The sequence below is a fragment of the Amblyraja radiata genome, chromosome 31 (genome assembly GCF_010909765.2).
Source record: "Amblyraja radiata isolate CabotCenter1 chromosome 31, sAmbRad1.1.pri, whole genome shotgun sequence".
Lineage (NCBI taxonomy): Eukaryota > Metazoa > Chordata > Chondrichthyes > Rajiformes > Rajidae > Amblyraja > Amblyraja radiata.
The window spans coordinates 13,101,980-13,246,158 of record NC_045986.1 but is presented as its reverse complement, the minus strand read 5'-3'; the positions used below and the strand labels follow the sequence as shown (position 1 = coordinate 13,246,158).

Here is a 144,179-nt window from a genome sequence, read left to right as displayed (position 1 = left end):
CTATGACATTCAGAATTTTGTATCCCTCTGAGTGATGATAGTGGTATACAAATCAGTCTGAAGAAAGGTCCCAACCCAAAACTTTAACTGTCCATTTCTTTCCACAGATGCTGCCTGACAGCTGAGTTCCTCCAGCACTTTGCTCTTCACTTTGTACGCCCCTACGAGGTTCCTCCGCACTCCAAGTAGTCTCATACTCTCCACGCTGAATGCATTGACAGAAAGGGCAGTGGAGGCAGAGTCCAGAAAGATTCACAAAGGGAACTGAGCAAAAACTCTGTAAGCATTAAGTTTTTGCAAAGCCTTGTGGAACAAGCAGGTGACAAGTGGACATGGACCTCAGGTATAAATGAACATGAATGCCATTGAAAACCACATCAAATATAATGTAACAAAATGCACATTGTAACAATATAACCACGTGAAATATAATGCAGCAGAACGCTACAGTGGGGCAGCGGTAGAGTTGCTGCCTTCCTGCGCCAGAGACCCGGGTTTGATCCTGAATACAGCTGCTGTCGGTACAGAGTTTGTCCGTTCTCCCCGTAATTGCCTGGGTTTTCTCCAGGTGCTCTGGTTTCCTCCCATACTCCAAAGATGTATATCTTTTTAGGCTGGCACAAAATGCTGGAGAAACTCAGCGGGACAGCAGAGGATAGGACAGGAGTGGATGGAAGGATTGGGTGACGTTTCGGGTCGAGACCCTTCTTTAAGCCAGCATTTGCAGTTTCCTCCTGCAGAAAGCTTTGTCAGCTAATTGGCTTGGTAAAATTGTGAAATTGTCCCTAGTGTGTGTAGGATAGTGTTAATGTGCAGGGGTCGCTGGTTGGTGCGGACACGGTGGGCTGAAGGGCCTGTTTTCACGCTGTATCTCTAAACTAAACTAAACTAAAACCAAAGGGGGGGGAGGGAGCTACATAATCTTGACTCCTAGCCCTGGGACAAGGGAGCAGCTTTCACACTGAGTTTCACAGGAAAGATGAGAAAGTCTGTCTGTGGTTGGAGAGCAAGTCTCGACTTGTCCCAGGAACTCCTGTGAACCGGGAGAGTCACCGTTTCCCATGAAACTTTGGCTGTTTGTAAGATCTCAGGTTCTGGATATTTTTGTTTTCGGTTTGGAGAATAGATTTGTCAGATATTCCCATCGACAAAAAAACATGATTTATTGCAGAGATCGCCTCTGGAATTCTAGGGTGCGGTATCACAGTCTGAGGCAAGTTCAGGGGCAAGTTCTTTGCATCTGTCTCTGCCCCTCGTTCAAACTTTTCAACCTTAAATCCAACCTTAAAATGCCGGAGGAACTCAGCGGGTCAAGCAGCATATGGGGAGGGAATGGACAGGCGACGTTTCAGGTTGGGACCCTTCTTCAGACCCTGACCCGCTGAGTTCCTCCAGCACTTTTTGCTCAAGATTCCAGCATCTGCCGTTCTTTGTGCCTCCAATAAAAAGGGCTAATTTAGCAGATTCAAACCCTGACCTCTCACCTCTCACCTGTACACTTTGACCCATGACCTTTTACGTGAATACTTTGACCCCTTTCTCCCGATTGTACTGAATCTTGGATCCTAATCACGACATTCACCCCTGACCCCTCACCGATGACCCCCTCTTGTTCTCTTCACTGCTCGGACTGACCCCTGAACCAAAGATCGTGCCCCGTCCTCCTTACCTCTGACCTTTGACTTCCTGTTCAAAACCATGGACCCCTGTAGTCCAAGATGGCAGCCAGAGCAAGGCGACTGTGTGTGTGCCGGTCCCGGAAGTGGACTCCTGCATTACAATCGCTCCACTCTTTTAAATGTTTATTTCAGCAGCAGCATTTCTTACACTATTTATGCTACTGGACTTTATCTTACACTAACCTTTATACCTGTTATCACGACGGTATCTGTACACTGTGAACAACTAGCCTGTATCCATGTCTGGTCTTTCCACTGCCTGGATAGCAGCATGCAACAAAAAGCTTTTCACCGTACAGGAAAAAATGTTCCCCATGTTGGGGGAGTCCAGAACCAGGGGCCACAGTTTTAGAAAAAGGGGTAGGCCATTTAGGACTGAGATGTGGAAAAACCTGTTCAGCCAGAGAGTTGTGAATCTGTGGAACTCTCTGCCACAGCAGGCGGTGGAGGCCAATTCACTGGATGTTTTCAAGAGAGAATTAGATATAGCTCTTAGGGCTAATGGAATCAAGTGATATGGGGAGATGGCAGGAACATAGAAACATAGAAACATAGAAAATAGGTGCAGGAGTAGGCCATTCGGCCCTTCGAGCCTGCACCGCCATTCAATATGATCATGGCTGATCATCCAACTCAGTATCCTGTACCTGCCTTCTCTCCATACCCCCTAATCCCTTTAGCCACAAGGGCCACATCTAACTCCCTCTTAAATATAGCCAATAAACTGGTCTCAACTACCTTCTGGGGCAGAGAATTCCAGAGATTCACCACTCTCTGTGTGAAAAATGTTTTCCTCATCTCGGTCCTAAAAGATTTCCCCCTTATCCTTAAACAGTGACCCCTTGTTCTGGACTTCCCCAACATCGGGAACAATCTTCCTGCATCTAGCCTGTCCAACCCCTTAAGAATTTTGTAAGTTTCTATAAGATCCCCCCTCTATCTTCTAAATTCTAGCGAGTACAAACCGAGTCTATCCAGTCTTTCTTCATATGAAAGTCCTGACATCCCAGGAATCAGTCTGGTGAACCTTCTCTGTACTCCTTCTATGGCAAGAATGTCCTTCCTCAGATTAGGAGACCAAAATTGTACGCAATACTCCAGGTGTGGTCTCACCAAGACCCTGTACAACTGCAGTAGAACTTCCCTGCTCCTATACTCAAATCCTTTTGCTATGAATGCTAACATACCATTCGCCTTCTTCACTGCCTGCTGCACCTGCATGCCTACTTTTAATGACTGGTGTACCATGACACCCAGGTCTCGTTGCATCTCCCCCTTTCCTAATCGGCCACCATTCAGATAATAGTCTATTTTCCTGTTTTTGCCACCAAAGTTGATAACCTCACATTTATCCACATTATACTGTTACTGTACTGTACTGATTCTAGATGATCAGCCATGATCATATTGAATGGCGATGCTGGCTCGAAGGGCTGAATGGCCTACTCCTGCAACTATCTTCTACGTTTCTATTTACCTCGGTACAATAATAAACAAAAGTAAACTAAACTAAAACTCCTCATTGAATCTTATCCCTCAACAAGACACTGGACCCCTGACCCAATGACATAAACACTCTGACCAAGACCCCTCACCTGGTTTTGACCCCACCGTCCGACCTATGATACAGTCCTTCCAGAACAGAACACTGTATCTAATCCACCCTTTATTAATTCCTTTAAGCCACACCTTGAACAAACACAAGTAGAACACAAACGCAGTCTTTGGCCATTTCATAAGACATAGGTGTAGAACGGGTCCATTCAGTCTATCCAGTCTGCGGTTTTGCTTTGTATTTAGAAGTCAACACTAAAATATGAACAGAAGTTTAACATCACGGATACGCTGTGCCACACATGATATTGGACAGGTCGTCCGTGGGAGTCCCCATCTTGTCGTGGTGGAGAACAATGTGCGTGCCCAAGATCCTTAATGGCGGCGCAGTGGGAGAGCCACTGCCTCACAGCGCCATAGACCCGGGTTCGATCCTGACCATTTCATGGAGTTTGCACGTTCTACTTGTGACCGCGTGGGTTTCGTCTGTACCCTCTTGTTTCCTCCCACATCCCAAAGACGTGCGGGTTTGTAGGTTAATCAGCCTCTGCTAATTGCTCCTGGTGCGGAGGGAGTGGATGTGAAAGTGGGATAACATAGAACTAGTGAACGATGGTCGGCGTGGACTCGGTGTTTCCATGCTGTGTCTTTCAATCGATTCAACCAATTCTGAGAGCTAAACCGTCGAGAGTTGTGCTCCTGGCTGGGTCACCCGTGTTGGGCAGAGCAAGGGGAAGTTTCGTTGATGAAACAGGCGGAGAATGGCGGCCGGCTGGAGGGTGTAGCACCACAACGGGAGAGGAGGGTATTGTGCCCGGAGGGTAAAGCTCCCGTGAGGCAGAAGCTCGTTGTCTCTGTACTGTACACTGCACAATGACAATAAAGTTTGAATCTGAATCTGAATCTGAATCTGTCAGGCCTCAGGCCTGGCTCGCCCGCAGCAGAACCAGGAACCCACCTGTAGAGGGAGCCACCGAGCCGGGTCCCGCTCGTCCCCCGAGGACCAGAGAACCGGAGACGAGGGAGGAGGGAATTGGTGATGTCAGCGGTCGCTCGGACAAAGGGCCGGTTAGAAAAACCAGGGGTCTTACTCATACCTTCTGCGTCCTCAAGGTCGGCTGCGGAAGGAGCCCCCAGAGCACAAAGGCCGGGCGAGGAGAGGGAACAATGGTTGATCCAGATCGAGGCGATGACTGCAAATGCTCTTTATGGCCAGATACAGCTAGGGCTTTGAAAATGGTGCCAAAACCTGGCGACTCTTGGTCATAGACTCAGTGCGCTAATCCTATGCATTCTATACTTAACTGGGGATTACACTCATGTCTGGCAATAATCTTACTGATCAGTATTTTACAAAAAAAAGAATCTCATACTTGCATCATTCCTTGCTACATGTGATAATAAAGAACCATAGAGTCATTGAACCATTAAAGGCCTGTAGTTCCAGGATCGGCCATCTTCAGCCATCTCAAGACCCTCACGCGACTGTGAGTGATCACAAATGATGAGTATCCATTGAACATCTGTTTAAGAAGGAACTGCAGATGCTGGAAAAAACGAAAGTAGACAAAAAATGCTGGAGAAACTCAGCGGCCTACTCCTTTTCTCCATAGGTAAACAAAAGTGCTGGAGAAACTCAGCGGGTGCACCAGCATCTATGGAGCGAAGGAAAGAGGCAACGTTTCAGGCCGAAACGTTGCCTCTTTCCTTCGCTCCATAGATGCTGCTGCACCCGCTGAGTTTCTCCAGCACTTTTGTCTACCTTAGATTTTCCAGCATCTGCAGTTCCTTCTTAAAGTCCTTTTCTCCATAGATGCTGCCTCATCCATTCAACATAATCCTTCTCCCCCCACAGATGCTGCCTGACCTGCCGAACATTTCAAGAGTCAGTATGAATGAGTGTTTAATTGTCATATGAACCAGGATCGGATCAATGGGATTGAAATTCCAACATTTCGGTATTTATTCCCCCCCACATCATAGAAACATAGAAACATAGAAAATAGGTGCAGGAGTAGGCCATTCAGCCCTTCGAGCCTGCACCGCCATTCAATATGATCATGGCTGATCATCCAACTCAGTATCCCATACCTGCCTTCTCTCCATACCCCCTGATCCCTTTAGCCACAAGGGCCACATCTAACTCCCTCTTAAATATAGCCAATGAACTGGCCTCAACTACCTTCTGTGGCAGAGAATTCCACAGATTCACCACTCTCTATGTAAAAAACGATTTTCTCATCTCGGTCCTAAAAGACTTCCCTCTTATCCTTAAACTGTGACCCCTTGTTCTGGACTTCTCCAACATCGGGAATAATCTTCCTGCATCTAGCCTGTCCAACCCCTTAAGAATTTAATAAGTTTTTATAAGATCCCCCCTCAATCTTCTAAATTCTAGCGAGTACAAGCCGAGTCTATCCAGTCTTTCTTCATATGAAAGTCCTGCCATCCCAGGAATCAGTCTGGTGAACCTTCTCAATCAACAACGTGACGTACTGCGGAGTACACTTCCCACATTGTCACCTCAAAACAGCTGCCAACATTCTGGGCATTGACGTTAGTGAGCGTCACTGAGCAAATCCACTGCTCTTGGAAGCTGTTGTGTTTCAGGAATACGAGCTAGTGTGCTGATCGCTCTTCACTCTGACTTCTCCCAGCCCTTGACAGGACTTGGAAACACGTTGCAATCTTCACTGTTCTCTTAGAGCGGCCACGACTGAACTTTCTGACCACTCTTTCCTCATCCAGCAACCCTGTCAGACTCATCTCTGCATCCCCCACTCACCCTCCACTCGATGATATTATAAATGGTCCCACCTCCTCAAGGTCCCATCCTCCTCCGAGTAACCCTACATTACTGGTTCAGTTCCTGAACTGCAGCAGGCGCTTTCTTGATTAGTACATGTGTCATGGGTCCTGGGCAGAAGGCAGGAGAATAGGGTTGAGAGGGGAAGATAGATCAGCCATGATTGAATGGCAGAGTAGACTTATTGGGCCGAATGGCCTATTTTCTGCTCTTATAACTTATGAACATCATCTAATGTTCATTCCCAAAGTCCTCTCCATACCCCACTCCGTTCCCAAGGATCTATACATACCACACTCATTTCCTCCATATCCCACTGTTAAATCCATTCCATTCTATCACACACCTCGTACTCTGTTTGGCACCTCCGTGTTTCGGTGCCCATGACGTTAGCAAGCTCCAAGGTGTCGAAGTCTCTGCCCATCTCTTTATACTCATTCATACCTTCGTTCATACCTTAAAACCAGTCTCCGGCAAGCCATTCGCCATTTGAATAAATGAATGAATGAATGAATGAATGAATTAATTAATTAATTACTTAATTAATTAGTTAATTAATTAATTGATTAATGCATTATTGTCACATGTGACAAGTCACAGTGAAAATAGTCGCTACATAACAGGCGCTGACAAAGTTACAAAGTATCCCAAGCCAGGTCCTCCTTTGCTCACCCTCCTCCCCCCTCATGGCAGTTCCCCCAAGCTGGGTCCTCCATAGTTCTTCCCCCCTCCCCCCTCACAAGGATCTCCCCATGTCAGATCCTCCTTCATTCTTCCCCCCCCCCATGTAGTTGCACACTTCCCTATCCCACCCGACTCCATTTGCCAACCTCTGCTCAAAATGGCCTATAATACCTTAACCCACTCCTGTCCAGACTCTACTTAAACTCTGATTAAAACCCCCTTCATACTTCTTGCCCCCACTCTGCTCCTTTGGTCCAAACGAAGGCTCCCAAAATGCCCCTTTCCCCCCTCAGATGCTGCCTGACCTGCTGAGATCTCTGCTATAATGTGCAAGGACAAATGACACCACCATTATTAGCTGGGGAGAGTAAATCGGGAGCAGCCATTATTGTGTGAGTCGACGTCAGACATGTGAGAGTCATTTAAAGACCAGCTGACCAACGTCCAGGACTGGCAAGTTCCAGTGATAAGAATGAATATGGAAAATATGAGACACCAAGAGGGATAAGATACACAGTAAATGGCATTGATTACAGCCGGATCTTGGGGCCCAAGTCCATAGTTCCCTGAAAGCGGCAGATAAAGTGGTAAAGAACGTGTATGCTTGCCTTCATCGGTCGGAGCTTTGGGTATAAGTATCACAAAGTCACATTGCAGCTTTATATGTATTTATATTATATATATTATATTATAATATATCAAAATTATATCATACCATATCATATTCTATTATATTCTATCATATTATATTCTAATCCATTATATTATATTATATGTTATACATCTTATATAATATATATGGTAATATATTATATTATATATAATATTTATATGATAGCACTTTGGTGGCGTCTGGACTGTTGTGCACAGTTCTGGTTGCCTCATTCCAGGAAGGATGTGGAGGCTTTGAAGAGGTTTACCAGTACATAACCTGGATTAGAGGTTGTTTGCTATAATGAGAGGTTGGACAAGCTTGTCATAATTTCTTTGGAACGTCGGAGCTTGAGAGGGGGTTCTGATAGAAGCATATAAAATGATGCAAAGCATAGATGGGGTAGACCATCAGAATCTTTTTCCCAGAGTGGAAATATCAAAGACTTGAGGGCATAGCTTTAAGGTGAGAGGGACAAAGTTGAATGGAGATGTTGCGAGCACGTTTCTACACAGTGCGGGGTGAGTGCCTGGAACATGCTGTCAGGGGTAATGTGGTGGAGGCAGATACAACAGTGGCATTTATGAGATTTTTGATGAGACTCCTAGATTTGACGGAGGGGCAGGGATATGGATTACCTGCAGCAGAGGAGATTAGTTTAACCTGACATCATGTTTGGCATGGACATTGTGGGCCGAAGGGCCTGTTTATGTGCCCCAACCTTCTGTTTCCTGTTGTTGAGAATCCAATCACCTAGTTATTTGTCAAATGGACATCATAAAGTAACTTCTCTTATCTCATGATCAGTTTTATTTCGCTCAACCTGGTTTACAACATCCAGTAAAGCTGGTGTAACTCAGCGGGTCAGACAGCGTAGAGTCATAGATAAACTCAGCGGGTGCGGCAGTATCTATGGAGCTCTATAGATGCTGCCGCACCCGTTGAGTTTCTCCAGCATTTTTGTCTACCTTCGATTTTCCAGCATCTGCAGTTCCTTCTTGAACATAGAGGCACAGAGGCACAGAGGGATACAGAGTGGAAACAGGCCCTTCGGCCCAACTTGCCCACATTGGCCAATGTGTCCCAGCTACACTAGTCCCACCTGCCTGCGTTTGGTCCATATCCCCCTAAACCTGTAATATCTATATGGAGCATCCATGGAGAAAAGATTAGGTGATGTTTCGGGTCGAGACCCTTCTTCAGACTGAAGCATTTTGTGTCTATATTCAGTTTACACATGCATCTGCAGTTCCTTCCTACACATTACAACATCCAATGTTCATCTTTACTCCAGCTATCTACCTATCCCTTGCAATTAAAATACTTCCTAAATCTATCTATTGCCTCTCGTAACATGACCTTTGATTTACCTTCACAACGATGGACTTTATTTTACTATCATGCTTCTCCAGTATAAACTCTTGGGTTAAACTTATCACAAGCTAGCCCAATTTACTTATAATGTCCAGAATTCCCTACATCAGCCCTACAATATTTTGCATGGTCAGTAAGGATTACTTCTGCTGTGAGTTTCCTCTTGCACCACATGGGGGTGCTCTAGGACTTTGCCACTGTTGTCCGCGTTGGTTCATTCACTTTGTATCATTCAGCAGGGAAGCTGGGGACTGTTCTACTTTCCAACTCGCTGGAACAGACGGTATGTTGTCAGGAAGAGCGTGTCAAGTGACCAACAGGGCCTTGAATCAGTGGCAAGAGGTCAGGCAATTTCAAGAGGGCTTGTATACAAAAACAGGGATGTAATGCTGAGGCTCAATAGACAATAGATGCATGAGTAGGCCATTCGGCCCTTTGAGCCAGCACCGCCATTCAATGTGATCATGGCTGATCATCGCCGATCAGTATCCCGTTCCTGCCTCCGCCCCATATCCCCTGACTCCGCTCTCTTTATAGGGCGCTGGTAAGGCCGCATTTGGAATATTGTGAACAATTTTGGGCCCCATATCTGAGGAAGGATGTGCTGGCTGTGGAGAGGGTCCAGAGGAGGTTTACAAGAATGATCCCAGGAATGAGTGGGTTAACCTGCGATAAGCGTTTTTGTCGGCGCTGGGCCTGTACTCGCTGGAGTTTGGAAGAATGAAGGGGGACCTCATTGAAATGTACAGAATAGTGAAAGGCTTGGATAGAGTGGACGTGGAAAGGATGTTTCCACTAGTGGGAGAGTCTAGGACTAGAGGGCGTAGCCTCAGAATTAAAGGACATTCTTTTAGGAAGGCGATGAGGAGAAATTTCTTTCAGAGGGTGATGAATCTGTGGAATTATTTTCCGCAGAAGGCTGTGGAGGCCATCAGTGGATATTTTTTAAGGCGGAGATAGGTAGATTCTTCATTAGTACAGGTGTCAGAGGTTATGGGGAGAAGACAGGAGAATGTGCTTAGGAAGGAGAGATGGAATGGCGGAGTAGACTTGATGGGCCGAATGGTCTAATTCCACTCCTATCACTTATGACCTCATGGCATAATGAAACTCAAAGGCATGTCAGAGACGGTAACCACAACCAGGCCAAGGAATAGATCCTCCCGGCTTCCTGTTTGATCTTATTTGAACACCCAGGAATGAAGGAGATAACAAAAGGGGGGGAGGGTGAGAGGGGGGGGGAGGGGGTGGAAGGAGGGGGAGGGGGAGAAAGGGGGGAGGGGGGGAGGGGGAAGAGGGGAAGGGGGGAGAAGGGGGAGAAGGGGGGAGGGGGGAAGTGGGGGGGGTCAGTCCTGTCTTAGGAAGGGTCCCGACCCGAAACGTCACCCATTTATTTTTCCTCCACAGATGCTGCCTGACCTGCTGAGTTACTCCTGCACTTTTTTGTCTATCTTCGGTGTAAACCAGCATCTGCGGTTCCTTTCAGGCACTCGGCCCCTTTGGAGTTTAGTCTCCGTGCACTTCACTGGGATCTGCTTCTGACTTCCTGTCTGTCATATGATTTCTATTAGTGACCTGTAATACTATCACACGCTGGTGACACAGCAAAGTGCAGTCCACGTGATGAGGACCAGAGCTATTTTTAATGTTCCAATGGAACCACTGCTGCAGGACACTACGTCCCATCAAAGGTCAATCTCTGGGACGTGCAAGTTGAGGAGTGCGAGCGAGCCCTCCTCACTGTCCTTTGCCGAGTGGCTCAGCTGCAAGCAGGGTGAGTGGCTTTTTTATCTTAAAACACATAACTGCCTCATTGTTCCGTTGAATTGGCAGCAAGCTGTGGTACAGGTAAACACAATGCTCAGATGTTTCAGAAGTTAGTTACTGTTACTAACTGTAAGTTTAGTGTATTGTCACGCGTACCGAGGTGCAGTGAAACGGGTGTCAAGGGTTATGGGGAGAAGGCAGGAAAATGGGATTAGGAGGCAGAGATCAGCCGTGATTGAATAGCTGTGAATTCGATGGGCCGAATGGCCTAATTCTACTCCTTGTGTTCTAACTTGTGAACTAGCGTAAAGCTTTTGCTGGCTGCTTATCCGTAGGCAGCAGATGGATTCCTCGTACTAAGGGTTTTGACCCGAACCATCAATATTTCCTTGTTCTCCCCACAGAAGCTTCTTGAGCTGCTGAGTTCCCCCAACACATTGTTTGTTGGTCCTGGATCCAGCGTCTGCAGTCTCTTGAGTTTCCATTTTCTCTTTTATTGCTGTTTCTCACTCGACCGTACAAAGTCAAGACGTGATCTCTGGTACTTGACAAGAGCCCGTCGAAGCTCACAGGACAAAGTGCTGGAGAAACTCGGCAGGTCAGGCAGTATCTCTGGAGGCTCAATGGACTGGTGCCGTTTCAGGTCAGTTTCAGTTTAGTTTATTGTCACGTGTACCGAGGTACAGTGAAAAGCTTATGTTGCGTGCTGACCAGTCAGCGGAAAGACAATACATGATTACAATCAAGCCATCTACAGCATACAGATACATGATAAGGGAATAACGTTTAGTGCAAGGTAAAGCCAGCAAAGTCCGATCAAGGATAGTCCCAGGGTCACCAACGAGGCAGATAGTAGCTCAGGACTGCTCTCCGGGTGTGGTGGGATGATTCAGTTTTGAGAACATTTGCTTCTTATTTATAACCTGACACAGGTTTAGTTTAGAGTACAGCATGGAAATATGCCATTCGGCCCATCGAGTCCACGCGGACCATCGATCACCCGTTCACACTAGTTCTATGTTATCCCACTTTCCCATCCACACCTGCACACTCGGGGCAATTGACAGAGGGCAATTAATCTGCAAACCCGCACGTCCATGGAATGTGGGAGTAAACCGGAACACTAGGAGGAAACCCCATGCGGTCACAGGGAGAACGTGCAAACTCCGTGCAGACAGCATCCGAGGTTAGGATCGAACCTGCGTCCCTGGCGCTGTGGGGGAGCAACTCTACCGCTGAGCCACAGCAAAAAGTAACGATGAACATTGGGCCGTTTCTTTGACATTAATTACGTTTGCATATGTTTCTATGTTTCTCTATAATCACCATCTCTGTCTCTTGTTCCTCTTTCCCCTGACTCTCAGTCTGAAGAAGAGTCTCGACCCGAATCGTCACCTATTCCTTCTCTCCAGAGATGCTGCCTGTCCCGCTGAGTTACTCCAGCACTTTGTGTCAATTAACCATAAGGAAAGTCAGGTCAGCCATGATCCTATTGAGTGGCGAAGGAGCATCTATGGAGCGAAGGAATAGGTGAAGTTTCGGGTCGAGACCCTTCTTCAGACTCCCCCAGTCTGAAGAAGGGTCTCGACCTGAAACGTCACATTCCTTCGCTCCATAGATGCTGCCTCACCCGCTGTGTTTCTCCGGCATTTTTGTCTACCTTCGATTTTTCCCGCATCTGCAGTTCCTTATTAAACTATTGAGTGGTGAAGCCAGTTTGAAGGGCGCAGCCTACTCTTAAGATCTTATGGATGCTAGGATACAGAGAGGCCACATACCACATGAGGGACTAAAACAAAGAACACAAACATAATCCAGTCTTCCACACAAACCAGAAAAATGTAGCTCTTTTATTGACTATCCTGAGCCGTGGCAGACACGGGCCCTTGTTCTAAGCAAGACTGTTACCAGCAGCCCACATCTGGAAGGACCACATTCGTCAGATCTGGACGCCATCTGGAGTAAGAATCTCACATCTGGGAGGGCGGGCGGGAGTCAGGAATCTCGAGAATTTTCTCAAGAGATGGTGATGTGAAAAGGAGAATTTTGGATAGTTTTTAAGACAACTCTATCCTGGGCAAGAGGCCAATTGGGTAGTTCAAAGTACATAGTGACGGAGATGAGGTCTTCCCTCTGAGGTGCGGCAGTCCCCATTAACCTTCGGTGCTTTACATTTGGTGGGGGATGGACAATTTCCCGAAACTCCGTCAAGGGGCTGAACGCGAGAGGTGCTGGGAATCGGGATTAAGACAAAAAATCCTGGAGTTACTCAGCAGGTTGGGAAACAGAACAAAGTGGATTTCCTGAGACCGCAGGATCAGGGTCGTCAGTGATGTAGAGAGAACAGATTTAGAGATTTGGAGAGCCAGATGTGAAAGGGAGTGCAGGAATGAGCGTCTTGTAAACCAGATGTTGAACCATTGGGAACTCCAGATAGACAAAAATGCTGGAGAAACTCAGCGGGTGAGGCAGCATCAATGGAGCGTAGGAAATAGATGCTGCCTCACCCGCTGAGTTTCTCAAGCACCTTCGATTTTCCAGCATCTGCAGTTCCTTCTTAAACAGAAATTCCAGATAGTTGGATAAAGGATGATCGTATTTTTGGCACCAACTATCAAAATAGCAGGATGGCACGGTGGCTCAGCGGTAAAGTTACTGCCTCACAGCACCAGAGGCCTGGGTTCGATCCTGACCATGGGTGCTGTCCGTACGGAGTTTGTACGTTATACCCGTGACATGCATGGTTTTCCCCTGGTGCTCCGGTTTCCTCCCACACTCCAAAGGCGGACAGGTTTGTAGGTTAATTGGCTTTGGTAAACTTGTAAATTGTCCCGAGTGCGTGTACGATATAGTTAATATGCGGGGATCGCTGGTCGGCGCAGACTCGGTAGTATCTCTAAACTGAACTAAACGGAAGGTACACACACACAAATAGTGAGCTCCCCACGCCTTCACTTCATCCTCCGCTGGATGTGCAAGGGCCTGATGGTCGTTGAGAAGAAGCTGCTCTTGAACCTGCTGGTCACGGTTTTCAGACTCCTGTCCCTTCTTCCAGACAGTAGGAGTGAAATGAGAGTGTGGCCAGGGTGATGTGGGTCTTTGATGCGGGCCGCAGCGAGACTCCTGACGGGCACCCGAAAAAGGGGCCACTCTCCACTGGCTCCCTGTGAGGTTCCGAATAAATTTCAAGATCCTCCTCCATGTCTACAAAGCCCTCAATGGGCTTGCCCCCACCTACATTAAAAGTCTGCTCACCCACCACTCCACCTCCAGCCCCATAAGATCGGCCGACTTGGGGCTGCTGAATATCCCGCGATCTAGGCATAAACTCAGGGGTGACCGCGCCTTAGCGGTTGCTGCTCCTAGACTGTGGAACAGCATCCCCCTTCCCATCAGAACTGCCCCCTCCATCGACTCCTTTAAGTCGAGACTAAAACCTCATCTGTACTCCCAAGCCTTTCTTGACATCCTCTGAGCGAGGGCTACATGTATATATGTATGTAATTTGTTTGTTTATACTATTCTTATACCAATGTAAAGGACTTTGGCCAACAAGAGTTGTTTTTTAAATGTGCTATATAAATAAATGTGACTTGACTTGACTTTGATGATGCTGGCTGCTCTTTGCATCCATCGAATTTCCATAGTTAAAATGAACGCGGGACCTGGCCTGGGGGGGAGGGGGGTTTGGGTAGCTGGTTGGAGGACAGCGTGGAGAACTAAGGGGGGAGGGGGTGACCTTTGGGGAAAATAAAGGGTGCTTTGTAACTTTGTCTGCGCCCTCTAGTGACGACTCTTTGTAACGCCTAGGTTTGCACCAAAGATTATAGAGGAGCTCCTCTGGGATCTTTGGTTTGCACAACAAAGCATCTCACTAGTGACGGTAAAAGTATCTCCATCTCCATCTCAATTCCCAAACCCCATTTGTTGTTTCAGAGATGGATAATTTTGGCTACAGTTTCCAGTGCGAGAGAGACTGGCCTTTGTTTGACCGGGTCACCGAAGCCTGCAGAAGCATCCGGCAACCGTCCCTGGTGACCTCCGAAGATACTGACCTCAGCGACGACCCCGAGAGGACCTTGCCCTCCCGCCACAAGCGGAGAGGAAGGATCAACGTGCGCAGGTTCCACCAGACCCCCGCCAAGGGCCCGGCGGGTGAATGGGGGGCCACGGGCGGGGAACTGGGGGAGCCGGCGTCCCGGAATAGACCGGTGGTGCCCGCGTGGGGAATCCCGTTCTCCCCAGAGAGCCAGTGTCCACTCTACCCCAGCGAGGATGTCTGGTCTGGCAGTGAAGAGGATTTGGAACTGGCCATCGTAAATCAGTTTCTCATGGCCAGAGGTGAAGCCACGCCGAAGGATGATGAGCCCAGGGACCCGCAGGTGGTCTTGATCTCTGGTACGCAGGTACATCCTTCCAAAGGCCAGTGGCCCGTGGTCCCCACCACTGAATCCATGCGCTCCACGCGAATGTCCATATCTGGGTGTCACCGTCCATGCCAGTGTCATGCGGCAGGTGCCAGTGTTGGACCCAGTGTTGGACCCAGTGCCGCCATGGGGATGGGGGGCTACATTGGAGGTGACCTTCACAGTGACTACCATTTACAGGGGGACAAGAGGGAGGTCTTTGGCCCTGGATTTAAACGCACTCGAGACACACAAGGATCTGGGGATTGTGAGGACACTCCGCAGGAGTCGCGGGAAGGCACACGCGACCAAAGCCAGCCCAGTGAGGACGGCCAACACTCTGCCGAGCTCGTCGAGGGTCTTCATCAAAGCACGTTGGGGGAGGAGGTGGTGACTCCGACCTTTGTCAGTGACTCAAACGGCGGCCGCTTTCCAATAAGCAGCGAGCCAACAACAGGTGGAGGAGAATCGACGCCTGAAGGTTTAGCGGAAGCGGGGAAATGCGAGACAGATTACTCCATCACAGTCCCAGAGATCTACGAGTATTTCTACACAGACGGTGGCGAGCAGGCGGATCGGAGCACTCTCTCCTTGCTCGTGCCCTCTGAGCCTGCAGAGCGCGGCCGTCGACAGCGCAGGGAGATGAACTTCATGAAAGCTCTCAAGATCTTTGTATCGAAGCACTTGCCGGCGTCGAGGCAAGCGCACTCGGCAGTAACGCCCGCTGGCACGTCCAACACCTCCGCCTTGGCAAAGCTCAATGCCTACCCTGACCCCAGTCCGTCGGATGGGGCACTGGTGATGTACACACCAGCTGATGGAAGCCAGACCATGATGGAAGGCTTTGTGCGCGAAGGTACATTGTGCTTGTGTAACAGGTTAACATAAAAGAGTACAGCATTAGAAATGCCCCTCATGCCCGCAATGTCTGTGCCCAACATGATGCCAAGACCAACTCTTATCTGTCTGCACATAACCAATATCCCTCCATCCCCTGCATATCCATGTGCCTATCCAAAAGTCTCCTAAACGGCATCTGCCTCCACCACTAGCCCTGGCAAATGTCCCCCATGCCCACACTCTGTGCAAAATACTTGCCCCTCTCACCATAAAGCTACACCCTTTGGTGTTTGAGTTTTCCATCCTGGGAAAAAGATTCTGACTGTCCACCCTATCCACGCCTCTCACAATTTCATCTACTTCCATCAGCTCCCCCCACAACTCCGGCATTCCTGGAAAAAAACAATCCAGCTGTGTCCAGCCTCTTCCTGTAGCGAATCCAGGCATTGTTCAGGTAAACCTCCACTGCACCATACCCAAAGCCTCCTATAACAGAACAAGCAGAATTGCACACAGTACTCCAAACGTGGCTTAACCAAAGTACTATAAAGCAGCACCATGACTTCCTGACTCTTAGACTCTATACCTATGAAAGCAAGCCTACCATTGTACTGTATCTACCAGTGTTGCACTTTCAGGGAGTTATGGGCAGGCCCCAAGGTCCCGCTGTATATCGATGCTGTTAAGGTTCATGACTTAATTGTATATGTTCCCCTTACACTGGACCTACCAAAGTAGAATACCACACACCTTTCTTTAGTTTAGTTTAGTTTCAAGATACAGCACGGAAACGGGTGCTTCGGCCCACCGAGTCCGCACCGACCAGCGACCCCTGCGCATTAACACCATGCTACACACACTCGGGACAATTTACTCTTACACCAAGCCAATTAATCTACAAACCTGTACGTCTTTGGAGTGTGGGAGGAAACCGAAGATCTCGGAGAAAACCCACGTAGGTCATAGGGAGAACGTAAAATCTCAGCACAGACAGCACCCGTAGTCGGGATCGAACCCGGGTCTCCGGCGCTGCAAGCGCTGTAAGGCAGCAACTCTACTGCTGGGCCACCGTGCAGCCCTGTTTGGACTAAACTCCATTTCCCCACCCTGTAGCTGATCTATATCCCGCTGTATACATCGACAACCTTCCTCACAGCCTGTGACCCCAGCAATCTTGTTGTCATCTGTAAACTTACTAACCAACCCATCTACGTCTATGTTACATTAAATATTTTATCTGACGTCATTAAGCCTTCAGCTCTATGTTTTCCCCAGTTAGTCATGGGGAACTGCTAACAACAGTGGATGTAATCTAAAGTATCTTTTTAATGTCCTATGGATAGGTTGCGGATAAGTTGAGGGGAGGGTGTTGGTAGTCAGGGTGAAGTAGGGTTGTAATATGATGCAGTGTTCGACCGTTCAATGTTGTCTCATCTGAGACCAAATCCCATGCATCTCTGCCTTTGAATTTTGAAAATGTATCAATTTAGAACATAGAACACTACAGCAGAAAAACAGGTTCTTTGGCCCACAATATCTGTGCCGAATATGATGCCAAGACCACCATAAATCTATCCATAAATAATCTATAACTCTCCATTCCCCGCATGTCCATGTGCCTATCGTGTTGTCACTTGCGGGTGGAGCACCACGGCAAATTCCTTGTATGTGAATACTTGGCCAATAAACTCCATGCCCTGAAGGTGATCAAGAGCAGCATCTTCAGTCAGAGGCTGATTGCACCAATGTGCAAAACGGAGAGATACAGGAAGTCCTGTTTACCAGCTGCTATAAGACTTTATAATGAGCATAAATAACTGCACTTTTTTTTTAATTAATTGTATTTTAACTTGTATTTTAACGTATTTTAACTTGTTATGTATGAAAGCGTGGTGTTATGTTTGTCTTGAAGCTGTCGTGGCACTGTAATTTCCTGAAAAGGATTATTAAAGGAATAATCATAATCATAATCATGAATAATCATAATCATATCATAATCATATTCATTCATTCAAAGGTCTCTTAAATGCCACAAACCTAACCGCCTCAACCACCACCACTGACAGCATGTTCCAGGCACTCACCACCCTCTGGTTAAAAAACGTGCTCTGCACATCTATCTATATTTAAAACTGTGTGTGTGTGTGTGTGTGTGTGTTTTTCTGCCTGTCTTGTGGGTGCCAGCCTTTGATTCGTTGCTATGCCAACACCACATGCAGAAACACCGAGATTTTTTCCATTTCGGTAGAGATTTCACTTTTCATTCCAAGTATCCACTCCTGATTAAATTTCGTCGTGTTTATGTACACATTTTTAATACAATCCTTCTCCCCCCCCCCCCCACTCACTCATTTTGACGCCTCCTGCTGGCCAGCGACCATAACGGCTGTTGGCGCTCGCGTCTCGCCTCAAAGACGCCATTTAAAAACAGCCGAAGGAAGCCGCACCACAACCGGCAGCTGTCTCCCCCCTCTCTGTCCGCCCGCCCGCCCGCCCCCTCGCTCGGCATCCTCAGATCTATCCCCGCCCGTGGCCCCCCTCCAGTCCATGCCTGGTGGTAGGGCGATTATGGGGTAAAAGGAGCAAATTTATAATATTAATATATTAACAAGGGGGGTAGTTACCATGTGTGCGGGGGGGGGGGTAGTTAGTGTGTGTGTGTGGGTCGTTAATGTGTGTGATGCCAAATGCCCCCCCCCCCTCAACTGCACGTTGGGGGAACAGACCCAACGGGTCTGCATTTGGTCTAGTCTCCTTTAAACTTTGTCCCTCTCACCTAAAGCCCCTGTCCCACAATGCAAGTTTACCCAAAAGCTCATGTGTGTGAATGTGTGTGAGTGATTGGTAGTGGTCGGAGGGGCCGTAGGCGCAGATTGGCAGCCACGCTTCCGTCAGTCTGCCCCAGGGCAGCTGTGGCTACAGAAGTAGCTTACCACCACCGAGTGTGACTGAGGAGTGAATGAATAATGCGATGTATAGCGCCTTGAGTATTAGAAAGGCGCTATATAAATCCCATCCATTATTATTATTATGACTTCATCACAAGTATTTTTTCACTCTTGGACATTTTTCACAGTGTTGAAAAAACTTCACGAGTTACCACGTTTCCCCAGTACCTGCCGTTAGCATTATGAGCCGCTACGAGACATCCACGAGCTCCGACGTACCCGCTACGTACATTCTACGTACTTACCACGAGTTTGATTTTTTTTTAAACTCGGGAAAGTTCTTGGGTAAACTCGCATCGTGGGACAAGGGCTTTATACCTATCCCCTCTAGTATTTGATTTTTCCACCCTGGGAAAAAGATCCTGTCTACCCTCTCTGTGCCTTTCATAATTTTATATACTTCTATCAGGTCTCCCCCACAATCTGCGGCGTTCCAGGGAAAACTATCCAAGTCTGTCCAACCTCTCCCTGTAGCTAATACACCCTAATCCAGGCATTTCAGGAAACAGAAACCACGGCAACTTCTCCCAGTCAAAACAAGGGATTTCTTCCAAAATCTACAGTGAATGCAATAAATTTACTAACGTGGAACTGTTTCAGCAGTGTGTTTGTTAACTTGGTTGACAGGGGCATTACCCAATCCACAACAGACACCAGGTTAGGACTGGGTTTGGTTTCTGAGCACTGTTCATAACTTAGAGTCTTAGAGTCATACAGCGTGGAAACAGGCCCTTCGGCCCAACTTGCCCGCGCTGACCAATATGCCCCATCTACACATGTCCCACCTGCCTGCGTTTGGCCCATATCCCTCCAAACCTGCCCTATCCATGTACCTGTCTAAACATTGCGATAGTATGGAACAAGCATCCCCTGGCAGTTTGTTCCATACACCCACCACCCTTTGTGTGAAAAAGTTATCACTCAGGTTCCTATTAAATCTCCCCCCCCCCCCCCTCCACCCTCCACCTATTGTAAACCTGTGACCTCTGTTTCTCGATTCCCCTACTCTGGCCAAGAGACTCTGTGCGTCCACCCGATCTATTCCCCCTTTGACTTCGTACACCTCTATAAGAACTTGAACTGTCTGTGAGTTGGAAATAAATATATACAGAGCAACACGGTGGCACAGTGGTAGAGCTACTGTCTTACAGCGCCAGAGACCTGGGTTTGATCCTGACTACGGGTGCTGCCTGTACAGAGTTTGTACATTCTCCTCGTGACCTGCGTGGGTTTTCTCCGAGATCGCCGGTTTCCTGCCACACTACAAAGACGTACAGGTTTGTAGGTTAACTAGCTTGGTGTAAATGTAAATTGTCCCTCGTGTGTGCAGGGTAGTGTTAGTGTGCGGGCATCGCTGGTTAGGACTCAGTGGGCCAAAGGGCCTTTTTCTGCACTGTATCTCTAAACTAAAATAAACAAAAAAAACGTGCATGGGAGGGGATTGTAGAAATAGGGTGAGGGGGTATGGAGCAGGCGTGGGAACAGCAGCCGCCAGCCTGGCCTCACTGACTCAGTGAGTGAGAGAGAGGATCTGCTCAGCTCCGCTGGACTTAGCCCAGCCCATGGTTGGTGCAGCTCGGGGTGTGGGTAGGAGTTGGTGGAGAAGGCAGGCAGGATCGCCAAACTGTCACCCAGCAGAAGATGCCCGCAGCCCTGGTGCAGCCGGCAAATCCATCCCCATCCATCACACTGGTCCCCAACCCTCATAGAACATAACATAGAACATAAAACATAGAACATAGAACATAACATAGAACATAGAACTAACATAGAGCATAGAACATTGAACATTGAACATAGAACATAGAACAGAACATAGTACATTGAACATAGAACATAACATAGAACATAGCATAGAACATAACAAAGAACAGTGAACATGGAACATGGAACATAGAATATAACATAGAACATAGAACATGGAACAGTACTGCAACTGACACCAAGTTAAACTCACACCATCTGCCTGCACATGATCCCTATACTTCTATTCCCTGCACTTCCATTAGTTTATCTAAAAGCACCATGATTATATCTGCCTGCACCCCTGGCAATAGGTTCCAGGCCCCCACTGCTCTCTGTGTAAAAACCCTACTCGACACATCCCCATTAAACTTTGTCCCTCTCACCTTATAGCTATGCTTTCTAGTGTTGGACATTTCCATCATGGGAAAATGGTTCTGACTGTCTACCCTATCTATGCCTTCCATAATTTTATATACTTCTATCAACTCCCACCTGAGAGGCAACTTCTTCACTCAGAGAGTGGTGGGTATATGGAACATATATCCTTAATAAACTACTATACTGCCAGAGGAGGTAATTGAGGCAGATACCAAAAGACACTTAGCAAGTACATGGATAGGAAAGGTTTAGAGGGATATGGGCCCAACATGGAAATATGCGACTAGCTTAGATGGGGCATGTTGGTCAGCATGGACAAGGTGGGCCGAAGGGCCTATTTCTGTGCTGCACGACTCTGTAATTCTCTACGCTTCAGCATTTTCCTCAAACAAACATTAGAATTGAGCTCCACGGCAGTATGGTTGTATCTTGTATCCCAAGAGTGGGAGAGTCTAGGACTAGAGATCATAGACACAGAATTAAAGGACGTTATTTTAGGAAGGAGATGAGGAGAAATGTATTTAGTCGGAGGGTTATGAATCTGTGGAATTCTTTGCCACAGAAGGCTGTGGGGGCCAAGTCAGTGAATATTTTTATGGCAGAGAGAGATAGATTCTTCATTAGTACGGGTGTCAGAGGTTATGGGGAGAAGGCAGCGGAATGGGGTTAAGAGGGAGAGATAGATCAGCCAGGATTGAATGGCGGATGGGCCTAATGGACTAATTCTACTCCTATCACATGACCTTATGACCTTATGATCACATCTAGGGAGAGGAGGTCTGTGTCGCTCCTGCATCCAGAACAACCTGTGTCTCTTCTGTTTTGCCTGTGCATCGTGGGCCTTGAAATCTGCAACTTCCAATTCCGACATGTGGAAAGCCGGTGAGTGTTACCTCCGTGTGGGATAATGTCGGGACATCCCAACGCAGTGGGTAGGGCCGCTGCCTCACAGAGCCGCTGCCTCGCAGAGCCAGGTTCCTGACTTCAGATGCTGTCTGTGTGGAGTTTGCACGCTCTCCCCTGTGACCGCGTGGGTTTCCTCCGGGTGCTCCAGTTTCTTCCCTCACTCCAAAGACGTTCCCTTTTCTGGGGTTACGTCCGTGCCCGGGTGAGGTTAGAAAGGGAATACGCCCTGTCCACGGGCACCCTGGGGTGTTCCAGGACAGCTGGGCTCCGCAGGGTGTTGAATGCATCCTCAATAAAGATTGCAACATAGTTGTATAGTAGTTTATTAAGGATATATGTTTGTATTGTGTTATGGTGGTGAGTTCTGGTTTGTTTTATTGTAGTGTAAATATTATTTTTAAATAATTGAATAGATTTTTTGATTTAAAAAAAAACACTCCAAAGACGTACAGGCTTGTAGGTAATTGGCTTCTGTAAATTGTTAATTGTCCATAGTGTGTGTAGGATGGTGCTAGTGTATGAAGTGATCACTTGTCGGTGTGGACTCGGTGGGCCAGAGGATCTGAGTCCGCGCTGTGTCTCCAAAATGACAAATCTAAAGTCTAAAGCACGGAACATCACAGGAAAGGGGAGTCAGTAGGGGATGGGGTGCATAAATGACAAACAATTTTACATCTGCAAGGAGGCTCAAAATGCTGGAGTAACTCAGAGGGTCAGGCAGCATCTCTGGTGAAAAAGGATGGGCGACGTTTCGGGTCGACCCAATCTAAAGAAAGGTTCTGACCCAACACGCCACCCAACCTTCCTCTCCAAAGATGCTGCCTGACTCACTGAGTTTAACTATCTTTGTTATAAACCAGCATCGGCAGTTCCTTCCTTCACTGTTTCATCTGCAAGGTTTGTGTTTTGTGTTTCTGCAGCGTTGCTGGTGAACCTCAGCACCATTTTCACTGTGAGATACTTCAGGAGACACGTACAGAGAGAAGACTCAAACATCGTGGCCCTCCCGGATACCCAGTGACAGTCCTGTGCCAAACGGTTACATCAGTTTGCAGGTTTCTCTGTGAAAGTATGAACCCATGTAAAACAGGGGGGCACATGTTTGACTGCGGTTTTGACTTTCGTGTAATTAGAAGGCAGTGGAGAGGCAGCGGTAGAGTTGCTGTCTTACAACTCCAGAGTCCCGGGTTCGATCCTGACTACGGGTGCTGTCTCTGCAGTGTTTGTACGTTCAACCCGTGACCTGCCTGGGTTTTCTCCGGGATCTCCGGTTTCCTCCCACACTCCAAAGACGTACAGGTATGTAGGGTGATTGGTTTGGTATCATTGTAAATTGTCCCCCATATGTGTAGGATAGCGCTAGTGTATGGGGTGATCGCTGGTAGGTGTGGACTCGGCGGACTGAAGGGCCTGTTTCCACGCTGTATCTCTAAAATAAACGAAAGACCAGTTTACCATGTTCATAGTTTTGATGCTGTGATATAAGCCAGGCCAACATGTTGCTGACAGTCTGAAGAAGGGTCCTGACCCTAAACGTCACCTATCCATATTCTCCAGAGATGCTGCCTGGCCTCCAATGTTATTCCAGCACATTGTATCTTTTTTTTGTAAACCAGCATCTGCAGTTCCCTTTGTCAACTTGCTGTTATCTCATGGAAATCAACAGCAGATACTGAATATCACTATATTCAGTACAAAAGTACAAAATACTCAGCAGTTTGGTCAAAAACCCTGTGCCTCCATCCCATCACTCTCCCCACAGGCACTGCCCAAACCTGTCGAATGTTTCCAGGGTTTTCAGTTCTGTTGCAACATATGTTTGTCTGGAGCAGGTCATGCAGCGTCTGTGGGCAGGAGAGGAATTGCCATTGGTATTGGTTTGTTATTGCCACATGTACCACAGTGGTGCAGCAGGTAGAGCTGCTGCTTCACGGCGCAGGGGGACCCGGGTTCGATCCTGACCTTGGCTGCTGTCTGTGCGAAGTTTGCACATTCTCCCTGTGACCGGGGTTCCTTTGTAAATTGCTCCTAGCGTGTGGGGAGTGGATGAGTGAGTGGGATAACATGGAACCAGGGTGACCGATGGCTGGCATAGGCTTGTTGGGCTGAAGGTTCTGTTTCCATGCTGTTATCTCTAACCTCCAAAAAAGCTTAACTCTACAGCGAAAATCTTGTTTTTGTGTGGTGTCCAGTGCAATCATACTATACTGTGTATGATCATACCATGCACAAGTACAAGTGGTGCAAAGATAACAAATTACTAGAGTGCAGAATATAGAGCTACAGCATTACAGTTACGGAGAAAAAGTGCAAGGGCGGCCATGAGGTAGGTTGGAAGATCGGGATTGTACCTTAGCTTTTCAGAGGACCGTTTTGTAGACCGATAACAGCCAGGAAAAGGCTGTTCCTGAATCTGATAGTGCCTGCTTTCAAGTTTGTGTATCTTCTGCCCGACGGGAGAGGAGAGAAGAGAAAATGAGGAAGAGTCCATGGTTCCCACATTGGCCTAATTGACAGCTCCTGTGATCAAGGTCTTTAAGGGGTGATAACAGTCCTTGATTATGTTGGCTGCTTTCCCGAGGTAGCGTGGTGTAGATGGATTCCTCGTATTAAAGGTTTTGACCTAAAACATCGATATTTCCTCTTTCTCCCCACAGATGTTTCTTGAGCCACTGAGTTCCCCCAGCACATTGTTCGGTGGTCCTGGTTCCAGCGTCTGCAGTCTCTTGTGGTTCAATTTTCTCTTTTATTACTGTTTCTCACATGACCGTACAAAGTCAGGACGTGATCTCTGGTACTTGACAAGAGCCCGTCGAAACTCACAGGACAAAGTGCTGGAGAAACTCGGCAGGTCAGGCAGCATCTCTGGAGGGAATGGACTGGTGCCGTTTCAGGTCAGTTTCAGTTCAGTTTAGTTTATTGTCACAAATACCGAGGTACAGTGAGAAGCTTTTGTTGCTTGCTGACCAGTCAGCAGAAAGACAATACTTGATTACAATCGATCCATTTACAGTTTAGTGCAAGATAAAGTCTGGAGAGTCCGATGGTCATCAAAGACGTAGATAGTAGTTCAACACTGCTCTCTGGTGCCAGGATGATTCAGTTGCCTAAAAGGGTCAGGACCTTTCCTCACTTACTGGGCGGGTCTCGGCCCATCCTTTCATGTTTCCAAGAGAGAGTTAGATTTAGCTCTTAAGGCTGAGGGAATCAAGGGATATGGGGTAAAAGCAGGAACAGGGCATTGATTTTAGATGTTCAAAAAGGAACTGCAGATGCTGGAATATCGAAGGTACACAAAATTGCTGGAGAAACTCAGCGGGTGCAGCAGCATCTATGGAGCGAAGGAAATAGGCGACGTTTCGGGCCGATTTCGGCCCGAAACGTCGCCTATTTCCTTCGCTCCATAGATGCTGCTGCACCCGCTGAGTTTCTCCAGCAATTTTGTGTACCATTGATTTTAGATGATCAGCCATGAACTTATTGAATGGCGGTGCTGGCTCGAAGAGCCAAATAGCCTACTCCTGCACCTATGTTTCCAGAGATGCTATCTGTCCCGCTGAGTTACTCCAGCACTTTGTGTCCATCGCACACGACCACTGTCGGGCTAACAATGGTCTTTCAATTGAAAGTGGAAGAATGACGACATAGGCAGAATTCAGGAAGCGAAGAGATTCAACAGGGATGTAATGTTGAGGCTCTATAAGGCGCTTGTCACATCTGGAATATCGTAAGCAATTTTGGGAATAAGGATGGAAGTATCTGAGGAAGGATGTGCTGGCTCTGGAGAGGGTCCAGAGGAGGTTTACAAGAATGATTCAAGGAATGAGTAGGTTGACAAATGATGAGCGGTTGTCGGCACTGGGCCTGTACTCGCTGGAGTTTAGAAGAATGAGGTGGGACCTCACTGAAACGTACAGAATAGTGAAAGGCTTGGATAGAGTGGATGTGGAGAGGATGTTTCCACTAGTGGGAGAGTCTAGGACTAGAGGTCATAGCCTCAGAATTAATGGACATTCTTTTAGGAAGGAGATGAGGAGTAATTTATTTCGTCAGAGGGTGATGAACCTGTGGAGTTCTTTGCCACAGAAGGCTGTGGAGGCCGTCAGTAGATATTTTTAAGGCAGAGATAGATAGATTCTTGATTAGTACGGGTGTCGGAGGTGATGGGATTAAGTCAGGAGAATGGAGTTTGGAGGGAGAGATAGATCAGCCAAGATTGAATGGCGGACTATGGGCCGAATGGGCCGAATGGCCTGATTCCTCTTATGACCTTATTCCTCTTCTCCATCTTAGCGATACTATACTCTTGAGGATAATGTACCTACAGGTCTTTGTGTACAGGAGCTGCCAATGAGGCCAATGTGGGAAGTGTAGACACTTCCTCAGATGGGACAGAGAATGACTGATATCCTCGGGTTGGTTTGTAAGTGGGGTGGGAAGTTCCTCTGCTGCGTACACAGAATGCGTCCACTTCATGGCCACTAGGTTCCCGATACTATCCCTTCTCCACTTTGGTGATGGTCCAGGGAGTCCCAGGAGTCATGTGAGGATGTTGCAACTATCAAGGAGACGACGAGCACTTCTTTGAACCTTTTCCTTGGTCCTCTTGGAGGCCCTTTCCACGACCAAACTCGGCAGAGTCTGTAGAAGGGTCTCGACCCGAAACGCCACCCACTCCTTCTCTCCAGAGACACTGCCTGTCCCGTTGAGTTACTCCAGCATTTTGAGTCTATCTTCGGTTTAAGTCAGCATCTGCAGTTCCTTCCTACACAACTCGGCACATGACCTATATGTTCCTGAAATCTGGTGCTGGGCATGTGAACGAGGAGATGTCCTTTCAAATGTCACGATGCCCGTGCTGGAGTTCGGTCTAACACGTGATGATTTCCAATGCTGTGAATGAGTCCACGACAGTGTTCGGCAATAAATATGAATTATCATAATCTGCTGTGAGACATTTTCTTGAAATTAGCAGAGAGGTAAGAAATAATGAATCAATCCTGAGGTTGCCACGTGTGTGTTGTCTGAGGCAGCGAGGAAGTTTGGAAAACTAGTGCGATGACTTCAATATGGAATAACACAGTGGAGCAGCGGTAACGTTTCTACCTCACAGCGCCAGAGACCCTGGTTCGATCCCGACTACGGGTGCTGTCTGTACGGAGTTTGTACGGTCACCCCGTGACCATGTGGGTTTTCTCCGGGTGCTCCAGTGTCCCATATTACAAAGATGTGCAGGTTTGTAGGTTAATTGGCTTCTGTAAATTGTCCCTAGTGTGTAAGATAGAACTAGTTCATGGGGGATCGCTGGTCGGCGCAGACTCGGTGGGTCAAAGGGCCTGTTCCCATGTGTCTCCAAACAAAAACAAACTAAACATCAGGAGAGGCTGGGGGTTGCGGGGTGAAGCTAGAGGGGTTCATAGGAGCATGAGGGGCATAGATGGGTTACTTTAGTCAATATTCATACCGCTGGGCTGTAAGCTGCTCAAGCCAAATATGAGGTGCTGTTCCTCCAATTTGCATTTGTGTGTGTGTGTGTGTGTGGTGTGTGTGTGTGTGGTGTGTGTGTGTGTGTGGTGTGTGTGTGGTGTGGTGTGGTGTGTGTGTGTGTGTGGGTGTGTGTGTGTGTGTGTGTGGTGTGTGTGTGTGTGTGTGGGTGTGTGTGGTGTGGTGTGGTGTGTGTGTGTGTGTGTGTGGGTGTGTGTGTGTGTGTGGTGTGTGTGTGTGTGTGGGCGTGCGTGCGTGGTGTGTGTGTGTGTGTGGTGTGAGTGCGCGTGGTGTGTGGTGTGTGGTGTGTGTGTGGGCGCGCATGGTGTGTGTGTGGCGTGTGGTGTGAGCGCGCGTGGTGTGTGTGTGGTGTGTGGTGCGAGCGCGCGTGGTGTGTGTGGTGTGTGTGTGGTGTGTGTGTGTGTGTGTGTGTGTGTGTGTGTGTGTGAGCGAGCTGGTGTGTGTGTGTGTGTGGTGTGGTGTGCGGTGTGTGCGCGCGTGGTGTGTGTGTGTGTGGTGTGTGTGTGTGTATGTGTGCGCGCGTGGTGTGTGTGTGTGTGTGGTGTGTGGTGTGGGCGCGCATGGTGTGTGTGTATGTGTGTGTGTGTGGTGTGGTGTGGGCGCGCATGGTGTGTGTGTATGTGTGTGTGCGCGCGCGCGCGGTGTGTGTGTGTGTGTGGTGTGGTGCGGGCACGCATGGTGTGTGTGTGTGTGCGCGTGGTGTGTGTGTGTGTGTGTGTATATATATATATCTTTATACTTAGAAAACTCTAATCTTGGATGTGTATTTATTTGTGTGATGTTTGTGTGCGATTCACATCTCCTCGAAAACACGACGCGCTAACAGTGACATTTGTACATATTCCGATAGAGATTTACACCTTGAAGTAAAAACTCGCCTTATCTGAAAATTTCATGCACTATTTCTCGAGTTATTTATGAAATTGTTCACAAATCTCAAATAACTTAGAAAATAAACGAGATGGTCTCGCTGATGACATCACAACGGATCTGCCTGCCGCTGCTAGCGCTGTGAGTGACGTCATCCCTGTTCTGTCTTCTGTACTTCTTGGCTTCTTAACTTTTCACTTCTTTAAATTTGTCACTTCGTATTTTTAAACTGTTGCTCCGGTCGTGCTGCGCGCTCCGCTGGGCTCCTTGAAGTTCTAGAACATGGCGGCAGCATGAGGGTGCGGTGCAGCGCGGTGGGAAGGTGACCCTGGGAGAGGCCGTCTAGGGAGAACTGCGATTCCTCCGTCAATCGCAGGGACTCGGGGAATAGTGACGCCTTTTCCTCGCTGGTGATCCCGATCCCACCTGGCGATCTCTGGCCATCACAGGGGATGGCCTCCACACCGCCTCCCCGCCCGATCGTCTGTCACGCCGTTGGGTGGGCTTCGCCTCGCGGAAGCCACGATCGGCCGGCCCTCCGCTGCTTTTGACCGTTCTCAGATCCCATCTGCCCGCGGCCTCCCTCGAGTCTCCGCCGCCAGCTCACTGTGGGCCCCGCAGCCCGCTCACGTGGGTCCAGCAGCCTGCTCACCCTCAGCCCACTCAGCTCCCCTCTCTCCCCCCCCCCCTCCTCCTCTTCCCCCCTCCTCCTCTTCCCCCCTCCCTACAATAAAATAAAATGCCAATTTCTTTCCCACATGAGTGGGAAATCTTTCACTCATTGAGTTCCTCCAGCTGACTGTTTGTTGCTCCAAATGCCAACCTCTTTTGTCTCTAACCAGATAACATTCCAGGGCCTTGAATTATTTTGTGAAGTTCTCTCGACAGGATCGCTAATAAAACGGCGACCTATTTTTATTGTAGCCGATGACTTTGGTCAAAGACACAGTGGCCATTTATAAAAGCACGTACGTGGTGAACATTGTCACACTGGTCCATGTCTAAGCAGGGATCTGATGCACATACCACACGGTTATAAATAGCTGGTAATGACCCGACTACAGCGAGGCTGTGCTTTGAGAGAATTCCTTGTGTGTTATCTGTCAAAGTGAGGAAGAGTTAATTACACATACACTAACCCTGTGACAAGGAATCCATGTTGTCTTATTACTAACAAAAACAATGTTTAGCTTTTTCCTCTAACGTCTTTCCCCACTCACGCCTGAACACAAAAGCAATTGTTAGTGCCGTTGCATTTGTTTAGACACCAGTCAAAGTTCTAAAATAAAATCCAAATAGTCTTGGCATAAACAGCCCATCATTTATGCCCAGAGACCAAACGCACCGATGATAAGCCTTTGACAGTTGCAGATATTGATAAATGCTCTGAAAGAATTAAAACATAAGGATAATATTTTTTTGAAACAAATATTATCACATTTTTAAATGAACTGTGGAGGACATGTGCCTACGGACAGAGGTGTACATAATGGAGGCATAGAAAGAATCTGTGGGCAGCACAGTGGTGTAGCAGTAGAGTTGCTGCCGTACAGCGCCAGAAACCCAGATTCGATCCTGTCTACGGGTGCTGTCTGTACAGAGTTTGTACTTTCTCCCTGTGACCGCGTGGGCTTTCTCCAGGTGCTTGTTTCCTCCCGCACTCCAAAGACGTGCAGGTTTGAGGGTTAATTGGCTTTGCTAAATTTGTAATATGTCCCTCGTGCATAGGATAGTGTTAGCGTACGGGGATCGCTGGTGGGCAGAAGGGCCTGTTTCCGCACTGTATCTCTGAAGCCTAAAGAAATTTTAGACACATGTGTCAACAGCCAAGAGCTCAGGCTTAAGGTGAGGAGCAGGAGATTTGAAGATCTGAGGAAGAAAATTTCCACTCTGTTTGTAAGCTGCTTGAGTGAAGATAGAATATAGAACAGAATAGCACATCAACAGGCCCTTCGGCCCACAATGTCCATGCCGAACAAGATACAAAGTTAAACTGATCTCTTCTGCCTGCTCATGATCCACATGCCTCCCATTTGCTGCATATCCATGTCTAGAAGAGTCTCAGAGGCTGAGGGCAGATCTGATAGATGTGTATAAAATTATGAGAAGCACAGGTGGGGGTAGGCAGTCAAACTTTTTTTTCCAGGGTGTGAATGTCAATGACTAAAGGGTACAGCTTCAAGGTGAGTGGCAATGTTTAAGGGAGACATACGGTACATGTTTTTGTTTACACAGAGGTAAGTAGGTGTTGGGAATGTTGACCGGGGAGGTGATGGAGCCCAATAGGATTGAGATGGTTGAGAGGCTTTTCGATAGGCAAAGGGATGAGCAGGGAATGGAGGGATGTGGATCATGTGCAGGCAGAGGAGAATAGTTTAATTTGGCACCATGGACAGTGTGGGCCGAAGGGCCTGTTCAATGCTCTGTGTATATGAAGCAGAACCACTCTGGTACACTAGTTTCCTACCTGAACTCTGTCCGGATAAGTGACTGCGACATTGCAGCGAGCAGCATTTATCATCATCCCAGCACCTCAGCAGACTTGTGCATGTGACAATAAATAGTTGGCATGACAGCAAAAGTGCAGCAGATGCCAGCAGTGGTTAAGTTGGCACGGATGGTGCAGTGGTAGAGCTGCAGCCTCACATCACCAGGGACCCGGGTTTGATCCAGGCTACGGGTGCCATCTGTACAGAGTTTGAACGTGCTCTCTGGGTTTTCTCCGGATCCTCTGGTTTCCTCCCACAATCCAAAGATGTGTAGGTTAATTGGCTTCTGTAAATTGCCCCTAGTGTGTAGGGTAGAACTAGTGTAGAGGTGATCGATGGTCATCCTGGACTCATTAGGGCCGAAGACCTTATTTCCACACTGTACCTCCAAGCTAAATCAAATCAGCTGGATTTTGGGAAGGAGGATTGTCCCACTTGGGAATACAGCTGTTAGTGTACATTCCCAATCCTCTCCCCGATCATTCATGTTTATTTATAGAACCGCAAGATGTCAGCAGAGATGCATTTCAGAGAACACTGAATAAGCAGGGGCAGTGTTTTAGTATTAGAGACGCAGCATGGGAACAGGCCCTTCAGCCCACTGAGTCCACACTGACCACCGGTCACTCTTACACACTAGTTCTATATTAGCCCACTTTCTCATCCACTGCCAACACACTAGAGTCCCAACCATTTCTCTGCCTCCACAGATGCTGCTTGACCGGCAGAGTTCCTCCAGCAGTTTGTTTTTGATAATATACAGTTAGTTAAAAAGGCAGTTTTTAGTTTAAAGATACAGAGTGGAAACAGGCCCTTCGGCCCACTGAGTCCACGCTGACCAGCGATCCCCGTGCACTAACAGTGTACTACACACATTAGGGACAATTTACATTTATACAAAGCCAATGAACCTACAAACCTGCACGTCTTTGAAGTGTGGGAGGAAGCGAAGATCACGGCATGGTGGGCGGTTTGGTGGCGTAGTGGTAGAGTTGCTGCCTTGCAGCGCTGGAGACCCAGGTTCAATCCGGATTACTGGTGCTGTCTGTACGGAGTTTGTACGTTCTCCCCATGACCCGCGAGGGTTTTCTCCGAGATCTTCGGTTTCCTCCCACACTCCAAAAGACGTACAGGTTTGTAGGTTAATTGGCTTGGGTTTGTATATACTTGTTATAAGTGTAAATTGTCCTCAGTGTGTGTGTGTGTGTGTGTGTGTGTGTGTGTGTGTGTGTGTGTGTGTGTGTGTGTGTGTGTGTGTGTGTGTGTGTGTGTGTGTGTGCGCGCAGGATAGCGTTAATGCATGGGGACCGCTGGTCGGTGTGGACTCAGTGGGCCGAAGGTCCCGTTTCTGCACTGTATGAACAAAACTAAACTAAATCGAAGTGAAAACCCACGCGGTCACAGGGAGAACTTACAAACGACAGTGCCAGATAAATTATCTCAATAACATTAGCTTCAACAGTCTTTTATGAAATTTAACACAAGTCGCATTAAACCATAGGAATTTATTTATGACAAAGCACATAAGAATATTTACAAAATAAACAATACAAATATTAACAGTTAAATACAACAGAATGATATAAGACCCGCTCACATCATATAAAATTTCACCAAATATTTCCACGTGAGTGTAAACGGTTTTGATTTGTGTCTGGTCCTCAATAGCAAGCAGCTAAACCCGTACACTCTCGATCACTTGACGAGTCTTGTCACAGCTACCATTAATCACACAGGAACATTCTGAGCTTGCTCAGTCCATTGCGTGTGCAGGAAGGAACTGCAGATGCTGGTTTAAAACTGAAGATAGGGACAAAAAGCAGAAGTAACTCAGCGGGACAGGCAGCATCTCTGGAGAGAAGGAATGGGCGACGTTTCGGGTCGAGACCCTTCTTCAAACTAGTTAGGGAAAAGATGGAGCGAGAGATATAGATGATGTAGAGATAAACAACAATGAATGAAAGAAAAGTAACAATGATGAAGGAGACAGGCCATTGTTAGCTGTTGGTAGACAAAAAATCTGGAGAAACTCAGCGGGTGCAGCAGCATCTATGGAGCGAAGGAAATAGGCAACGTTTCGGGCCGAAACCCTTCTTCAGACTCATTGTTAGCTGTTTGTTGGGTGAAAACGAGAAGCTGGTGCGACTTAAGTGGGGGAGGGATGGAGAGAGGGGGAATGTCGGGGTTACTTGAAGGTAGATAAATCAATATTAATTCCGCTGGGCTGTAAGCTGCCAATTGAGTCACAGATGCCAATAGACTAGAGCAGGACTTGATCTTTAGCCTGCCTGAGATCCATATCGCATAATGTTCCCACAAAGACCGGACTTTGATCGGATTTTATCTTGCACTATAAATTCTCTTGATCCTGCATCTGTACATTGTGGACGGCTCGATTGTAATCATGTACAGTCTTTCCACTGACTGGATAGCACGCGACACTGTACCTTGATAATAAACTAAACTCAACTAAAAAAAAAAAAAAATCACCAGACTAGAGGTGTAGGGAACTCTATCCTCAGCTACTTTATGGCAGGCAGATGTCTAGGTCAGTATTACACTCTGCGTCAGGAAGTGCCTTCTCAGGAATGCCGGAGGTTGAGGGGACACCTGATAGAAGCAAATAAAACATGAACCGAGGAAACAATAAACAAGAAAGTTGTCGCGACCCGCAACGCCTTTGAATCACAGACAGGGCAGACGGACAAAACCGTTGTTCCTCAGGTTAGAAATATCAAAGACTCAATGGGCTTAGCTGTACAGTGACAGAGGCAATGTTTAAAGTAGATGTCGGTGGCAAGTTTCTGTTTATACACTAAGACTGGAACACACTCTCAGGGGAGGTCAAAAGATATTTGGGCAGGTACATAGACAGGAAAGCTTTTGAGGGATCTGGCTCAGGTGGGACTAGCGTAGATGGGGTAGCTAGGTCAGCATGGGCAAGTCAGGCCATAGGGCCTTTTCCTGTGCTGCATTGACAATGGTTCTTAGGTTGGAAGCAGACACAATAGTGATGTTTAAGAAGCGTTTAGATAGGCACAGGGATATGCAGGGAATGGTGGGATATGGATCATGTGCAGGCAGGGGAGATTCGTTTAACTCGGCATCGTGCTTGCATGGACATCGCGGGCCGAAGGGCCTGTTCCTGTGCTGTGTTCAGCGTTCCGTGTATTCCAGTGACACATCAAGGACCTCTTGGGGAAAACACGTGGAAATAAACATAGGTGAGTGACCACAGGTTTGGTCAAGTGTTGCAGCTTCACATTACTCCAGGACTGGGCAGTGTAGGTTCCGAAGGTTATGGCCAGATCCAGTTTCCGGGAAGGCATTCACGACCATCTGTGCAGCATTCCTTGCTGCCTCGACTCGGCCACCCCCCGCTGGTGTAGCTTCCTGAGGGTGGCGGGAGAGAGACAGGGCATTATTTGCTGCTTGAAGTCCCAGAATCTGTCATCGCCATCGGTCTGTGGGCTCTCGAGCTCTGCGTAGGTGGGTTCAGACGAGGTGAAGGAGAACCTGGTGTCGTCACTGTATCTGTTAGACGACTTCTCTGTGGGAGAAAGTTTAGACGTTAAACACTGCCGGGCAGCTTCACTCAGCACATTAGACTTTATAGAGAGACAGCGCAGAGAAACAGGCCCTTCGACCCACCAAGTCCGCACCAGCCACCGATCACCTCGTACACTTGCACTTCCCTACACACTAGGGACAATTTTACAACTACCAAAGTCAATTCGAGAGCAAAATCTGTACGTCTTTGGGGTGTGGGAGGAAACCAGAGCACCCGGAGCAAACCCACACGGTCACGGGGAGAAAGTACAAACTCCGTACAGACAGCCTCCGTAGTCAGGATCGAACCCTGGTCTCTGGCGCTGTGAGGCAGCGACTCTATCACCGCGCGAGATGCAGGCCCTGCCCTCTTCTCATTGTTACCATTGTGCAGGAGCTACAGAAGCCCCACACCACCAGGTTCAGGAAGCATCAGTTCATCAACTGACCTACACAATAGAACACTCAGGCCGACCCGTGCACTACCATCAACTTGGTTTCTAATTGTGCATTTTTGCACAAAGCTCTTATTTTGTGTTCCACATAGAACGTGGAACAGCACAGCACAGGAGCAGGTCCTTCGGCCACAATGTCAGCTCTGAACATGATGTCATGACCAACTCTTATAGGCCTCCCTAAATTCACAACTCTGGGTGAAAATGTTTTTTCTCACCTCAGTCTTAAATGACCTCCCCTTTATTCTAAGACTATGGCCCCCGGTTCTGGACTCGCCCAGTCATAGCGCGATACAGCATGGAAACAGGCCCTTCGGCCCAACTCACCCACACCGGCCACGATGTCCCAGCTGCCCTTGACCCACTTGCCTGCGCTTGGTCCATATCCCTCCAAACCTGACCTATCCATGTACCTGTCCAACTGTTTCTTAAATGTTGGGATAGTCCCAGCCTCAACTACCTCATCTGGCAGCTTGTTCCATACACCCACTTTTTTGTGAAAAAGTTACCGCTCGGTTTCCTATTAAATCTTTTCCCCTTCACCTTGAACCTATGTTCCCTGGTACTCAATTCCCCTATTGGTAAAAGACTGTATCTACCAGATCTATTCCTCTCATGATTTTGTATACCTCTATAAGATCTCACCTCATCCTCCTACGCTCCATGGAATAGAGACCCAGCCTACTCAACCTCTCCCTTTATTTAGCTCATACCCTCTAGTCCTGGAAACATCCTCATTCACCAGAGATGAACATGCCCCAAAAGTTTACTTTCACCTTGGGAAGCATGAAGGACTTGTTTGGATACCGATGACAGAAACCTCTCTCCCTTCTTCATTCATCCTCCCCTTAATTTCACCAGTGAAAACATCAGACACACACCAAGTCACCATCAGCTCATTCTCTGAGCGTTCGAGAGGATGGGCCGTGCAACGAACATTCACAAAACGAAGCTACTCTGCCAAACAGCCGCGAACCTGCAACACCGCCCACCAACCACAAAGGTCCAAGACAAGACTGGGGAAGTTTGGTTTAGAGGGGATTGCGTTAAGGTTCGAGAGAGGGCCAAAGTTCAAAGGAGATGTGCAGAACAAGTTTTTGTTTTTTTTACATAGAGTGGTGGGGGCCTGGAACGCACTGCCGGTGGTGGTGGAGGCAGATTCAAACTTGGTATTTAAGAAGCTTTTAGACAGGGACACGGATATGCAGGGAATGGAGGGATATGGATCACATGCAGGCAGGGGAAATAGCAACATAGCAACACGATCGGCATGAGCACTGTGGGCCAAAGAGCCTGTTCCTGTGCTGCACTGTCCTATTGTGCATACACTGTGGTCTACGTTCCATACGCTGTGCCATTGTGCATACACTGTGGTCTACGTTCCATACGCTGTGCCATTGTGCATACACTGTGGTCTATGTTCTATACAAGCAAGCAAGAAGTCATTGTCCTATCTGGGACACATGACAACAAACTCTCGTGACTCGACACACTGTCTATTGTGCATACACTGTGGTCTACGTTCTCAGTATTGTGGATGACTCATGGAAGGTGTATATGGAGGAGACAGCTTTGGGATGGCAGTGTGCTCCTTCCACTGTGTACACTGGATTCACACATCTTCCCAATGAAGGAATTGGAGGCTTTCAGTGAAAATACAACGACGGGTGCCATGACAGGAAGCCAAAAACATAAGACCTAGAAAGCCCCATGATTACCCGCTGAAAATATTAAATGCTTCACATACTCAGACAGGGTGTACACTTGTTGGGAAATGACTTCTCCGAAAGGTGGTTCTACATAAAGTCGTCACCTCCCTTTGGGTTAATGTTTACACAGAGTAATCCCGAGACCATCCTGGTGCTCCGAGTTTAGTTCAACCCAGTCAGGGCTTCAGGCGAGAAGCATCGATGCAGCTGGGGACAAGGTTACCGTGAAGGGAGGAGTCGACACTTTGTCAGGGATCTGTTTCTAAATCTTCCCTGGGTTGGCTTTTAGATCCGGCCAACTTGAACTTGGAGCACTGTCTGGAGTTTAGTGTATGTTGTTTTATAAGAAGCAGACAGAGACATAGACAGCTCTTCGTCCCAACACATTCATGCCAACCAAGGTGCCCCATCTAAGCCAGTCCCATTTTCCCGCATTTGGCCCATATCCCTCTAAACCTTTCCTATCCATGTAAACCTTTCGTATCCAGTCACAAGGGCAATTTGTAAAGGTGGCTTAATTACCCATTTGTTTTCTTGAGTTCCAACATGTGGGATAAACTGGCAGTGGAGCACGTTACAGAGAAAATCATTAACGTTTTTACTGGGGGGAAAGTTGCACTGGTATCTCTTGCCTCTTTCCTGTTACTGGTTGCTGTGGATCACATATCGCACCCCACCTTTTGTCAACAATGATGCAGTCTTGTCAATGAATACTGAAGAAGGTGCCAGATCTGAATATTCACCCATCTGTGAGATGCTGCCTGGCCTGCTGAGTTACTCCGGCAATGTGTACTTTTTTTGTAAAACAGTATCTGCAGTTCCTCGTTTCTCAATCAATACCATGTTCTCCCCATGACCACGTGAGTTTTCTCCGAGATCTTCAGTTTCCTCCCACACGCCAAAGACGCATGTACAGGTTTGTAGGTTATTTGGCTTGGCGTATGTGTAAATTGTCCCGAGTGTGTGTAGGATCGCGTTAATGTGCGGGGACCGCTGGTCGGCGCGGACTCGATGGGCCGAAGGGCCTGTTTCCACACTGTATCTCTAAATTTAACTGAATCCAACACATAGAGGTCAGCAAACTCAGACACTACAGGTAGCGTGGGGTGTATAGAATCATTACCAGTATCCACAACTGGCTGAATCTGGATCAAGAGCATCAGCTGGGTTTGGTCTTCAACAATAAGGTAGACTTAGCCCTGAGCAACTGCTGGAGGGTCAGGTCCATATGAAGGAACTAACTGATCACTGGGGATCAAGCTTGGATCATTGGGATTCATTAAACCTTTGTCACACCCACTATTGGTGAATTATCGCTGCAAGCAAAATCACGATTTGATAACACTGAATATTATTCACCTTCTCTGTAGCTATCTAAAACTTCCATAATTGCAAAATATTCAGAGGTGTCATCTGGAAAAAGGAGAGAAAAACAATGCTAAGTCTCTTTCTTATTCAAATTCAACTACAAATACTCATTTCAATATCATGTCAATGCTGGCTTCTTTCTTGTATGAACAGTAAGTGATCACACATGCACGCAGTACATACCGCAGTCTAATTCCCCGAGCAATACCCACAATAAATAGAAGCCTGTGAATTATCACTCAAGTGGGATTAACCATAAATATCTGGGTTGAATTATTTAATCCGTTATTTCAAAGTTAACTTTTTTTTTTTTTTTTAAAGTTCATATTTTCAGGATTAAACTCATTGAGCTGCACAGCACGGAAACAGGCCCTTCAGCCCACCTTGTCCATGCCGACCAAGTTGGCCGACTGTGCTAGTCCCATTTGCCTGCATGTGGCCCATAACCCGCTAAAATCTTCCTATCAATTGTATCTGTCCAAAGGGTTTATTAAAGAGGTTCTGTGCATGATTAGAGGCACAGAATGATGGAGCATGAAAACAGGCCATTTGGCCCATCAAGTCAGTACTGAACATCAACCCACCATTCATACTAAGCCTCCATATTTCTATCAATGCCCTTAACGTTCCACCAATCAACCTCAACACGGATGGTCAATTATCGTACCAAGCCGTTCATCTTCGGTACGGCCGTAACTTAGAAGGGACATTTTACAGGAAAGTATCAATCTTTCCAATGTATGACCAACTTGGAAAGCTACCACCACTGAAGAAGGGTCTCGACCTGAAACATCACCCATTCCTCTATCTGAAGATGCCGCATGTCCCATTGGGTTACTCCAGCATTTCGTGTCCTTCAGGGGTAGATCTTGCTCCCCGATGCCAGCACTAATACCCGCGTGGATTTATAGTTATGCCCACATTGGCATCAGCGTCTAGGGTCCACCCCTCCTGACCAGCAGCTCCCAAGCTCTTCTCGACTCCAGAGGACACTGGATCTTCCACCTATCTCCCAGCTCTCGGGTTGGAAAACTGTCCATTGTTAGACCTAGCCCGAGGAATCCATCTTGCGTTAATCTTGGGGAAAGTTCGGCAGCCCCTATTTACCTAATGGTGGGAATCCATCAGCTCCTGAGGACAGGCAAGTATTAATGCTTTATTATTTATTTATTAGTTTAAATGATTCCGGGGTTATGGGGATAAGGCAGGAGAATGGGGCCGAGGTAGATCAGTCATGATTGAATGGCAGAGTAGACATGATGGGGCCAAACGGTTTCAATTGGGTTTTTTTAACCATTTGGATGTTTTTTTTTTTTTATCTTATCAGATATAAAAGAGTAATATTTAGTTGGTTTAAATTAATAAATCAATGATATTAAAAATGGCAAAATCACCATAATTTGGAACTAAATATTCAGCAATTTCAAAAGCTCCTCCTACACTCTTTTTTGTTTTTATAGCGTGTAAACAGGCTGTTCGGCCAACCAAGTCCATGCTAGCCAATGATCACCCCGTACTCCAGTACTATCCTAGGGACAATTTACAGAAGCCATTTAACCTGCAAACCTGTACATTTTTGGGATGTGGGAGGAAACAGGAGCACCTGGAGAAAACACATATGCGGAGGTAAGGTATGAAAACGACAAGTCAGAACAGACAATGATAAGGAAATGTAGAATGATTCATTCTTAGCTGAGGGGAAAGTGAAAACATGGCATACAATCAGTAAAATTAATCAGGATGGTTAAACTAGTTGGAGAACTAGGTGGGGTGGGGGGGGGGGGGGGGGGGAGGAGACGGAGAGAGAGGGAACAAAAGGTGTACATTTCCTTATCATCTGCTTTGCTCTGTCGTTTTCACACCTTACCTTTCCATATCACTAGACTCGCTCTTCCCCGACTCTCAGTCTAAAGAAGGGTCTTGACCCGACACGTCACCCATTCCTTCTCTCCAGAGATGCTGCCTGCCCCGCTGAGTTACTCCAGCATTGTGTGTCTATGTTCAGTGTAAACCAACATGTGTAGTTCTTTCCTACATATTCCATTGGAGAGAGCCACAATACCTGACCAAATCAATATCCCATTGGACAGATCATTAGTATAGATCAACCAATGGATCAATAGATCTAATGGATCAATAGATCCAATGGATATCCCATCCCATTGGACAAATCATTAGTACATGACCAAATGGGTATCTCATTCTATTGGACGGAACCACGGGACCTGACCAATTGGAACTCCCATCCCAGAACCTTGCTGTTTGGTCAAGTTCAGATCCCTAGCCCATCGGTCAAAACATCATGATCCAGTCTATTGGAAGGCGCACCTTACGGCAAAATTATTCATCACTTTTTAAGGGGGTTTTGTACCTTTGGAGCAATGGACAGGAAACTCAGAACTTCCTTCCCTGGATACTTCCTGCAAAAGACGAGGGATGTTTCAGAACAGCGTTGAATAAACAGTGCTTTAAATAATCAACATGATTGTGTCTACAAGCCTCTCGTTCAGAAGATATTTACTAACATAGAAGCAGAATAGTTGGACCCATCGTTTATTCATTCCTCGTGCGCATATCATACATAACTCATTTCATCCACATTTCGCTGCAAATTTACCAGAAAACCTTCACATGGAAACTGGACCAGACATATCCAACGCGTAGGAAGGAACTGCAGATGCTGGTTTACACCGAAGATAGACACAAAATGCTGGAGTCTCAGCAGAACAGGCAGCATCTCTGGATAGTAGGAATGGGTGACGTTTCGGGCCAAGACCCTTCTTCAGACTCTGAAGAAGGGTCTTGACCCGAAACGTCACCCAAAGGAGACTCTGAAGAAGGGTCTCCTCCCGAACATATTCCTTCTCTCCAGAGAAGCTGCCTGTCCCGCTGAGTTACTCCAGCATTTTTGTGTCATGTCCAAGGTGTAATTCATTCCAGCACAATGGCTGTCTTCCTGATCATTTTCAAATTAAATTGTTGTCATTTAAACATTCAGGATGGCTATTCTCACCAAAGGGACTTGGTGTGATAATGCTCAACTTATAACCTGAATTTATATCAGAGTACAGGCGGCGCATCGGTAGAGTTGCTGCCTTACAGCACCAGAGGCCCGGTTTCGATCCCGACTACGGGTGCTGCCTGTACGGAGTTTGTACGCTCTTCCCATGAGCCGCGTGGGTCATCTCAGGGTGCTCCACTGTTCTTCCCGCATTCCAAAATACGTACAGGTTTGAAGGTTAATAGGCTTTGGATGAAGCGGAAATTGTCCCTAGTGTGTAGGATAGTGTTAATGTGTGTGGATCACTGGTTGGCGCAGACTCGGTGGATCGAAGAGCCTGTTTCTGCGGTGTATCTCTAAACTAAACAAAGCTAAAGTAAAACGAGGAGAAGGGGCTCGACCCGAAACGTCGCCCATTCCTTCTCTCCAGAGATGCTGCCTGTCCCGCTGAGTTACCCCAGCATTTTGGTTCCATCTTTGAAAACAAGGGGCATGACAGCATTGAAATGTAATTGAGGTTTTCCCTGAGGTTTCATAGTTTTGGTGCAGACTCCACTGCCATTGTTTACATTTGCTGCATTTTTGCTTCAGGTATTCCCTGGCAAGGATTGCAGCGGCTCTGAAACGCACCACAGTGCGAGACCTTGTCGCCAGCCTCTGGACACTTGGAGGTTTCACCCCACAGTTGCTCGATGGTGTTTGTGGCTCAGGGTCCTTCATGGGAAGGAAGGGTGGCCATTCACATCACTCTCACTTTCCCCATCGTCTTTCCTCAAACCCCAAATGTAGTTGCCATGGCAATCAGATTACAGCAACATACAGGAGCTCTTGCGCATGGAAGCCCAGAGGACATAGGTTTAAGGTGAGAGGGGAAAAGATTTAATAGTAATCTGAAGGATAACGTTTTCACACAAAGGGCGGTGGGTGGATGGAACAAGCTGCCAGAGGAGGTAGTTGAGGCTGGGACTATCACAACATTTAAGAAACGGTTAGGCAGGTTCATGGACAGGACAGGTTTGGAGGGATATGGACCACATGCGGGCAGGTGGGACTAGTGTAGATGGAACACGTCAGCCAGTGTGGGCAAGTTGGGCCGAAGGGCCCGTTTCCACACTGTATCACTCTGTGACTCCAAGCGCGAGACCCGGTTACTGTTGGAAACATTAAACTCAGCACTGGAACTAATGGAGAGAGAAAAAACAAATGAAGACCATCCAATGTGTTGTCCACTGGGATTGTTGCTAGTCTCATGCTTTCCATGCTGCTGTTTGCAGCCTCCATTTACCTTATCACAAAAAACGATTGTCAATGGATCAGTGGGTCAAACTTAGCCCTGCAATGGACAATGCAGGGAACAGGAGAGTGTTCAAATAGCAACATTGGTTAAAGAGGGACTTTGAGGAGGAAACAGGAGGCGACATTTTAGAGATACAGCGTGGAAACGGGCCATTCGGCCCACTGAGTCTGCGCCAACCAGCAACCACCCAGCACACTAGTTCTATTCTACACAAACCGGGGACAATTTACAGAAGCCAATTAATCTACATGTCTTTGGAATGTGGGAGGAAACCCGTGTGGTCACGGGGAGAACGTGCAAACTCCATACAGACAGCACTTGCAGTCAGGATCGAACCCGGTCTCTGGTGCTATAAGGCAGCAACTCCACCGCTGCGCCACATTTGTGTGCAATGATTTAGCCGATTTGATCCCAATGGCTGCATTGGCGACCGTCAACGTGACTGTCCGCTTGATACTCACATCCCTCATCCAGAAGTGGTCCGGGAGAGGCACTGACTGATACTGGAAAGAATGGTAGGGTTCAGCATACATAGGAGATAGGGGATCACAGGAGGGCTCCCCATTCACGTGTGCACAGGAGCTGCTTTCTGATCCAGAACCCGATGGCAGAGATGGTCTAGACTCTGCTGATGGTCGCCTGTTGCTCCAATGGTCCGTACTCGATAAATCACCTTGTTTGAAGGTCTACAAATAAAAAGAAAAATAATACCTTAAGTATTTTGTTCTACAATTTTATAGTCAGACAGCATGGAAACAGGCCCTTCGGCCCACCTTGCCCACACTGACCAGCATGTCACATCTACACTTGTCCCATCTGTATCTCTAAAGTCAAAAGTTAAAAAAGGATTTACCAGAGACTTCAGTCTATTGCGGAATTAAGTGGTTAATAACCAGCCATACACTAAATTGCCTGAAGAACAACAATGCATTGGCGATGAGAAGCTTATACCATTAAGCCACCTGCTAATTCAAGTATGATGTATGAATTTGTGTTGTGTTAGCAAACCTCAAACTTTGCAGATGACTAAACCACTTCCTGCTGTCCTTTAACCAGGGATGGTTCGCATATTTATGGCCGAGTTCATTGATGGGCGAGATTAGAATCGTGGGATGATTAAAGTTATCTATTGTTGGCTGGAGGAAATGCATCAACCTCACATCACATGAAGAGTCAGACTCACAGAGTCATAGACTGATGGAGCTGTACACCATGGTAACAGGCTCTTCACTCCACCTTGTCCATGCCAGCCAATATAGCCCTCTGTGCTAGTAGAGATTGCCTGCATTTGGTCCATATCCCTCTAAACCTGCCCTATCCATGTAATTGCCCAAAATGGCTTTTAAAAGTTTGCTTCTATAACTGGTGAATCTCTTCAGTGACCTTTCCACTTAATGACATCCTTGCTATAGCTGGGAGACCAGAACTGCACAGGGTCGTCCAAATGTTGTCTCACCAACGACTTGTACCACTCCATCATAATATCCCATCTTCTGTACTCAACACCCTGCCCAATGAAGGCCAGTGCGCCGAATGGCTTCTTCACCATTCTGCCCATCTAACTCGTCACTTCTGGGGAACCATGCACCTGTATTCCTAAGATAGACACAAAATGCTGGAGTAACCCAGCAGGGCAGGCAGCATCTCTGGAGAGAAGGAATGGGTGAAGTCCCTTTTATCCAGCATTCTGTCCATGTTGATCAGTTACCGGCGGCAGTATGGGCAGCAAGCAGCTGAACCCAAACCGCATTAGTTACAACGTGTATCCGTCGGAAATGTACTTACAGCCGCAGCGGAGAGTCGTGCTGCGAAGGGCTTGGCGTACACTGGTGGTAAAGGGGCAGCCTGCTGGCCAGCTCTCAGCGAGTAGTGGTCCCTCCTCAAAGCACAGCTGGAGGAACTGGGCAGCTGTGACAAAGCCAGGGTCTTCCGCAGAGGCAGGTCCTGATCGCACCCCCAGGCCGGTAAGCATGAAGAACTGTGTCGGATCACAGGCTGAAAGGCAAGAAAATTATTCATTGTCCCTGTACGGATTTTGCAAAGAACTTTACTAGAGTTTTAGACTTTGACAATATGATGCTGGCAATCTGAAATAAAAACAGCACAAATACTCAGATCGGCACAGTGGCGCAGGAGTAGAGTTGCCACCTACAGCACCGGAAACCTGTGTTCGATCCCGGCTACAGGTGCTGTCTGCACTGAGTTTGTACTTTCCCCCCCCCAGTGACCACATGGGTTTTCTCCAGGTGCTCCGGTTTCCTCCCACGCTCCAAAGGTTGATCGGTTTCAGGAAAGATGGTAAATTGTCCCCAGAGTGTAGGATAGTGCTAGTGTACAGGGTGATGGCTGGTCAGCACGGACTCAATGGGCCGAAGGGCTTGCTTCCACACTGCACCTCTAAACTAAAACCAAACTAAATCAGCACTAATAGAAACATAGAAAATAGGTGCAGGAGGAGGCCATTTGGCCCTTCGAGCCAGCACCGCCATTCATTGTGATCATGGCTGATCATCCACAATCAGTAACCCGTGCCTGCCTTCTCCCCATATCCCTCGATTCCGCTAGCCCCTACGGCGACTTTAAGAGCGCTCTCTGGTAATTTTGTCCAGTGCCGGACCACCAAATGCCAGAAAATCTGTGGTCGACCCGTATCGTACTTAGTTCTCTCGATATTTCAATCACTCCTATCTTCAAGGTCAAAGAAGCAATGTATAATTGACCAAGGCACAACTGAGACACTGGTGAAGCTTTGCTTACCTCTCGAAGCCAGAGGGGTTTTGCTGGTGGGGCTGGTTGTAGCTTAAATGGCATGTAGGGCTCGGCGTAGGTTGGAGACAGGGGGTTGCTTAAACATTCACCGTCAGGTAAACCATGGTTAGCCGTGGTGTTGCCGAGTTGTGACGAGACACGAGATGGCCGGGAGATATCGGACCCCGACGTCCTATTGGTATTTTGTTCCCAATTCATTAAAGGATCCCTGGTGTCGATAGACTGTCATTAAAGATAGATTTGTGTTAACTCATTGGCCAAAACTATAATATTTCATAACAAACAAATCACAGACATTAAGTTAATAAAATGTTATACAAGAATCATTGGAGCCACAAAGACAAAGAGATTCCAAAGGCGTGCATGTTTGCAGGTTAATTGAATTGAATAAATTTATTAGCCAAGTATGTATACATACAAGGAATTTGCCCTGGTGCTTCGCTCGTGAGTAACAACACTATATACAGCAGAAAATTAAAAATAAACATTATAATTTAAACATGTGAAGAATGAAATAAAATACCAGAGCACAAGGAGGCTACAGTCTTTCAGCTGTTGAGTAGAGCTACTGCTCGTGGAAAAAAAGCTGTTTATATGTCTGGCTGCGGCAGCTTTGACAGTCCGGAGTTGCCTTCCAGAGGGAAGTGGTTCAAAGAGTTTGTGGGCAGGGTGAGAGTGGTCAGAGATGATCTTACCCGCTCGCTTCCGGGCCCTTGCAATGTACAGTTCATCGATGGAGGGGGGGGGGGGGGGGGAACAACCCTTGCAGTGTACAGTTCATTAATTGGCTTCTGTAATTTGTCCCTAATGTGTAGGATAGAATTAGTGTATGGGGCTCACTGGTCGGCATGGACTTGGTGGGCCGAAGGGTCTGTTTTGTTCCTTCCTTCACTCTCCCTCCCCCCTCCCTGGCAACTGAACCCATTCTATCACCGCAGTCCTGACCTACCATCTACTTCATTGGAGGCCCTCGGACTATCTTTAATCGGGCTTCACCCTGCACTAAACGCTAGCCCCTTAACCCTGTACACTTGTAATCACGTATAGCCTTTCCGCTGACTGGATAGCATGCAACCAAAAGCTTTTCTCTGTACCTCAGTGTACATGGCAATAATAAACCAACCCCTTCAACAATGTCAGCGTTGACCCTGAACTCACGTGTGGGCGGGTAAACGTGTCCACGGGAACGGCCGCCTCTGTCGTCGGAGCGGCAAATGGTTCTGCGTAGCCAAAGGAACGGCGGTTTCCCGTCACGAGCAGCTTGTCCGATGCAGCGCTGGGCAAGGGTGGAGGCTGGGACAAAGCATGCAGCTTGCGGCCCGCTGGCACCATAGAGGCTCCCCATGCCGGCAGAGGTGAAGACTTGTGCTTGTCTGCAAACTGAGCGAGAGAACAACATGACCAAACCATCGCAACACTCGAAGATAATCTGTGGAACTCTCTGCCACAGAAGGCAGTGGAGGCCAATTCACTGGATGTTTGTCAAGAGAGATTTAGATATTGCTCTTAGGGCTAACAGACTCAAGGGATATGGGGAGAAAGCAGGAATGGGGTACTGAACCTGGATGATCAGCCATGATCATATTGAATGGCTTGAAGGGCCAAATGGCCAACCTCTGCACCTATTTTCTATGTGTCTATGTTGGTACAGTCGACATTAAGACACAAGGAACTGCAAATGCTGTAGGAAGGAACTGCAGGTGCTGGTTTAATCCAAAGATAGACACAAAAAGCTGGAGTAACTCAGCGGGACAGGCAGTATCTCTGGTGACGTTTTGGGTCACGACCCTTCTTCAGACTGGTTAGGGTTAAAGGTAATGAGAGATTGAGAGAGAGAGATAAAGAACAATGAATGAAAGATATACAAAAAAAGTAACAAAGATAAAGGAAACAGGCCACTTGTTAGCTGTTTATTGGGTGAAAACTAGAAGCTGGTGCGACGGGTGGGGGAGGGATAGAGAGAGAGGGAATGCCGTGGTTACTCGAGGAATCTTGAGCAGAACAAAGCATTGGAAGAAGACAACACAGATCATAGGCACAAAGTGCTGGAGTAATTCAGTGGGTCAGGCAGCATCTCTGGAGAAAATGGAGGTGAAGGTGGGGAAGTAGAGGTGGGGGGGGGGGGGGGCAGAGGGTGGAGCGGAAAAAAACTGGAGGCGAGAAAAAGCCAGGACAAGTCAAGGGTCGGCAACAGATGACCCCTGGAAGGGTGGAGTCCATAATGGTCCATTGTTGGCTGGGGAAGGTGTGACGACAAGAGGGATACAAGGATAGGAACAGTGGAACAAAGTGCCCTTTTCTGTGCTGTATTGATCCATGTTCTGTGTTTACTTTCAATATCCCCTGGTTCATGCTTTTGGTTAAAAATATTGATCACTTTTTTTGGTCGAGGTGCGCTTTCCACTTGCTGGCCTACTCATTCGCCCCTGGGTGAGACGTTTAACTCAACTCTGACTGTCCTGCAAGAGTAGCTGGAGTTGGCAGAAACACCATCTGAACGGAATTCTCGCAGTACTTTTCCTTCCAAACAACAAACTCAAAAGAGATTAACTGGTCGAGGATTTCAATGCTGCAATGTGTAGACAGGTTATCTACAACATAGTCGTCAATTAACTCAGCAAGTCATTGAGTAAAACACAAAGCGCTGGAGGAACCCAGCGGGTCAGGCAGCATCCGTGGAGGGAATGGACCAGTACCATTTCAGTTCGGGACCCTTCTGTGCCAAAACCATCAAGAATCTCTGGAGAGAAGGAATGGGTGACTTTTCGGGTCAAGACCCTTCTTCAGTCTCCACCCGAAAAGTCACCCATTCCTTCTCTCCAGAGATGCTGCCTGTCCCGCTGAGTTACCCCAGCTTTTTTGTGTCCATTTTCAGTTTAAACCAGCATCTGCGGTTCCTTCGTACACATCTGACCATCCCCCCTCCACAGATGCTGCCTGACCCGCTAAGTTGCCCTTGCAGATTTGTGTCATAGTCATACAGTGTGGAAACAGGCTCTTCAGCCCAACTTGCCCACACCGACCAACATGTCCCATCTACACTAGTCCCACCTGCCTGCGTTTGGCCCATATCCCTCCAAACCCGCCCTTTCCATGTACCAGTTTGTATTACTACCCGGCTCAACTTCCTCCTCTGGCAGCTTGTTCCATACACCCACCACCACCACCTCCGAGCAAAGGTTACCCCTAAGGTTCCTATTAATTCATCCCCCCCTCACTTTAAACCTCTGTCCTCTGGTTCAGGATTCTGTGACTCTGGGGAAAAGCATCTGTGAGTCTACCCGATCTATTCCTCTCATGATTTTGCTCACCTCTATAAGATCACCCCTCATCCTCCTGCACTTCACGGAATAGAGTCTTAGCCTGCTTGGCCTCTCCCTGTAGCTCAGAGCCCCGAGTCCTGGCAACATCCTTGTAACTCTCTGCACTCTTTCCAGCTTGACAACATCTTTCCTATAACATTTGGGCACCATATCTGAGGAAGGATGTGCTGGCTCTTGCGAGAGTCCAGAGGAGGGTTACAAGAATTATCCCAGGAATGAGTGGATTAACATATGATGAGCATTTGATGGCACTGGGCCCGTACTCGCTGGAGTTTAGAAAAATGAGGGGGGACCTCATTGAAAAGTACCAAATAGTGAAAGACTTGGATAGAGTGGACGTGGAGAAGATGTTTCCACTAGTGAGCGACTAGGACTAGAGGTCATGGCCTCAGAATTAAGGGATAGAGGTGAAGAGGAATTTCTTTAGACAGTGAGGGGCAAATCTGTGAAATTAATTGCCAAAGAACACTGTGGAGGCCAAGTCACTGTGGAGGCCAAGTTAAGGCAGAGATAGATAGTTTCTTGATTTATACGGGCATCAGAGGTTATGGGGAGAAGACAGGAGAATGGGATTAGGAGGGATAGATCAGCCATGATTGAATGGCAGAGTAGACTTGATGGGCCGAATGGCCTAATTCTGCTCCTATCACTCATGACCTTATGTACATGGTGCCCAGAACTGAACCCAATATGCAAATTGTGGCCTCACCAACGTCTTATCTAACTGCAACATGACCTCCCAACTTGCCTTGCTCAATATTTCAGCATCTGCTGTTTGTGATGTCAGCCAGGCATCGTGAACTTTGGGGATTTTCCCTGTAGGAAGTGGTGAATAGCCAAGTAACTCGTCAGCTTTCCACGTTGATAATTAAAAGGAAACATTCTCAGCAATGTTCGCGTAAAGTTGTGGAGTGGCGCTCGCGCGACTGCGTAAACGGATGCATACTTACGGGCGGGAGCATCGAATGGGCGGGCGGTGCAGAGAGTCGTGATGGCGGGGGAGTGTAGGGCTCGGAATAGTCAGGGGAGAGGCACCGCTCCGTCTCGGCAACCAGCGCGGGGAGATCCTCCGAGACAGAGATCATTTCAATCGGCTTTTTGGGAAAGGTGAAGACTCCGTACACTTGTCCCGGGCTGATGTCGACTGCTTGTGATCCCAGCAAAGGATTACTCTTGTCTGCAAACTGAAAGCGAAAAACGTTTCAGTCAATGAGAAGCAATAGATAACGCAGCAACATCTTTTTAACTATAGAAATTAGTTGGATTGACTGAACAATGGCGAACGACATATTCTCCTGACAATGAGACAGTGAATAAAGTTACATGCAAATAACTGACATTAGAATATGCTTACTATTCCTACTGAGAATGGCTAAATTAGGGAAGGCATTATGTTTCAAAGAACAAAAATCATTCTCCTATGTAGATAGTGAACGGTTTGCAGGCATTCTGCCCGTCGGATGTTTTTGCACAGATCACCAGCGGCACCTACCTGGTCTTTACATCGCACCGAGCGTTTACCACCCCCTCCCGTAGTGAATGGTGAGGATTGGTGGACGGTGACCCCCGCGGAGTGGAGCTGGTGAATGAGGCTCCGATGCACTGTCCCACTTGGGCAGGTCACCACGATCTGGTTGATCATTCTACCTGCAGAAGCACAGGGGCAGGAGAGGCAGGGAAAGATGAAGGAGTTAGTGACTTGGCGGTGCTGTGTGGAACATGCAGTACAGGGCTGAGAGACGCAGGACAAAATAGCGCCTCTTGCATACAGACTCAGTGGCTGCCCTGTACATTCTGGTCTAACCGGGGGGTTATGCATGCAGCTCATGCATGGCGATAGTTTTGCTGTATGCAAAATAAATCTTTAACTAGTGTAAGGGTGATTGCAGGTCAGCATGGACTTGGTGGGCTGAAGAGCCAGTTTCCACACTATCAAGTCAAGTCAATTTTATTTCTATTGCACATTTAAAAACTACTCTCGTGGACCAAAGTGCTTCACATCAGTGCTAAATACAGTGATCCATAGATCTAACAATACATACAGCGCTCCCTCAGAGGACCTCAACTCTAACACTAAACCTTTATACTTGCTCAATACATCTTCTCGCACGAGTGATGTGCTGCAATGCTGTGTATTCTGAACTATATTTTGCACTCTGTATCTTCCCCTTTGCTATCTAATGTACTCTGAACTGATTGTATTTACGCATTGAATATTTGATCTGCTTGGATGGCATGCAAACAAGGTTTTTCACTGTACCTCGGCACTGGTGGCAATAATAAATCTAACCCTAAAAACGTGAAGCCGTGTTGAAGAAACAGTGGTACAAGTCGCTACTGTAGAATGTGGACATTATTACTCCACCTACCTTCGATAATCAATGTCCTTGAATTATTCTCTGATGCTTCGTGTTCAGATATTGTTACAGCGTTGAGAGAAAGCTCCCCCTGTAAAACAGCACAACATAGAATAAACAAATTTAAAAATACATGTTCTTTTCCATTCATTTAAAAGAAAGTAGTGGTCCTTGCAGGCTGTGCCAGCATTTAATTGTCCTTGATAAGGTGGTGATGCGCTGCCTTGTTGAACGGCTACAGTTCGCGGTGTTGGTACGCCCACAATGTTGGTGAGGATGTAGATCCAGGATTTTAGTTTTGTTTAGTTTACTTTAGAGATACAGCGCAGAAACAGGCCCTTCAGTCACCGAACCCACGCCGACCAGCAACCCTTGCACACTAATGCTGTTCTAGGATGAATGTCTTTCCAGTCTCTCTTTAAACTTTAGACTTTTAGACTTCAGAGATACAGCATGAAAACAAGCCATTTGGCCCTCTGGGTTCGCACCAACTAACATTCACCCCGTACACTAGCACTATCCTACATACTAGGGGCAATTTACCATTTACAGAAGCCAATGACCCTACAGAGCCGCACGTCGTTGGAGTGTGGGAGGAAACTAAAGCACCTGGTGAAAGCCCACGTGGTCACAGGGAGAACGTGCAAACTCCATACAGACAGCACACGTAGTCAGGATCGAACATGGGGGTCGGGCGCTGTAAGGCAGCAACTCTGCTGCTGCGCCACCGTGCCGCTCCCCTCAGCCCATTTTTTTTAAATCATCGGTTCCCCACCCCCACCCAGCTTGTGGACTACAAAATATCCCCTTTGAATAGATGTTGGAGAACCTCAGAGCGTGCGGCAAATGGCTAGAGAGAAATTCTCCAGAGGTGATGGGGTGTGTTGGGGGCCGCTGCTTACCTTGTAATAAAGGGCACGGTCTTCCTGCGACAGGATGAGGAGCGTTGCGGGGAAGAGGACCAAGAGACGATCGTGTTTCTCCTGCAGACAGAGACGCACACAACACAGTTGTCATTACAAACATGAAGCAGGCGTAGACCATTTGAACACTGCCCTGTCCATCACGGGTACCGACCTCCCCATCACTGAAGGGATGTACAGGGGTCGGTGCCTCAGGAAGGCAGCCAGCATCATCAGAGACCCACACCACCCTGGCCACACTATCGTTTCACTCTTGGTGTAGGAGCCCGAGAACCGCAAGATCCAGGATCCAGGTTCAAGTGCAGATTCTTTCTAACATTGTGTGTACGTCCTGGGAAAAAGATTCTCACTGTCTATCCCATCCAAGTTCCTCATTAGTTCATAAACATCTATATGGTTATCCTTCAGTATCCCATGTTCAAGGGACAGCAAACCAAACAGAGCACAGGAAGGAACTGCAGATGCTGGTTTAAACCGAAGATGGACACAAAATGCTGGAGTAACTCAACGGGACAGGCAGCATCTCTGGAGAGAAGGAATGGGTGATGTTTCGGGTCGAGAGCCTTCTTCAGACCAACCAAACAGATCTCTCTTGAAACTACCACTCTCAAATCTTGGCAACGTCCTAATGAGTCCCCTCCGCACGCTCAAACTGAAGGAGATGGGTTTGAAAGACTTCAGGTTCATCCTGGAGTCTAGAGCAAGGGTCGGCAACCTACGGCCCGCGGGCCGAATGCGGCCCGTAACCCGAAATCATCCGGCCCGCAGGCGGATTTTGTTTCCCGTATTCGTCCGGCCCGGCCGAGCTCTGGCTGCACCGCATCCTGCGCAAAGCCGCCAGCACGGCGGCGCACCTTCTGCGAACACGTTTAAGAAAGAACTGCAGATGCTGGAAAAATGCTGGAGAAATTCAGAGTGAGACATGCAAGGATTGCATGAAGCTGCCTCACCCACTGAGTTTCTCCAGCATTTTTGTCCACCTTCTGCGAACACGTGATTTGATGCCTGCCATCCGGGGCAGGATCCATGTGTACACGTGATAGATGTGGCCCGCCATCCGCTCACAGACATGCGTCCCGGCCCCTACGCAGAACAAGGTTGACAACCCCTGGTCTAGAGGATTGTAGAGAAGGTTGAAGCAAGGCAGCTGGAGGTAGGACCACATGCACGGAGCTGGCAGCCCTGCCCAACAGCGACACTGTTAGCCCAGATGCGTGTACCTGAGAAGGTAAATGCTGCAGCGATGCTTCTGATATCCAGATGATCTCACCCAGGGAGCCGATGCGCGTCCTCTCGCCTCCGTGAATCGACTGGCTCAGCACCACAGTCTTCCAGTCCACGTTTTGACGGCGTAGTCGCAGGGAGTTGCTCTGTGTGAAACAAACTTGTGAATTACTCATGGCACATTAAAACAAAATAACTGTGGATGCTGAGGCTCAGAAATAAACATTGAGCTGTATAATAGTGGACCTGAACATCGGACATAGAGCAGCACAGCACAGGAACAGGCCCCTTGGCACGCAATACCTGTGCCAAACATGAAGCCCAGACCGACTCCACATAACCCATATCGAAGACCGGCACAAAATGCTGGAGTAACGTAGTGGGTCAGGCATCATCTCTGGAGAGAAGGAATAGGTGACGTTTCGGGTCGAGACCTTTCTTCAGACATTTCTCGACCCAAAACGTCATCTATTCCTTCTCTCCTGAGATGCTGCCTGGCCCGCTGAGTTACTCCAGCTATTTGTGTCTGTCTTTGGTTTAAACCTGTATCAGCAACTCCACCCTACACATAATCCACGTCCCTCTATTCCCTTGCCTATCCTGAAGTCTCTTTAATTCTACTATCATACCCGTGTCCACTACCACTCCTGGCAGTAAGTCCCAGGCACTATCCACCCTGGAAAATGGATAACATCATGAGGGAGATAGATCAGGCAGAGTCTCTTGCCCAGAGTAGGCGAATCGAGGACCAGAGGACAAAGGTTTAAGGTGAAGGGGAAAAGATTTAATGGGAATCTGAAGGGTAACTTTTTCCACACAAAGGGAGGTGGGTGTATAGAACATGCTATCACAGGAGGAAGTTGAGACTGGGACTATCCCAACATTTATGAAACAGTTAGACGGATACATGGATAGGACAGGTTTGGAGGGATATGGACTAAACGCAGGTAGGTGGGACTAGTGTAGCTGGGACATGTTGGCCGGTGTAGGCAAGTTGGGCCGAAGGGCCTGTTTCCACACTGTATCACGATCCACACTATGCAAAATATATAGCTCTTAGGGCTAACGGAATCAAAGGATATGGGGTGAAGGCAGGAACGGGATACTGATTTAGGATGATCAGCCATGGCGGTGCTGGCTAGAAGGGCCTAATGGCATAGTCCTGCACCTATTTTCTATGCTTCTGTTTGCGCTACAAACCTCTACGTCTTTAGAGTGTGGGAGGAAACCAGAGCTCCCGGAGGAAACCCACGGAGGTCACGGGGAGAACACACAAACTTCATACAAACAAGCACCTGTAGTCAGGATCGAACCAGGGTCTCTGGCGCTGAAAGGCAGCAACTCTACCGCTGCCCCACCATGCCGCCCGTACTCTGGGCGATTGTAGCATCAGAACTACAATTCTGAATGAGGCGGGATTTCAGCAAGTGATAGATAACGTTAAAAAAAAAAAAACTAGTAATTGGCATACCTATTATCCAAGAGGTAGACAGGAAGTAATCACACTTTAATTGAATGCCACAAATGTCACCAAATGACCCAGTCGGGACAGTGTCTCAGCAGGTGAGTAATTACCTGTGACACTAGTATTTGACTGTGTGGTACCAATCATTGAATTACACCAACGTCATGGTTAAATTGTTACAGCTTCAATGTTGCGCTGGTAATCAATGAGTCAGGATCAGCTGTGTACAAGATACTACTTATTATGACACTGGGAAATTTTAAAAGAGTTTTTAAATATACAGAAAAATAAAGTTACAGCTTCAATCTCAGCTGCAGACTATAGTGTTAAACCTGGGGAATCCGACCACAAAACACAAGGGGGTACAGCATTGCCAGAGATGTGGCCCTGTCAAGGTGATGTTAATGTGCCCCACTTGTTTCTAAGAAGGAACTGCAGATGCTGGAAAAAATTGAACGTAGACAAAAAAAAAAAAAAAGCTGGAGAAACTCAGTGGGTGAGGCAGCATCTATGGAGTGAAGGAATAGGTGACGTTTCGGGTCGAGACCCTTCTTCAGATACGAGGAACCTGCTGCCCAGTGAGCTGGTGATCTGAATCCATCAGTATGTTCAAGAGAAAATCAGGTGGGCACTTGTGAGAAACATGTACAAGGGCACTGGGGAAGAATGGGGGAGGGGCACAGATGGGCCCCGTGTAATCAGAAGCCAATGTAGATGCCAGGCTGACATAAGAGGCGGGGGTAGAGTTGCTGCCTTACAGCGCCAGAGACCCGGGTTCCATCCTGACTACAGGTGCTGTCTGTACGGAGTTTGCATGTTCGCCCTGTGACCGCGTGACTTTTATTTGTGCGTAGAACTGTGCTAGTGTGCGGGGTGACCATTGGTCGGTGCGGACTCGGTGGGCAATAGGACCCGTTTCCATGCTGTGTCTCTAAAGTCTTAAGAGACTGCTGATGCTGGAATCTTGAGGAAAACACCAAGTGCATGAGGAACTCAGCAGGCCAGGCAGCATCTGCGGAGGTAAATGGATAGGTGGCATCTCGGATGATGGGCTGAACCATGCTATTGTTGCCTGTCCATTTCCTCCACTCTGCTGCCCGACTATCAGTTCCTCCAGCACTTTGTGTTTTGCTCAGGATTCCAGCAATTGCAGTTCCCGGAGTCTCTCCGATTCTAATCAACCATCGCCATTGGTCTCGAGCTACAATCTACCTAACTGGAGACCCTCGGACTATCGTCAACTGGACTTTACTGGGCTTTACCCTACACTAAACGTTATTCCCTTTATCATGTATCTGCACGCTGTGGATGGCTCGATTGTAATCATGTACAGTATTTCCTCTGACTGGTTAGCACGCAAAAGCTTTTCACTGTACCTCGATACATATGATCTGTACCTCCCCCGGCCTAGTTCTCAGACTAGTTTTACTGTCCTCCTGATTAAATATTGCTGATTGTATGCCACGTTGTCACCTTCCCCTCAGCCAACAATGAACCATTCTGCATTTCCTTAGAATCATCTGCTTTGATCTGTCGTTTTCACACCTTACCCTTCCATATCTCTAAACATCATCGCCCCTGACTCTCAGTTTGAACAAGGGTCTCGACCCGAAACTTCATCCATTCCTTCCCTCCAGAGATGCTGTCTGGCCCGCTGAGTTACTCCAGCATTTGGTGTCTATATAAATTAAACTACATTTGCTCTGCAGAACTGCTCACATCCACACTGTAGCCCATTGTGGTATCGAGTTCCCTGTGGTTCAAGGCCACAATAGTTCCCGATTGAAAAAAAAAAAACAATGATGCATGGCAGCCTGCGGATTACCTTGAGAACCTTGCAGTAGTTGCAGCAAAGAACTAGTTATTGATACATCAGGGCCACATAAATAACTGATGCACCCGTTTCTTTACCGCTTCCCATACCCCGGCAGTGACAATGGAAGATACTTCATGGACGACACACCTAGAATAATCTTCTTTCTGCTCTTCTCAAATAGCCGGCAAAGTCATTTAAGGTGGAGAGCTGATGGAAGGCTCAGTAATCCGAGCCGTGGAAAGGCTTGCCTTGTGCTTAAGTTCGCCACAAAGGAAACCGGAGATAAGGCCGGTTTGCAGGGGAGACCGGTCTTTGTGAGAAAGAGGCCTCGGGCATAGCAGGGCTCAGGTTCCCGAGTTTATAGGCAAACACCACCTCAGGGTAAAACATACTTGACCCCCTTGCACACACCAGCACGTGATTAGTTTTCTCCTGAAACCTGCCACTCTGTCTGGGCCATTTAGTCTGAGCCGGTGGACTTTAGTTTAGTTTGGAGATACAGCATGGAAACAGGCCCTTCGGCCCACCGACCAACGATCCCCGCACACTAGCATTATCCGACACACACTAGGGACAATTTTCAATTTACAATCTTTACTAAAACCAATTAACCTACAAACCTGTACGTCTTTGGAGTGTGGGAGGAAACTGGAGATCTCGGAGAAAACGCACGCAGGTCATGGGGAGAACGTACAAACTCCGTACAGACAGCACCCGTAGTCAGGATCGAACCTGGGTCCCTGGCGCTGTAAGGCAGCAACTCTACCGCTGCGCCACCATGAACATGTTGGTGTCACGAGGAAAATAGGGTGGTGGGTGGTGGGTGGTGGGTATATGAAACGGGCTGCCGGAGGAGTTAGTTGAGACTACCGCAGTGTTTAAGAAACATTTGGACAGGTGCACGGATAGGATAGGTTTAGAGGGCTCTATTACTGCTTTGCAATTAGTCACATGTATTAGTTGCAAGAAACGCCCTCTGTCTCTGGTTCTCCCCTGAACTCACAGCCATTATTGTGCTGGAGGTGATCTGCTCCGGATCCCAGTTCCTCAAAGCAAGAATCCCCCACATTCCTGTGAAGAGACAGCTGAAATGATACTTACATTAGTATTCCTCGACGTGGGTACCCGAGATGTTCCTGGTATCTTTCTGCTCTCATGCCTCTGCCTTCCAAGGTAATAAAGCCATTCCTTCACTTCCTCTTTAGTTGAGCAGTAAACAGTAAAAGGGTGTAGCAATGGGCCTGGAATCACAATAAGTGGTAGGTGGATGATCAGATAGAAAGCAGCATGTTGTTGATGAGTACATGGGCATCAGATGCAAGAACGTTATTTATTGTCCACCTCCTGATCGCCTCTTAGGCCAAGTCCAAGTCCACCACATCAATGAGGGGAGTGCAGCAGCTGAGTTGCTGCCTTACAGGGCCAGGGGCCTGGGTTTGATCCTGTCTACGGGTGCTATCTGTACAGAGCTTGTACAATCTCCCCGTGACCTGCGAGATCTCCGGTTTTCACCCACACTCCAAAAACGCACAGGTTCGTAGATTAACTGGCTTGGCATAAATGCAAAATTGTCCCTGGTGTAGGGCAGTGTTAATGTGCGGGGATCGCTGGTCAGTGCGGACTCAGTGGGTCAAAGGGTCTGTTTCCGCACTGTATCTCTATACTAAACGAGTCTGGAGTCATATGAATTACCGGACATGGATTACAGCATCTCTTCCATTAGTGAACCAGATAGGTCTAAGAGTATTCAGACAGTTTGAGGATTAACTTTACAGAAACTATCTTGGAGACACAAGGAACTGCAGATGCTGGGTACTTGAACAAAATGTAAAGTGCTGGAGCAACTCAGCGGGTCAGGCTGCATCTTTGGAGAGAATGGACAGATGACGCTTTGGGATGGGACCTTTCTTCAGACTGATTGTAGGGTGGGTGGTCATTCAGAGCAATCATCTGCCATCCCATCCTGAACCTTTGTCATTCAGAACACTGTATAGGTGGCGTTTCGGGTTTAAGCCCTTCTTCAGACTTAAATAAGGTCTGAAGAAGGGCTCTGACCCAAAACATCATCCCATTCCTTTTCTCCAGAGATGCTGCCCGACCCCCCGAGTTACTCAAGTATTTTGTGTCTATCTACAAATTGTTGTACAAATTGGCTCTTTGTTTGAGACCAGCTGAGAGCTGGTTACTAATGTACCACTGAGCAGGCTAAGCGAGTTACTGAACAACTGGAGTTCTACAAGATAAGGGATCATTCAGCAGATTACAAGACCCCAGTCACACAGAGGAGCTCAAAATAAACACTGACCAACAAGGACAGTCCTCAAGTGTTTTTGCATCATCGTCGCAATTGCGAGATAAGATTCCAGCCTCAAACTACGCTCTAGTGCAGGGACAGCTTCTTCCCTTCAGCCATCAGGCTATTAAACACGGCAACCTCCAAATAAGCTCTGAATGACATAGAATTGGTTTTGTCTTTTTGAACTATTATTGTTTGTTTATTTACGTGTACGTGTGTGTCTATATAGATAAATGCATGTGTACATATACACACACAAAATATATACATATATACACACACACACACACACACATACATACACACAGACACTGAACGTTTTTCTCTCTCGTTTAATATATTGTTTACAGTGTACTGTTTACATATTCTGTAGTGCTGCAGCGAGTAAGAATTTCATTGTTCTATCTGGGTCACACGACAATAAAACACTCTTGACGGTTATTTTACAGTTTGCACATCCATCTAGGATTAATTTTGCAAATCACTGGCCAAAGTTGTCATCACCAAGACCGACTCATGCTCTGTGTAACTGATATGACGCAATACATTTGCAAAAATATGAATCATCTCGACACAACCACGATGAAAGCAATAATTGATAAGGTCTCCGTGATTAATGGACACCAGGGAATCTAACTGCATGAGTTATGTTTAAACAAAAATTTGGGGCCAGCACTACAGACAGATCCAATCACTCTTTAAACAGAAACTTTTGCTGTAAAATCTCTGCTCACTATGATATTTAACGAATGCTTAATGCTTCAATTATAAAGGATTTCTTGATTTAGCTTAGTTTAAGGATACGGTAAGGAAACGGGCCTTTTGGTCCAGCGAGTCCATGCTCACCATTAATCACCTGAGGACCAAACTGAAGTATGCCCCCACTCCAACCTACCTCGGAGTGACCCTTGACAGGACCCTATCCTTCAAGGAACATCTTAAAAGAACAGCAGCTAAGGTGAAGTCCAGAAACAATCTCCTCAGTAAGCTTGCTGGCTCAAAGTGGGGGGCAGCAGCCCCCACACTGCGCATTTCAGCACTAGCCCTTGCATTTTCTTCAGCCGAATATTGTGCCCCTGTTTGGTCCAGGTCATCCCACACACACCATGTGGATACCCAATTGAACTCAACAATGAGGATCATCACAGGAACAATCCGCTCAACACCACTCCCCTGGCTCCCTGTCCTATCCAACATAGCCCCTCCACACATCCGGCGAGTAGTCCTCACTCAAAGGATGCTCCAAAAGACCAAAAACTCCCCTCACCTGCCAATTCACATGGACATCTTCAACCCACCCACTGCTCGACTTCCATCTAGACGACCAATTTGGAAGAACCCACCACCAGCTGATTTCACCATCCAATCAGCTTGGAAAAGGGAATGGGAGTCCAAGGACGTCCCAAATAAACATCTGGTGTCAGACCCCACCCTACCGGTCCCTGGCACCAATCTCCCAAGGAAGCAGTGGACGACGCTGAATAGATTCAGGACTGGACATGGCCCCTGCTTGGCCAGCCTTCACAAATGGGGCAGCAGTCCAACCCCATGGTGTGCTTGTGGAGAGCAGCAAACAATGCAACACATCATTGAAGCATGCCCTCAACAAAGACTCAAAGGAGGACTTGTCACCCTTCATACAGCAGATCAAGAGGCAACTGCTTGGCTAAAGGACTTTGCATTCGCTAAATAAATTAATCACCTGATCACACTAGTTGTAGGTGATGCTATTTTTGCACCCATTAGGGGCAATATTTTCAATTTACACAGGCCAATTCATCTGCAAACCTGCATGTCTTTGGGACATGGGAGGAAACCGGAGCACCCGGATGAAACGCACGCGGTCAAAGGGAGAACGTGCAAAGTCCACACAGACAGCACCTGCGGTCAGCATCGAACCCAGGTCCCTGGCGCTGCGAGGCAGCAGCTCTACCTGCTGTGCCACTGTGCCGCTCTGGATAAAGTGGAATGGTACCTTCATTGCTGCTCACCTGTTATTTGAAATGCGTGGCGCTGGCCTAAAGTGTCGCCCGATCTGTCCACAGCGTGCACCGAGATCCCCGCTAAAGGCAGCATCCCCTGTCAATAGAATGGAGAAGATGGAGTTGCATATAGCTTCTGGTAGGTCCATCACAGGCACAGCCCTCCCCATCATCAAAAACCCATCCACAAGAGCCACAGTCTCAATAGAGCAGGCAGCATCCATCATCAAGGGTGCCCACCATCCCGAGGGCCATGCCCTCTTCTCATTGCCACCCTCAGGCAGGAGGTACAAAAACCTCAAGTCCCACACCACCAAGAGCAAGAACAGCTACATTCCAACAAGCCAGGTTCTTAAACCATCCTTACACAACCTTGATCCTATCCTGACAAAGGACCATTATAGACCATCTCTTGAACTGCGATCTAAAAAATAAATTCTGAATTATATTGTTGCACTAACGTCTTGCTTTATTTTGGCACGGTGTGTGGTTCCTTGAAGTTGGAGTCGCAGGTAGATAAGGTGGTCAAAAAGGCTTTTGGTACTTTGGCCTTCATCAGTCAGAGTATTGAGCATAGACGTTGGGAGGTCATATTGCAGTTGTATAAGATGTTGGTGAGACTGCATTTAGAATATTGTGTTCAGTTCTGGGCACCATGTTATAGGAAAGATATTGTCATGCTTGAAAGAGTGCAGAAAAGATTTACGAGGATGATGCCAGGACCAGTGGGTGTGAGCTATAGGGAGAGGTTGAGTAGGCTGGGTCTCTATTCTATGGAGCACAGGAGGATGAGGGGAGATCTTCCAGAGGTGTACAAAATCATGAGATGAATAGATTGGGTAGATGCACAGAGTCTTTTGCCCAGGGTAGGGGAATCGAGGACCAGGGGACATAGGTTGGGCCTGTTTCCACACTATCACTCTATGTTTGGGTTTGTAGGTTAATTGATCTTTGTAAATTGTCCCAAATTTAGTTTTAGAGATGCAGCAACACACATAAATAAGCATATAAAGTGCAAGAAAGTTCAGATTGTTGTTTGAGTTGAGTTTAGTCTGATGGCTGAGGGGAAGCAGCTGTTCCTAAACCTGGATGTTGCAGAGGGGTCTCAACCCGAAACATCACCTATTCCTTTTCTCCAGAGGCGCTGTCTGAGCTGCTGATTTGCTCCAGCTTTGTGTCTACCATCAGGTGAGCAAAGGTCTGTTCTCATGCCGTGCCTCTAAACCACACCAAACCTGTTCACCGCTATGACTGCAGCTGCTCAAGGTAGAAGGCAGTTGGGGAAGGGCGCGGACTGCTTTGCCTGCAAGGCTTACACCCATGAAAGAATAATAAATAACTCCATTGTCAAGTTTAACTAAGAATTACCTGATAAGTGAAACCATGGAAGTCTTCGGAGAGAATAAGCAGGTGGTTTGGGAAGAGCACCAAACGTCTGTCATAGATATCCTGCAAGGAGAGACAGATCCCTTTGTCAGCAGCAGCCACCAAACTAAACACTGTATTGGAACACACTCAGCGAACAAATTTCAACACACTACACCAGACGCAAGTGACTGGGGTTAGATCTTCTGTTGGTTTAAATTAAGAGCTCAAGTTTCTCTGGAACAATCAGTCTATGAAATCCCACACTTAATAAAATAACACACAAGTTCTAAACTTACATTTAAAGAATTTTAGTTGTCGATGAGTAATTGTGTAGAGCTGTCAAACCTTCCCACCTATTCCTCGTCTCCAGAGATGCTGCCTGACCCGCTGAGTTACTCCAGCACTTTGTGTCTACCTTCGGTGTGAAAAAAAACAGCACCTGCAGTTCCTTCTTGCACATCCCGTCACTTGCTTCATTTGGTTTAGTTTGGTTTAGTAATGCAGCATGGAGCAGACCCTTCGGCCCAGGGCCAAAGGCAATGTCCAGGGCCAAAGGCAATGTCCAGGGCCAAAGGCAATGTCCAGGGCCAAAGGCAATGTCCAGGGCCAAAGGCAATAGCTTCAGAATAAAAGAACGTACTTTTGAAAGGAGACGAGGAGGAATTTCTTTAGTCAGAGGGTGGTGAATATGTGGAATTCATTGCCACAGAAGGCTGCGGAGGCCATCAATAGCAATTTTTAAGGTAGGGATTGACAGATTCTTGATTACTACGGCGTCAGGGGTCATGGGGAGAAGGCCGGAGAATGTGGTTAAGAGGAATGATAGATCAGCCATGATTTAATGGTGGAGTAGCCAATGGGCCGAATGGCCTAATTCTGCTCCTATAACTTATGAATTATGAACATTACTCCGACTCATGAAAGAGTGCTGACAACAGAGTCAAAAACCTAAAATATCAAGACTTAGATCCTGCGTCCTGGTCTGATTCGCCTTCCCTCCGCCATTTCCCATTGAACATTCCCAATATTTAGGCACTTTCCACCGGACTTCCCATACATGAAATCAGTCAATTAGAAACATCCGTGCTCCATGTAGACACAAGGAACTGCAGATGCCAGTTTACAACAAAAAAAAACACAGCGGTGGAGTAACTCAGCAGGTCAGGCACTTTCTCTTGGAGGAGATGGATAGGTGACGTTTCATTGGGTCTGAAGAAAGGACCAGATCCAAAATGTCACCTATGCATGTTCTCCACAGATGTTGCCCGATCCATTGAGTTACTCTAGCACTTTGCATCTTTGTGCTTCATTTAAGACTTCTTACCTTGCAGGAGTGGCGACTGATCTTGACCTTGGAGCAATGGATCATTTTCCCCAAATCTTCCTGCTTCATCCCACTTTGATCCCATTCCTTGATGGAACTGGAGAGTAGGGTTCTCTCTGTTTCACATTGATCATTTTGCTCTGTTGCCTGGTGATAAAAAATAAATAAAAGATCAGATAAAAGAGTTCAGATAAAAAGTTCCACAGTTCACCAGACAATCAGCAGTGGGATTAATCACAAATCAATCTTGGAGTCTGAAGAAGGGTCTCGATCCAAAAACATCACCCATTCCTTCTCTCTAGATGCTGCCTGTCCTGCGGAGTTACTCCAGCATTTTGTGTCTATCTTTGGTTTAAACCAGCATCTGCAGTTCCTTGCTATACATAGGCTCTTCAATTATTTGGTAATCAATCCCAGCCCAACACAATGTCTTCTCTTCTCCTCTTGAATATGCCAACCATTGCATACTAAACAAAGATATTTGGTATTGGAATTAACCTGCCGATTTATAACAGAACAAAGGACTGGACCAACTCAATTGGTTGGGCAGCATCTCCCTACGCAGGTGCTGCCGAACCCACGGCGTGCCTCCAGCACTTTGTCTTTTGCTCAAGATTCCAGCACCTGCAGTCTCTCGTGTCACCTATCAGCCTGAAGTTTGGTCAGCAGTACGACGGCAATGAAAACGGCCAGAAGAATTAAAGTGCGTACGGAAATGGAACAATATACGAGAGATGCCTAGGATTACTTTAAGGAAATTATCCTAGTCAAGAGAGTGAGTGATGTTTACCACGGTTACTTGTACTGATTTCAAGTTGGGTTCAACCATAGAAACTGAAGGTTGATGCATCTCGAGATGAAAACACTCAATTTCCCCAACATAATAAAAACTAAAAAACAACCCTGAATTGAACTAATAATAAAATTCAAAAGTCTCAAGCCCCAGAAATACACCATTGCGGAGTGCCACTAATTCGGTCTAAGTTGGGACGACAGATGGCACAATGGGCTAAGTGTTCGGCTGGCAACCGGAAGGTAGCCGGTTCGAATCCCGCTTGGAGTGCATACTGTCGTTGTGTCCTTGGGCAAGACACTTCACCCACCTTTGCCTGTGTGTAAATGTGTGTGAGTGATTGGTGGTGGTCGGAGGGGCCGTAGGCGCAGATTGGCAGCCACGCTTCCGTCAGTCTGCCCCAGGGCAGCTGTGGCTACAGAAGTAGCTTACCACCACCGAGTGTGACCGAGGAGTGAATGAATAATGCGATGTAAAGCACCTTGAGTATTAGAAAGGCGCTATATAAATCCCATCCATTATTATTATTATTAAGTTGACGGTAACAATTCTCTTACCATTGCCCTCAAGAGCCTCAAGACTGCTGGCGACCACAGATGCAAGGGGTGGGCAAGTAGGAGAGGCAACAGGGTATTGCCACCAGTGCCTTCGAGGTTGGCACCCCAGGCGGTCGGGCGAGGAGAGAGGACGTCGGTCTGCGGGCCAAACCGGTCAAGGAGACCCTGCAGCAGCCTGGGGCTTAAGAGGATCTCGGCCGCTACAGAACATCGAGCACTTGGACCGGGCTTTTAACTTGCTCCGTTTTGTAAATGGCGCCAAAATATTGTGACTCGTGCATGTGTGAGCTGTGCAAAAACAATTTAACTCTGCAGTGCATTCCTGGCAATATAGAACCATTGAACTGCAGGTGAATGGTAGAATCTAGATGAACTCATGGGAATATGGAGAGACTAAAACGAGTTAAAGTAATGTTAGTGTAAATGGGTGTTGAGGGTCAGTATGAAAACGGCAGGCCGAATGGCCTATTTAGGTGCTTCCTCTCTCTATGGTTCGCCAAGCCCATGGAATTTAGGAAGGCTCTTCAGTTCATGTTCATAACTAACAGGTATCACCACAATGTGTGAAACTTGTTTGGTTTTTATTTTAAATTCAAAGGAGGATTAATGATTCAAATGAACTAGGAATTCAGCCCTTGCATTTAGACCCAATCCCATTATCCAGCTCTCATTCCATTGCTCTGAGAGGTTTAGTAGAGAGCTGCTCACTTCAGGGTGAAAGTCGCGAGTTCAAATCCCAGCTACGCTTCAGGTGAAGAACAATGTTCTTCTGAAAACCGATAAGACGACTTGATTTTTTAGAGTCTCTGCAAGATGCAGCACGCAAACAGGCCCTTCGGCCCAACGGGTCAGCACCGACCATCAACCACACATTCACATTAATCCTACTTTAAATCCATTTTCTAATTCTCCCCACTCTCCTCAGATTCTACCACTCGCCCACACTCCGAGAACAATTTGCAGAGGCTGGTTTACCGACCAGCCAGCACGACCTTGAAATGTAGGAGGAAAGTGGAGCACCCGGGGGAAAAGTGCACAGGGTCGCAGGGAGAACCTGCAAACTCCACACAGGCAGTCTCTCAGAATTGAACCCAGGTTTCTGGCACTGAGGCAGTGACCCAACAAGCTGCACGCCTCTAACTATGAGACATTTTGTGAATTAGCTCAGGCAGCACGGTGGTACAACAGTAGAGTTGCTGCCTTGCAGCGTCGGGGTCCCGGGTTCGATCCTGACTACGGGTGCCGTCTGTGTGGAGCTGGTACGTTCGCCCTGGGACCGCGTGGGTTTCCTCTGGGAGCTCCGGTTTCCTCCCGCACTCCAAAGACGTGCAGGTTTGTAGGTTAATTGGCTTCTGTAAATTGTCCCTAGCGTGTGGGATAAAATGGGTGATCGGCAGGTCGGCACGGACCCGCTGGGCCAGAGGGGCCCCCGTTTTCCACACTTCATCTCTAAACTAAAGTAAACTTGACAACAAATAAGCCGTGTGCCTTCTCGGGGATGGATCGGGAATGAAGAGTTTGACAGACTCTGGAACTACGGGGGAGTGCAGGTGTGTCTGGAATGTAGGGGAACAGTGCACAGAATGTTAGGCAAGACGGCCTCTCAATTTTAGCTCAAAAATTGATGCGGGTCCCACCCAAATATAATTAGTGCAGCATCTGGTCTGCATGAGAGACCCGTTGCCTGGCCAAGTGTGCTGTGGGCCAGATACTGGAGAGGTTGGGCAGAAGTTCTCTGGCCAACGTTTGGCTTCAAGGCAGCAAAGGGAGGCAGCTGCCTCCTGTTGGGAGTTTAAACAGCAGACAGCAAGTGGTGGGAGTTTGCAAAAGAACATAGAAAACATGGCTGATCATCCAAAAACAGTACCCCGTTCCTGCTTTCTCACCATATCCCTGGATTCCATTAGCCCCAAGAGCTATATCCAACTCTCTCTTGAATACATCCAGAGAATTGGCCTCCACTGCCTTCTGTGGCAGAGAATTCCACAGATTCACAACTCTCTGGGTGAAAATGTTTTTCCTCATCTGATGGCCTACCCCTTATTCTTAAACTGTGACCCCTGGTTCTGGACACCCCCAACATAAGGAACATTATTCATGCATCTAGCCTGTCCTATCCTTTAAGAATGTTATTCTTAAAGGAAAAGCCAAAGAGCCTGTATTCATAAATCTCTCACAACAGCATACAGGTTTTACCAGAATGCTGCCTGGATTAGAGGATATTAGATACAAGGAGAGGCTGGACAAACTTGGATCGTTTTCTCTGCCACGTCCAAGATTGTGGGGAGACTTGATAGAAATATATACTATTATGAGAGATACAGAAACAGTAAAGGGCCTGTCCCACTTTCACGACCTCTGCCAAGTTTGCCCTCGACTCATACTCGCAGCATGGTCGTCACAAGGTCGTAAGTAGGTCGTAGCAGGCCGTGATGCTAGTCGTAGGTACTTGTGGCATCAAGTAGGTCGGGGCGTTTTTTCTAGTATGATGAAAAATGTCCACGAATAAAAAAGGTCGTGAATTTAGTCGTGAAAGTGGGACAGGCCCTTAAGACAGCACAAAATTCCCAGGGAGCAAATGTCAAAGGCTGGAGGACATAGATTTAAGATGAGAGTGACAAAGTTTAAAAGAAATGAGCTGGGCACGTTTTTTTTTTAATTCACATACTGAGAGGGTGGTGGGTAGCAGATATGCTGCCCGGGCTGGCGTTGGAGGCAGCTACAATAATGGTGTTTAAAAGTCATAAGGTCATAAGTGATAAGAGTAGAATTAGCCCATTCGGCCCATCAAGTCCCTCCTCTGCCATTCAATCACGGCTAATCTATATCTCCCTCCAAACCCCATTCTCCTGCCTTCTCCCCATAACCTCCGACACCCATACCGATCAATAATCTATATATCATTGCTTAAAAATATCTTCCGACTTGGCCTCCATAGCCTTCTATGGCAATGAATGCCACAAATTCACCACCCTCCGACTAAAGAAATTTCTCCTCATCTCCTTCCTCAAAGAACACCCTTTAATACCGAGGCCATGAGCTCTAGTCCTAGACTCTCCCACTAGTGGAAACATCCTGTCCACATTCATTCTATCCAAGCATTTCACTATTCTGTACGTTTCAATGAGGTCCCCCCCTCATTCTTCTAAACTCCAGTGAATGCAGGCTGGAGTACAGGCCCAGTGCCGACAAAAACTCAGCATAGGTTAACCTACTCATTCCTGGGATCATTCTTGTAAACCTCCTCTGGTCCCGCTCCAGAGCCAGCACATCCTTCCTCAGATATGGTGCCCAACTATTTTGATGGACACATGGATATGCACGGAAAGGAGGGAAGTGGATTATGTGCAGACAGATGATTTTAGCATCGTATTAGGCATAGACGTGGGCCAAAGGGCTCTTTCCTGTGCTGTACTCTATGCTCAATGTTCTAGAAATAATCATGTAATCTAATCTTGGCGATTACTGGCTGATGGATACGTTGACCAGGACTCCATTCAGAGCTTTCTTTTAGACTTTAGAGATACAGCGTGGAAACAGGCGCTTCAGTCCACCACCAAATCTGCACCGACCAGCGACCACCTCGTACACTAGCACTATCCTACACACTAGGAACAATTTAGCTGAAGCCACCTAGCCTACAAACCTGTATGTCTTTGGAGCAAGGTCATAAGGAATAGGAGTAAAAATAGGCCATTCGGCCCATCAAGTCTACACAATTCAATCCATCTCTCCCCTACCCCCATTTCCTCCTGCCCTCTCCCCATTAACCTCCGACACCTGTACCAATCAAGAATCTATCTATCCCTGCCTTAAAAATATCCACCAACTTGGCCTCTTCAGCCTTCTGTGGCAAAGAATTCCGCAGATTCACCACCCTCTGACTAAATAAATTTCTCCTCATCTGCTTCCTAAAAGAACATCTTTTAATTCAGAGGCTATGACCTGTAGTCCTAGACTCTCCTACTAGGGAATGTGGGGGGGGGTGAAACTAGAGCAAACCCACGCAGTCATAGGAAGAATGTACAAACTCCGTATAAGCAGCACATGTGGTCAGGATCAAACCTGGGTCTCTGGCGCTGCAAGGCAGCAACTCTACCGCTGCACCACTGTACCGCCTCCATTCTTCCTCATGGGATCTTTAACATGGCCCCAATAGTTGAGGACTCAATCACAATCCTATCTAAAAGATAGTTCTGCTGACATTTAAAGTATTCACTCAGTTCTGTTTTGGAGCGTCGGACTGGATTAACTTTCGAGGAATTTGAAACGCAACTTTCCAACTCAAGATGGATAAATTCTACCTTGAACCCAAATCATTGAACAAAGCAAACCGCACCCAAGTGCAATCAAGCAATATATATACAACTAATTAGCCTTTCCCTCTCTTCACTTGAAACACCATTAAAGGGAGCGAAAAGCTAATCACTTGCGTATTTCTTGATTGTATTTAGATCTTGTTTGATTTGTCTGGTTATTCCAGTATCTCGGTACACGTGACAATAATAAATTAAATACCAACAATAATCATATCTGTCCACACAGAAGGCATACATAGAATGACAAAACATTGGCACAGTAACCAGCGGTAGAGTTGCTGCCTCACAGCGCCAGAGACCCCGGGTTTGATCCCGACTGCGGGTGCTGTCTGTAAAGGGCCTGTCGCACTTGGGCGTTATTTGCGCGTCATTTACGTGACATCATTTACGGGACACGACGCGCATTACGCATGCATGGCGCGTGGTGGAGTAGGCAGTGATCCGCGGTAGCACGCGACGCCCCAGGATTTTGGGATTCCCAAAATCCTCGCACGCCATCTGCGCCCAAGTGGGACAAGCCCTTAAGTAGTTTGTACGTTCTCCCCGTGACCTGGTATTCTCCGGGTGCTCTGGCTTCCTCCCACATTCCAAAGACGTACAGGTTTATAAGCTAATTGGCTTGGTATCATGGTAAAATTGCCCCTAGTGTATAGGATAGCGTTAGTGTGCGGGGAAATCGCTGGTCGGCGTGGACTCCGAGGGCCAAAGGGCCCGTTTCCACATTGCATCACTAAACATCTCCTTTCCCTTTACAAATTTCATAATCTGCTGCGTACATTGCTACCAATGTGTTTGACTCCGTTTAGTTTATTTATTGAATGTAGACACAAAATGCTGGAGTAACTCAGTGGGTGACGCAGTTTATGGAGAGAAGGAATGGGCGACGTTTCGGGTCAAGACCCTTCTTCAGATTGATGATTTATTTATTGTTACATGTACTGAGGTACAGTGCAAAACTTTTGTTTTGCTGCTAACCAGCCAGCAGAAAGATTGATAGTAATCCACTTATGATTTCCTCTTTTCTTCAGGAGTTTCCCAGCACTAGCTCCCAACCAAGTTTAATCCACAACTGCAGCCAAGAGCTGGATTAGGAATGGGATCCCAGCACCAATTGTGGTTGAAGCCTCTGAGCTGGCTAAACCTGGAACGAGGGCAGTACTTGAAATAAGCTGAGCCACTAAATGGGATCATTGCATCCTTGCACCTCCCAAGAGAATGTCGAGACCTAGAGCCACCAGCTCAATGAACAGGGGTCCAAGTCAATTTTTACCCCTTAGCCCACGTTAGTTGCGAGAGCAAACTGCACACAAATTAACTGCCACATCTGTTTCATCTCAACAGCGACTTCTCTTCGATCAGTCTGAAGAAGGGTCCTGACAGAAAATGGCGTCTGTCCATTCCATCCACAGATGTTACCTGACCCACCGAGTTCCTCCAGCACTGTGTTTTGCTCAAGTTACCATTTTTAATACCATTTTTTAATTACCATACAATTCCTTGTACCACCTTCCAATACGATCTTATTGAAGCCGAAGCATTTATGGAACCTAGATCATGAAAATAATATCATTCCTTCCTTTCATTTATTTTGGGTAAATTTAAAACAAGGCGGCTCAGTGGTAGAGTTTCTACCTTACAGCGCCAGAGACTCGGGTGCAATCCCATCTACGGGTGCTGGCTGTGCAGAGTTTGTACGTTCTCCACGTGACCTGCGTGGTTTTTCTCCGAGATCTTCAGTTTCCTCCCACACTCCAAAGACGTACAGGTTTGTAGGTTCATTGGCTTGGTGTATGTGTCAATTGTCCCTAGCGTGTGTAGGATAGTGTTCATATATACACATACACAGAAAATAGGTGCAGGAGTAGGCCATTTGGCTGATCATCCACAATCAGTACCCCGTTCCTGCCTTCTCCCCATATCCCTTGATTCCGCTAGCCCCAAGAGCTCTATCTAACTCTTTTGAATGCATCCAGTGAATCGGCCTCACTGCCTTCTGAGGTAGAGAATTCCACAGAACTCTCTGGATGAAAAAGTTTTTCCTCATTTCAGTTCAAAATGGCCTACCCCTTATTCTTAAACTATGGACCCTGGTTCTGGACTCCCCCAATATTGGGAACAGGTTTCCTGCATCTAGCGTGTCTAATCCCTTAATAATTTTATATGTTTCTATAAGATCCCCTCTCATCTTTCTAAATTCCAGTGAATACAAACCCAGTCATTCCATGCTTTCATCATATGACAGTACCGCCGTCCTGGGAAGTAGCCTGGTGAACGCACACTGCACTCCCTCAATAGCAAGGATATCCTTCCTCAAACTAAGAGACCAAAACTGCACACAATGCTCCAGGTGTGGTCTCACCAGGGCCCAATACAACTGCAGAAGGACCTCTTTGCTCCAAAGCTCAAATCTAATGTGCGGGGATCTTTGATCGGCACAGACTCGGTGTGCAGAAGGGCCTGTATCCGCGCTGTATCTCTAAACTAAACGGATTCTTCAGGCAAAGCAGGAGGGGTAGGAGGCAATAGCAGGAAGTGACTGACTGAGGCCATTCACTGTTACAGACTGGTCACAACTTTCCACACGAAATCAAACAAACAGACAACTCCAGAAACAGCATCTCGGGGGTGGAATCCTCAGGAAGAGAAGCAACAATCTGGACACTAGTTATTCACAGTTTTCCTTCCGCGCTGCCTGACCTGCTGAATCTTTCCAGCACTTCATATTTTCAGGATCAGCAGCTTTCTTTCTGGGCGATATTATTCGTTTGGCAGCTTTCATTGCCAAGTTGGAATGTGTGCTGCTGTAAACACATTCCTTTCTCCATGTTAGAGAAAGATCTGTCACTCCTGGGTTTATTCACAGTCTGAGAGGGTTCCGCTGACTTAGTAATGAAATGAGCGGCACTGTGGCGCATCAGTAGAGCTGCTGCATTACAGCGCCAGAGACCCGGGTTCGATCCCGACTACAGGTGCTGGATGCACGGTGTTTATACGTTCTCGCTGTGACTACGTGGGTTTTCCCCAGGCGCTCCGGTTTCCTCCCACATTCCAAAGGATAGGTTAATTGGCCCTCGGTAGATTGTCCCGAGTGTGTAGGATAGAACTAGTGTACGGGTGATCACTGGTCGGCGTGGACTCGGTGAGCTGAAGAGCCCGTTTCCACACTGTACCTCCAAACTAAACTTAACTGTGGAGGGGTATGTTTTGGGTCGAGACCCTTCTTCAGACTGAAGAAGGTTCCCAATTCAAAACGCCACACGTCAGCCCATTCCAGTTTATAGAGTTATTGCCTGCTGTGAATTGACCCTGGTCTGTAGTGGAACAATGGAATCCGGTTGAAGTTGATGGGAATATGGAGAGGATAAAATTAGGATTAGTGTAAAATTAGCACTAGAGAGTTTGAGGGTCAGTGTGATCTCGGTGGGCTGAAGCAAGAACGGAACTCACTATCAAAACATGGAGGGGACGGGGGACAGAATTTTTTGGCGGCCGCGCGCGCATGCGCACACACACACACACACACGCGCGGCTTCGGAGGCTCAATCAAAGATACTAGAGGAGCTCCTCTAGGATCTTTGGGCTCAATCTCAACTCTGCCTGTCTCACCGGGTTAACTACAGCCCTGTCTGGACTGACGGGACAACAGCGCTGCTTCTCCGCGCTGGCCATATTTCCCGCAAGCCCAGGCAGGTTAACCTGGCGGGACAGGCAGAGTTGAGCTGGGTTTAGCACCGCTTCTCTGCGCTGGCTGTGGGCCTCGGGGTACAGCTCGCGTCCGACTCCAGACCTCTCTGGCCACCCGTGGGGGGGCACTCGGGACAGCGCCGGAGACCCGGCCGGGATCGATCCTGCCTGCGGGTGAGGCGCAGGTCTGTGCCACGTCTCCCTCCTCCAATCACCGCGCTCTATCCTCAGTCCCACCCTCGCGGAAAGCGGAGATTTTAAAAATCGGGATCACAAAAACTTGGGGGGGGGGGGGGTGTCCCCCAATTTAACTTTTTGATTATGGGTTGAAGAGGTCCCCATAAAAAGATCTTCCCCCCACCCCAAGGTGGAAATGCCAAGGACCAGCGGGGTCTCTCTAAGGACTTTATCTTGCACCAAACATTATTCGATGATAATCATGTAGATTTGTTCCACTAAGTGGATAACATGCAACAAGACACAACCTAAACCAAGCTCTGAGGTTGAGGGGCAACGTTTAGTGGAGATTTGCAGGGCAACTTTTTATTTTATAGAGGCTACTGGCTGCTTGGAATATACTGCCAAGGGAGTGGCGGTGGAAGCACATATGCCAGTGGAATTTAAGAGGCTTTCGGATAAGTGCATTGAATGGAGGGGATATGGACCACGTGCAGGCAGAAGAGATTAGTTTAATCCGGCATAATGTTCAGCACGGACATTGTGGGCCGAAGGGCATGTTGCTGTGCAGTACTGTTCTATGTTCACATGGAGGTTCACACTATTCATTGGAACGCAGGAGGATGGGGTGATTGTGTAGAGGTGTATAAAATCCATGAGGAATAGATCGGATAGACGCTCAGAGTCTCTTGCACAGAGTAGGGGAATTGAGAACCAGAGGACACAGGTTTAAGGTGAGGAGGGGAAAAGTTTAATAGGAACCAGAGGGGTAACATTTTTCACACAGAGGATGGTGAGTTTATGGAACGAGCTGCCAGAGGAGGTCGTTGGGGCAGGGACCATTGCAATGTTGAAGAAACAATTAGACAGTTTTAGAGGGACTAGTGTAGGTGGGGCATGTTGGTCGGTGTGGGCAAGCTGGGCCTGTTTCCACGCTGTTTGACTATGACTAACATTCATTACATTGAGTAAATGCAACCTTTTTAAAAAATAAAATAAAACACTGCACTCATAGAACTAAAATCATCGCGAGCACCTATGTCAGTGTAGCACTCCTTCAGTGCTTCAAGTGGAGTGCAGGACTAGAATTCCCACTCAAATTATCTGGCTAAAGCTTTGAAAATCAAATTCACATAGCTCTGCCCAGGCTCCTTGGGGGAAATCCAGTCGAGATGACCTGAAATGCTGGTTCTCTCCTCCACAGACGCTGCCCAACCTGCTTAGAGTCTCCAACATTTCAGATCACCAACATCTGCAGTACTTTGCTTTGGAGGGAGTGTATGGGTGTCAGTGTCACTGCCGACATGAAGCATTTCATCTTGTGTTTCACAGTCCAGGGGTGTGCAACACGACTTTGAATTAGAGGATTGTGACAGAGCGGTTCGATTACGGGACTCGTTTAGTTTAGTGCCCTTCGGCTCATCGAGTCCGCGCCGACCAGCGATCCCCGCACAGTTACACTATCCTACACACGCTGGGGACAATTTACAATGACACCAAGCCAATTAACCCACAAACCTGCATGTCTTTGTAGTGTGGGAGGAAACCAGAGCTCAAGGAGAAAACCCACGCAGGTCACTGGGTGAACGTACAAACTCCGTACAGACAGCACCCATAGTCTGGGTTAAATCCGGGTCCCTGGCGATGGAAGGCAGCAACTCAACCGCCACACCACCATGCCACCCAGTGATCTAGCTCTGGGGGGGAAAAATCTAGCATCAGGTGAGGCTGGGTTGTGCGGTAAGGGCCTCTGGTGTAAAGATAATTATGAACACTACTGAATATGACACTAATTAATGTATCAACAGCAAGAATGTCAGAAGAATTTTTGCAGCTTTTGTTTTGTACATTTTTTATTCTGTACAATGTGTATTTTTGAAAATATAAAACATTTATATTTTAAATATAAATATGCCAACAACATCGATGCCAACATCAACATTCTGTGAACTAAGCACAAAGCATTTGACAACAGTTCATTTGGATGTTCAAAGTACAAACAGCGTTCAAAACACACATAGAAACATAGAAATTAGGTGCAGGAGTAGGCCATTCGGCCCTTCGAGCCTGCACCGCCATTCAATATGATCATGGCTGATCATCCAACTCAGTATCCCGTACCTGCCTGCTCTCCATACCCTCTGATCCCCTTAGCCACAAGGGCCACATCTAACTCCCTCTTAAATATAGCCAATGAACCGAATTGGCAGGGAACATAAAAACTGACTGCAAAAGTTTTTATAGATATGTGAAAAGAAAGAGATTAGTTAAAACAAATGTAGGTCCCTTGCAGTCAGAAACGGGTGAGTTGATCATGGGGAACAAGGATATGGCGGACCATTTGAATAACTACTTTGGTTCCGTCTTCACCAAGGAAGACATAAATAATCTGCCGGAGATAGCAGGGGACCGCGGGTCAAAGGAGTTGGAGGAATTGAGTGAAATCCAGGTTAGCCGGGAAGTGGTGTTGGGTAAATTAAATGGATTAAAGGCCGATAAATCCCCAGGGCCAGATAGGCTGCATCCCAGAGTACTTAAGGAAGTAGCTCCAGAAATAGTGGATGCATTAGTAATAATCTTTCCAAACTCTTTAGACTCTGGAGTAGTTCCTGAGGATTGGCGGGTAGCAAACGTAACCCCACTTTTTAAGAAGGGAGGGAGAGAGAAAACGGGGAATTACAGACCAGTTAGTCTAACATCGGTAGTGGGGAAACTGCTCGAGTCAGTTATTAAAGATGGGATAGCAGCACATTTGGAAAGTGGTGAAATCATTGGACAAAGTCAGCATGGATTAACAAAAGGTAAATCATGTCTGACGAATCTTATAGAATTTTTCGAGGATGTAACTAGTAGCGTGGATAGGGGAGAACCAGTGGATGTGGTGTATCTGGACTTCCAGAAGGCTTTCGACAAGGTCCCACATAAGAGATTAGTTTACAAACTTAAAGCACACGGCATTGGGGGTTCAGTATTGATGTGGATAGAGAACTGGCTGGCAAACAGGAAGCAAAGAGTAGGAGTAAACGGGTCCTTTTCACAATGGCAGGCAGTGACTAGTGGGGTACCGCAAGGCTCAGTGCTGGGACCCCAGCTATTTACAATATATATTAATGATCTGGATGAGGGAATTGAAGGCAATATCTCCAAGTTTGCGGATGACACGAAGCTGGGGGGCAGTGTTAGCTGTGAGGAGGATGCTAGGAGACTGCAAGGTGACTTGGATAGGCTGGGTGAGTGGGCAAATGTTTGGCAGATGCAGTATAATGTGGATAAATGTGAGGTTATCCATTTTGGTGGCAAAAACAGGAAAGCAGACTATTATCTAAATGGTGGCCGACTAGGAAAAGGGGAGATGCAGCGAGACCTGGGTGTCATGGTACACCAGTCATTGAAAGTGGGCATGCAGGTGCAGCAGGCAGTAAAGAAAGCGAATGGTATGTTAGCTTTCATAGCAAAAGGATTTGAGTATAGGAGCAGGGAGGTTCTACTGCAGTTGTACAGGGTCTTGGTGAGACCACACCTGGAGTATTGCATACAGTTTTGGTCTCCAAATCTGAGGAAGGACATTATTGCCATAGAGGGAGTGCAGAGAAGGTTCACCAGACTGATTCCTGGGATGTCAGGACTGTCTTATGAAGAAAGACTGGATAGACTTGGTTTATACTCTCTAGAATTTAGGAGATTGAGAGGGGATCTTATAAAAACTTACAAAATTCTTAAGGGGTTGGACAGGCTAGATGCAGGAAGATTGCTCCCGATGTTGGGGAAGTCCAGGACAAGGGGTCACAGCTTAAGGATAAGGGGGAAATCCTTTAAAACCGAGATGAGAAGAACTTTTTTCACACAGAGAGTGGTGAATCTCTGGAACTCCCTGCCACAGAGGGTAGTCGAGGCCAGTTCATTGGCTATATTTAAGAGGGAGTTAGATGTGGCCCTTGTGGCTAAGGGGATCAGAGGGTATGGAGAGAAGGCAGGTACGGGATACTGAGTTGGATGATCAGCCATCATCATATTGAATGGCGGTGCAGGCTCGAAGGGCCGAATGGCCTACTCCTGCACCTAATTTCTATGTTTCTATGTTTCTATGAACTGGCCTCGACTACCCTCTGTGGCAGAGAGTTCCAGAGATTCACCACTCTCTGTGTGAAAAAAGTTCTTCTCATCTCGGTTTTAAAGGATTTCCCCCTTATCCTGAAACTAGGTTTGCTTTTCGTTAAACCTCACCTTTGCCACTGATCGAACAGAGGCTTCTGTGTTTCAGAGAGAGGGACGGGGTGAAAGATTGCAACCGCCCTGTTTCGACTAATGCAATCAACTCGACGTGCACAAACGGAAGATCAAATAGAACAAGTTGTCCTACAACTTTAGGCTGTGCACGCCACACGAAAGAAGAAGAGAGAGGAACGGGGTGACGGTGTTAAAATGTTCCCAGCATATAATCGCTCGGCAGGCATGGTCTTGGGAGCTGTCATGCAACAGCCAAATGCTGGCTTGCTATCAACAATATGAGGGTGTGTAGTGTTGCCAAGTGCCACACCTCCTACTTGTATTGAAATAGGGAAAACGTGGAAAAAATGCATTCTTGCGCCGCTCTCACCGAGATGTGTCGAAACATTTAGCGCAAGCGAATTATTTGGAACGCAGTATCGGTCTGAGCTACAGGCAGATGCAGTGCTCACTTGGTCTGAGAGTCACATGACACTTTCCCATTCATAATGTGAATCATCTTGGCTCTTGATTCTCTTGGACTCTCACCCTTGCTAACAAAGCATGCAACCTTTCCTACTAGCAACCAACTAGAGAGCAGCCCTGAACTACCATCGACCACATTGGTGATGCTCGGACTATCTTTGATCTGACTTTGTTGGCTTTACCTTGCACTAAATGTTATTCAGTGAACATTATACAAATATAATGTATCTGTACACTGTAAATGGCTCAATTGCAATCATGTTTTGCTTTTCTACTGACTGGTTAGCAGGCAAAGGCTTTTCGCTGTATACAGTAGACATGACAATAAAAAACTGCCTTCACAAATGTACATGCAGGCACAGGTTGGGTTGGGAGTAACCAGTGTTTATAGCCAATTCCTTTGCATCTTTCCAAAGCCTCCCCATCCTTCCAGAACGGCACGCAAAATTCTTGAAGGTCTGAAGAAGAGTTCCCACCCAAAATGTTACTCATTCTTTCTCTCCACAGATGCTGCCTGACCCGCTGAATTACTCCAGCATTTTGTATCTGTCTTCACAATACTCCAACTGCCAGCCAGGCAAAGTCCTATAAAGCTGCAACGTAACTGCCATAGAGTGCCCCAACCAGTGAAGACAAGGAAACTCTATGCATTTTCTACCAGTCTGCTCGAGCTGCCACATTCAGGAAGTCATTTGTCCATTCCCTCCACAGATGCAGCCTGACCTGCTAAGTTCCTCCAGCACTTTGTGCTTTACTAAAGGCAACACCAGTGTGCGCTGGTTAATAATCTCAATTATCATGACTGTATCAAGGGGATGATCCTTTCTTTATAACTATTCTTTCTAACTAAATACTCATAAGACAACGCTAATTCGAGCACAACTGCTCTCCCGGGTGAATTCGGAAGGAAAAGCTTCAAAACAGCAGCATGCCCGTCAACATCTACTCTTCAATATGATGAAAGAATGGATCGACTGGGCTTAGAAGGATGAGAGGGTATCTTATAGAAACATGTACAATTCTTAAGGGATTGTACAGGCTAGATGCAGGAAAAATGTTCCTGATGTTAGTGGAGTCCAGAACCAGCGGGTCGCAGTTTAAGAATAAGGGGTAGGCCATTTAGGACTGAGATGAGGAAAAATCTTCTCACCCAGAGTTGTGAATGTGTGGAATTCTCTGCCACAGTGAAGGCCATTCCCTGGATATTTTCAAGAGAGAGTTAGATATAGCTCTTAGAACTAACGGAATCAAGGGATATGGGGAGAAGGCAGAAACGGGGTACTGATTTGGATGATCAGCCAGGATCATACTGAATGGCGATGCTAGCTCAAAGGGACAAATGGCCTACTCCTGCACATATTTTCTATGTTTCTATGTCTATGTTGGTACAGTCGACATTAACGCACAAGGAACTGCAAATTCTTCTAACCCCATTCTCCTGCCCATTCCCCATAACCTGACACGTTTGATTGCCACAGCCATTGGCATGGACTGATACGACAGGTGCTATAGAAAGGCAAGCCTTTCCTTCCTACAGAAGGTACATATTAAGATGGATTGAGAACAGAAGACAACAAGGAAGCAAGTTATTCTACATTGATATACACGCATGTGATTTTTAAAAATATCACAAGCATCATAAGTTATGGGATCTTACCTGAAGCGAACATGTTTCTGCTTGCAAGCTGAAGTAGTCATGATTCTGATCGGTCTCCAACCCGTTTGGCAACTTGCTATAAATCTGTTCCTGTACTTGTTCGCTGAGAGATAGAGAAAGAGCAACTATAAACAAAGCCCTTTGGAGATATCTTACTTCTGCGATATTGCTGCAGACACATTTCAGCTACAAATGTTTGTGACTAAGTTAGAGTGGAAGCAGACAACAATACTGCACAGGAACAGGCTCCTCAGTGCCGAACATGATGCCATGACCAACTCTTTATCTGCCTGCATATAATTCTATCGAATAGAGACACAAAATGCTGGAGTAATTCAGCGGGACAGGCAGCATCTCTGGAGAGAAGGAATGGGTGCCGTTTTGGTCGGGACCCTTCTTCAGACTGAGAGTCAGCGGAGAGGGAGACTAGAGATATTGACGGGTAAGGTGTGAAAATGACAGATCAAAGCAGACGATGATCAAGGAAATGTAGAATCTTTCATTGTTAGCTGACAACAAGGCATACAATCAGAAAAATTAATCAGAAGGACAGTGATACTAATCAGAGAACTAGGGTGGGGGAGGGAGGGAAAGCAAGGGCGACTTGAAGTTAGAGAAATCAATATTCATAGCGCTGGTTTGTAACCTGCTCAAGTGAAATACGAGGTGCTGTTCCTCCAATTTGTATTGGCCCTCATTCTGACAGTGGAGGAGGCCCAGGACAGAAAGGCCAATGTGGGAATAGGAAGGGGAGTTAAGGTGTTTCGCAATCAGTAAATCGGGATCGTGTGGGCCTAGAATATGTCGGACTGAGTGCCGCGGAGGTGTTCAACAAAACAATTGCCGAGCCTGCACTTGGTCTCGCCAATATATAGTTTGCACTATTATGGTTTTGCTATTATTAATTTATTGTATTAATTATTTAACTGTGTTATTCTGTTCACAGGCCTGTTCTGCTGCAGCAATTACTGTAAGAATTTCATCATTCTGTTGCCAGTACATGCAACAGTTAAATACTCTTGCTTCTGTTGACTAGAGATCCCATTGAAGCAGGTAAATGGAGGTGGGCGAACAGAGTGCTTGCTCCCTGCTTCCCCCCCTTCCCAATAATCAGCCATGTGTTGCATAAAATACACCTAATGGCATTAAGACTATGCATGCACGTACCTCCAAGGAGCAATGCATTTTGATTTTTTTTCCCAGTCCCATAAGGATCAGTGGGCAACCTGGGGCCAATTACAAGCAACACTGTTCTTGAGTGCTTTCTATGTGGAGTTTGCATGCTTGTCCTGTGACCACACGAGTTTCCTCCCATTCCCCAAAGACGTGTGGGTTGCAAGTTAATCAGCCACTCTAAATATGTAGTAAGCGAGTGACAGAACCTGGGGATGGATGGATGGATGGGGTAGAGTAAAGTGGGATTCATCCAATGTTAGTGTAAATGGGTGGTTGATAGTCAGCATGGATCTTGGCAGGCTGAAGGGTTTGGAGAGATATGTGCCTATGAATGTTACACATACACCATTACGGCTCAACCTTCTCCATCAACCATTTTTCAGTGATCCAAAGTAAGAGTTTAGTGTAATTTGGGCACTATATTTAAAAAAAAAAAAAAATTCAGAAACAAATGGATCTATTTTTCATTGCCACTAACGTTAAGGGGTCTGGGCTGTGCAGGAGGGAGAAGGTTCCTTGCAATGGCTAGAGTGCTATTGAAAAATATGGAGGTGATCACCACCAGGTGTTGTGTGTTGTTGAGGGGGAAACAGAACCAGAAGAAACAATTGCTCTTCACGGTGATCATTTTAAATGGAAAGGTTGCATGCTTTGTTAGCAAGGGTGAGAGTCCAAGAGAATCAAGAGCCAAGATGATTCACATTATGAATGGGAAAGTGTCATGTGATTTCCGTTCACCATTCAGGCAGCAACTGGCTTGTGATAGAGAACTCAAATACAAAGTTGACTTTGTCAAAATAATTCAATTCCATCTGTCTGCGTAAATATGTGTCATTGAGCAAACACATTGGAAAGAGTGCAGAAGAGTTTCACCAGGATGTTGATTGGGCTTGCATGCCCGAGTTGTAGGGAAATATTGGCACTTTGTTTTGTAGACGTGTAGGAGACAGGGATATGATATCGAAGGGTACAAGATCATGAGGAGCATATACGAGGTGAATGCTCACTCTTTCTCCACCTCTTAGGATAGGAGTATTCAAAAACTAGAGGGCATGGACTCAAGACAAGAGGGGAGAGATTTGAAAGGCAACTTTGTCCACTAAGAGTAGTCCTTATCTAGAATGAATTGCCAGGGAAAGCTATAGATGCAGAAACTATTACAAGCTTTAAAGACATTTAGATGGATGTTCATAAGTGATTGGGGAAGAATTAGGACATTCAGCCCATCAAGTCAATTCTGCCATTCAATCACGGCTGATCCTCCTAACCCCACTCTCCTGCCTTCTCCCTGTACTAATCAAGGATAGGAAGGGTTTGGAGAGATATGTGCCAAATGCAGGCATATGGGACTAGCCCAGTATGCATGAACAAGGTGGGCCAAAGGATCTGTACAGCTCCATGACTCCAATAGATAGATGGGAATGGATTGCACTCTGTGTGGGAAGGAACAGGGGCAGGTTTAAACCAAAGATAGACACAAAAGCTGGAGAAACTCAGCGGGACAGGCAGCATCTCTGGAGAAGGAAAGAGACCCTTCTGAAGTCTCGACCCAAAACATCACATAGAAACATAGAAAATAGGTGCAGGAGTAGGCCATTCGGCCCTTCACCGCCATTCAATATGATCATGGCTGATCATCCAACTCAGTATCCTGTACCTGCCTTCTCTCCATACCCCCTGATCCCTTTAGCCACAAGGGCCACATCTAACTCCATCTTAAATATAGCCAATGAACTGGCCTCGACTACCCTCTGTGGCAGAGAGTTCCAGAGATTCACCACTGTGTGAAAAAAGTTCTTCTCATCTCGGTTTTAAAGGATTTCCCCCTTATCCTTAAGCTGTGACCCCTTGTCCTGGACTTCCCCAACATCGGGAACAATCTTCCTGCATCTAGCCTGTCCAACCCCTTAAGAATTTTGTACGTTTCTATAAGATCCCCCCTCAATCTTCTAAATTCTAGCGAGTACAAACCGAGTCTATCCAGTCTATCACCCATTCCTTCTCTCCAGAGATGCTGCCTGCCCCGCAGTGTTACTCCAGCTTTTTGTGTCTATCCACAATTCAGCTATGACTGTACTAAACCAAGGTTTATTACATTTGAGTAGCGACAAAGCAAAGAATCTCCCCATTATACCCCAGACACTCCCTCTGTACTCTGCAGAACTAACTCCAGCTGCCGCTGAAAAGAAAGTAGCTCAGAAAATGCAGAGTAATTTACCGTCTGGGCAATTAATTTAAGTGTCACCTGAAGCACAATCAATGCCTCCGACATAGAAAGTCTAACTGAAAGAAAAATAAAATTACTCCAAGGAATCTTTAAAAAAAAATTTTTTTTTAATTGTGTCTGGAAGTGCACTGTGGAAACATGGTTTTGTGTATTGTTCAATAATCTCGTTAGCCCGCTTAAAAATACATGGCCAGACAGCAAATTAATCAGACGGCTGTAAACCTCACACTGCAGTAAAGTCAAAGAGGAATTGGTCTAATCCAGGAGTTCATATATCAGGCACTGTGCCGTTCAGGGTTATCTGGGTCAGTGATTAAATTACCATGGTGTTAGTCACGTACAATCATCTATATTCCCACACTATCAGTATTTTTCCACAGTTTTATCTTTAAAATTGAATTCCAGTCATAATAATGTTTCAGATTAGTCATGTTTTCCTCATATGTCCCAAACAGATCAAATTCTTACTTGCTGCAGCATAATATTGTATGTAACGATATCACTCTGTAAACAATATAATAAAAGTTCAATATATCCTTTATTATATTGCAAAATTTAAAGATTAGTAGATGTATATACATACATAGAACCTTTTTATATTATAAAATTTAAGATATATATACACACACAATGTATATCTACACATACACACAATGTATATCTACACATACACACACACACAATGTATATCTACACATACACACACACACACAATGTATATCTACACATACACACACACACACACAATGTATATCTACACATACACACACACACACAATGTATATCTACACATACACACACACACACAATGTATATCTACACATACACAATGTATATTTACACATACACAATGTATATTTACACATACAAAAACAAACAGTAATAAAATAAAAAGTCCAAGCCAATGCCCTCAAGCCAATGTAGTTCAGAGCTCACTTAGAGGTTGCAGTGTTTCTAAGTTTTTTAGGTTGTGTAAGTTCAAGTTCCATTCATGATTGTCCACATTTTACTTAAGAAAACATCACCAAAGAATCCAATTAAAGCATTTACGAAAATTAGCAAAGTCTAGTTGAAATTTTATTGCTGTTTTTACAGCTTTGACAGCGCTGCCTTGGTTTAAAGGTTAACTGGGTTCTGTCGCTGCGAACACGATGTCTCACGTTGTGGGACTACGTACCGATTCTCTCTCAATCGCTTTCTCCTCTTCTTCGACCGCTTCAACCTCCTGGGGATGCAGGAGTTGGCGTTGCCCATTCGTACTGCGGCTCTGTCCTCTGTCGCCCGCTGAGGAAACTCCAAGTTCCCCCGAGACGATCACAACCCGATAGCAGACTCAAGGTCGTCTGACTACACGGTGCATTAACACATTCCCAATTTCCGCTTATAAGGTAATGATTCCAGTGGGTGTGGCATTGTCGACAAACCTGATGGGGGATGGGAGTGATTAGGTTAAAGGTCTTATTTTTTTCCCCAGATGCATGCAACATTTAAATGCCTCTACAGGTAGACAAATGCAGGTGGACGGTGTGATGAAACCTTTTTTTTTTTTTGCTTGTGTTGTCTTTTTGGTTTGACTGCACAAACTTGTTTTGTGTGCAGAGCTGACACGCCATGAGGGTGTTTATAATTGAATTGTCCTGCTTGTTTTAGGATGCTAAGGCCATATGTCCCACCCAGTTACTAATTTTACTGAGTATCAAGTGGCACTGGTTGATTTATAGTGTGGGTGTCAGTAGATGGAACAACTGGAAAGGAATATACATCCGAGTGTGTCATTTCATCCCAGTGTTATTGTGGGAACACCGATTAGCTTACAGCGTGAAGGCAAGGGAACTCCAGCAGGCCATTCAAACCCACCAGTCCCTTGGGCATTAAAACCTCGCATCCACCCTCCCTCACCCAACCCTGAGCAACACTGCTTCCTGGGACAGAGAGGGACAAACCAGTTGCACAAGAGAAAATAAAACTTTGGGGATGTCCATTTTGATTCACTGTCTGGGCCAGCTGTGCACAACTTCCAGAGTACAAGATCATTTTCAGTCCCTGTAATTTGAAATCATCTTTCCCCGGGGATGGATATCTGTTCAGCTCCAGTTTAAAGGCTAGAGGTGCTAGGCATCTGGTAAGTTGCAAAATGGGGGCCATGGAGAAAAGTCCCAGATCAGAACAGTTAACCGTTTCTTACCAGTATTATTTATTGGTTTATTAATGGCACGTAGACCGAGATACAATTTGAAAAAAACTTTGTTTTGCGTGCTATCCAGTCAAATTATACCATACGAGTACATCAGGTAGTGCACAATTTAGAGTTGCCGCTAATAGAAAGTCCAGATAATGGGGGCAAAAAAGTGTAATGGCAGCAGTGAGGTAGATTGGAAGATTTCTCCAATGCCCTTATTTTGCAACTTGCCAGTCTCCCTTCAATCAAGTCCGTCTACTCTTCACGCTGTAAGGTCGGCAAGGCCACCAGCAAAATCAAGGACCAGTCTGGTCCCAGTCGCTCCCTCTTCTCCCCTCTCCCATCAGAAGGAGATACAGAAGTTTGAAAACACATACCACGAGATTCTGGAACAGTGTCTTCCCAGCTGTTATCTGGCAACTGAACGATCGTCTCATCAGCTAGAGTGTGGTCCTGACCTCCCATCTACTTCATTGGAGACCTTTGAGCTTTCTTTAATCAGTCTTCATCGGACATCAATGTTATATCTGTGCACTAAATATTGTACCCATTATTCTTTATCTTTGCACTGTGGACGGCTTGATTATATTCAAGTATCGTCTTTTCGTGACGAGATAACACACAAACAAAAGCCTTTCACTGTATCTTGGTACACGTGACGACAGTAAACAAACAAGGTTGGGAAATTCATCCTTCGCAGATGAGACGTGCACTCAAGAGTCTGATAACAGCAAGGCAGAAGCTGCTCTGGAATCTGGTGGTAAGCGCTTTCAAACTTTTATATCTCAGCCCAACTGATAAAGGAGAAGAGGGAATGTCCAGGGTGTGAGTGGTCCGTGATAATGTTGGTTTGTTTCCCGAGGCAACCTGAAGTGCAGATGGAGTCGATGGGAGGGAGGCAAGTCTGTGTGTGATGAACTGGGTTGTGTAAGTGTCTGCAATTTGTTATGGTCTTAGGCAGAGCAGTTGCCATAGAAAGCTGAGGTGCATCTGGATAGGACACGGATGATCGAATGAATGAATGAATGAATGAATGAATGAATGAAAGAAAGAAACTTTATTATCACATGTGACAAGTCATATTCTTCGTTTTGCATGGCCAAGGTGTGCAAAGAGTCGCCACACAAAGGGCGTAGACAAAATTACATGTATCCTATTTCAACACAGACTATTTTTAACACATTCCATTTGTGGTCCCCCTAAGTTCTCGGCAGTCCCCCCCCCCCCCCCCATGCCGGGCCCCCCTTTGTTCTCCCTCTCAGCTGTTCCCCCCCAATCCTGGTCCCCCTTTATTCTCGGCAGAGTGTCCGACCTCCGGTACCCACTTAGCCTGTCCACGACGGCCAATGCCATCCTCGACCGCAGGCCCGACTTACGTGCCAACCCGACCCCCGCGCTACACATTCTATGTTCTGTCTGTGGATGAGATGTTTTTTTGTGGTACATCCGTCCACAGATGCTGTCTGACCCCACTGAGTATTTCCAGCAATCTCTGTTTTTCAGATTTTCAGCATCTGTAACTTTTTTTCATTCTTGTTGCAGTGGCACAGTGCTAAAGCTAGTAGACCTGCTGCCTCATACATCCGGTATTCCAGGTTCAATTTTGGCCTCTGGCATTGTATACGTTCGTCCCGTAAACGGTGTGGGCTTCCTTTGGGCGCTCTCGTTTCTCATATCACAAAAAAATATACAGCCACTGCTAGATGCCTTATGTGTGGTTGAGAGGCAGAATCTAGAGGGACTTGATGGTAATGTTGGGAGAATAAATTAGCATTAGTGTAGGATTAGTGCAAATGGGTGCTTGTTGGTCGACATAGATTCAATGAGCTGCAAGTCCTGTTTCCATGTTCAGTGACTCTATGATGCAATAACGGAGTGCGGTGGATGATGGGATCACTGGATTGAGGATTGGTGTTGCTCAAGATTTCTGCATCTGCAGTCCTTGTATCTCTCTTCTTAGGATAAAGAGAATTTCATCTCTAAAATGATTTTTTGACTAGTACTTATTTTCCTCACTTCCTCATTCTTGCTCTCCCCTTGATTCTCTAATAGTTCTGGCACAATTGCTCTGCCATTTCCTCATTCTCCATGATCAATTCTCCGGCCTCTGCCACTGGCAGGAGGAAGAAGAGTAACCACTGGCACTTCGAATCTGTTCTGTAATGTGATACGATCATGACTGCTATGTTGCCTCAACCTTCCCACCCTTGCCTCCATTTCCTTTGATTCTAATGTCCAAACAAGGACAAGGATTTTAAATTGAAGGCGTTGGTAAATCAGAAGATTCATACGTAGAACAAGCCTCTTGACCCATCTGATCAAATCTAACCATACCACGTCAGTAGGGCACAAGTGCTGGAGTAACTCAGTAGATCAGGCAGCATCTCCGGAGAACATCACTGGAGAACAGTATTTGATGGTCCTATCCATGTTCTCCAGAGATGCTGCCTGACCTGCTGAGTTACTCCAGCGCTTTATGGTCCTATCCATGTTACTCCAGCACTTTGTATCCTTCTATGTATTAACCAGCATCTGCAGTTCCTTCTTTCTACATATCACATCAATCTTTTCCCAGGCCGGAGAATACGTAACAGATACTCATCAGTTGTTACAACATAGCGGAATATTGCGGCTTGGCACAATTTTTCCACAGTCTTCTCGTTCCTTGCGCAACTCTGAACAAGTCCAAGCAGCTACAAGCAAATTCATCAGCCCTCCTTTCAGAAAGGTCTGAGGGCGCGCTCTGAAACCCAACGACTGAACGAGTCAGCATTTTACTCACGCACTGACGTTGTGACAAACTTCATTGTGCGATTATCTGATCTATCCAAACATTTCTTTGAATTTTGGGTGGATGGTATTTATTTCTACTTCCAAATGTCAGAAGAGAGACTGGATTTGATTAGTAGCTTTTATGACTTTCAGAAACCGTTGAGTCATGTTTTGGTGGATTGCTTGCTTTCGATGGTACTTGCTGTGGTAGTGCGCAAAGCAAGTGAATCAAAGGTTCAATAGTTTTTTATTGTCACGTGAACAGATTGAGTGAAATGCTTGTTCTGTATGCCATCCATCAAATCGCACTCTAAAACCGCAATGAATTCCACAGATTCACCAAACCTCTGACTAAAGAAATTCCTCCACAAAGAGAAATCTCCTTCGGTCCTTTTATTCTGAGACTATGCCCTCTGGTTCTAGATCTGCCACCAGTGGAAACATTCTCTCCACATCCACCCTATCCAGGACATTCGCTATTCGGTAAGTTTCAATGAGGTCCCACCTCATCCTAAACTCCACCGAGTACTGTCTGTCAAATACAAATCGTATGTTAACCCACTCATCCCGCGCATCAATCTTGATCAATCTCGCTAACCTCCTCTGGACGCTCTCCAACACTAGCGCATCCTTCCTCAGATACGAGGCCCAAAACTGCTCACAATACTCCAAATGCAGCCTGACCTGTACCTTTCCAAGCCTCAGCATTACATTCCTGTATTTATATTCTAGTCGTTTCGCAATATTGCAACATTGCATTTGCCTTCCTTATTACCGATTCAAGTTGCAAATGAACTTTTCGGGAACCCTGCAACAGCACACCCAAGTCATTGCAAATGGCTCGATTAGGCGGTGGAGGCCAATTCTCTGGATGCTTTCAAGAGAGAGTTAGATAGAGCTCTTAATGATAGCGGAGTCAATGGATATGGGGAGAAGGCAGGAACGGGGTACTGATTGTGGATGATCAGCCATGATCACAGTGAATGGCGGTGCTGGTTCGAAGGGCCGAATGGCCTATGCCTGCACCTATTGTCTATTGCCTATTGATTGTAATCATGTATTGTCTTTCAGCTGGCTTGTTTGCACGCAACAAAAGCTTTTCACTGTACCTCGGTACACGTGACAATAAACTAAACTCAACTAAACAAAACTTCGCACCTCCAATTTCTGAATCCTCTCCCCATTGAGTAAATAGTCTTTGCCTTTATTCCCAATTTAATACGACAAAGAAAACAGATTGTCTGGGCCTAATCTCAGCACTGTTTGTGGCAGCTAGCTGTGGACATATTGGCTGCACAATACTTCTGCGGTTATGTCCTGCCAATTCCACCTCGTCCACCAAAGACAATGAATATTTGGAATTGTTCAACGGCCAGTGGCCATATGATGCTGGATCAGTCATTACCTTTAATTACTGAGGCTGATGGATTTTTACTTAATTACAGGTCATAAAACGTGTGGGACGGAGGCAGCTAAATAGCAGGTAAATAGCACCACTACACTGAATTGTGGAACAGTACCGTGTGATTAAGTTCCTGGAACTACGGTGAGTTACTGATGTGGAGAAATGAGTCTGAATCCCAACAGCAGCAATGGAGGGATTTAAATCCAAATAGTTTAACAAGTGTGAAAAAAAGTGAGTATCACAAATGATGACCCACTGAGTTACTCCAGCACTTTAATAATAATAATAATAAATTTTATTTATGGGCGCCTTTCAAGAGTCTCAAGGACACCTTACAAAAATTGAGCATGTAGAGGAAAAACATGTAAGGGGAATGAAATAAATAGTAGAGACATGACTAGTACACAAAGTAAAGACAGAATTCAATACAAAACACAGTATGAGGCAATTAATGCACAGATGAAAAGGGACGGGGACGTGGGGCTAAGGATAGGCAGAGGTGAAGAGATGGGTCTTGAGGCGGGACTGGAAGATGGTGAGGGACACGGAATTGCGGATCAGTTGGGGGAGGGAGTTCCAGAGCCTGGGAGCTGCCCTGGAGAAGGCTCTGTCCCCAAAACTGCGGAGGTTGGACTTGTGGATGGAGAGGAGACCGGCTGATGTGGATCTGAGGGACCGTGAGGGTTGGTAGGGGGAGAGGAGGTCAGTGAGATATGGGGGGGCCAGATGGTGGAGGGCTTTGTAGGTGAGGACCAGGATTTTGTAGGTGATCCGGTGGGAGATGGGAAGCCAGTGAAGTTTTTTGAGGACTGGAGTGATGTGATGCCAGGATTTGGTGTGGGTGATGAGTCGGGCGGCTGCGTTCTGGACCAGTTGGAGTCGGTTGATGTAGGTGGAGCTGATGCCAAGGAGAAGTGAGTTGCAATAGTCCAGTCGGGAGGAGATGAAGGCATGGATGAGTCTTTCAGCAGCGGGCGGTGTGAGAGAGGGTCTGAGTTTGGCGATGTTGCGGAGATGAAAGAAGGAGGTTTTAATGACATGGCGGATGTGAGGCTCAAGGGAGAGGGTGGAATCAAAGATCACGCCAAGGTTGCGGGCCTGGGGAGATGGGGAGACAGTGGTGCTGTCGATGGTGAGAGTGGGGTTATTGATTTTGCTGAGTGTGGCTTTGGAGCCTATGAGGAGGAATTCTGTCTTATCGCTGTTGAGTTTGAGGAAATTTTGTTGCATCCAGGTTTTTATAGCTGACAAACAGGAGTTGATATGGGAGAGGGGGGGGTTGTGGGGGGATTTGGTGCTGAGGTAAATCTGGGTGTCATCAGCGTAACAGTGGAAGTCCAGATTGAAGTGACGGAGTATCTGACCAAGGGGGAGGATGTAGATGATGAAGAGGAGGGGGCCGAGTACGGAGCCTTGGGGAACACCTTGAGTGACTGTGGCTGTAGCAGAGGTGGTTGTGGAGAGAGATGAAGTGGGATCTGTTGGAAAGGTAGGAACGGAGCCAGCTGAGTGCAGAGCCTTCAATGCCGAGGTATTTGAGTCTGGTGAGCAGGATGTTATGGTTCACTGTATCGAAGGCTGCGCTCAGGTCGAGGAGAATGAGGATGTTGAGGGAACCAGTGTCAGCAGAGGTGAGGAGGTCGTTGAGGACTTTGAGGAGAACAGTTTCTGTGCTATGGAGGGGGCGAAAGCCAGATTGGAGGGGTTCAAGTAGGTTATACGCAAGGAGGTGGGAATGAAGTTGCGACGCAACGATACGCTCCAGGGTTTTTGAAAGAAAGGGGAGGTTTGAGATTGGGCGGTAGTTAATGAGAGAGGAGGGATCAAGACCAGGTTTCTTTAAGATTGGTGTAACGGCAGCAGTTTTGAAAGTGGAGGGGACAATTCCTTGGGACAATGAGAAGTTGAAGAGATTAGTGAGGTAGGGGCAGAGAACGGGGAGGCAGGACTTCAACAGGGGAGTGGGGAGAGGGTCGAGGGAGCAGGTAGTGGGTTTGGAAGAGCTGATGAGTTTGGAGATTTCAATAGGGGTGACCAGGTCAAACTGGGAGAGGAAGCAGTGTGGAGGAGGGGTAAGGAGGTCTGTGGAGATGTTGAAAGGAGGGGCCTTGGTAGGTGGTGGAGTAGATGCTGGGGAGTCGGGTACAGGGGATAAAGATTGATAGATGGTGCTGCTTTTATCAGCGAAAAAGTGGAGGAATGAGTTGCAGAGATCCGGAGTAGAGGTAGGGAGAGTGTTGGCTCGAGGCTTGAGGAGGTTGCCCACTGTGGAGAAGAGGGTTCTGTGGTTTAGGCAGGGATCGGTGAATATGGAGGAGAGGTAGGCAGATTTTGCAGCAATGAGAGCATCTTTGTAGTCAGTGAGGTGGAGTTTGTAAGCTTCAAGGTGGACTGTGAGAGATGATTTCTTTATAAGTCGTTCGAGTTGGCGACCAGTCTGTTTCAGTTTACGAAGTGCAGGTGTGTACCAGGGTGAAGATGTGTTGAAAGTTACGGTTCTTGTTTTGAGGGGGGCCAGAGTGTTGAGGGAGGTAGACAAGGTGGAGTTGAGATGGTTTGTGAGATCATCAGGTGAGATGGGGGTTGTCTATCTTTGGTTTAAACCAGCACCTGCAGTTCCTTCCTTCACAAATGATGACCCACCGTTGAAGTATCTGCAGGGGGTTGCTGCCAAAAAAATGGAACTGCAGATGCTGGTTTAAACTGGAGACAGACGCAAGATGGTGGAATAACTCAGCGGGGCAGACAGCATCTCTGGAGAAAAGGAATAGGTGACGTTTAGGTCGAGACCCTTCTTCAGACTCTCTGTCCTGGGCCTCCTCCGTTGTCAGTCAGTCTTGACTATTGGAACTATTGAGCTGGTATCGACGTCCATCTGATTCCCTGATTTTTCTTTTTTCCTTGAAGGAAAATCTGCAGGTGTGGTCCATGTTTGAATTCAGATCCAAAGAAAAATAGATTTGGTATATGGGTCACACTGCTGAGTTTGGGGGGGCGCTGCCGAGAAAAAAAAAAGGACCGGATGGAGGAGGGAGGGGGGGGGGGGGGGGGGGGGGGGGGGGGGGGGGGGGAGGGGGGGGGGGGGGGGGGGGGGTGGGGGGGGGGGGGGGTGGTGGTTCACCGACAACAACGAGGATGCATCAGGACTATAATGAGGGTACACAAAATTGCTGGGGAAACTCAGCGGGTGCAGCAGCATCTGTGGAGCGAAGGAAATAGGCGACGTTATGGGCCAAAACCCTTCTTCAGACTGATGGGGGGTGGGAGAAAGAAGGAAAAGGGGAGGAGGGGGAGGAGCCCGAGGGCGGGCGGATGGGAGGGTGGGAGGAGACAGCTAGAGGGTTAAGGAAGGGGAGGAGACAGCAAGGGCTAGCAAAATTGGGAGAATTCAATGTTATTGCCATACGGACGCAAGGTCCCCAGACGGAATATGAGGTGCTGTTCCTCCAATTTCCGCTGTTGCGCACTCTGGCAATGGAGGAGACCCAGGACAGAGAGGTCGGATTGGGAATGGGAGGGGGAGTTGAAGTGCTGAGCCACCGGGAGTTCAGGTAGGTTATTGCGGACTGAGCGGAGGTGTTCGGCGAAACGATCGCCCAACCTACGCTTAGTCTCCCCGATGTAAATCAGCTGACATCTAGAGCAGCGGATGCAGTAGATGAGGTTGGAGGAGATACAGGTGAACCTTTGTCGCACCTGGAACGACTGCTTGGGTCCTTGAATGGAGTCGAGGGGGGAGGTGAAGGGACAGGTGTTGCATTTCCTGCGGTTGCAACGGAAAGTGCCCCGGGGAGGGGGTGGTGCGGGAGGGAAGGGAAGAATTGACGAGGGAGTTGCGGAGGGAGCGGTCTTTGCGGAAGGCAGACATGGGGGGAGATGGGAAGATGTGGCGAGTGGTGGGGTCACGTTGGAGGTGGCGGAAATGGCGGAGGATTATGTGTTGTTTTTGGCGGCTAGTGGGGTGAAAGGTGAGGACCAGAGGGACTCTGCCCTTGTTGCGAGTGCGGGGATGGGGAGAGAGAGCAGTGTTACGGGGTATGGATGAGACCCTGGTGTGAGCCTCATCTATGGTGGCGGAGGGGAATCCCCGTTCCCTGAAGAACGAGGACATTTCCGATGCCCTGGTGTGGAATGTCTCATCCTGGGAACAGATGCGGCGTAGGCGGAGGAATTGGGAGTAGGGGATGGAGTCTTTACAGGGGGCAGGGTGGGAAGACGTGTAGTCCAGATAGCCATGTGAGTCAGTGGGTTTGTAATGTAGGACTATTACGTGGGACTATAATGAGTACTGTTTGTAACTCTGTCAGCACCAGATACGTGGTGTATCTTTGCGTACTTTGCGCATTGTATGCAAAAACAAAGAATTTCACTATAGCTAGGTACATGTGACAATAATGTATCGTTGAATCATTGAAAGACAGATGTGGCCAGCCGCAACCTACTCCCGTGGCTAGTTTAATGTAGATTAAAGGTAGACACAAAGTGCTGGCGTAACTCAGCAAGTTAGGCGGCATCTATGGAACAAAAGGATGGGTGACGTTTCAGGTCGGGACCCTTTATCAAACTAATTCAGTTCAGACTTCTTCAGTTCAGTTTAGTTAGTGTAGTTTAGTTTGTTATTGTCACATGTGCTGAGGTACAGTGAACAGCTCTATCCAGTTGTGTGCTATCCAGTCAGCGAAAAGACTAGAAATGATTACAATCCACAGAGTACAGATACAGGATAAAGGGAATAAATAGCATTTAGTGGATGATAAAGTCCACGAAGGGTCGATAAAAGATCATCCAAGGAGGTAGATAGGAGGTCAGGACCACCCTCTAGTTGAATACAAGGTCATGGCCGTACATTGTCATAGATTCATTCAGCAAGGCTCAAAGTGGCACAGCGCTAGGCTTGTTGCCTTACAGCTCTCAATGGTGAGTTTGCATTTTCTCAGTGACCACATTGGGTTTCCTCTGATGCTCTGGTTTCCACCCACATCCCAAAGATGTGCAGCTTACCAGGTGAATTGGTGTCTGTAAATTATGTGAAGTTGGCTTGTAGAATCTGGGGGAGTTTTGGGAAATATGGGCAGAATAAAATGGTATTAATGTAAATAGATTGTTGCTGGTCGGCATGGGCCAAAATGCCTGTTTCTATCATGCCCCCCCCCCTCCCATGTACACTGATCCTACACTAATATGATGTTATTAGAGTCATAGCGCCATAGAATGATGCAGTGTGGAAGCAGGCCCTTCATCCCTACTTGCCCACACCGGCCAACATGTCCCAGCTACACTAGACCATATCCCACCAAACCTGTCCAACCCGTGTGCCAGTCTATCTGTTTCTTAAACGTTGGGATACTCCTTGCCTCAAATACCTCCTCTGGCAGCTCGTTCCATACACCCACCACCCTTTGTGTGAAAAAGTCACCCCTCAGATGCCTATTAAATCTTTTCCCCTTCACCTTAAACCTATGTCCTCTGGTCCTCGATTCACCTACTCTGGGCAAGAGACTCTGTGCAACTACCCGACCTAGTCCTCTCATCATTTTATGCACAAATGTATTTTTCCGACATTCCTATCAATTCCCCCCAGGAACAATGACAAATCCGCATCCTGGAGGCAATTTAACCTCCCAACCTGCATGTGTTTGGGATGTGTGGGCGGAAACTCACAGTGTCACAGGGAGAACATACAAACTCCACATAAGGTCAGGATTGAACCGGAATATTGGAGGTACGAGGCAGCAGCTCTTCCCTTCCAACCACTTATATAATTTAAACACATATATCCATGCCCTCTTCTCGCTGCTCATCAGGAAAGAGCTGTCAGAGTGAGGCCCAAATACAAATTGGAGGAACAGCACCTCATATTTCGCTTGGGCAGCTTACAACCCAGCGGTATCAATATTGACTTCTCCATCTTCAAGTGACCCTTGCTTTCCCTCACTCTCCACGCCCCCCCCACCCATCCTAGTTCTCCAACTAGTTTGACTGTCCTGATTAAATTTTACTTTGAATGCCTCGTTGTCACCTTCCCCTGGCTAACAATGATCTATTCTACATTTTCCTTGAACTTCGTCCTCTTTGATCGCTCGTTTTCACACCTTACCCTTCCATATCCCTCGTTTCTCCCTCCCCCGATTCTCAGTCTGAAGAAGGGTCTCGACCCAGAACGTCACCCAACCCTTCTATCCAGAGACGCCACCTGTCCTGCTGAGATACTCCAGCAGTTTGTGCCCATTGTGTCTGAGCGTTCCAGACGCCTGAAATCCCACACCACCAGGTTCAGGAACAGCTACTTTCCGACAACCATCAGGTTCTTGAACCAACTAATCATAACTCAGCAACGTAACTCTACGGACCAACTGGTGCACTGCCATGGACTTGTTTACCAATTATGTAAGTTTGTACCAATGACTTGTAAAATGTATATAGAATTCACCGTCCTGTAAAAATGTATGTATAATTCCTCTATAATGTATGCACAATCTATGTTTTAGCGTGTTGTCTGAAATTCACACGGTGCAAAGCCAAGGTGATACCCGCGATGAACAGGGAAGTTAAAGACGGCTAGCACAGTATATGGTAAGTCCTTTAAAAGAGCGGGGGGGGGGAGGGGAGAAGGGGGAGAAGGGGGGGGGGGAGAAGGGGGGGGAAGAAGGGGGAGGGGAGAAGTGGGGAAGAAGGAGTGGAGACACTTTTAAGAAGCCAGACAACTTTTAATACGCCAGAGATACACAGCTGTGATGTTTAGCGGGCATTTAACATTACCGGTCGGTTTTCCTTGGTTCTGAAAACTCATGCTTACGTTTTTTTGTCCCCCAATGAGCCAATTAAAATTCCTGGTCAGCAAAGGAGATTACCTACGGCTACCTCGACTACCTACCACGACATGGCGACCCCACTACCACTGCACTACGACTTCAAAAATATCGATTTTCTCCATGGCGACCAACTTTTGGTCGCGGAAATTTTTTCAACATGTTGAAAATTTTTGCGCGACCATACTGAGGCCCCGAATAGTAACACCGTGCGGGAACTCCTCTCGACAATGAAGGAGACTCGCCAGAGACCACCTACGACCACCTACGACCATGTGGGGAGCTTGTGGCGGGCACAGAGTCTCCTGAACTCGCAAATACGGTCGCCTAAATGGGACAGGCCCTTTACTCCATGTAACTGCTAGTCAACCCTTCCCCACCAAAGATAGACACAAAAAGCTGGAGTAACTCAGCAGGGCAGGTAGCATCTCCGGAGAGAAGGAAATGTTGACATTTTGGGTCGAGACCCTTCTTCAGACTCAGTCTCGACCTGAAACGTCACCCTTTCCTTCTCTCCAGAGATCCTGTCTGCCCCGCTGAGTTACTCCAGCTTTATATATATATATATATATATCTATCTATATATCTATATATCTATATATCTATATATCTATATATCTATATATCTATATATATATCTATATTACTAAAAGTCTGTTCTTGACCGCTTTTGGCCATCTGCGCTGCGATTTCCGAGAGAACGCCACCACCTACGGCCGCCATTTTTGGCCACCTTGCTCAGAGCCCCCCTCCGCCGTATGTGTGCCGAGGATTTTTCCCGTCGATGAGAAATGACAGAGATATTAATGTTTTTACAAAATTCCCCATTATCTCTGCTGCCCCTGCTGGCGGCAGGGGGGAGGGACTATAAAACCAGGAAGTGGTGTGCCTCACAGTCTCTTCAAGATGGAGGAAGGCAGAGGGTCATGTTTCTCTGAGTTGTGAATAACACTGAACACATGTCTACTCAAATGTAAGTGTCCTTAGTGGTTCTAAAACGCTTGCAGAATGTGTCTATTGGTTCTAAAACGTTTGCAAAAAGTGTTTATTGGTTCTAACATGTTTTTTTAGGTTCTCCCCCCCTTTCCTCTCATCTCCCCCCCTCTCCTCTCTCCCCCCTCGCCTCTTCCCCCCCCCCTCCTCCTCTTTCCCCCCCACTCCTCTCCCCCCCCTTCTCCTCTTCCCCCCTCTCCTCTCCCCCCATCTCCTCTTCCCCCATCTCCTCTTCCCCCTCTCCTCTTTCCCCCCCTCTCCTCTTCCCCCCCCTCTCCCCCCCTCCTCTACCCCCCTCTCCTCCCCCCCTCTCCCCCCCTCTCCCCCCCCTCTCCCCCCCCTCCCCCCCCTCTCCCCCCCTCTCCCCCCCCTCTCCCCCCCTCTCCCCCCCTCTCCCCCCTCTCCCCACCCTCTTGCCCCCTCTCCCCCCCATCTCCCCTCCCCTCCCCTCTTCCCCCCATCTCCCCCCCCTCTTCCTCCCCTCTCTCCTCCCCCCTCTCCTCCCCCCCTCTCCTCCCCCTCTCCTCCCCCCTCTCCTCCCACCCCTCCTCCCCCCCTCCTCCCCCCCTCCTCCCGCCCTCCCTCACGCCCCCTCCTCCTCCCCCCCTCTCCTCCCCCCCTCTCCTCTCCCCCCTCTCCTCCCCCCTCTCCTCCCCCCCTCTCCTCCCCCCTCTCCTCCCCCCCTCTCCTCCCCCCCTCCCTCCTCGCCCCCCTCCTCCTCCCCCCCTCTCCTCCCCCCCCTCTCCTCCCCCCCTCATCCTCCCCCCCTCTCCTCCCCCCCCTCTCCTCCCCCCCCTCTCCTCCCCCCCTCTCCTCCCCCCCTCATCCTCCCCCCCCCTCTCCTCCCCCCCCTCTCCTCCCCCCCCCTCTCCTCCCCCCCCCCTCTCCTCCCCCCCCCCTCTCCTCCCCCCCCCTCTCCTCCCCCCCCCTCTCCTCCCCCCCCCTCTCCTCCCCCCCCCTCTCCTGAAGGAATCCCTACCATTTCCCCCTTAATATATCAAGAGGGGTAATTAGCGTGAGAGCGGGGGGGGGGGGGTGGGGATAGTTAGTGTGTGTGACGCTGCATGTCGCCTCCCCCCCCCCCCCCCAACGGGTCTGCACTTGGTCTAGTAATATATATATATATGTGTGTGTGTGTGTTCAGAGAACGCTGTGTTTGCCCAGCTGTTGTGCTGTTGCATATAAGAATTTCATTGTTCTATTTCGGGACATATAACGATAAAACACTCTTGACTATTTGGTCTATAAACCTTGGCTCCCATCTCTACACAGCTCGCCACATATTTCACATCAGCTTTTCAACATTGCTTTTGCTGTTGTGTAAGAAGAAACTGCAGATGCTGGTATAAACTGAAGATAAACACAAAAAGCTGGAGTAACTCAGCGGGACAGGCAGCATCTCTGGAGAGAAGGAATGGGTGACGTTTCGGGTCGAGACCCTTCTTCAGACTGTCGCTTTGTTCTCTCATTAACTCATCCAATTTCCTTTAGAATGCACTCAACTATTCTCCTGAACCACTTCCTTTGGTTGCCAATCCTACAAACCTGCCAAACGACCAGTGAAGGAATCCCTACCATTTCCCCCATTGGATTCATTCTAAACTTTCCTCCATAGTTGACTCTCTTGCAATTTGTAGCTATAAAGAAAGTGCTGGAGGAACTCAGCAGGTCAGGCGACATCTGCGGAGGGGAAATGAACAGACAATGTTTCGCGTCGGGACCCTTCTTTAGGCTGAAGAAGGGTCCCAACCTAAAATGCTATCTTTTCAATGGCTATGGGGGAGCAGGCAGGAGAATGTGGTTGAGAGGGATAGATAGATCACCCATGATCGAATGGCGTAGAGTTGATGGGCCGAATGGCATAATTTGTCTCGTATCACATGAACCTTCTCCCCATAACCTTTGATGCCATTACTAATCAAGAATTTGTCAATCTCCACTTTAAAAATACCCAAATGATTGAAGAAGGGTCCAAACCCAAAATGTCATCTTTAGCCTGAAGCAGGGTTGAAGCCCAAAATGTTGTCTCCATTTCCCTCTTGGCCCGAAGAATTCCTCCAGCACTTTGACTTTTGCTCAAGATTCCAACATCTGCATTCTCTTGCCACGATGCTTTTTTTGAGCAGGCTTCAGGTGGCACATTTTAAAGGATAAATTTTAGCAGGTAAATCAGAGGACAAATTTTAGCCCAGAGTAGTCCTGCTCGAACTATCTGCTATGTTCAGGAACAAATACGGCCTAAAACCACCGGGTTCTTGAACTGACCACAATTCTAACCCTACCTCTAACTGCACGGACCACCTCTTGCACTGTCATGGACTTGCTTTCTAATTTTGTTTTAGACTAATATCTTATTTTTTGCACGCAGCTTTTTTCTTATGTTTATAAGTCATAGGAGCAGAAATAGGCCATTTGGCCCATCGGGTCTACTCCGCCATCCAATCATGGCTGAGCTATCTCTCCCTCCTAACCCCATTCTCCTGCCTTCTCCCCTTAATCCCTGCTGTGTTTGAAAGTACAGAGAAGTGGCGGCGCTGGGAACGGCTGCGGCTCGCCTGCAGTCCGTTTGTCTTTTACTTTTTTGTGTTGTTTTTTTCGTTTTGTCTAGTTACGTTTTTGGTTTTTAGGTCGTGTTTATGTGGGGGGGGTGGGGGGTGAAACGGGGCTTGCTGTCTCTCCCTTCGGGGGAATACGACCTTTTTGTCGTATCCCCCTTCTCTGCCTCCGTCTACGCTGAGGCCTAATGGCGGAGCTGGCGACCTCGGGACTCTGGAGGCAGCTGACAGGACTCGCCCTGAGCTCGCTCCCGTGAGGGTGGCCCAGCCCGGGGCTGGAACTGCGCTCTCGTGAGAGCGGCCTGGCGAGGGGCTGAGAGACTTTCCCGTGAGGGGCTGTGGCCCGTCGGAGTGGCCCAGCCCGAGGGAGAACGGCACTCCCGTCGGAGTGGCCCAGCCCGAGGGTAGAACGGCACTCCCGTCGGAGTGGCCCAGCCCGAGGGAGGAGCGGCACTCCCGTCGGAGTGGCCCAGCCCGAGGGAGAACGGCACTCCCGTCGGAGTGGCCCAGCCCGAGGGAGGGCGATCCGGCTCGGGGCTGGAACGGTGCTCCGGTGGCTGGGACGGCGTTCTGGCGCTGGTGACCTGAGTCCTTCGACCACCCCCGGGCCACGGTGTTTGAACCGGCCCGTTGGGACTGGTGAGCCGCGGGACTGTTGTGCCATCGCCCGGTGGGGAATCGCCTCAGCGCAGAGGGAGAAGAGGAGGGAAGAGGCAGTAACCCTAAGATTTTTGCATCCACCACAGTGAGGAGGTGCTTGGAGGATACACTGTGGTGGTGTTAATTTGTGTTTATTGTTGTTTATTATTGTATGATTGTATGTATGACTGCAGGCACGAAATTTCGTTCAGACCGTAAGGTCTGAATGACAATAAAGGTATTCAATTCAAGTACAAGTACATGTAGCTTCTTTGGCACAGTCGGTCCCGTTAATCTCTGTTTGCTAAAGGTGCTGACTGAAACTTCAAGTCACATCGAGCGGAGTTTATTGCTATTTACACAAATACAGTGAGGTACAGGTACAATGAAAACCTTGCTTGCAGCAGCATCACAGGCACATAAACGACACTCATATAAATTATATGTAAATTGTATATCTGCAATACCTATGCATCCAGTAACCATTATTGACGCAACAGTTTGGTGGTTGCAATTCGCAAGAAATATAGTCTACATCATAGTATACGACAATATCTGCCAGTTACCAATGTAATGAGATCCGAGCCTCGACAGGTCCACGCAGCTCGAAGAGACAAATAGAAGCACATGTGATAAAGTCAACGAATGCGGAGACAAAACCTTAAACAAGAGACACAAGAGACTTCAGATGCTGGAATCTTGAGCAAAGCACAAAGCACTGGAGAAACGCATCGGGTCAGGCAGCATGAATGGATGGAAGGTGTTTCGGGTCAGAATCCTTCATCAATCTAAAGGGGCTGTCCCACTTGGGCGACCTAATTGGCGAGTTTAGAAGAGTTTGAAAAAAAGACATGTTGAAGACCTCCTTTGACTAGCTTCGACTATGTTGAAGACTAGCTACTACTAGCTACGACTAACTTCGGGAAAATTGGACACCGAATAGTGGAGAGTGAAGACGACCTCCTTCGATCTCCTTCGACCTCCCTTCGACTATGATGAAGACTATCTACGACTATCTAACTACCCTCGATTACCTACGACTAACATGCCGACTTGCTACAATCTACTACGACCTACTACGACTAAACCTACGAGTAAAAAAAGTATCGATTTTTTCCATGGCGACCTTTTACTCGCGGGCATTTATTAACATATTGAAAAAAATGCCGCGACCTAGCTGAGGCCTCGAGTACGCGGGGATTACTCTTGAACATGAAGGAGAGTCACAAAGACCTCCTACGATCTCGTGTCGACCATGCTGCGGGTATGAGTCGAGGGCAAACTCGCCAGAACACGCGGATTAGGTCGCCCAAGTGGGGCAGGCCCTTAAAAAAGTGTCCTGACTCAAAATATCTACCTGACCATTTCCCTCCGCAGATGCTGCCTGGCCCGCTGAGTTCCTCCAGCACTTTGTGTTTTACTGGAAACAGATCTCCCTTTGATTGCGCACAAGAAGTGGCCGAACCATAAGACATAGAAGCAGAATAAGGCCATTCGGCCCGTCGAGTGGGCATTCGGCCCTTCCTTTCTTCCCTGCCGTTCCATTAGATCTGGGCTGGGCTGATCTTTTACCTCAGCGCCTCCCCATTTCCGTTGATCCTCTTAATATCTAAAGATCTATTTCTGTCCTTCAAGGATAGTCTCAGTGACTGACCCTCCACCAGTCCCCCTGACAGAGAAGTCCAAAGCTCATTCACCTCCTCCGTGAAGAAAGTACTGCTCATCTCAGTCCTGAATGGCCCACCTTTTGTTCCAAGTCTGTGACATCTATTTCTAGAAAGGCCCATCTGAGGTAACTTCAAACTCATCATTATCCTGTACACATTCTATGAGCTCACCTCTCATTCCTCGAAACTCCAGATCTTATGATAAAACATTTTTTCAATCCAGCATCCTATATATCACCGTCTATATCTCTCGTTTCCCTCTCCCCTGACTCTCAGTCTGAAGAAGAGTCTCGACCCGAAACGTCACCTATTCCTTTTCTCCAGAGATGCTGCCTGACCCGTTGAGTTACTCCAGCTTTGTGTGTCTATCTTCGGTTTAAACCAGCATCTGCAGTTGCTTCCTACACATTCCATGAACCTTGGTGGTGCCAAACCAGTGGATTTTCTGGACTACTGCATGTTACTGCTATTAATGCTCAAACCCACTTTTGTTTCACTATTTTAGTGGTGTAGGAGATTTTCCAGTGAGTCTAAATGGAGCAGGAAATATACAAGCATGCCGGCTGTAACCCCACGACCTTCGATTCATTGCATTTACACCTCATGCTGCCTCGGCAAGGCCAGCAGCATAATCAAGGATGAGTCGCACACTGGCCACTCACTCTTCTCCCCTCTCCCATCAGGCAAGAGGTATAAAAGTGTGAAAACGCACACCTCCAGATTCAGGCACAGTTTCTTCCCAGCTGTTAGCAGGCAATGGTGAACTATTATCTATCTCGTTGATGTCCCTCGGACTATCCTTGATTGGACTTGGCTGGCTTTACCTTGCACTAAACGTTGTTCCCTCATATATCTATACACTGTAAATGGATAGTATGTAATCATGCATTCTCTTTCTGCTGACAGGTTAGCACGCAACAAAAAGCTTTTCCCTGTACCTCGGTATTGATATTGATATAATTGATATAATTTAATTATATCACATGACAATAAACTAAACTGAACAAGTACAGGCCCAGTGCCGACAAACACTCATCATACATTAACCTACTAATTCCTGGGATCATTCTTGTAAATCTCTGGACCCACTCCAGAGCTAGCAAATCCTTCCGCAGATATGGTGCCCAAAATCGCTCACAATATTCCAAACGCGGCCTGACCAGCACCTTATAGAGCCTCAGCATTACATCCCTGTTTTTGTATACAAGCCCTCTTGAAATAAATGCTAGCATTTAGTTTGCTTTCTTTACTAGCGATTGGACTTGCAGATTAACATTTTGGGAAACTTGCACCAGCACTCCCAAGTCCCTTTGCACTCACCATTTAGAAAATTGTCTACTCTTTTATTCCTATTACCAAAATGCATAACTCGACACTTTGCGACCCTTTTTTTTCCATCTGCCACTTCTCTGCCCACTCTCCCAACCTGTCCTTCTGCAGAGTCCCTGCTTTCTCTACACCACCTATTTTCGTATCATTGTGTCTCGCCTTCTCCCCATAACCCCTGACACCCGAACTAGTCAAGAATCTATCTATCTCTGCCTTAAAAATATCTATTGTCATGACCACACAGCCTTCTGTGGCAAATCTATGTCATTAAAACATTGTGATTGTGTCTGCCCTTGTCACTCCCCCCTGTAGCTTGTCCAGGTACCACTTATCACACAAGCCCTCTAAATTGTACCCCACTCACCTTACACCTTTGCCTTCTGGTTTTAGACTCCCCCCCCCCCCCCCCCCCCCCCCCCCCCCCCCCCCCCCCTCCCCCCACCCTGGGAAAAGGGGGTATCTATGCCCCTCTCGCTTTTCCAAGCCTCTATAAGGTCACCCCTCAGCCTCCTTTGCTTCAGGGAAAGTAATCCCAGCCTCTCCAAACTTTCCCTGTAAGTCCAGGCTAGGCAACATTCCTGTGAATCTTTCCTGTGGCCTCTCTAACGTAATCACATCCTTCCTGCTCTGTGGCATCAGAACTGCACACAATGCACCAATTGCAGCTTTCCCAACAATTTGTACAACGGCAACATGACGTGCCAACTCCCACACCTAAAACCTCAGCCGATGATGGCGAGCAATCCGTATGCCTTCTTCACCAGTCTGTCCACCTACACAGGGAATAATAGGCCGTGTTCAGGAAATCACGTCATGGTATTCACTGTTTCCTTTTCCAAGAATCCACGGTTATTCAGAAAATATGGGAGTGGTATGAGAGTTGATACAAACCTGGTTTTGAGTTTTATGGTCAGGTTTGTCATTAGCTGAAGTTCTGATGGTTACCAATAATACCAAATGGTTTATGTGAGTAGCATAAAGACACTGTGGGAGAGGTTGGAAAAGCATTGAGGAAGAAGGGGACAAATAGATCAACATAGAACATAGGGGTGGAAGATTGCAACCTTCCTGTTTCGACTAATGCAATCAACTCGACGTGCACAAACGGAAGATCAAATAGAAAAAGTTGTCCAACTTTAGGCTGTGCACGTCACACGAAAGAAGAAGAACATAGAACATAGATAGAACAGCACAGCACAAGAACAGGTGACGTTTCGGGTCGAGACTCTTCATATTTCTTGAAAAGGGTCTCAACTTGAAACATCACCTATTCCTTTTCTCCAGAGTTACCCCAGCAATTTGTGTCTATCTTTGGTGTAAACCAGCATCTGCAGTTCCTTCTTACACAGCACAAAAACCACTGTTATCAGACACTGATCGGTCTTCCCATAAACTAGGATGGAGTCCTGATCTTCCAACCTACCTCATTGTTGACCTTGAAGTTTTTTAGTCTGCATTTTCTCTGCAATTATAGTGGTATAACACTGTAACATTTTATTCTCCACTCTGGTATTTTCTCTTTACACTACCTGTAATGCGTGTGCACGGCTTGATTGTACTAATGTATAATATGTTTTGACTGGATAGCATGCACAGTTTTTCAGTGTATCTCAGTGCAAGTGACAATAATAAACCAATACTGAGTTGTGCCATCGATCCACGCCATCTATCAATGAGCAACTTAAATATGTGTTTTACTCCTAAATGTTGGTTTTGGATAATACTCACATGTGACACAGGGGTGCAGTTCATAGACCACTACTCTCACGCAGACCTGTGTTCATTCCTGAGCTCGGGTACTGTCTGTGTGGAGTTTGCAAGTTCTCCCTGTGACCTAAATGGATTTCCTGGTGGTGGTGAAATTTCCTCCCACATCCCAAATTCCTGCTGGTTGCTAAGTTAATTGACTACTGTAAATTCCCCATATATGTTGGTGAGTGGTATATCCTGTAAGAACGTGGGAGGAATAATATAGGGGATTAATAACTGATGAGTGAATAATAAAAGTTAATAATCTAGTAGCGGTGGAGCCTGTTTCTGAGCAGTATCTCCGTGACTTCTTAATTAGTAATGGAGTCAAAGGTTACGGGGAGAAGGCAGGAGAATGGTGTTGAAAAGGAACAATAGATCAGGCATGATTGAATGGCGGAGCAGACACGATGGGCCAAATGGCCTAATTCTCCTCCTATGTCTTATGGTCTTATGATTTTAATATGTCATTTGAGTGAATATTTGGAAACCAAGCCAAGCGAACAAACAGGTTTGTAGGTTAATTAGCTTAGTAAATGTAAAATGGTAACTAGCGTGTGTAGGGTAGTGTTAAGGGCCTGTCCCACTTTGCCCTTGACTCATACTCGCAGCATGGTCGTCACGAGGTCGTAGGTAGGTCGTAGGAGGTCATGATGCTAGTCGTAGGTACTCGTGGCATCAAGTAGGTCGGGGTGTTTTTCTAGCCTGATGAAAAATGTCCACGAGTAAAAAAGGTTGTGAATGAGGTCGTGAAAGTGGGACAGGCCCTTTCATGTGCGGGGATCGCCGGTCAGTGTGGACTCGGTGGGCCGAAGTGCCTGTTTCACGCGCTGTACGTCTAAAACTAAAACGAATAAGACCAAGTCGACCAGTTACTAGAAAAGAACATTTATTTCACATAACAGCTTGTATTGCTATCTCTTTTAGTGCAAAGATAATGAAAAACATTTCACATAACATAAATTACCCATAAATAAGCAACAATTTCACAAATATTAACAGTAAATTATAATAAACCCGTGGTTCTTTACCACCCAGTTCCAACATCTCATTTTCTTCACGCCAGCACATGTAAAAGCGAAGTCATTGCACAGGGGCGTACGGGAGTGCAAAATTTAAACGAGTACAAGGGACAAAACGGAGGCGCACAGATAGATGCGTGAAGTGTAACATCACAAAATAATTTGGGATCGACCGTATAGACAGCAGAGTGGCCGCACTCCCACCTCACGCAGGGTAACTCAGCGGCACCGTGGAGCAGCGGTCGAGTTGCTGCCTCACAGCGCCAAACACCCGGGCTCCATCCCGACTACGGCGCTGTCCGTACGGAGTTTGCAGGTTCTCCCCGTGACCCGCGTGGGTTTTCTCAGGGATCTCCGGTTTCCTCCCACACTCCAAAGACGTACAGGTTTGTAGGTTAACTGGCTTCGATAACATTGTAACTTGTCCCTAGTGCGTGTAGGATAGTGTTGGCGTGCGGGGGTCGCCGGGCGGCGCGGACTCGGTGGGCTGTTTCCGCGCTGTATCTCTAAACTAAATTCAACTAAACTAAACTCCCTCTCTATGTCACCAACTCAGTTCCGACAAAAGGTTTTTGATCTGAAATGTTCACTGTTTCTTTCACAAAACACAGTGCTGGAGTAACCCAGGGAGTCAGGCAGCCTCTGTAGAGGGAATGGACAAACAAACATCTCAGGCCAGGAGCCTTCTTCAGACAGATTGCCGTGGGGGTGGGGAGGGGGAAGAAAGCTGGAAAAGAAAGGTGGGATTGGGACAAAGTCTTGGTAAGTGATAGGTGGACACAGGTGAGAGGGGCAGGAGTTTGAATGGCTGCAGATAGGTGGATAAAGGCTAGAGATGAAAAGGAGACAGAAGGATGTCAGATTAGGAGGACGAGCAGAAACTCTGTGTCCATTCCCTCAGATGCTGCCTGGCCTGCTGGGTTTCCAGGAGTTTTGTTTTTATTTCAGATTTGCAGCATCTGCAACTTTAAAAAAATCCTCAGATTGTAAATGGTTATTCTCAGTATTCCGGGTACTAAAGGATTTGCTGCGTGAAAGGGATTTTGCGACAGATGAAGCAAGTGTCGTACACAGTTGGTACACACACAGTTTGTTCTGGTCAGTCTGCCCTTCACTGGTATAAAACACCGCTACATATCCATCCAGAAACAGCAGGAAGATCGGGAACTAGGAGCAGGATGAAGCCGTTTCACTCCTCTAGACTTCTGTCTTTCTAGTTTTGAGATACAGCGTGGAAACAGGCCCTTCGGCCCATCGAGTCCGCGCCTACCAGCGATCCCCGAATACTTATATTATCCTGCATGGGTGTATGCAAGCAAAGAATTTCACTGTACCTTGTGACAATAAAGTATTCCATTCTGTTCTACACTGCGGACAATTTTACCGGAGCCAATTAACCTGCAAACCTGTACGTCTTTGGAGTGTGTGTGAAAACCGGACCACTCAGAGAAAACCCATGCAGGTCAAGGGGAGAACGTACAAACTCCATACAGACAGCACCCGTAGTCAGGATCGAACCCGGGTCTCTGGCGCTTGTAAGGCAGCAACTCTATCTATCGCTGCGCCATTGAGTTGGTCAATAAATGCACGGCTAATAAAACTCATTTGATGCCCTCCCCATCAATCGATACTTTGTTCGTTGGTTGTTCTTGTTAATCGACCTCACATTTACAACTGAATTAAGTGAACTGGCCTCTACTGTCACTGGTGTAAGGTTCCTGGTGTGTGTCAGGAGATGTGCTTTCCAACGTTACCCTGGAAAGATCAGCGCCCCTGAATCTTGACATTCAAATCAACCAGGTAGCGGTTTCTGCAATCGAATTGCAAACTGAACCACCAGCCTGGGGTTGGAGGGTAGGGGGAGGTTAGGGTTGGAGCGAGGAAAGCGGGAAGTGGCTGGGGTGGCTCAACCTCTCTCCATGACAAACAGGGCACTTAAATCCAAGTTGTGAAATAACAGGGATGAGAAGCCTATATCAGTAATGGCGACCATGAAACTAGGGGTGATCAATGGTCTGCGTGGACTCGATGGTCCAAAGGATCTTTTTCCATGCTGTATCTCCAAACTATAAAACAGGAACTGATTCCTACTGGTACTGGGGGGTACTGATTCTGGATGATCAGCCATGATCATATTGAATGGCGGTGCTGGCTCGAAGGGCCGAATGGCCCACTCATGCACCTATTTTCTATGTTTCTATGCCCATAGTTTCTAAGCCCATAGTTACTCGTTGTCAAGTAAAAACCAGTCTTGTAAAAATCTGAATTGATTCTCCATTGTTCTTCACGGACGGGAGCCTGAACCTGACCTATGTCTGGCTCCAATCCCACCACGATGGTCATTCTCTGCCCTCTGAGATGGACGAGCAAGACACTGTGGTCAATGGAGTGTAACCAGCAGGAGCAATAAATCTTGCTCTTGCCCTTGCCCATGCCTTATGATACGACATAACCTTCCCATTACGTCTGACAAAATCTCTGATTAAAAGGTGCATATTTCCCAGTGTGTTGTTAAGAGGCACGCTGTCAAACTGCTGACGGTGATTTTCAAGTGAAGTTCTCAAAGGGATTTGGAAGGATTATGAGATTAACCTTCCGGGCATCTTCAACTCCAGAGAGAAGTGGGCAATGAATTTCTAAATGTGTAGGAAGGAAGTGCAGATGCTGGTTTACACCAAAGAAAGACACAAAAAGCTGGAGTAAATCAGCGGGACAAGCAGCATCTCTGGAGAGAAGGGATGGGTGATGTTTCAGGTCCGAAGATGGGTCTCGACCTGAAACGTCGCCCATTTCTTCTTTCCAGAGATGCTGCTTGTCCCGCCGAGTTACTCCAGCATTTCGTGTCTACAATGGTTTTCTAAAGCACTCCTCGCATTCCCAGAGTGGGCTGAATCGTCTCCCCAGAAGCCTAAACATCAAAGGTTTTGGGAACAAAGGAGTTCTCGGCGTGGGGAAGGGGGAAGGGGCGCTGGGATACATTGTAACCTTGCGCCCTTTATGTAGCAACTCTTTGCATACCTTAGGTATGCAAAACAAAGAATTTCACTGTGACTTGTCACCTGTGACAATAAAGTAGTCATTCATTCATTCATTCATTCATTCATTCACACATTCATTCACACATTCATTCATTCATTCGTTCAAGAGAAATGAAACAAAATAAATAAAAGCTTAAAACAAAAATGTAAACAACAAACACTGCTTAATGTTCCACAACTTTCCTGCATCTCGGGGAGAGGTCAATAAAGATCTAGTATTCAGTGGATTATCCTTCACCCTCGCTTCCCCAATAAGATTCACAATCATCAGTGTGTACCTCCATCAACCTGACAACACGTTCAACAGAGGACAATCACTTAAACTTTAAGTTCTGCAAAACATAAAAGGCAAAATAATTCCCATTTAAAATGTAAACATTAAACATGTTTCTTTCCATTGGTGAGCGATAGCGTGGAGTGATACACTGATGTCCTAGTGTCTTCAAGTGATAGGTGGATACAGGTGAGGGGAGGGTTTGACCGGTAAATGGGTGGAGTATGTGACAAAGGTGACAGGGTCAAGTGCGGGCAGAATTGATTCGTTGAACTTGGCGTCATGTTTGGCACAGACATTGTGGGCTGAAGGGCCTGTTCCCGTGCTGTATAGTTCCACGGTCTATGATAGCAACCTTCTGGTGAATGTCAGTACCAAATGAAGCTATATGTTTCTGCATTATTTGTATATGTTTGAAACCCAAAAGGTGTGGAATGTAACAATCCATTCACCTGCACCTTCTCTTTCCTTGCGTTCTGCATTCTAGTTTAGCCAAGGTCATTGTGAAGGAGCTGATATGTGGTATAATCGGTAATGCTACATAGCTCTGAAAATAACAGCAATATTAAGAGAGTTATTTTGGGGAAGGAGTCTGGTGTCCACCACAGCACCTGGTAGGCACGACACTTCTCGTTACATGTAGGCTACCACTGATTTGCTTTGAAATTAAATAATCGTGCAACACATGCCGTGAAAGGTAGCGACCTCCGACATGGGATGCAGCTCTGGGAATTAGCACTGTTTGCTCAGTAGTGGATGGGGGGGGGGAAGAGGTTTTCTTGTGGATTCTCTCGGTAATTGGCCGAGCTCCCAGTGACTCCGTCGCCAATCGTGGCAGTTCCCGACCTCTTGAGGTGACGTCGGGATGAGAGGAATTCAGAACCCCGTCCGTGATCTGGAGGATCCAGAACTGGCACCAGTCACCTCCAATAACAACCCCCACCCACCCCCCCTCGTGTGGCGGGCGGTCAGACGGTGGCCGCGGTGTTTCACTGCATCCGGCGTGGCAGTAGCGGCACAGTGCGGTCACGCTCCCCTCACCCTCGGCACGTGGCTTGTTGCTGATGTGGATGCTGATGATATCTAAGAGTAACTTGCACCAGAGACAGCCTCCTTACCAAAGTACCCTGGCAGAGGCTGGTTGCTTTGAGGTGTGAGTGTGAGTGTGTGTGTGAGTGTTTGTGCGTGTGTGTGTGAGTGTGTGTGTGAGTGTGTGTGCGTGTGTGTGTGTGTGTGTGTGTGTGTGTGTGAGTGTGTGTGTGTGTGTGTGTGTGTGTGTGTGTGTGTGTGTGTGTGTGTGTGTGTGTGTAAGTACATATGTTTTGTGTGTATGTGCGTTTGTATGTGCACGTGTTTGTGTGCTTGTGTGTGAATGGACATGTGAGTGTGTGATTGTGAGGGTGTGTATGTGTGTGCATGTGTGTGCGTGAGTGTGTGTCTGCATGTATATGCGTGTGCATGTGCATTAGTGTATGTAGTGTGTATCTGTGCTTGTGCATCTGTGTGTGTGAAAGTGTATGTGTGGCTGTGTATCTGCATGTGCATGTGAATGTGAGTGTGCGTATGTGCATGTTAATGTGTGTGTGCATGTGAATGTGTGCATGTGAATGTGTATGTGTGCATGTGAATGTGTGTGTGTGCATGTGTGTGCATGTGTGTGTGTATGTGCATGTGAATGTGTGTGTGTGCATGTGTGTGTGTGCATGTGTGTGTGTGTATGTGCATGTGAATGTGTGTATGTGCATGTGTGTGCATGTGTGTGTGTATGTGCATGTGAATGTGTGTGTGTGCATGTGTGTGTGTGTATGTGCATGTGAATGTGTGTATGTGCATGTGTGCGTGAATGTGTGTGCATGTGTGCATGTGTGTGTGCCTGTGTACGTATGTGTGCATGTACATGCGCACGTGTGTGTGTATGTGTGTGTGTTGATACTGAGGTAATGGCTGGTTGTTGTCTCCAGCGTTAGAGGCTGGTGGAAGAGACTGAGAGAGTGGGAGAGGAGGGAGGGGGGAAGTTGAGCAGTTCCAGCACGGCCACTCCCACACTGCTGCGCCGGGTGAACATGCAGGAAGCTGCCACCCACTTGTTGGTGCGAGGGTTGTACTTCTCGATAGAGTTAAGGCTGGAGCTCCCGTCGTTCCCGCCAACCGCGTAGAGCCACCCGTCCATCGCCACCAGGTCATGCGTGCTCCTGAGGACGGCAGAGGTTGTCATAAATGTTACACGCGTGACATCATTCACAACATGCATGCAGTACCATGAGCACCGTAAATAAACTGGACACGCCTTTAGCTACGGCACAGCGACGCAGCTGGTAGAGCCGCTGCCTCACAGCACCATAGACCAGGGTTCGATTCTGAACTCGGCTGCTGTCTGTGTGGAGTTAGCACGTTCTCCCGGTGACCGCAAGGGTTTCCTCCGGCTGCTCTCGTTATCTCCCACATTCCAAAGACGAACGGGTTTGTAGGTTAATTGGCCTCTGTAAATTGCCTCTAGTGGGTAGGGAGTGGATGGGAAAGTGGGATAGCATGGAACTAGTGTGAACGGGAGATCGATGGTCGGCGTGGACTCAGTGGGCCAAAGGGTCTGTTTCTATGCTGTATCTCTATAAACTGAATTAATCTTTATTTGAGTCTCAACTCCACGAGCCTCTATGCTCTTAGTCGCACCACATTAAAGTATAGGCTCATAAAGAACAGAAACAGGCCCTTCGGCCCACCGAGGCCATGCTGGCCATCGGACACCCATTCACACCACTCCTACACCCATTTATCCCACTTATTCACTTCACAGTTCCCACTCTCCAAGATTCTACTGATCACCTAGACACCAGGCCTTATGCCCCTGTCCCACTTAGGAAACCTGAACAGAAACCTCTGGAGACTTTGCGCCCCACCCAAGGTTTCCGTGCGGTTCCCGGAGGTTTTTGTCAGTCCCCTTACCCGCTTCCACTACCTGCAACCTCCGGCAACCACCTGCAACCGCACGGAAACCTTGGGTGGGGCGCAAAGTCTCCAGAGGTTTCCGTTCAGGTTTCCTAAGTGGGACAGGGGCATAAGTCTCTAATTAACCAACTGACCATAGATAGACAAAAGTGCTGGAGAAACTCAGCGGGTGCAGCAGCATCTATGGAGCGAAGGAAATGGGTGACGTTTTGTCCCGAAACGTTGCCTATTTCCTTCGCTCCATAGATGCTGCTGCACCCGCTGAGTTTCTTCAGCACTTTTGTCTACCTTCGATTTTCCGGCATCTGCAGTTCCTTCTTAAACACAACCCACTGAACACATATTTGTGATGTGGGAGGGAAAACGTGAAAACTCCACACAAACAGGGCTCCGAGGCCATATTGAACCTGGGTCGCCGGTGCCATGAGAGAGTGGCGCTACCAATTGTGCCACCTTTGGTTCATGCCACCTTAACCTATGGCACTGTCCAAATTCACCTCTACCCCATTGATGACATTGGACTTGGTCTGTGGAACTGGTGCGCTACAATGCTGAGACCTATATTCCACACTCTGTATCTTCACCCTTGCCCTACCTATTGGACAAGTTTTACTGGATTGTGTTCATATTTAGTATTAACCACAAGGACCAGTCTCATCCCTGTCTCTCCCTCTTCTCCCCACTTCCATCAGGCAAGAGGTACAGAAGTGCGAAAACACACCCCTCCAGATTCAGGGTCAGTTTCCTCCCAGCTGTTATCAGGCAGCTGAACCATCCTACCACCAACTAGAGAGCGGTCCTGAGCTACCATCTACCTCATTGGAGACCCTCGGACATTCTCTGCCACAGAAGGTAGTTGAGGTCAGTTCATTGGCTATATTTAAGAGGGAGTTAGATGTGGTGTTCAAGAAGGAACTGCAGATGCTGGAAGATCGAAGGTACACAAAAACTCTGGAGAAACTCAGCGGGTGCAGCAGCATCTATGGAGCGAAGGAAAATGGGTGACGTTTCGGGCTGAAACCCCCCATCAGTCTGAAGAAGGGTTTCGGCCCGAAACGTCACCCATTTCCTTCGCTCCATAGATGCTGCTGCACCCGCTGAGTTTCTCCAGCATTGTTGTGTACCTTCAGTTAGATGTGGCCCTTGTGGCTAAAGGGATCAGGGGGTATGGAGAGAAGGCAGGTACAGGATACTGAGTTGGATGATCAGCCATGATCATATTGAATGGTGGTGCGGGCTCGAAGGGCCGAATGGCCTACTCCTGCACCTATTTTCTATGTTTCTAATCATTAATTGGGCTTTATCTTGCACTAAGCTAAAAGCCTGTTCCTGTGCTAAATGATTCTGTGTGTGTTGTATTAATCTTATCCATGCTCCACGTGGTTTTATAAACCTCTATAAGCTCTCTCCTCCCCACCCTCCATCACCCCAGGGGTAAACAGCCCCAGCCTCTATTCAGTCCCTCCTTATAACTCAAGCTCTCCAGTCCTAGTAACATCCTGGTGACCGACACTATAAAAAGCAGCACAACTTTTGGTTTGGTTTGGAGAGATACAGGCTAAACGCTGGCAGGTGGGACTAGTGTAGCTGGGACATGTTGGCCGGTGTGGGCAAGTTGAGCCGAAGGGCCTGTTTCCACGCTGTATCACTCTATGACTCCATGACTCTATGGTTTATACCTCATGCTCACTCTGCCCGCTGACGCTGTTTCTCACACTGTGGCTGAGACAGTGCGTAAACCAACACTCGGTCCACGCGGGAACAGACATTGTTACGTGTACAGGCAGAGAGCGAGGGACGGAAGGAGCCCAGAGGGAGCGACTCCCAGCCACAAAGCTGCCACCACCCATTCATCCCAGTGAAGACACCGCCAGGAATGTAAGGTCTGCCGTCAGCTGTTCCCACACAGTGGTTGCACGATGCCAAGCTTCTATCTGGAATCTCTCAAACAGTTTCTCACTCCCAGTTTTGCTAAATATTTTATCTTTGGTTTATATCATCGATTCGATATGATAGTAAAACAATAATCTCCTGACACAAGGAACTTCAGATGCGAATTTACAAACAAAAAAGACACAAAAGTGCTGGAGTAACTTAGGGCGGCATGGTGGCACAGTGGTACAATTGCTGCCTTACAGTGCCAGGGACCCTGCCTCAATCCTGACTAAGCATGTGGAGTTTGCATGTACTCCCTGTGACTACGTGGGTTTTCTCCGGGTGCTCTGGTTTCCTCCCACATTCCAAAGTCGTGCCGGTTTGTGGGTTAATTGGCTTCTCTAAGTTGTTCCTAGTGTGTAGGATATCGCTAGTGTACGGGGTGATCGCTGGTCAGTGTGGACTCGATGGGCCGAAGAGCCTGTTTTCACACCATAACTCCAAACTACACTAAACTAAACTCAGCAGGTCAGGCAGCATCTCTGGAGAACATGGATATTGGTGACGTTTCGGGACTAAAGGAGATCTGAAACCGTCACTTATCCACATTCTCCAGAGATGTCGCCTGACCCGCTGGGTTACAGTACTCCAGCACTTGGCGTCTTTCAACACTGTCTACTGATCTTTTTAACGACCGCATACAATGGGTATCCGTGTCATGTGGGTTTCTTTAGCTAATTGCTGATATAATTTTATCAACATATTATTGGTGTCCATTTTATTGTCATCTGCACAAGTAGGGTGATATTTTCATTGTACTAACACCTCACTGTATATGTGTGTGTAACAAAGTCGACTTGACTTATTGTCATGTGTATGCCGAGATACAGTGGAAATCAGTGCGTGTTATCCACACAGATCATATCACACACGAGTGCAATCATACGTGGAGTGCAAAAGAGAAAATAAACAGAGTGCATAATATTTTAATCCAGTCTGCAAGGGAAAGTAATGGTGAAGAATAATAAGCTGTATGTTGTGGTCGGAAACTTCTAATCTATTCAATCGTGCCCTCTGCAAGTCTCAACGAAAGATCTTGCCATGTGGGCTTTCTTTGGAAGTTGTTTGTGTAATTTTATCCTTGAAGCCTTTAAAACTGCTTTCCCTCAGTATCTCTGGATCTTTGCTGAACCCTTATCCCTTTCGATTGAGAGGTAGATTCCCAGTTGCTGCCTTCAAAAACAGCGCAGTCATCCACGTAGATCATTGCGATAGTGCTTCGTGGAACGGCAAAGGTTAAACTGTAAATGAGTTGAAGGATATGATAAGGATCGATGACCTTGCTTGTAAATACCCCTTATTCTCCTGACAGACACAAAGGAATGAGTGGGTTAACATATAATGAGCGTTTGACGGTACTGGGCCTGTATTCGCTGGAGTTTAGAAGGATGGGGGGAGGCCTCATTGAAACTTAACGAATATTGAAAGGCCTGGATAGAATTGATGTGGAGACGATGTTTCCTCTCGTGGGAGAATCTAGGACCAGAGGGCACAGCCTCAGAGTTAAAGGACGTACCTTTAGAAAGGAGATGAGGAGGAATTTCTTTAGTCAGAGGGTGGTGAAACTGTGGAATTCATTGCCACAGACGGCTGTGGAGGCCAAGTCAATGGATGTTTTTAAGACGCAGATTGACAGATTCTTCATTAGTACGGGTGACAAGGGTTATGGGGAGAAGGCAGGAGAATGGGGTTGAGAGGGAAAGATAGATCAGCCGTGATTGAATGGCAGAGCAGACTCGATGGGCTGAATGGCCTAATTCTGTTGCGATATCTTATGAACTTAAGAACAAAGTGCTGGAGTAACTCAGTGGGTCAGGCAGCATCTCTGGAGAAAAAGGATGGGAGACGTTTCAGGTGGGGGCACGTCTGCCTGCGCTTCCATCTGAAGAAGTGTCTCGACCTGAAACATCACCTATTCCTTTCTCTCCAGAGATGCTGCCTGACCCGCTGAGTTACTCCAGCACTTTGTGTCTATCATTGGTATAAACCAGCATCTGCAGTTCTTTGTTTCGACCTGGGTACTTTGGCAGTATACCTACGACAGTGGCATCTAAAGCTGAGCGAAGGCAAAACAGTGTCAGCAGCATTCCATCTAAACAACAAGGAAGCTAAGCGAGAGCTAGCTGTCCGTTAACAACAGGCGCTTGGACTTCCAACAAACACCCACTTACCTGGGTGTAAAGCTGGACAGGTCGCTTACATTTCGTCAACACCTGGCTGGTCTCCGCGACAAGGTCATGGCACGTAGCGGCCTCATCCGACGCCTGGCAGGAACAAGTTGGGGAGCTAGTCCATCAACTCTTCGCACTTCTGTCTTAGCTCTTGTGTAGGCCCCAGCTGAGTACTGCGCACCAGTATGGAGCAGAGGCAGACATACTAGCCTGGTAGACACGAGCCTGAACAGCACCTTGCGAAACATCACTGGGTGCCTTCAACCTACTCCAGTCGAGCAGCTCCCTATACTTGCAGGCATTCCGCCTGCAGGGATCCGAAGGCAAGCAACAACTCTGGCACTACCTCGTCGTGCCATGGATCCAGATCACCTCCTCCATCAGGCTATTAGCAGAGAGCAGAGGCCACCCCCGACTGAAGCCCCGTCACCCCTTTGCTCCACATGGAAAACAACTCCTAGCATCCATCCAGCCAACTGAGACAAAAGCACACTGGATAGCCACCAAGTGGTCATAGGAGTGGAAGGCAACCTCATCTCCATTACACAGCTACATCTCTTCACCAGATAAAAGCTGTCCAGGGTCTGACCTCCCCAGAGGAGCATGGATGAAGCTCAACAGACTTTGTACTGGAGGTGGGCGTTTCAATGCCAGCGTGTGGAGATGGGGACTCCGCCAGAGCCCAGCCTGTGAATGTGGAGCAGAACAACCAGACAGCCAACCATGTCATCTCTGGGTGCCCGATCTACCACCCACCAAATGGAGCTCAGGGCCTGGCAGACATTGACGCCAACAGAGACAACAACCTGGCTGCTCAACACCCGGCTTGAGATCTAACTATTCCTTTGGTTTATGTTTCATTCGCAAGAAGAAGAGGAAGATTAATTTGTTTAAGAATGGTTGTAAAACTGTAATTTAAGGCAATATGAGAAACTAAACTGAGCAAGGAAGGCAAAGTGCCTTATCTAAGTGGCCAGGCTGGTTACCCAGACCACAGCTCCTCCCCTTTTTCCTTCTTTCTTTCCCCACCCCCCATCAGTCTGAAGAAGGGTTTCGGCCTGAAACGTCGCCTATTTCCTTCGCTCCATAGATGCTGCTGCACCCGCTGAGTTTCCCCAGCAATTTTGTGTACCTCCCTTCCATTGACTCCATTTACACCTCACGCTGCATCAGCAAGGCCCAGCAACATAATCAAGGACGAGTCGCACCCTGGCCACTCCCTCTCCCATTGGGCAAAAGGTACAGAAGTGTGAAAACGCACCCCCCCAGATTCAGGGACAGTTTCGCCCCAGCTGTTATCAGGCAACTGAACCATCTTACCACGACTAGAGATAATTGCTAAACTACTAACTACCTCATTGGTGAAACATCGGACTATCTTTTATTGGACTTTATTGGCTTCACCTTGCACTAAATGTTATTCCCTTATCATGTATCTATACACTGTAAATGGCTCGATTGTAATCATGTATTGTCTTTCCACTGACTGGTTAGCACTGGTCAGAGCTTTTCACTGTACCTCAGTACACGTGGCAATAAGCTAAACTGAACTGAACTGAACTAACTAAGTGGCCAGGATGGCTACCCAAAACGCAGCTACTCCGCTGAGCGCTCCATTTTTTGATGCACATGAATTGAGATCCGCGGCTGGGTCCTGGGTCGGTGCCACGGGGGCTTCAGGAGGGGACCCGGCGGCAATAGTGGAGAGGTCGGTGCGGCAGTCGATGATGGTACCGGCCGACGGACACGTGGAAGTGAGGACGCTGCTGCCAGGGCAAAGAACAAAGGAGGACCCGGTGTGCTAGCTTTCTAACTTTGTAAGTGCCCTTTAAGGGCGACTATTTGCATACCTTGGTGAGCTCTTGGGGCTAACGAAATCAAGGGATATGGGGAGAAGGCAGGAACGGGGCACTGATTTTGGATGATCAGCCATGATCATATTGAATGACGGTGCTGGCCGAATGGCCTACTCCTGCACCTATTTTCTATGTTTCTACTCATTCATTCATTCAATCATTCATTCAGTCATTCATTCTTTCGAGATCACGGCGAGCTATCAGCCGGTCGGTCTCCAGGAGTCATGAAAATGTGTTAAGCCGGCACCTACCGCCTGATGTTCATGGGCGCCACGCTCTCCCAGGTGTTGGTCTTTGTGTTGTATCTCTCCACGGAGTTAAGGCAGCTGGTGCCATCGTTGCCCCCGGCGACATACAGCATCCCCTCCAGCACAGCCACCCCTGCACTACTCCGTCGACTCAGCATGTTGGCGATGGTGCTCCAGGTGTTGGTCTGCAAGCGGAAGGGACAATGAACAGTCACAGACCTCTGGGGCAGCGGCGAGCGAAGAGGAACGGGAGCTGACCTTCTGGGTGAAGGACCATACGTCAGACCCGGAGGAGGGCGGCACAGTGGCGCAGCGGTAGAGTTGCTGCCTTACAGCGCTTGCAGCGCCGGAGACCCGGGTTCGATCCCAACTACTGGTGCTGTCTGTACGGAGTTTGTACAGAACTTCTCCCCGTGACCTGCGTGGGTTTTCTCCGAGATTTTCGGTTTCCTTCCACATTCCAAAGACGTACAGGTTTATAGGCTAATTGGCTTGGAAAATGCAATAAAAATTGTCGCTGGTGTGTGTGTAGGCTAGTGTTAATGTGCGGGGATCGCTGGTCGGCGTGGACCAGCTGAAGGGCCTGTTTCCGCGCTGTATCTCTAAACTAAACTAAACCAGATGAAATGTTTTTATTTTTTCTCTCTCGGCAGATGTGGCAGCATCAGTTTCTGTTTGTTTTCTTCTTTTTCTACTTCTGTGGTTTTCCAAGTAGTTTTCAACTAGTTGTTACCTTGATCACTGAGGTCTGAACCCTTTTGCTGACGTGCTCTCCCTTCTCTCCACCTCCACCCTCTCTCTGTAACTTAAAATACACCTGCTTTCTCAGCTGTCTAACAATAAAGAAGAGTCCATGATATGGAAACTCCATTCTTTCTGTCCCCGCAGATGCTGCCTGACCTGCTGAGTGTTTTCAGCATTTTCTGTTTCAAACATAAAACCGGCATCTGCAGTTCCTTGTTTATACATTTTCTGTTTTAAGTTTGAAACACTGAGTTCCTCCAGCAGTTTGTTTTCTGTTCCAGATTCTGCCATCTGCCACAGACGGTTGTGGAGGCCAAGTCATTGGGTATTTTTTAAGATGGAGATTTTTGATTAGTAAAGTGCCTGTCGCACTTGGGCGTCATTTGCATGTCAGGAAGATGGCGCGCGAAGATTTTGTACATCCCAAAATCCTGGAGTGCCGCGCGCAACCGAGCATCACTGCCTATGTCACCACGCACCATGTGTCGTGCGTCGTGACGCATAAATTATGTTGCGTAAATGACGGGTAAATGACGCCCAAGTGGGACAAGCCCTTAAGGGTGTCAAGGGTTGCGGGGAAAAGGCAGGAGAATGGGGTTGAGAGGGAAAGATAGATCAACCATGATTGAATGGTAAACTAGTCTCGATGGGCAGAATGGCCAACCTACTCATATGATATGAACTTAGAAATATAGAAACATAGATAATAGGTGCAGGAGTAGGTCATTTGGCCCTTCGAGCCAGCACCACCATTCAATATGATCATGGCTGATCATCCAGAATCAGTACCCCATTCCTCCTTTTTCCCCCATATCTCTTGATTCCATTAGCCCGAAGAGCTATATCTAACTCTCTCTTGAAAATGTATGAACTTATGCAACCTCTTTGCGTGTGAGAAAAAAGGATTGAAGAATTGCGAATTGTGAATCATCACCTATCCATGTACTCCGGGGATGTTGAACGGCCAGCTGAGTTACTCCAGCACGTTGTGCCTTTTGTTGTAAAGCTTCTGCAGTTCCCCACAGAGTGTGGGGAGGGTATAGGGAACGAACTGCCAGAAGAGTTAGTTGAGGTAACACTACACCTGGAAGAGATGAGACTCCTCCTAGCAGGCAAAGCAGACCACTTCCAAAAGACGTGGTCTGCATTTATGGAACTATTACAAGCATAAGGTGCAATAGTAATTTAAAATATAAATGGTACCAGGATCTGGTAACGAGGGGTATAAAAAAAAAAAATACGATTGGTATATCCTTTTTTTGCGGAGTTTTGTGTTATAATAGAGCGATTGTTTTTCCTTTTTTTTTCTTTTCTTTCTAGGGTCTATTTTCTTTCTTTACTTCCTTCTCTAACTTCTTCCCTAAGGGGCTTTCTTCTCTCAACACTTTCCTGCACCTTCACGATTTTTGCTCACTTTCCTTACTTCTTTTATTTCTACCTTTTTTTAAAGCTCGAAAAACGAAGTGGTACAACAAATGTAATAATATATATGTGATGTGTAATACTGTAATTTACTGTACTTTAAAAAAAAAAGAAAGAAAAAAAAAGAATTAGTTGAGGTAGGTACAATGAGGTTGGGCCACTGTGGCGTAGCTGTAGAGTTACTGCCTTACAGCGCGAGAGACCCAGGTTCGATCCTGACTGCGGGTGCTGTCTGTACGGAGTTTGTAGGTTCTCCCCGTGACCTGCATAGGTTTTCATTGCCAAGTTAGCAGAGTAGACTTGACCCATTTGCCTGAATTTAGCCATTAGCCCTCTAAACCTGGCATAGCCAAAGGGCGGCATGGTGGCGCAGCGGTAGAGTTGCTGCCTTTCAGTGCCAGTGATTTGGGTTGGATCATGACTCCGGGTGCAGTCTGTACAGTGTTTATACGTTATCCGCGTGACCACATAAGCTTTCTCCGGGTGCTCCGGTTTACTCCCACAAGACGTGCATGTTTGTAGGTTAATCGTCTCAGGAGTGTAGGTTAGAACTAGTGTACAGAGATCACTAGTCGGCGAGGACTGGGTGGGTCGAAGGACCTATTTCCACACTGCATCTCTTAAACTAAACTGAACTAAACTAAATTATTGGTCCAAATGTTTTTTTTTAAATAATTGTTTCCGCTTGTGTGTAAAATGTGTTTAGTTTAATTAGTTTAGAGATACAGTGTGGAAACTGGCCCTTCGGCCCACTGAGTCCGCACTGATCACCCGTTCACACTAGTTCTATGTTATCCCACTGTCCTGTCCACTCCCTACATATCAGGGACACATTTTTACAAAAGGCCAATTAAAGCCCCTGTCCCACTGTACGAGGTAATTCGAGAGTTCTCCCGAGTTTTCCCCTGATTCGAACTCGGAGAATGTCTGTAGCGGGTCTGTAGGAGTTCGTGGATGTCTTGTCGCGGCTCGTAATGCTAACGGTAGGTACCCGGGACATCCAGTAACTCGTGACGTTTTTTCATGCCTGCAAAAAATGTCCACGAATAAAGAAAATACTCATGATGAAAAAAATTGTTACTTTTTATACCTACCATTAGCTTTATGAACCGCTACGAGACATCCACGAACTCCTACGGACCCGCGACGGACATTCTCCGCGTTCGAATCAGGGGAAAACTCGGGAGAACTCTCGAATTACCTCGTACAGGGACTTTATATACAAACCTGTAAACCTTTGGCGGGCGGGAGCGTGGGAGGAGCACCCGGAGAACCTGGAGTAAATCCGCACGGTGACAGGGAGAATGTTCAAACTCCATACAGACAGCACCCGAGGTCAGGATCGAACCCGTGTCTCTGACACTGTGAGGTAGCAGCACTACCTGCTGCGCCACGCTTTCAATCTCCAGGGGCTGTAACTGGTCCCTATCTTACAGCCGGGTGGTGCTGGCGTTAGCGGCCACATTCATGCATTTAATTACCTGAGGGTCGTATTTTTCCACCGTGGCTAAGTGCGAGGAGCTGTCATATCCACCAACAGCGTAGAGGTTTCCATCTGAAAGGACAGCGCATGTAATACCTAGTAATGATGTTGCATTAAATGCACCTGGTCTGACCCTTCATACCCCCAACCCTCCCCCGCCCCCCACCCACCCCTCACCCGCCCCCACCCCCATCCAACCACCCTGTTCTATTCCCCACTGATATTCCACTCTCTGGCTTTCCATTTCCCTTCTCATCTCTCAGACAACATTTCATCTCTAGCCTTTGTCCTATCAACCCCCTCCCCCCCACCTGTACCCACCTATCACTTGCCAGGCTTTGTCCCGCTCCCCACCTCTTTTCCAGCTCCCCCCCCCCCCCCACGCCCCACACTCCTATCAGCCTGAAGAAGGGTCACGATTTCAAACATGGTCTGTCCCTTCCCTCCTCAGAAGCTGCCTGGCCACTGAGTTCCTCCAGCACTTTGTGTTTTGTTGAAGATTCTGGCATCTGCATTTCCTTGTGTTTCCTACCTAATGTTGCAATCCTGACATAGCGCCTCCTTGTGTTCATGGCAGCAATGGACGACCAGGTTCCTGTCAGTGGGTCGAACCTCTCCGCACTGTGGATACACGGAGGCACGGGTTATTGCCAACAGTCTCATTCCTGAGTTTCGTTTATTTTACTTTAGAGATAGAGGGCAAAAACAGGCCTTCCAGCCCAGCGAGTCCAGGCCGATCAGCAATCCTCTCACATTCACACTATCCTGCACACACTAGGGACTGTTTTACAATTTTTACCGAAGCCAAGAGGAGAGCGTACAAACTCCGTACAGACAGCATCCGTAGTCAGGATCGAACCCGGGTCTCTGGTGCTGTAAGGCAGCGACTCTACCGCTGCGCCACCGTGCCGCACATTCATCATCACTTCTCACCGAGTAGATGTGTGTTTATGTTTCCGATGATGAAGACGGAAACACAGAAACACAGGGACATGTCTCAGGTGCAGGCATCGTGTTCGGTATGGACATTGCGGGCCGAAGGGCCTGTGCAGTACAGTTCTATGATCTATGATAGGCAAGGAATGGAGAGATATGGATCGCGTGCAGGCTGAGGAGATTAGTTTAACTTGGCATCGTGTTCGGTACAGACATTACGGGCCGAAGGGCCTGTTTCCGTGCTGTACTGTTCTATGTTCACGGGACCTGGCACCGTGCGGTATGTTTTACCCATTGCCCATGGAATCACCCATTTTTTCTTTAATCAATTATTTACAATAATATGTACAGTACAAAATAAATCAAAAGAAAATCACCACCATTATACGTCAAACTAACATACCAAGTAAACCACTATACAACTATATCTGCATCCTTATTGAGGATGCATTCCGCCCCTCGCGGTGACCAGCGGTCCCAGAAATCCCCCAGGGCGCCCGTGGACAGCGCGTGTGAATCAGCCACTGGCAGTTAGCGCCTCCAAGTGGACAATGAAAGATCAGCGAGATAAAGCTGACACATACAAGGAAGGTACACAACATTCCTGGGGAAACTCAGCGGGTGCAGCAGCATCTATGGAGCGAAGGAAAGAGGCGACGTTTCGGGCCAAAACCCTTCTTCAGACTGATGGGGGGTGGGGGGGGGGAGAAGGAAGGAAAAGGGGAGGAGGAGGAGGAGCCCGAGGGCGGGCGGATGGGAGGGTGGGAGGAGACAGCTAGAGGGTTAAGGAAGGGGAGGAGACAGCAAGGGCTAGCAAAATTGGGAGAATTCAATGTTAATGCCATCCGGACGCAAGGTCCCCAGACGGAATATGAGGTGCTGTTCCTCCAATTTCCGCTGTTGCTCACTCTGGCAATGGAGGAGACCCAGGACAGAGAGGTCGGATTGGGAATGGGAGGGGGAGTTGAAGTGCTGAGCCACCGGGAGTTCAGGTAGGTTATTGCGGACTGAGCGGAGGTGTTCGGCGAAACGATCGCCCAACCTACGCTTAGTCTCACCGATGTAAATCAGCTGACATCTAGAGCAGCGGATGCAGTAGATGAGGTTGGAGGAGATACAGGTGAACCTTTGTCGCACCTGGAACGACTGCTTGGGTCCTTGAATGGAGTCGAGGGGGGAGGTGAAGGGACAGGTGTTGCATTTCTTGCGGTTGCAACGGAAAATGCCCGGGGAGGGGGTGGTGCGGGAGGGAAGGGAAGCTGATTTTCCCCAGCAATGTTGTGTACCTTCGATATTCCAGCATCTGCAGTTCCTTTTTGAACACATACAAGGAAGTACCTGTTTAAACATGATGCACCATCATATCCACCCACTGCATAGAGCAAACCATGCAGTACCGCCACGCCAAGGCAGCTCCGTCTCGTTCCCATGGCGACCTCCGGCTGCCACGAATTGGTGACCGGATCGTAGGACTCGACGGTGGACAGGTCGGAAGTCCCATCGTACCTGCGTAACAGAGGGCAGCAAAGGGAATCGGTCACACCTCTCGAGCGGTGTTCACTATCCTGCTACCTCGATCATTCGACCTGAAAATGTCACCCATTCCTTCTCTCCAGAGATGCTGCCTGTCCCGCTGAGTTACTCCATCCAGCATTTTGTGTCTGTCCTCGACCATTAGTCCCATGAAGACAATCCTGCCACCAACAGCCAAACCAGAGCCTACACACGATGGGTAATGGAAGCAGGAATGTTATTGCAACTTAGAGAGTCAAAGAATTATACAACATGGAAACAGGCCCTTTAGGCCCAGCTTATCCATGCCTCATCTAACCCACTGTAGATAGACACAAAATACTGGAATAACAATGGGACAGGCAGCATATCTGGAGAGAAGGAATGAATGACATTTTGGGTCGTCCCTTCTTCAGACTGAAAACCAGAATGTGCAGTTCCTTCTACACATGCCTCATCGAACCTAGTCCCATTAGCCCGCATTTGGTCAATATCCATCCAAACCTTTCCTGTCCAAATGTCTTTTAAATGTTGTTTTAGTACCTGTCTCAACTACCCCTTCTGACAGCCTATTCCATACTCTCCCATACCCTCTGAGTGAAAAAGGTTACTACTCAGGTTCCTATTAAATCTTGCCCCTCTCACCTTAAACCTGTGTCCTGTGGTCCTTGATTCCCCTCCCCTGCGCATTCATCCTGTCTGTTCCCCATGTGATTTTATACACACAGGTTCCAGGTAGAAACATAGAAACATAGAAAATAGGTGCAGGAGGAAGCCATTCGGCCCTTCGAGCCAGCACCGACATTCATTGTGATCATGGCTGATCGTCCCCAATCAATAAATAGAAGACCTTACAGTGTAAACAAACAGCAGAAAAAACTCAGTCTATTTATTCAGCTCCAACTGAAGAGAAACATGAGAGACACACAAGCAGATGCTACAATCTTGAGCTAAAAACAAAGTGATGGAGTGGGTCAGGCAATATCTGAGGAGGGAAATGGATAGGGTGACCTTTTGGGTCGGAACCTTTTTTTTAGTTTTGTTTAAAAATACATGGAAACATGACCTTTGACCCCCCTCTCCCCCTCTCCCCCTCTCCCCCTCTCCCCCTTTCTCCCCCTCTCCCCCCCTCTCCAATCTTCGCACATCCCCCAATCCTTTCCACTTCATATTTCATGTATTTTGTGCTTTTATGACTGTTGGCAGATCAATTTCCCACCTGGGATAAATGACGTTATTTCATATTGTATCATATACATGGTTGTTAGTAAGGCTTTTGATTAAGTGCCTGATAGTAGGCTGACCCAGAAGATTACTATGCACAGGATCCATGATGACTTGTTCGTATGGGTTCGGAACCAGCTTATTCATAAATGACAGTGGAAGTAAGGTGTTTAAGAAAAAACTGCAGATGCTGGAAAAATCGAAGGCAGACAAAAATGCTGGAGAAACTCAGCGGGTGAGGCAGCATCTATGGAGCGAAGGAATAGGTGACGTTTCGGGTCGAGACCCTTCTTCAGACTGATGTTCAGGCTGGAGGTCTGTGACCAGTGGAGTTCCGCAGGAATCTGTGCTGGGACATCTGCTGTTTGTGATATATATATATATAGATGACTAGGAACTCCTTGCAGTGATGCCAACTACTGCCACCTAGTGTACAAGATCATGAGGGGAATAAATAGGGTGTGAATGCACAGTCTTTCATCCAGGGTCGGGGAATCAAGAACCAGGCGGCATAGGTTTAACGTGTGAGGGGGAAAGATTTAATATGAACCTATGGGCCAACTTTTACACACAGAGGGTCGTCGGTATATGGAACGAGATGCCACAGGAGTTGGTTGAGGTCGGTGTGAAAATAGCATTTGAAAGACATTTGGACATGTTTATGGAGAGGAAAGGTTTAGAGGGATATGGGCCAAATGTGGGCAGGTCAAACTTGGTCAGCGCGGGCAAGATGGGCCTGTTCCCGTGCTGTATGATTCTATGATTGCCACTCCATTAAGTATTATGTTTTCCCCAACTGATACAAACAAATGAATTAAGAGCAGACGACACAGTGGCGCAGCAATAGAGTCGCTGCCTTACAACGCCAGAGTCCCAGGTTCGATCCTGACCACAGGTGCTGTCTGTATGGAGTTTGTACATTTTCCCCGTGACCTGCGTGGGTTTTCTCCAGGCACTCTGGTTTCTACCCACACTCTAAATACGTACAGGTTTGTAGGTTGATTGGCTTTGGTAAATTTGTAAATTGTCTCTAGCATGTGTAGGATAGTGTTTGAGTGCGGGGATCGCTGGTTGGCGTGGACCCGGTGGGCCGAAGGGCCTCTTTCCGAGCTGTATCTCTAAACTAAACAGGAGAAGGCCATTCAGTCCCTCAAGTCTGCTCTACCACTCATTGTGATCATCGCTGATCTGATTGGAATATCGGCCCACTCAATTATATTGCAGGAACCTCACCCTTGCTACTCACGAACATTTCCACTTCTGCTTTAAAATATTAAAAAATTCTACATCATCCACACTTTGAGGGAGTGTTCTAAACACTCACCATTACTGAATGACGAAAATAATATTGTCTCAATTGTCTCCGACTTGACTTTTTCACAGTGAATGGTCGGGCACTGGGAGTGTGTGGAGTCGAGTGATCCAGGAGTACTGGGGTGGGAGATTGCAACCTTCACGTGGTCCGCCCTGTTTCGACTAATGCAATCAACTCGACGTGCACAAACGGAGGATCAAATTGAACACGTTGTCCAACAACTTTAGGCTGTGCATGCCATACGAAAGAAGAAGAAGATCCAGGAGTACTAGTGCACAATTCCCTGAAGGAGGCATTACAGGTCGATAGGGTGTTGAAGAAGGGTTTTGGTACATTGGCCTTCAATAGGCAGGGAATTGCGATGGGACATGTAGGTATAGTTTAGTTTATTACTGTCATGTGTACCGAGGTACAGTGAAAAGCTTTTTTGTCACGTGCTATCCAGTCAGCGAAAAGCCAGTACGTGATTGCATGATTGTACAAGAGGTTGGTGAGGCCACACTTAGAGTATTATGTTGTTTTGGTCATCCTGATTTCGGAAAAGATGCCATTGAGATGAAAAGGGCGCAGAGATGATTTCTGAGGATGTTGCCAGGACTCCAGGGCCTGAGTTAGAGGGAGAGGCTGGGCAGGCTAGGATTTTCTTCCCAGGAAGCTGAGGGATGATCTTATAGAGATGTATAAAATCATGAGGGAAATGATAGGCTGTGTCTTTTTCCAAGGGTTGGGGAATTAAGAACTAGAGAGCGTGGCTTTAAGGTGAGAGGGGAAAGATTTAATCGGAACCCGAGGGGCAACATTTTCACAAGAGAGTGTTCAGAATATGGAACGAGCTGCCAGGGGAAGTATTCGAGGTAGGGTATAATAACAACATTTAAAAGATATTTTGACAGGTACGTGGATGGGAAAGGTTTAGTGGGATATGGGCCAAACATGGTCAAATGGATGATCCACCAGCTTGGATGCGGCATCTTGGTCAGCATAGATAAGTTGGGCTGAAGGGCCTGTTTCCATGCTGTATGACTCCATGACTCAATTCTGTCTCAAATGGCTGATAGACACAAAATTCTGGAGTGACTTAGCAGGTCAGGCAGCATCCCTGGAGAAAATGAATAGGTGACGTTTTGGGTTGAGACTCTTCTTCCAACTGAGGGTCAGGGAGAGGGAAACGAGAAGTATGGGAAGCTACCGAGAGAAAGGGATGATCTTATATTTCAGCAGGGCCCGAACATTCTGCATTCTCCCACAAGAGGAAACATCCATTCAATCCTAATTTGAGGAAGGACATTCTTGCTATTGAAGGAGTGCAGCGTAGGTTTACAAGGTTAATTCCCAGGATGGCAGGACTGTCATATGCTGAGAGAATGGAGCGGCTGGGCTTGTACACTCTGGAGTTTAGAAGGATGACAGGTGATCTTATTGTAACATATAAGATTGTTAAGGGTTTGGACACGCTAGAGGCAGGAAACATGTTCCCGATGTTGGGGGAGTCCAGAACCAGGGGCCACAATTTCAGAATAAGGGGTAAGCCATTTAGAAGGGAGACGAGGAAACACTTTTTCTCACATAGAGTTGTGAGTCTGTGGAATTCTCTGCTTCAGAGGGCAGTGGAGGCCAGTTCTCAGGATACTTTCAAGAGAGAGCTAGATAGGGCACTTAAAGATAGCGGAGTCAGGGGATATGGGGAGAAGGCAGGGACGGGGTACTGATAGGGGATGATCAGCCATGATCACATTGAATGGCGGTGCTGGCTCGAAGGGCCGACTGGCCTACTCCTGCACCTATTGTCTATTGTCTAATCAAGAGCAATTAGGCTTCTATGTGGAGATGGTTTATCAGGAACACACTGTTATCAGACTACTGAACAGTACTTCCAGAATCTAGGATGTAGTCCCAATCCTCCAACCTACCTCATTGTATCCCTTGCACTTTTTTGTGAACAATAATAATCCAATACCAATACCAATGTCCTGATCTATTACTGGTTCCTTCCGGCAGCAATGGATGGAAGGGAGAATTAAAGATATTTTTTAATACATATTCATCTTTCAGGATCCGGGCATTACTGGGCAGTCCAATGCCCATTGCCCATCCCTTGAGGAGCTGGTTAAGTAAGCATAGGAAGCTGTCTCAGTGGTTGCTTACCCCCCCACTGCGTAGAGTCCGTTCCCAATCGCTGCCACGCCAACCCGCGCTCGCCTTGTGGACATGGAGGCCACCATGTGCCATCGGTCCGTCCTCGTGTCATAGGCTTCGCAGTCTCCATGGATGGCAAACAGGCTGCCACCACCTGCAAACACAGAGATTAGATTTAGATTTTACTTTATTAATCCCCTTATTCAGGGGAAATTCTGATGTCCATGCAGCACACTAATAAAATACAACACAGTATTCAAAGAAATTCAACACCAAAACATCCCCCCACAGTGATTCCCACTGTGGGGGAAGGCACAAAGTCCAGTCCCCATCCCTTTGTCCACCCATAGTCGGGCCTCTTGAGGCCTCCACAGTCGCCGCCACGGCGCCCGATGTTCTCGCCGGGTGATGGTACTCCGGCGTCGGGAGAACCCTCAGCAGCTTGGGGTGCCAGGAACGGCCGCCTTCCATTGTACAGTTAGCCATCTCCCCACTGCACACAGTATCAGACCATCCTCCACCGACACAGACCCTGCCCATTGCCGTCATATAGTTATAGAGTCACACAGCACGGAAAATGGCCCTGACACCCAACTTGCCCGTACTGACCAAGGTGTCTGAGCTAGTCCCATTTGCCTACTTTTGGCCCATGTTTCACTCAACCTTTCCTTTCCATGAACCTGCCAAATGTATTTTAAATGTTCTAATTAGTATTGTTATTGGATTATTTGTGTCAAAGTAATTCTTTGTTTGCAAGCCATGTAGTTGAATCAGACGATACTGTACATGAGTATATTCAAACTATAAAAAAAGTATAACAGGTAGTGCAAGGAGAAAAAGACCAGAGTACAGAATATAATGTTACAGCTTTATAGCATTATAGTTGGAGAAAGTTCATATTATGTTAAAGTGCGAGGGCTACTATGAGCTAGGTTGTATGGGAATGCACATACCACCTGATTCATGGACAGTTTCTACCCCGCTGCTATCAGACCACCGAACAATCCTGCCAACAGAGTCACACATGGAGTTCCGGGACCGCTGGGCTCCGCAGGGTGTTGAATGTATCCTCAATAAGGATTGTATCATAGTTGTATAGTAGTTTATTACATGTTTGTATTGTATTATGGTGGTGGGTTCTGGCTTGTTTTATTGTAGTGTAATATTATTTTTTAATAATTGAATACATTTATAATTAAAAAAAATTAAATTAAAAAAAAAACAAAAAAAAAAAACCGAGTCACACAGCACGGAAAGTGGCTCTACTGCCCAATCTCTATCAGACCACCAAACAGTCCTCCCATAACTGAGGAAGTGGTCCCAATCCTCCAACCTACCTCATTGTAGCCTTTGCACTTTTTTTGTTGACAACAATAATTGTCCTAGTATTGTTTCGTTCCAGCAGCAGTGATGGGTGTAAGGGAGAATGAAAGATTTTTGTTTTACATATTCATCTTTCAGGATCCGGGCATGACTGAGAAGTCTATTCTGTCTATTGCCCATCCCTCGAGAAGCTGGTTAACACACACGCTCTTGAGCCACCACAGTCCTTCGTGCAGTTGTTATGAGTCGACTGAGTGGACTGCTGTGCTAATTCAGAGGTCAGTTGGAGTCAACACCATTGTTGGGTCTGAAAGCACATATAGGCTGGGCCGAGTAAGGACAGCAGGTTCCTCTACGGACAGACGTAATGGTCGGCACAGAGGAGTTGGGCCAAAGGGTCTGTTTTCATGTTATATGCATCTATCACTCTGTGGGGTTTGGGACAATCCCGGTAATAAAGAAAGCTAACTCAATGCTGGCAATTATTTCAAGAGGGCTTGTATACAAAAACAGGGATGTAATGCTGGAGGGCCTGTTCCTGTGTTGTAATTTCAAGCACTAGTAAGGCCGCATTTGGAATATTGTGAGCAATTTTGGGCACCATATCTGAGGATGGATGTGCTGGCTCTGGAGAGGGTCCAGAGGAGGTTTACAAAAATGATCCCAGGAATGAGTAGGTTAACCTGTGATGAGCGTTTGTCGGCACTGGGCCTGTTTCATGGTCGGAGGGTGGTGAATCTGTGGAATTCTTTGCCACGGAAGGCTGTGGAGGCCAAGTCAGTGGATATTTTTAAGGCAGAGATAGATAGATCTTTGATCAGTACGGGTGTCAGGGGTTATGGGGAGAAGGCAGGAGAATGGGGTTAGGAGGGAGAGATAGAACAGCCATGATTGATTGGCGGAGTAGACTTGATGGGCCGAATGGCCTAATTCTACTCCTGTCACTTATGATCTTATGTGTGGGTCACACCGCTGAGAGTGTTGAAATTCTGTCGCAAAGAACAGTATCACCCACCCATATGGTGAGGTCAATGTTGAGGAGGCTGCTCTGTGCCAGTACACCATGGACTAATACAGACAGATCAGGGAACATAGAACAGTACAACACAGGAACAGCCCCTTCTGCCCACAATGTCATGTGTAGGAAAGAACTGCAGATGGTGTTCTACACTGACGATAGACCCAAAGTGCTGGAGTAACTCAGCGGGTCAGGCAGCATCTCTGGAGAAAAGGAATTGGTGATGTTTCGGGTTGAGACCATTCATCAGACTGAGAGTCAGGTAGGGGGATATCAGAGGTGTAGGAAGGCTAGGTTCTGCACCGTCCCATACCTCTAATTGTCCCCTCCCAGTCCGATGAAATGTCTCGACCCAAAAGGCCACCTATTCCTTTTCTCCAGAGCTGCTGCCTGATCTGCTGAGTTACTCCAGCACTTGCTGTCTCTCTTTGTAAACCAGCGTCTGCAGTGTCTTGAGCGGAGGTGTTCAGCGAAACGATCGCCGAGCCACCTACCTAACCGCTCAGTCCGCCTAAACCGACCTGATCTCCCGGTTGCTCAACACTTTAACGCACCCCCTCCCATTCCCACACTGACCTTTCTGTCCTGGGCCTCCTCCATTGTCAGAGTGAGGCCCAGCGCAAAGTGGAAGAACACCACCTCATATTTCACTTGGGCAGCTTACACCCCAGCGGCACCCCTTACACCCCAGAGAACATTGACTTCTCTAACTTCAAATAGCCCCTGGCTTTCCCTCTCTCCCCATCCCCTCCCCCCCTCTCGCTTCCCACTCCTCCGACCAGTCTTACTGTCCCTGACTACATTTTATCTCTGTACCACACACTCCCCTGGCATCAGTCTGAAGAAGAGTCTCTCCCCGAAACGTCACCCAATCCTTCTCTCCAGAGATGCTGCCTGTCCCGCTGAGTTACTCCAGCATTTAGTGTCTTGTACCTGTGTTGATCAGTACAGCACATGCACAGGCCCTTCAGCCCGCGATGTCCATGCTGAACATGACGCCAAGTTTAAACTAATCCCCCTCTCCCTGCACGTGATGCAGGCCCCTCTACTGGGACGACAGATGGCACAATGGGCTAAGTGTTCGGCTGGCGACCGGAAGGTGGCCGGTTCGAATCCCGCTTGGAGTGCATATTGTCGTTGTGTCCTTGGGCAAGACACTTCACCCACCTTTGCCTGTGTGTGAATGTGTGTGAATGTGTGTGAGTGATTGGTGGTGGTCGGAGGGGCCGTAGGCGCAGATTGGCAGCCACGCTTCCGTCAGTCTGCTCCAGGGCAGCTGTGGCTACAGAAGTAGCTTACCACCACCGAGTGTGACTGAGGAGTGAATGAATAATGCGATGTAAAGCGCCTTGAGTATTAGAAAGGCGCTATATAAATCCCATCCATTATTATTATTATTATTACTCCCTGTGAATCTATAGTCACGACTATTAGACTCGCAGGAAGGGATTGCTGTGCCTTTTCTTTAACGGAGTGTATACCCAGGGAGGTTGGAGATCGGAGGACTTTTGGTCCTTGGGAAGCCAGCATAGGTTGTGCAGAAAGTCAGTTTGATGAATGGTGTTGAGAAACGAATCTACAGTATATCCAGGTGAATGAAGTAATTTAATCAGCAGTTCTGTTTCTGAACAAGCCGCTGGGTACAAGCTCGGCAGGGAGGGTTTCAGCTCTGCACACCTCCTATTTCTGTACTTCCAGGGGGGCTGACAGCTCATTAATCTCTCCGTTTCATCTCTCTCTCTCTCTCTCCTGCCTGCCGCTTCACGTGAGTCACCGTTATCCTCGCTGTGCGCTGTAGTAACTGCGCCCAGACGGAGAAAGAGCAGAGCATTCACTCAGCAAGTCCCTCCTCTTGCCAAAAGATGCCACTGCATCTGCCGGCACCAATGTGAGGTTATCCACTTTGGTGGCAAGAACAGGAAGGCAGATTATCATCGGAATGGTGTCAAGTTAGGAAAAGGGGAAGTACAACGTGATCTGGGTGTCCTTGTTCATCATTGGTCACTGAAAGTAAGCGAAGGTAGACAAAAGTGCTGGAGAAACTCAGCGGGTGCAGCAGCATCTATGGAGCGAAGGAAATAGGTAACGTTTCGGGCCAAAACCCTTCTTCTGCAGTTCCTTCTATGATTTTCCAGCAACTGCAGCTCCTTCTTAACAAAGATGCTGCTGCACCCACTGAGTTTCTCCAGCACTTTTGTCTACTTTCGATTTTCCAGCATCTGCAGTTCCTTCTTAAAACACTGAAAGTAAGCGTGCAGGTACAGCAGGCAGTGAAGAAAGCTAATGGCATGTTGACCTTCATAACACGAGGAGTTGAGAAAAGGAGCAAAGACGTCCTTCTGCAGTTATACAGGGCCCTGGTGAGACCACACCTGGAGTATTGTGTGCAGATTTGGTCTCCAAATTTGAGGAAGGACATTCTTGTTATTGAGGGAGTTGAGCGTAGGTTCGCGAGGTTAATTCTCGGTATTGCGGTACTGTCATATGTTGAAAGAATGGAGCAACTGGGCTTGTATACACTGGAATATAGAAGGATGAGAGGGGATCTTATTGAAACATATAAGATTATTAAGGGATTGGACACGCTAGAGGCAAAAGACATGTTCCCGATGTTGGGGGAGTCCAGAACCTGGGGCCACAGTTTAAGAATAAGGGGACGGCCATTTAGAACGGAGATGAGGAAAAACCTTTTCACACGGAGAGTTATGACTCTGTGGAATTCTCTGCCTCAGAAGGCAGTGAAGGCCAATTCTCTGGATGTTTTTGAGAGAGTTAAATAGAGCTCTTAAAGATAGCAGAGTCCTGGGATATGGGGAGAAGGCAGGAACGGGGAACTGATTGTGAATGATCTGCCATGATCACAGTGAATGGCGGTGCTGGCTTGAGGGGCCGAATGGCCTTACTCCTACACCTATTGTCTACTGTGCGAATAATAACCGATTACTACACAAAGCAAGAGACAGGATGCTGGAGTAACTCAGAGGGTCAGGCAGCATCTCTGGAAAACATGAACAGGTGATGTTTCGAGACAGGGCCCATTTCAATCTGAAGCTGACCCAAAACGTCATCTATTCATGTTTTCCAGAGACACTGCCTGATTCGCTGAGTTACCCCAGCACTTTGTGTCTTTTTGTTACGAATCAGCATCTGTGGTTCCTTGTGTGCAGAATTCATCACCCTTTGGATGTGTCCGATTATACAACAGTAACATCCCCAGCAGCAAGCAACTTGTACATGCTTGCCAATCTGTACACCTCCCGCCCCACATAGGGGTGGATAGTAGAGCTGATTCCGCACAGTGCCAGAGACCAGATTAGATCCTGACCTCAGGTGCTGTCTGCGTGGAGTTTGCTGACCACCCGGAAGAATTGCGCTCACAGAGAGAACGTGCAAACTCCACATTGACAGCATTCGAGGTTAGACAGATACAGCACGGAAACAGGCCCTTCAGCCCACCGAGTCTGCAACGACCTTATACATTCCAGACTGTTCTACCTTATACATTCCAGAAGCCAATTAACCTAGAATCCTGCAGGTCTTTGGAATGTTGTAGGAAACCGGAGCACCCGGAAGAAACCCACGCGGTCACAGGGAGAACGTGCAAACTCCACACTGACAGCACCCAAGGTCAGGGTCCTACCCGGGTCTCTGGCGCAGCGAGGCAGCAGCTCTACCCGCTGCATCGTTGTGCCGCCCACAATTCTACAATTTCAAGTCACTCCCCCAAACCACATCTCCGCCCTCTTCTCATCTACACAGCTCCCAACATGAATAGATCCCCAAGATAGACACAGAGTGCTGGAGTAACTCAACTGGTCAGGCAGCATCTCTGGATAAAAGGATTAGGCAACGTTTTGTGTCTGAACCCTTCTTCAGACTGGAAGCCAGAGGTGGCCAGAACAAACCAGGGTCAGCAGCAGATGACCTCAGGAAGGGGTGGAGTGTTGAATGTAAATCGATCCTTCATGAATAGATCTTTTACTTTAGATAAGTTTAGAGATACAACGTTGAAACTGGCCCTTCGGCCCACCGAGTCCACGCCAACCAACGATCCCCGCACATTAACAAGCTAGGGGCAGTTACAATGATACCAAGCCAATTAACCTCCAAACCTGCACGTCTTTGGAGTGTGGGGGGGAAACTGGAGATACTGGAGAAAGCCCTCGCAGGTCACAGGGAGAACGTACAAACTCCATACAGACAGCACCCCTGGTCAGGATTGAACCCGGGTCTCCGGCGCTGAGAGGCAGCAACTCTACCGCTGTGCTATCGTGCCGTTTCTTTTGGCCGTTGTGGACTTGCTGGCCCAGATTTCACAATGTATGACTCTACGACTAACAACTTGCGGTGATGTAGCGCCGTTAGTGTGAGAAGACGCCGCGACGCATTCAAATGGGACACCGAGCCAAATCAGGAGAAATCGGTGGAGGTGACAAAAGGGTGGGTGGAGGTAGAGTACTTACCCACAGCAAAGAGCACGGGGCTGGCCCCTTCGCAGTGCCGGGGCCTGGTCCTGCCGTTGCTCAGCACACCCCGCTGCTCGGGCATGAGGTGGTACTTGAGGGCCTCGATGAGGAGGTCCTTGCACTCCGAGTGGTGTCTGACCAGCAGCTCCGTGTCCACATTGCTCATCAGAAAATCCCGGGTCAAAAGCGGCAGGCGCACGCATTTCATCAACTGTGGGAATGCACTGAGTTTTAGCTTCAGGTTCATTACAGCCACGTGTATCCACCTTTGTGTTGCATGCGGTCTACACACACTGAACTTTTTATTCTATCTCATTTATTACATTGTTTACAGTGTACTATGTTTACATATTCTGTTGTGCTGCTGCAAGTGAGAATGTCATTGTTCTATCTGGGACATATGACAATAAAACACTCTTGACTCTCTTGATTCTATCCAAACAGATCACATATACCTCTCCACGGTACAAATCTTTGACTTCTCTAACTTCAAGTAACCCTTGCTTTCTCTCTCTCTCTCTCTCTCTCTCTCTCTCTCTCTCTCTGTCTGTCCCTCCCCCTACATCTCTCGTTTCCCTTTCCCCAGACTCTCAGTCTGAAGAAGGGTCTCGACCAAAAATGCCACCCATTCCTTCCCTCCAGAGATGCTGTCTGACCTGCTGAGTTACTCCAGCTTTTCGTGTCTCTCCTTCCCCCATTCTAGTTCTCCTCCTTGTTTGATGGTCCTCCAGATTAAATGTTACTGATTGTATGCCTCGTTGTCACATTCCCCTCAGCTAACAATGACCCATTCTACATTTCCCTTGAACTTCATCCCCTTTGATGTCTTGTTTTCACACCTTACCCTTCCATATCACTATGTCTACCTCTCTCCTGACTCTCTGAAGAAGGGTCTCGACCCGAAACGTCACCCATTCCTTCCATCCAGAGATGCTGCCTGTCCCGATGAGTTACTCCAGCATTTTGTGTCTATCTTCAGATATACTTGCTGCAGCCTAACAGGCCCATAAATGCAGTATCACACAGACAAGGTATAGTTATCAAAAATATAATAGATCAATCCGTAATGCTAACTAACCGTAAAAGTTAAAAAATCTAAACTCTGTGGTGCGGCCAAAGACACAGACCAGAGAAGAACATAGTGGATGAGGTTGGTGTTAAAAAGCCTGATTGTTACTGGGAAGAAACTGTTTAGTTTAGTTTAGTTTAGAAATACAGCGCGAAAACAGGCCCTTCGGCCCACCGAGTCCGTGCCGACCACTGCCTCACCCGCTGAGTTTCTCCAGAATTTTTGTCTACCTTCGATTTGCCAGCATCTGCAGTTCTTTCTTAAACCTCCATGGAAAGGCGTAAGATTATTGATGGGGATAGTTATTTGTTTTGGTTTCTTACTCGAGGAACGTGCTGGCGCCTGCTGTCCACATCGTGCTTGACCCAACTCAGCACCGCCCTGTAGACCTCTTCTTCTGATGGGACGTTAAGGTTGTCACTGGAGATAAGATCGAGCACCTGCAAAACAAGAGAAAAGCAGCTCAGAAACGTCTCTGAATTCCTTGCACGTTGCTGGTGGGTTTCCGATTCCCGTTTTCTCTGCGTGGCCCACACTGACTTTCCTCTCCGTTCTCCACCAGAACATGCAAACTTATAAACCTGTTCTTCAACCTCCAGGTTCAAGAACAGCTTCATTCCCGGTTCAAGAGCAGCTTCTTCCCATCAGCTATCAGGCTCTTGGACCAGGTGGCTGCTCTGTACCAAACCACAGCCTACCTATAGAAGCCATCTACCACAGGCTTTGACATAAAACTCTGGAATAACAGGCAGCATCTCTGGAGAGGAGGAATGGTTGACGTTTCTGATCAAAACCCGTCTTCAGACTTCAGACTCGGTCTAAAGAAGGGTCTCGACCCAAAACATCACCCATTCCTTCTCTCCAGAGATGCTGCCTGGTGAGCTGAGTTACTCGGGGCATTTTGTGTCTTTCTTTGCTGTAAACCAGCATTTGCAGTTCCTTCCTACTATGGAAACATAGAAACATAGAAAATAGGTGCAGGAGTAGGCCATTCGGCCCTTTGAGCCTGCACCGCCATTCAATATGATCATGGCTGATCATCCAACTCAGTATCCTGTACCTGCCTTCTCTCCATACCCCCTGATCCCTTTAGCCACACGGACCACATCTAACTCCCTCTTAAATATAGCCAATGAACTGGCCTCAACTACCTTCTGTGGCAGAGAATTCCACAGATTCACCACTATGTACTGTGTTTTGGTCGAACCTATGTAATTCGGTTTGCACTGCTATGACCTGGTTACCAGGTGACACTGACCATTTATGATACTATTAACTATTGTATACTTTGTTGTGACATTGCGTTAATGTGCCTCTAAAGCTGCAACAAGTAATAATTTTGTCGCTCTGTTCCCGACAATGAAACACTCTCGACCCTTGTTTTTGAGTGGGAAAGTTGCAAGTTTTAACTTTTTCATTGAATGTTTTTTTACGGGACAATTTTTAATGAATGTGCTCATTCACGGGATGTAGACATCGCTGGCAATGCCACCATTCATTGTCCATATCTATGTGTCCTTGAGCTGAAGAAACAGCCACATAGTTGGATCTGGAGACATATATTGGCCAGATGAGGCAGAGTTTGCAGATTTCCTTTCTCGAAGGGTAACAGTGTGTTTTCACAAAGTGCCGGGGGTTTCACTATCACCATGAGGCAAAGCGCTGGGTGACTACAGAAAAAGAAACTAAAGGTAGAAACATAGAAATATGGAATATAGATGCAGGAATAGGCCATTCGGCCCTTCGAGCCAGTACCGCCATTCAATATGATCATGGCTGATCATCCTAAATCAGTACCCAGTTCCTGCTTTCTCTCCATATCCCTTGGTTCCGTTAGCCCTGAGATCTATATCTAACTCTCTCTTGAAAACATCCTGTGAATTGGCCCTCACTGCCTTCTGTGGCAGAGAATGCCACAGATTCACAACTCTCTGGGTGAAGAAGGTGCATTAACGGCAACCCTAATCACAGGAGGTCATGCAAACACAGCTGCCAAACCTGGATTCCATCTTTGTGCTCACATGCATGTATTCCCAACTACCCCATTTCACTAACCCAAACTATCACGATCAGCAAGGGTCACCCTCAACCCACAAACCGACGTCCCTCTCCGAGCCTGGCCGTCTGTGTGTCCGGCAGGGGGCCTCCTTCAGCCAACGAAAGCCCTGGAGTCATCACCCGGGTTTACCCTCCTCGCATTCGACGTCTCCACCCTCCCTCCCGGTACCACCGACCGACAAGCCCACAGGCGGGCTCTGCCGACCAACAAGCCTTCAGCCGCGGCACCTCAAGAAATTCGAACACTTGTATCTGAGTTCTTGTGTCCCAACCCCAAGCTTTCTGTCCTGATAATAATACTTATGTACTCAGCCTAAACTATCTTTAGAATCTACAAGGTTCTACCTCAAGAAGGCAGCAGTGATCATCCCCACTACACAGACCATGCCATCTTCTCACTGCTACCTTAGATACAGATAACTGACACCACCAGGTTCAGCAACACCTACTTTTCCTACAACCATCAGGTTCTTAAACCAACCTGCACAACCCTAATCCTACCTCAACAATGGAACACTATGGACCATTGAGAGTTTGGACACGCTAGAGGCAGGAAACGTATTCCCGATGTTGGGGGAGTCCAGAACCAGGGGCCACAGTTTAAGAATAAGGGGTAGGCCATTTAGAACGGAGACGAGGAAACACTTTTTCACCCAGAGAGTTGTGAATCTGTGGAATTCTCTGCCTCAGAAGGCAGTGGAGGCCAATTCTCTGGATGCTTTCAAGAGAGAGTTAGATAGAGCTCTTAAAGATAGCGGATTCAGGGGATATGGGGAGAAGGCAGGAACGGGGTACTGATTGTGGATGATCAGCCATGATCACAGTGAATGGCGGTGCTGGCTCGAAGGGCCCAAGGGCCTACTCCTACCCCTATTGTCTATCGTCTATTGTCTATTGTCCACCTCTTGCGCTACCTTAGAGCAGTTGTTTTACAAATTATATATCTTTTGCACTAATTTCTTGGTTTTTCTATCAGTCTGTAGCAGAATGTATCTTCCCATGTGTGGCTGTGACTCTCCCCTGACTCTCAGTCTGAAGAAGGATGACCCCAGCACTCTGTGCTTTGTTTTTTTGGTAGGAATTTGTTATTCGTCAGTCTGGAGACCCGAAACATTGACCTATCGATTTTCTCCAGAGACGCTGCCTGACCCGCTGAGTTACTCCAGCATTTAGTGCCTATCTTCAGTGACAATAAACTCAACTTGACTTCCTTGTGTCCTTGCCCTAGCCCTCGCCACCTGTGCCCGGCTCCTGGTTCAGTACCTGTTTAAGTGGCAGCAACATGAACTCCTCGGTCTTGGAAACCTCCACAAAGTGCTGGAGCACGTACTTGTGCGCGGACTTCAGCAGCTCGCTGCAGGAATGTGTGTCGGCGAATCCCCGGATTCCCAAGCAGTTGGACGGGTCGAGCTGGCTCAGGAGGAATTTGCAGCAGGCGTCCCGGACCCCATTCAGCTGCAGGAGGCTTGCGGCAGGAAGCAGCGTCTGGCAGGGAGATGGAGTACATCGCTCAACGTTTTAAAATATAACCACGCCTTGAATTGCTCAAACATCCGTGCGGCACGGGTGGCACAGCGGTATAGAGTCGCTACCTCACAGCGACAGAGACCCGGGTTCGATCCTGACTACAGGCGTCTCTTTGCACGGACTTTGTACGTTGTCCCTGTGACCGTGTGGGTTTTCCCCAGGCGCTCCGGTTTCTTCCCACACTCAGGTTTGCAGGCTAATTGGCTTCTGTAAATTGTAAATTGTACCTAGTGTGTAGGATGGTGTTAGTATATGAAGTGATCATTGGTTGGCATGGACTTGGTGCGCCAAAGGGCCTGTTTCTGTGCTGTATCTCTAAACCAAACCATGGGACAAGCGGAGGGGAGGGGAGAGGATGGGGGACAAATGTTTCCATGCAGGGTTAATGGGTGAGATTAGGAAAAAGATTAGTTTAGTTTAGTTTAAGTTTGGTGATACAATGTATTAACAGGCTGTTCGGCCCAGCGATCACTCCGTACACTAATTCTATTCTACACTCTAGTGACAATTTACAGAAGGCAATTAACCTACAAACCTGCATGTCTGACTGTGGGAGGAAACCAAAGCACCCACGCGGTCACGGGGAGAATGCACAAACTCCGTACAGACAGCAGCCGTAGTCAGGATTGAATCCGGTCTCTGGCGCTATGAGGTAATAGCTCTACCGCTGCACCGCTGTGCCGCCCTAAGTGTTTCATAGGTCATGGGGGACGCAAATCGTACAGAGACGCAACTGATAGATCAGCTCATGCAATGCAGGTTCGATCCTGACCTCAGGTGCTGTCCATGTGGAGTTTGCACGCTGTATCTGTGGCTTCCCCTGAGTGCTCTGGATTCCTCCCACATCTCAAAGATGTGTGGGTTTTGATAGGTTAAGCGGCTACTGTCGATTGGTGAGCCAGCTGTATCTCTAAACTAAATTAATTTAATAAACAAACAAGTCTTTTTGACGAAAGTAGGAGAATCGAGAACCACAGCACATAGGTTTAAGGTGAAGCGGGAAAGATTTAATAGGAGGCTGAGGAGTAACGTTTTTACACAAAGGGTGGCGGGGACATGGAACGAGGTGCCGGTGGAGGTAGTTGAGGCAGGGACTATTGCAATGTTTATGAAACATTTAGACAGGTACATGTATAGGAGAGGATTAGAGGGATATGGGAAAATGCAGGCAGGTGGGACTAGTGTAGATGTGACAAGTTGGTGGGCGTGGGCAAGTTGGGCTGAAGGGCCTGTTTCCACGCTCTATGACTCTATGAACCTTGCAAGTCAACGAAGCCCACGGCCATCAGTGCCTGGGTCGACGGAGCCCGCGGCTGGGGCCTGGGTCGACGGAGCCCACGGCTGGGGCCTGAGTCGACGGAGCCCGCGGCTGGGGCCTGGGTCGACGGAGCCCGCGGCTGGGGCCTGGGTCGACGGAGCCCGCGGCTGGGGCCTGGGTCGACGGAGCCCGCGGCTGGGGCCTGGGTCGACGGAGCCCGCGGCTGGGGCCTGGGTCGGCGGAGCCCGCGGCTGGGGCCTGGGTCGGCGCCAAGGGGGGACGTCAGGAGGGGACCCGGCGGCGATAGTGGAGAGGTCGGTGCGGCAGTCGATGATGGCGACGACCGACGGACCAGGACGGACACGTGGAAGTGAGGACGCCGCTGCCGAGGAAGGAACAAAGGAGGACCAGCGTGGGGGGACCACTGTGAGGGAGGGGGGGGAACCAGGCACGTCCCGTGAGCGATTAGTCAGGGTAGGCAGTCAGTATCTTTGGTCAGTCGGCTTTTTAAAAAAATCTTGAAAACCGTGCATGCGCAGGTTGTTCTCTCCCTGGTGAGCTGTCAGTCGGCTTTTAAAAGACACTTTTAACACGTGGTATGCGCAGTGCGCCGCACAGCATATGCACGCAGTCCATGGTGTAAAGGCAGAATTTCAGCTGCCTTTATAGACCGTTGCCACTGATGGCTTGAAGCAGCGTCGACGGCACGCGAGCAGCACATACTTCCGCGTGTTAAATGTCCTGCGGATGACAGGCACGGGACAATTATGCTGACCGAAGAGATCGATCTCTGAGGGAAACATAATTCTCCCGTGCCTTTACTATTTATATTCAATAGTTACCATTTTATAATTTTATTCAGGGTAGGCACTGCCTACCCTGACGGGGTGAACAAACGGGGGACCTGGCGCGGGGGAGCAGGGGGGGGGGGGGGGATTTGCAACTTTTTAAGCGCCATTTATGGGCAACTACTTACATACCTTGGGTATTCACTGTGACTTACCACATGTGACAATAAAGTATTCAATTCAATTCAATTCAATATCAGGACTTAGAGGGGACCCTGCAGTTTGTGACGTTCCCACGTGCCTGCTGGCGTTGTCAATGCGGTGGGGCTGCTTGTGAGGATGTGGCATTGAAACAGTGTTCTATATCTTACACTGTTTCATCCATTTCTGTGCCGCAAGATCGAAAGTGCAGGTGTTTGCTGGTGGATGCAACACTATTTTCAACTCTGCAGAAAATCAGCAGTTTCAGCTTGGTTGCAGTGAGACCTGCTCGACAGGGCCAGAAGTCACAGATACAGCATCACAGTCAATACCTAAGATGTAAATAGTCGCCCATAAGTGAGGAATGTGGAGGAGGCACTGATGGATGTTTATGTTAAAATGTGTTTTGTGTGTCCCGTAGCTTTTTATTTGCATGACTGACTTGGCAAATGAAATTCCTCGTATGTTGCAAAACATACTCGGCTAATAAAGTATTATTGTGATTGTGAAGTCCTGGTCTATGGAGTCATAGAGTCATACAGCATGGAAACAGGCTCTTCAGGCCAATTTGCCCACGCCGACCAACATGTGCACCATGACAAGTGGCTTGAATGGTACTTGTCATGATAGTGCCAGAATCTTGCAACTGGAGAATTTACATTCACGGCAATGCGGACGTGTCCGCGGTTAGTGCCAGAGGTCGGTCGGGCCCGCGGAGGTACATGGAGGTTGGTCGAGAACATGCCGTCAAGAGAACAAAGAGGGTCCCGGAGTAAGGGGGAAGGGGGGGGCACCAAGGATGAAGTAGGACCATTGGGGCCTACAATGAACACTTTGTAACTTTGTCGGTGTCCTATACATAGCGACTCTTTGCATACGGGGTTGGACAGGCTAGATGCAGGAAGATTGCTCCCGATGTTGGGGAAGTCCAGGACAAGGGGTCACAGCTTAAGGATAATGGGGAAATCCTTTAAAACCGAGATGAGAAGAACTTTTTCACACAGAGAGTGGTGAATCTCTGGAACTCTCTGCCACAGAGGGTAGTCGAGGCCAGTTCATTGGCTATATTTAAGAGGGAGTTAGATGTGGCCCTTGTGGCTAAGGGGATCAGAGGGTATGGAGAGTACGGGATACTGAGTTGGATGATCAGCCATGATCATATTGAATGGCGGTGCAGGCTCGAAGGGCCGAATGGCCTACTCCTGCACTTAATTTCTATGTCTATGTTTCTATACTGTCTGTATGGAATGCAAAACAAAGAATTTCACTTTGACGTGTCACATATGATGATAAAGTATTACTCATTAATTCATTCATCACCAAGTCCGCCAACATGAACATCCTTGGGAGTTTACCATTGAGCAGAAAGTTAGCCCACCCAGCCACTTAATCACCGTCACTACAAGAGGCTGGATATCCTGTGGTGAATGATACACCTCCTAACACCCCAAGCCTTTTCCACCTAGGTTTAGCTATATTATTGTCACGTGTACCGGGCTACAATGAAAAGCATTTGTTTGCATGCTATCCAATCAAATCAGATATAGCAATACTATACATAAGTACAATCAAGTCAAACACAAACACAAAAGGTAGAGAGATACTAGAGTTCAGAAGGGTTCGGACCCGAAAGGTCACCTATTCTTTTTCTCCAGAGATGCTGCTTGACTCACTGAGTTACTCCAGCACTTTATGTCTGTCTATCTCCAGAGTTCAGACATGCTTGGCATTAAAGCATAACAGTTGCCAAGAAAAAGCCCAATGTCCACAATGAGACTTTAGAGGTAGAGAGCGGAAACAGACCCTTCGGCCCATCAAGTCTACGCCGACCAACAATTAACACTACCCTACACACGAGGGACAATTTACAATTTACAGAAGCCAATTAACCTGAAAACCTGTACATCTTTGGGGTGTGGGAGGAAACCGGAGCACCCTGAGAAAACCCACACGGTCACAGGGGGAATGTACAAACTCCGTACAGACAGCACCCGCAGTAG

At 47.5% G+C, this 144,179-nt stretch overlaps 3 protein-coding genes across 3 annotated transcripts in view; 1 reads left to right on the top strand and 2 right to left on the bottom strand.

The window, feature by feature from the left end:
* The first annotated feature begins 14,454 nt into the window (after positions 1–14,454).
* perm1 (PPARGC1 and ESRR induced regulator, muscle 1) lies at positions 14,455–22,929 on the top strand. Its single transcript, XM_033048090.1, has 3 exons — positions 14,455–15,778; positions 21,603–21,716; positions 22,661–22,929. Exons 1-3 carry the CDS (start codon positions 14,455–14,457, stop codon positions 22,759–22,761), a joined length of 1,539 nt encoding a protein of 512 aa, XP_032903981.1. The 3' UTR covers positions 22,762–22,929.
* A 10,120-nt stretch (positions 22,930–33,049) lies between these two features.
* On the bottom strand, positions 33,050–83,550 carry plekhn1 (pleckstrin homology domain containing N1). Its single transcript, XM_033047787.1, has 18 exons — positions 83,290–83,550; positions 78,710–78,812; positions 62,831–62,977; positions 61,507–61,587; positions 60,148–60,235; positions 56,962–57,101; positions 52,576–52,725; positions 51,335–51,415; positions 50,445–50,523; positions 49,568–49,722; positions 49,026–49,259; positions 45,911–46,132; positions 44,741–44,974; positions 43,769–43,978; positions 42,445–42,669; positions 40,057–40,105; positions 37,677–37,730; positions 33,050–34,154 (listed from the first exon to the last, which is right to left on the bottom strand). Exons 1-18 carry the CDS (start codon positions 83,364–83,366, stop codon positions 33,934–33,936), a joined length of 2,550 nt encoding a protein of 849 aa, XP_032903678.1. The 5' UTR covers positions 83,367–83,550; the 3' UTR covers positions 33,050–33,933.
* Positions 83,551–110,384: 26,834 nt separating this feature from the next.
* The window catches only part of klhl17 (kelch like family member 17), a 61,945-nt gene continuing 28,150 nt past the window's right edge, over positions 110,385–144,179 (bottom strand). The window contains exons 4-12 of the mRNA XM_033047872.1: positions 139,669–139,890; positions 136,671–136,787; positions 135,276–135,489; positions 128,481–128,625; positions 123,623–123,790; positions 121,881–121,969; positions 121,347–121,420; positions 117,703–117,884; positions 110,385–110,735 (exon numbers count right to left, since the gene is read on the bottom strand). Coding sequence (XP_032903763.1) covers positions 110,507–110,735; positions 117,703–117,884; positions 121,347–121,420; positions 121,881–121,969; positions 123,623–123,790; positions 128,481–128,625; positions 135,276–135,489; positions 136,671–136,787; positions 139,669–139,890 — 1,440 coding nt within the window. The 3' untranslated portion in view covers positions 110,385–110,506. The remainder of the gene's footprint in view (positions 110,736–117,702; positions 117,885–121,346; positions 121,421–121,880; positions 121,970–123,622; positions 123,791–128,480; positions 128,626–135,275; positions 135,490–136,670; positions 136,788–139,668; positions 139,891–144,179) is intronic.

Excerpts from the sequence above, each read along its gene's own strand:
- perm1 (XM_033048090.1), top strand. The coding sequence starts at position 14,455 with ATGGATAATTTTGGCTACAGTTTCCAGTGCGAGAGAGACTGGCCTTTG. Across the intron at positions 15,779-21,602 it reads GGAAGGCTTTGTGCGCGAAG|GGAGAGGAGGTCTGTGTCGC; the intron begins GTACATTGTGCT and ends GATCACATCTAG. Across the intron at positions 21,717-22,660 it reads TTCCGACATGTGGAAAGCCG|CGTTGCTGGTGAACCTCAGC; the intron begins GTGAGTGTTACC and ends GTGTTTCTGCAG.
- plekhn1 (XM_033047787.1), bottom strand. The coding sequence starts at position 83,366 with ATGGGCAACGCCAACTCCTGCATCCCCAGGAGGTTGAAGCGGTCGAAG. Across the intron at positions 57,102-60,147 it reads CCACGCATTTCAAATAACAG|GCCCATTGCTACACCCTTTT; the intron begins GTGAGCAGCAAT and ends TTGTGATTCCAG. Across the intron at positions 34,155-37,676 it reads TTTAGATAGCTACAGAGAAG|AGAAGTCGTCTAACAGATAC; the intron begins GTGAATAATATT and ends TTTCTCCCACAG.